Source organism: Clytia hemisphaerica, unplaced genomic scaffold (assembly GCF_902728285.1).
Source record: "Clytia hemisphaerica strain Z4C2 unplaced genomic scaffold, Clytia hemisphaerica genome assembly, whole genome shotgun sequence".
NCBI classification, from domain to species: Eukaryota; Metazoa; Cnidaria; class Hydrozoa; order Leptothecata; family Clytiidae; genus Clytia; species Clytia hemisphaerica.
This window is the reverse complement of record NW_027103629.1, coordinates 610,494-742,822: the sequence shown is the minus strand read 5'-3', so window position 1 is coordinate 742,822 and position 132,329 is coordinate 610,494. Positions and strand designations below refer to the sequence as shown.

The following is a 132,329-nucleotide window of genomic DNA, read 5'->3' as shown; positions in this document are numbered from 1 at the left end:
TACAATCTATTGAGAGCCGTAAAATCATCTTTCAAAGTGTGCTGTAAAAGTAAGAAAAGAAGTTGCTTAAGACAAAATCAGCGAGGTGTACTATCGGACTATAACTAGTAACGATGAATTAGGTTTCTGTAACCTTTGCAGCACCGTCTGCAGGCTATTCCAAAAGACAACGATTTTTCTTTTAAAACTGAAGAAGAACTCGTTCAAGCAATCGATAAATCAATACCTTAGCATATTGACAACAATTCTTTCCTCCACTTGCTAGACATTTGATCAAGGACGTTTTACCAACTGAAATAAAAAATGAGACAGTGGAGAAAATAACAAGGTTGTAACAAACCAATGGTCTTGCATGTTTTGGCAAGATTATTTCTGTTACTTTCATTTCAGATATTTGCCCTTTTTGGCTAATATTTCTGGCAATCAGCACTTAAAATAATAATGATATAATTATGCACTATCCCAAGGGCTTTTGTCATGTTCAACAACACTCTACTCGGCGGGTGTGACGCCGGGTGACGGCTAGTCTGTTACTAAAGAGGTCGAAAACAAAATCATTACTAAAAACAAGCTCCTACCTTTTCTACCGCCGACGATGGATATCGAAATATTTGAATTTTTTTTATTAGTATTATGCATTCTACAAAGTATAAATAAATAGAATAAAATATAGGTGATCATCACTACAAAAAGAAGCCAAGTTGAAAAATCATTGAAGTTGAAGTTGGAAAGGTATTTTGAAGAGCAATGTCTGCATTTTGAAGGAAATTCGAAAAGAAATGACGGCACTCTGAAGGGAAAGAATCACATTGATATTCATTCCAAGAAAAAAAATAAAAACACTCGAAAAAACAACATAAAACAAAAACGAAAAAAAATTTACAATAGTAAAAATTATACAATATGTAAAATTGCAAATATGATAGTAGATTGGGAGGGAAGAAGAAAAGAACAGATTGTTGCATCGAACACCCACCGCCCACCACCCAACGTCTGTTGTGTACATAGTGTAAACCAATCTCGACGCTTCCAGCGGAAAACGGAAAAACCGAACATATAAAAAAGCCAACTATACTTTCTACTACGAGAATTCATTATAAACAAAAAACAAAAATATTCAAAAAATGGATAATAATTTAAGTCTGTGATAATTGATATCATCATCTAGAGTACAATCAATTAATGAACGTGGCAGCATATTTCTATGCTGACCAAATATCCTCAGAGCTCATTTTGGTTTGTTTGTTTTTTGAATTTAATAATTGAATAACATTCTATAAAAATGGGCTTTCTTTGCATTATGAGGCGGGCGTTTGGTCCATCTGATTTGTGGCGGATGGCGTTGCAGCTGTGGCGGAGGCGGGTTGTAATTCTTTTATTTGTTTGATGAGGTACGTCTTTTCATCATTAAATTGCTCATCTTCTGCATGGTACGAAGAAAGATAAATACGTGAATTGCTGCTATGAGGAGACAATAGCAAGTTTCTGTGTTCGAGATAAATCGAGGGGGACGGTATAGAGCAAAGTTGACATGGGGCCAAAATCGCCGTCAACTTTGTTCGACGACGGTAAAAATACCAAAATGCCGTCGTCTGTTTATGTGAGCAAAGGCGACATAGAGCCGTACATCAATTATTCGACATAAAATCGGTATTGTAGGAATAGGAATGAGGGAGTCCGAAGTATGGGAGGTTAGTGAATTCAGTGGAAAGCTAAATTTTTGTGGGATGGTACTACCCATCTGCACTTTTAAGCTTCTGGATTTATTTGATTTCTAACGGGTTTTAAGCTACCTGCGATTTTGTAAAGGCCTGTGAGACGGACTAACTTACACTTTTGGTTTAGCCTCCTTGATAAAAAAATGAAGTCAGTTTCTCTGAATGATTCCCTATTAATAGCAAAGTAAACAAACATACCCGTCCTATCGGCGTGAAAGTGCATCAAAAACTCTACCAACTTTTCTTTATTTTTAAGCAGGATATCTAAGATAGGAGGCGTTTTGATGGGGTTTGCCACAAACACCTGAAAAATGAAAGGGGATTATTTTTTAAGAGAAATTCTAACTTTGAACATTCCGACCTAATAAAAAACACAAAGAAGTCATGTTATTGAGCTCCATAATATAGTTAAATATCTCATTATTTATCAAACAAAGAGACAATTCTGAAATCAGCTTCTGTTTTAATTGAAGATATCTGATCCTTGTATATATTGAAAACTAGTAGTCAGAACATAAATAGCAAACAGTCTAAGCCACAAAAAAATACTGGGTACCTTGAAAACATGGAAAGCTTCAAACTGGATATTCCGACTTTTATCTCTCAACATATTCATCATTAATTTTAAGTTTTCCGGATTGCTTATATATTTCGTCATCACTACAAAGTTGTGTCGATCAAGTAACAGTTCTCCTAAAAGCTGAAAAGGAGAACAAATACGATGTATCTCATTTTCTTCACAACACATTACACAAAATTGATTTCAAATTACTCTTTTTAAGTTCCAAATAAACGCCCCCCCCTCGTTTATTAATTTTTAAGAATATTTTCAGTTGTCAAAGAGAAGGTCCCTATTTTGCTCTAAATAGCCTGATTTTAGCCTATATTAACCTTATTATATTTTTGGGTTTTCAGAAGTACAATTTCCAACCCCCTGGCAATTAGGTCCCCCCCGTTTATTAAAATCTTGAAACTTTTCCAATCCCCCCCCCCTTTATTTGGAACCTAAGAGTAAGGAAAAAACTTTTTGTAAAAGGCAGCATTAATGATAATTATCTATAAAGAAAAGTTTTTGCTGAATAAATATAGAGAACAAAAAACTGTGGACTTGATTGAACTTAATAAATGGCTACTTTTGAATCAGAGGAGATATTCCACTCTCTTAAAAATAACAAACAGAAATAAAATTTAAATCATACTTTCAAAGATTGGCGTTTTGTCACATAATTTTCAGAGTCTAACAAAACTCTATAACATCCAAAGAACTAAAAGAAAAGATCAAATCAATTTTTGAAGAAAAAAAAACAGTTTTAAAAATGGATTTAGCTAGTGAGAGAATAACTTCAAATAATAAAATTCTGAAAGCTTTTCCTTTATAAATAACAAAACATTTGTACAAAAAGAGTTTTAAAGGAATGACCAGCAGATTTTCACATCTATATATATTATAATAAAGCAGCTAATTCTGGGAAGAACTTTTGCTTGCACCATAATTTGAAATTGTTGCAATAAAAAGTTATACCAAAACAGCGTCAGAATTTCGCAAACCCCTTTAACGGTCCAAAGGAATCATGGGTAATCAGGATGAACGCTCTTACATAACATCTTCCTGTATGTCCGAAGGTTTTTGTACAGGAAGCCATTATTGGGTGCAACGAGGCTCCTTTTTATTGTCTAGTTCATGTTCTGATTTTCCTTCTTACTTTAGGCATGTACAAACCATCTTTCACAGCGTTCAACACTTCTACTCTTTCTTAGACAGATACTCACTTAACCATGACTAACATACACCACACATAACCATATAAACAGGCACCTAGAGCTTAAGAACTGAAGCCCTTTCACACACACATTAATCACTGGAGTGAAATCAGTCCTGATTACCCATGATTCATTTCGATCGTGAAATAGTCTATGAAAAATCAGTATTTAACCCAAAATGAGGATATTCCGATATCAAAAGATTTTTCCGATTTTTGAATGTCAACAAAGTAAAAACCCAACATCACGGAAAAGGTTCACGAGATTGATCATTCTAAAAAGTATTTTTTTTGTTAATAACTTTTAATTGCGATATTTTCGAAATATGGTGTAAGTAGTGGTTTTCTTTTTAGAATTACTAAATCTTACAAAAATATCTGAAAATGAAAAACACCCATCTTTTTATTTGTTACCTTTTCATACTCCTCTTCAAGAAATTTGGAACTGGCCATTTTGTGACGTCTCAGAAGATCCTAGCAATAAGAGGAATATAAGAATACAGTAAAAATTTGATGTAGTATCTTGTTATCTAATAAAATGGTTATTCTTAAGTTTTCATAAATTTGAGCCTTGTGATATCTAGGGCCTGTGCAACCAGAAGGTCCTAGGAAGGCTTTTTGCAAATAAACAAACTGGAAGGTGAATGAAAGCTTGAGAAAATGGAACAAGTGAAAATAGATTAATGCAAACAAACAAACGTAACAAACAAACAAAGTAACAAAAGAGTAAAGGTTTAAAAAAAGCCCGTGAAATTCAAGACAGAGAACTTCCACAGAAAAATGGTCACATATTGAGCCTTGCCAATATATATACCATCTTTGGTGAAAAAGATAAATAAATAAAATAATGTTTTATAATCTCAAAGAAATTCAGAAAACATGTTTATTGCTGACAGGTAAAGCATGCAAAGTTAGAAATTTGATTTTTTTACAAAATACAAAATATCTGAAAAACTAAGGATGAAGAGTGACGAATATTGGAATAAAAATTACCCCTTGGAGTTGCGTCTATTAGCCACTTTATTGATTGACCCTCAACTTTGCTAATGAAGGTAGGGACCATATCACAATAATTAGGTTGGGGGTTGCTGATTATGAGATAACATTTTCTATTTGTTGTCTTTTTGCAAATTGATTAGGAGATAACTATGTGTTTACCTTGAATGTACTGAAGGCATCTGAGGCCACATCGAAAGTTGATAATTCCACATAATTAAATAAGTTATAAAATTTAGGGGATTTGATTATGAGAGCAGCCAGAGGCTCGTAACGAATACATTCTCGTAGAATCATTCCTGCGTTGACAGCTATTTCTGGTGTCTCATATCTATAAAGAAAATAAAGTCCTTCGTGAAAAAAAACAAGAAACAATAAACACAATAGCCAAGAATTATCAACCTACTATATAAAAAGGTTATATTACTATATATTTTATTACTATTTGCTTCTTTTCAACAGTGCTCATTCAAAATCAGTTTATTTCTGTGCATTGGCAAGATTGACAGCATTTTTCAAATCAAAAAACTATATAAGTCTTTCACAGCCTCCAACATGAGCACAACCCTTTTCTTTGAAATCCTTAATTTCAAATTGACATAAAAGCTTGTACGTTGAGAGTTAGAGAATGGTTTTCGTACCATTAAAAAGGTAAGTTTACACTTTTGCATTAAAGTTTATGCCCTTTTAAATCAAGTGATCAGGAGTTAAAGCCTTAAGTTTGGGACTGGGTAAATTGGCAAATTCAAACCGTATATACATGTCTCCTGGGTTTGGAGGGTTTTAAGTCAACATGAGTTGTGTACCTACATTGTTTGTCAACAAAAATTATCAAATCCATACATACCCTTTTAGTAGCGTAAAAAGGACTTCATTTTTATTGTTGATAAAATCAACAGTGGGTGCACGAGCACCAATCTGTCTTCTTAACAAAGCACCAAAGATTTGAACAACATCTTTACGTGCCTGAAAAAAAGAGAAAGTTTGCATTAGTCTTATCTGCAAAAAGGAAGCTTGAAAACGTAAAGAAATTTGTTTTAGAGGTGGGGAGCCCAACATACAACAACTGGAAAGCAAATCATGCTAACTTTTGAGCATAAACATAAACAATCTTTCCTTTCCTGTAAAGAAACACCTCAACAAAATATACCTTAAGGGAGCTAATTTTTGTACAAACTAATTTTTGTGTTTTTGGGTGCCTACCGCCAAAATTAGTTCTGCGAAATGCAATTTTTAGTAAAAATCCTCAAAAACCCACCTAGGAATATAAAAGGATTTCATAAAAAAATGCATGTCAACCACAAAAATTAGTTCCGAAAAATGCAAAAATTCCGTACCCTTGTACCGCAAAATTAACAACAGCCAAAATTAGTTCATACGAAAATTAGTTCCCTTAAGGTAATAGAAAATTTTGAAAAAATTCCGAAATTATTTGGCCAAAATTTGCCTAAACATTTTTCTTGAAAGTCTGTAAGTCCACATTTTATAAAAAGGATTACCATTTCACATTAAATGAGACGATTGTGCATGTACTTAAAACCTGATTTTTTGAAACTTTTTGACAAAAATTTGCCCAAAATATTTTTGTTTAAATCGGGGGCCGTCACATTTCAGTCAATCCTGAGAAAAGCTAGTAGCAGACGGACAGACAGTGGTTAATTTCCAAGACCTTTGAGGTAGGTCCAAAAACCCATTGGTAGAAATTCAGTTGTTCTTATTAATAAATAGAAATTCTTATTAGATGTACCTCAAAATCCAGCCTTTCCAGGTTTGTGATTAAGATGAGGAATACGTTGTTATTATAGAATTCTTGTGCTAATTGGGCAACTAATTCTGATTGATTGTCAGGTTGGTCTGAAAAAAAAAATTCAAAAGATAAATTACAAAGGGTAGGGTATTTGCAAAATTTAGTGTAACAAAATTTTCACGACGAAAAAAACTCATTTAAAAGTTTTCGGCCAATAATACATGCTAGAAAAAGATATGACCTGAAAAAAATAAAAATAATACCATTTCCAATTATCATATTTTTACATGTTTGAATTTGTTTTGAGATATCCTCGTGTGCCTATAACAAAAGTAAAGTAACAAGTTATACTTTTATGGACCTACCTGATAATAAAATTTTTTGAGAAAATAATTTGGAAATTATAATAATGAAAGCGTATCTATTGGGAGAAGCTATCAACACTATTAAAAAAGAATTTTGAAAAATGAATAAAAAAGCTTTTATTTAACGCCCTTGTACCTGCTTGTACACTTGTCTATATTAAATCAATATTAAAAAACTGTTACTATATATGGATAAAATTGATAGTGTCCTTACATTTATCAATAATCTAAATTATATTCAATTATAGGACATTGATCTATTAAAATTTGGACCCTTACAATTGCTCAAAATCGTAGGTAATATTGCAAACAAAAGGAGCGCTTGCACTTCGTTAAAGAAAAGAAATTTTTTCTTGGAGAAAAAAAGAATGGAAGTATTATCAATAGTTTTTATTTCTATTGTTGAATATTGATTGGAAGGGGGAGTTAAATTGAAATATTTAATTAAATCAACTCTCGCGCAATAATCGAACAATGGAGCACTTTCAAGAATTTGAACATCATTTAAATTCAATTTTTTACCTTACATTCAGCAATATTAGCTAAATAAAATTTTTGATCTATTTATAGTAACATTTTTTAAATATTGATTTAATATTGACAAAAATGCACAGCTTAATAAGAAGTCTCTAGAAAACTCGCACATCCACTTTTACCTATGCTGGTACCCTACTTTCATGCAAAAAAATTAATGATCCAAAAAATACATATTTTTAGCCATTTTTTGGCCCAAATTGACAAAAAACTTTTTTTCCAAAATCAGGCTTTTTCACATTTGAGGGTTTACCATTTTGGTTCTTTGTGCAAATCATCAGATGAACGAATGAAGAACGGTTATTAATTTATAGGACCTCCAGGTAGGTCCAAAAAGTCTAGTACAGATGATGTTACTTTCAAAATTTTTAAAGAAGAACAAGTTTAACTGTTACTGTAGAGGTGACATTGTTAATTTGTTACCTTTTCAGCCTTTTTGCCTTTCGAATCGGTGTCCAAAACTTGAAAACTCTCAGAAATGATCTTCACCACTTCAGATGGACTTTTCTTCGAGGAACCAAACAGTGGCATTTTGAAATCCTGAAAAGTCAATGAATTTGTAACAGTTATCAAATTATTTCATCAAATACTCGTTTTGTTCCTGATAAGGGTATAGAAAAATCTCACAGATTTGCAAAAAAGGGGCCATTATAATCTCTCATATTTTTTGTTCTTTTCTACTCAAACAGAAGAGAAGGTTTAAGTCAAAATGGTTTGTTTTTAGGGCATCAAAAACCTTCAAAAAGAACAACAGCAATCTAAATTCCAAGGGGTTAATTGATTCAATTCATTCCTGATGTAGGGTCAAGATCTCTCATTTTCTCAACACAAAAATTGGAACTTTCGCAGAGGTTAATTTTGCAGTCAAGAGAATTTTTTGTTTACAGTATGGCCTATTTTGCCCTAAATAGACAAATTTTAGAGGTGATTTTTTAAATCCTAACAATAAATGTGTTGTACGGAATTTAATTTCACATAATATACGTAAAAAAAACCATAAAATTGAATTCCAGGAAAAATTGTTCCACAAAAATCTCTTCCCTTAGGGGAGCCGTCCATATTTATTTGACAACGCAAAACGTTTTGACGTTTATGAGGGGGTGGGGTTTTTTCAAAAGTTAGGTTTGAGGTTGTAAGAAATCAAAGGTATACCTTTTCGTGAAAATTGCGAATAATTTGTTACCACCAACCACAATATACTTTTTAAGCTGTCGAAAATATATTTGTGCATGAATTACATGAAAATTTGCTCGCATAATCCCATTGGTTCGCACTATGATATCATTACATAATATTTTTATTGTTTGTGCTATCGAACAAACCACATCGCACAAATGGGCAAAGAAGGTGGTACGCCTAAAGCACGGCACGGACCTAACGCTAAGTGGAGCTTTTAATTTCTTTTTAAATAAAGGTTATTAGTTAAAAGAACACATACACGCACGGGAACAACCAAGTACATACTTTGCAATGGGAAAACTTTGATGAAAAAATGGTGACAACTTTTGGTATACATCGCTTGACGTAATCTGTGGGGCTGGGGGTTCAGAAGATAACAACGTCAATTTGACGTTATGCGTTGTCAAATGAATATGAACGGGTCCCCTTATTAAGGTATAATGTGTACATTATCCAAGCAACAATGCCTTCCCCTAGACAGTCTAAAGTGGGGCTCCACACAGCTCCACAGCCGATTTTTGGATCATATACAACAAGAAAAGATTTATAAGTTCCAGGTGTCAACAGTAATTTGCACTTAGTTTACACTTAATATGAATAAACTAATTGAGTTTCGTTTTAAAAAAACAACAAATAATTCAAAAATTACCAATAGTCGAAAGAAAAATGTTCCTCTTGTCTAAACTTTTATATATTCATCTAAAAAGAAAAAGATATGATGGGTTACTTGAACTACATAGCTAGTCATCACGCTCATTCAAAATTCATCGCAAAGGCTATAACCTGAATTCCCCAACTGATTTACTTGTAAAACTTGGTTGATTGTCGAACACAAGGGAAAAACATAAACTGAGTATTATCACAATTTTCAGATCTAATTGAGTTTTATCATGTCTTATCATGTTCCATTAGGCAAGACAAACTAATTTTTTCGTTCTACAGGAAAACCTTTAGAAAAAATTGGTCGGTTAGTCGGGATAATAAAAATAAATTTGAATTGGTCACGTGAAAGATTTTTGAAATGTAAATCGCAAAAATAAATCATTGTATTTGCACGAACTGGCGAACCAAAGGCGCTGTGGTAGTGGTCATTGACCTTGGTTGCTGCACAGGCGACTGAGGTTCGATTCCTACTCGCAGCGGTTCACTTGGCAAGTGAATGAACCTTTGCCCGGGTCAACCCATGTCATGTGAGGGGAATTGGGTAGTCAGTCCAAGGGTGCTGACGGGGCGCTCATTGAAAGCGCCTATAGTTGCGAAAATAGGCCTCAAAGCCTCCTGCAACTCAACCAAATAGAAATAGAACATGGGTTAATTTATAGGACCTCCACCAGGGTAGGTCCAAAAAGCCCTGTACAGGGATTGCTAATGAATTTAAAACACAGGTTGTAAAAAACCCTAGTTGTTTGTGAGCTTCTGTATCTAATGTGTTCTAAAGAAGAAACTTTGACGGACCCCAACTGATGCAAACGTGTACTCTCGCATCCCCCTTGACCAGTGAAGTATTTCTCTAGCCCTCTCTATTCCCTGGAGACAGAGCCTAAAATTTTATGCGACATAAAAGTTTTTGATATTGAAATGCAAGCTCTAAAGCTATAAAAAATATCAAGCGTTCTCGGCTCAATCCTCGGACCGCGCGCTAAAATGGTAGACATAGCTGAGGCAGATCATTTCGATGGAAGTTGTTGGAATGTTTACTCTTGACAAAATATTGTTTGTTTGATTGTCAATGATGACAGTGCCGTTATTAGTCTACACCTACTTTTGTGCTTTCCACATTTTACCAGCGTCTTAGAACATCTTGCGCTAATGTTTTTAACTTTTTATTTTATTTTATCCTTTTTGTTTAAAATCACGAAAATGTACGTAATGTATTATGTGATAATTCAATAGAACTAGAACTAGATTAATTTTGTTAGATCTGACAAATTGATGTTTGTAAGTGAACTTTATAGTTTTGATTCCCATTGAAAAACCATTATCTGGTTTTCATGTTATTAGATGCTGTTTTAGAGCTTTAGAGCTAGCCTGCTTGAAGGAATACACTTATGACTCTTTGCTTTTAGGTGCTTAATATTTGTTTTTAAGTGGGTTACACTGGAACATTCTGTGCGCGAAGTGGATGTTGTTTATAGAAGAATCAAAGCAGTCAGTTAATAAAGAACCGCAGAAATAGTATTAGTTTATCGGCAAGTACAAAACGCCTACTACCTACTACTTAATACTTACTACCTACTACTTACTACCTACTGTAAAATAGCTCAAAACTGCTCGAAATTACCTTTAAAATATTCAGCATGTTAAAATTAGCAAAATCTGAAACTTTGGTGGTAAAAAAGTTAAAACTTCTTCTTTTATCGTACTTTGAAGACTTCAAAATATTTTCTCTCTTTTAATTTGTTTATGACTTTTTCCAGCGCTTTTTCTATAAAGTTTACAGACGCACTTCTTCGTAGAAGAGAAAAATATTTCCTTCGCACACTTACTTATTCATGTCAGTTTTATTTATAAGAATCGATCAATCTAAAAAGTTAAAATACTTTAAGTACATGTTTTTTTTATAAGCAAGTGTATGCCCCTTGGTCAGGCTCGAGTATGCTTAAGCTTTCAAAGCATCCAGACATAGAATATGCTTTTTATATGCTTAAGAATTATTATGCTTTTGATTCACCCAACCAAATTTTTTAATAAAATCTTTAAAATTTTGTTAATGTTCGATTCAAAAAGCATTTAAATTTTTGAGCAGTGGAATGTGGCTAGCCGTGAAATGTCTTTTTTTACTTGACCACTTGCAAACCTTTTTGAATAGAAAGAGATTGACTACTTGAAAAATATTTCAGGCTAGCGTATATGCTTATGTTATGCTTAGGAAATCTGCAAATCTGAGCCTTCATATGCTTATAAGCGTTATGCTTATAAAAAAAACATGTAAGTAGAGCCCTATGTTTCACTGGGTACTTGCTGAAAATCCTTTGACATTTATTGACAAAATGACCCTTTTGAACCAAACTATTGACAGGGTCGTAAAATATGACCTTTGTAGACTTCATTTTATGTAGCAAAAATTCTTATTGTGCTCAATAAGATGCTTTCAGTATCGCAAGGTAGAAATTTTCAGTAGGAAAATACTACAAAGAGCTGTTTTAGAGGTGTCAATTTGACCATGTCAAAGTATTGACGAAATGAAATTTTTGATAAAAATATTGACACAGTTATTGAATATTAAAAGCTTCGCAAACCAATTCCAAGAAATATTTTGGCACCATTTGATATGATGCAGATCATACAATAGGATAGAGATAGATTGACCCCCTATTTATATTACAGAGCCTTTTTTAGACATTTACGTGTATTCTTATCCTCTTATAATAAGAGTTATAAGAGGGAGTATGTTTAGGAAAAAGGAAAGTTCTTATAATAAGAGTCATAAGAGAGAGTAGATTTAGGAAAAAGAAAAAATCAAGATAATGGCCTTTTGTTTTATACTTCAGTATACTTATATGAGGCGAAGAGAATATTTACTCACTACGTAAATATGCTAAATATTCTTTTAGATAGCACTTTTTTCAAGTAAATATAAAGCAAAGACTTGTGTGTTAACATTCAGATATTACAAAACCAATTCTTTTAGAATAGAGGTTTCGAACAAGCGAAGGAGAGTTCTGGTCTGTAAAGTATACAAACTGAGTAGGTAGTAAGTAGTAAGTAGTAGGTAGTAAGTATTAAGTAGTAGGTAGTAAGCGTTTTGTACTTGCCGATTAGTTTATTATGTGAAAAGGAGGTAAAAATTTTTGGATTTTTCCGACTCAAATGAACAGTCCATCACAAAGTGCCATATAAACAAAACTCAACATCCTTACAAAAGTTGTCTTTTTGATTTCCCAAACATTTGTCTTACGCGTTCACTTCCACAATAATTTATATAAATTGCAATTTCGGTCAGTCCACAGTCAGGTATACGCGTGTCTTTATTTACGTGACCTAAGTGTCTACTAAAACAATCCGGGGGTAAGTGACAAAGCAACACAGCAGATTATTCGTTAACGTAACTTCGATTTTTTTAAATGAAGCACAACTGGAAAAAACAAAGCTTCAAAAATTTGCATATGTCCAGTGAGTAAACGATTCTGAAAATTAATGAAATTGATGATGATGATTTTTTTTCAGTCACGCAAATGTCTCTTATTGGTTCTAGTTCTAGTACGACCCTGGGTAACGCCCAAACATGCCCGCACATTTGCAGGCGTTTGTGGGCAAAATTTTGAGTTAGGATTTGTAACGTCACCCGAACGCGCCCGGTCAGCGGGCGTGACCGGGCGCAAAATAAACTCGTCGTGAGAAATGAATTACAGACTCAAAACAAAGCTCTTTCATGTGATTTTTAATGTCTATCATGTTTGAAATAAGACAAAACACAAAATAAAAATCCCGTTGCACGTTGCACTCAAATCGCTACAGCCGTTCCAGAGGGACTTTGAGTTACAATTATGCATAATTATGGCTCTAGAACCCTTTTGTTATCGTGTATATATACATTTTTGATCGAAAAAATCAAAAATTAAGGGAACAAAGACAAGGAATGAAAATTTCTCCCCCGCACACGCCCACACATATGTGCGGGCGTTTGCGGGCGAAATTTTGACTTAGAATGGCTCCCCCCGCACAAGCCCGCAAATGTGCGGGAATGTGCGGGCGTTACCCAGGGTCGTGTTATAGTCTTGACCCTTAAGGCTATGTGAGATTGAAGCGTTCGGGTAAACGAGACAAGACTTGAATGAAAAAAGCTGGTGTTTTGAAGCGCTTCCGTGCGATCGAAATATCGCTCTTTGTGACGGACTGATGAAACACTTTTTCTCAAAAATTTAGAGTCGGTCGGAGGACACGAACCAAAATATCAATTAGGCCTGGCCAAAACGTCAGGAAAGTGATATATACTATCCGTAGATCTAACACGATTTTTTTTCCTATCCGTAATTCCGTTTTCAGGGGGTAATGGGTCATTAACAGTTAGGTAGGGTCAGGGTTGCTAGTAACGGCTTGTCACTGTGCCGGGTGCATACTCGGCGCCTTGGGCCCCGCAGGGTTGCTAGTAACGGCTCGAATTTCAGTCAGGTTAAAAAAGGGGTACTTTTCCCCATATTATAATAACATTACCCCCGTCCTTTTTGTCATTCTATAAGTATTTCCAAATTTTGTTTTCTGCTGTGCGAGTGTGGCTCAACGGATAGCGTGTTGGCTTCCGAATCTGAAGGTCTTTCTTTAAGTGGTGTTTCAAATCCGACCCGGTGCGATGATTTGATTGGTCGAAAAATGATTAACGGGTATCAAAACTTAGTCAGAAATGAGAAACTAAGTCTCAAACAGTCAGTAGAAGCAAAGATACAGAAGAAAGATAGGAAAGGAAAAGGAGTAGAAGGAGTGTTAGATATACGGATAGTAGTTATCACCTTCCAAAACGTCATGAGAGCCCATTATTCCTCAGGAACGCTTGAGGAATAGAGGAGGAACGATAAAGTGAAGAAGAAATATCTCCATTCCTGAGGAACGTTCATGGAACGAGCGAGGAGCGCTTAAACATAACGTCAGAAATGTCCATTCCTGAGGTCGAGCGAGTGAGGAATAGACCTTTTTTCAAAGAGGCCACCCTGTTGAATAATTATGTAGGTAGTCCAGCAGAAAAACAATGATAAAACCATGCATAATTATTACAATATGCATGATACAGTAATTATGTATGGCTCTATCATTGTTTTTATGGCTGGACTACATAATTATTCAACAGGGTGGCCACTTTGAAAAAAGGTCTATAACGTTGCTCGCTGAGAAACGTTTGAGGAATAGAAGAGGAATGCCATTCCGGGTTTGCTTGTTTTTTATTTGCTGCTTATCAAAATCTTCAATTTTAGGTCAAACTTTGACAAGCAATTGTTCTTTGTGTAGTTGAGCTATAAAATTAATTATTTTTGAGTAATTTAGAGCTTTCTTTTAGCTTTCCAACCATACATAATATGCAGGTGTAATATTTTACACTTTTGTCTAAAAATTCGTTTCAACTAAGGCCATTTTTAAAAAAATTAGATCTGCGGGACACAAAAAATTTCACAACTCATCTTTCAAAGCGCTGCGGAGGAAAAAATGTTCAGACAGTGAAACTTTCCATATTTATCAGAAAATACCTGAGAAATCCAATGGTGCTACTCTCTGAAATTAATTCTTTCATTAAAATTATTATTTTTTACTTTTCATACTTTGACAAGCATTTTCAGCCTGAAAATGAGGACTAGAATTATAGAGAGTAATACCACTGAAAAAATTTGACTCTTTTTTAGCCTAAAACAGTTATTTATATGCCATGGGGAATTTTTCCTCTGCAGCGCTTTGATTACAAAGATAGGTAGGTTCAGCAATTTCAACTTCCGCTTTATAACGTTTTTATTGTTTTTTTTTGCAATGCAATGTCTTCTTTTTCAAAAAAATGTCTTTTCATTTCTTCCTTGAAGTGTTAGCAAGCCATTACAAAAAGAATTTGATCAAAGTCTGCAGTCAAAATGAAGATATCTGGAATATCTTGACTCAATACAAAAGCTTGAATTTTCAATTTTCGCAGCATATTTCGGTGCCATTTTATATGCCATTTCTGGGCTAAATTGTCAACCTCAAATGTCTAAAACGGTGCTATTTTAGCGGAACCAAAATCTCAATATCTCCGGAACCGCTTATCATTAAGAGGTGTATGACCCCTCATTTTTTTTCTTTTTTGAAGCTCTACAAGATGAAGTAGGTTTGATTGCCACCAGAATAGTTTCAATTTGACCCTGGAATGGCATGGCTAATAGTGAGCTATAGTGAGGAATGGAGATGTCCGTGAGGAATGCTAATAGTCATCGGGTTAGTAGTAGAATGGTGATGTAAGAAAGGCTGAGCTATCGAATAAATCTTCCGACATTATTGCGACTGGGCCGACGCCGACTCGGGATGTATGTTTTGAATGAGAGTCGGTCGGGCGATGCCAACAGAACATATTATTTTGATAGTCGCCCAGTATGCCAACAGTGAAAAGAAAAAATTAATGCACATATATACTTATGATAACTAGCCATGCAATAAGTTTCATTGTTTTAATGCTGCTGTTTTTAATTAATATTATCCATCCATAAACGGCAACATGGATCGTGTTAAACCTTGTAGACGTAGGTAGTTGAGCCGAGAGCATAATTGGATGGCAGACCTGGTTTAATCAAGTACCATTAAAGTAAAGACAAACACTTACCTAATTTTAAGACAAGAAAGAAGGAGTATGGAGAGTGTTTTTAGATTTGTTATTTTGTTAGAAAAAATATTAGCCACAGTCACCACCATCTTCAAGAAATGACGGAGCCGACATCCAGCCGACAGAGTCGCCTTAAAATAACGCAGGGTCAGCATTTTCCCCACCTTTGCTCTTTTCCGGGCGGGAGCGTTTACACCCTACTGTGGAGCCCTCTCTGATTGGCGCCCTGATTTTTTCTGGATACTCGAGAGAATGTTGAGAATATTAATACACGACCTTAAAATAGAAGAAATTTTGGCGAATGAGCCCATTCACCAATTTTGGTGCAATTTGGCGGAATTTATTTTGGTGATTTAAAAACCCCATTTGCTGAAATGAAAAGGCAATTATTTTCTGCGTGATGACTTTTGGGAATACTCTTCTAAAGGGCGCCCTCTAGTAAGTAAGTTAGGTACCTTATCCGGCCAAAACTTAGTCGGCCTTAATTACTAGTCGGCCCTAATTTTAGTCACCTCGTCAAAATTTACTCAAGTGACTTAGGGCAAGTTTCAAAAACCTAACAGTTTACCCTAAGTTTTCGCTACCTATAGCAGCAGATCCACTTAGGGCTCTAAAGTACCTCTATACCTTGAAGTTTATGAACTGGGTTGTTACCTAATAAAATATCACCCCGAAAATCTATAATTCCCGGGGGGGGGTACTTAGGCAAATGGAGGGCAGGGTACAGTCTGTGCCGCCCTTAAGTTAAGGGTACCTTTTTTGGACTTCCAAAGTCCTGCTAACTCTAAGGGTCGGAAAAATCAGAAAATCAAATTTCAGTCCCACTAAGAAGGGTCGGAAAAATAGGAAAATTTCAACTTTTTACCCCCTGAAAGATCAACTTTGGTCAAAAGTTTTGAAACCACAATCGATTTGTATGTGCTCTAAAGTAGGTTGGAAGGGTAGAGTTTTAACTCTGAGTTTTAACATGAGACTTAAGAAAAAGTTAAGAAATGGTCCAATAAGGCTCATAATATAGCCTGGAAGTCTATAAACCCGAGCCAAATTGAAATATTCGATTAAATTTAAGAGATGGCCCAAAATTTCTCGCCCCATGAAGGCAGGGTAATATCTATCGCTACTATCAGTAAGTATAAAAATACTGATAGATACATACAGAGAACGAGGTTGTTACTGTTATACATTTGGGAATCATGTAGAAATTTTCCTTCGATTTTTGAAAGAACCTCATTTCAATTACACTTGGAGGTTTGGGGAATTCGTAAATAGTAAACTGCATACTGATACAGTCTGCTAGACATTAATATGGTAATATTAATATGCTCTTCATCTTTGATTCTTTCTACAGTCATTAGATGGGCACATGTGCGACAAAATTTCTACAATTGGTCTGAATCGTAGACCTCTACAAAACCCCAGATAGTATAGTATAAGGAGTACAAATCCATTAGATGCCAGTAGCCTAGGTCTTCAGAGGTTGATATACTCTTTGAAAACTCAATACCTGATACTCAGGGGGACCGAATTGGCGGTGATTGGGGACCGAATCCACACAACCCATGGATTGTAAGGCGAAATCTCTACCCGGTCACAAAATATCTGGCTCCGATTAACATTTGTTTTACAAAAAGTTTATAGTTGTGTCACTTTATAACGTTATGTGAAGGTGTGTAGGTGTTATCGGTCTCTTACTCACCGACATTATAACAGAAAAGAGTCAGAGCCAGATTTGTTTGGCTAAATGTTATGTTCAGAAGTGAAATATCAACGATGTAACTTCATTTTATTTTTATTTTACTTGACAATATATTTCGATACTTTTGTATCATCATCAGGTCTAAAAAATAAATAAAAATAAAAGTTAAAAACAGTAAAACTGCTAGCTAAAAAACTTCAGTATTTACACGTCAAATACTCTCTATATCAGCTCAACTCAAAGAATGAGCTCAAATTTTCAAACGCCAGTTGTAAGAATTCAAAACTGGCATGTGATAATTGATCAATCATCCCATGATAATTGATCATTTATCCCATGAACATTCAAATTCTCAAGACAAGCGTTCTACTTTTGAGCTCATCCTTTGTGTTTAAAGAAGGCTTAATGGCTTGAATGCATAAGGCCTCAAGGGCCATAAGATGAAATTCCGATTTAGCTGATTGTGCAATTATTTTCACATCATCCATTTTAAGTTCAACATTACAGCTACGAAAATGGCTTCCCACTGGTGTATTAGCATTCCTGTGCTCTCGAATACGGGATAGTAGATGTCTGGCTGTTTGCCCAACATAACACGACTGACAGCGTGAACAATTTATCTGATAAACTACCCAACTTTTGTATTCTTTTCCAACAGGTGTTTTCAACAACGTTTTAATTTTTCGTATCGTTAAAATAACTTTCACTGGAGCACCGACCCTTTTTAATGAATGTTGAAACTGCTCGGTAATTTTACCTCGATATCGAAGAAAAAAAACTTTTTCATTTCTGGTTCCTCATCCTTTTGTTCTTCTGTTTGCGGAGGTTTTGTGATCTTTTCAATGGTCTTTTTAATAAGTGGTTCGTAAAATGAAGGAGGATATTGATTCTTTCGTAATATGGATTTTGCTTTTTCGATGCTTGATTTGAAATTTTCAGGTGTACTGCAAGCACGATGAATTCGATATACTATCCCGGTGACATTGGACTTCTTGTACTTGATCGGTGCCAGTGCATGGAAGTTCATTGTTAAACCAGTATCAGTATTTTTCGTGTACCATGTCGATGTTAATTCATTTCCAGAATGTATGATCCTCATGTCTAAAAATGGAATACTACCTACCTACTAAATGTTATGTTGTTTGAGATTAGATTACAATCTCTCATTGAATCTGTTCTACTTTCTTATTCGTGATTTGATTGATATAGAATCGACACAATCTATTGAGAGCCGTAAAATCATCTTTCAAAGTGTGCTGTAAAAGTAAGAAAAGAAGTTGCTTAAGACAAAATCAGCGAGGTGTACTATCGGACTATAACTAGTAACGACGAATTAGGTTTCTGTAACCTTTGCAGCACTTTCTGCAGGCTATTCCAAAAGACAACGATTTTCCTTTTAAAACTGAAGAAGAACTCGTTCAAGCAATCGATAAATCAATACCTTAGCATATTGACAACAATTCTTTCCTCCACTTGCTAGACATTTGATCAAGGACGTTTTACCAACTGAAATAAAAAATGAGACAGGTGAGAAAAAACAAGGTTGTAACAAACCAATGGTCTTGCATGTTTTGGAAAGATTATTTCTGTTACTTTCATTTCAGATATTTGCCCTTTTTGGCTAATATTTCTGGCAATCAGCACTTAAAATAATAATGATATAATTATGCACTATCCCAAGGGCTTTTGTCATGTTCAACAACACTCTACTCGGCGGGTGTGACGCCGGGTGACGGCTAGTCTGTTACTAAAGAGGTCGAAAACAAAATCATTACTAAAAACAAGCTCCTACCTTTTCTACCGCCGACGATGGATATTGAAATATTTGAATTTTTTTTATTAGTATTATGCATTCTACAAAATATAAATAAATAGAATAAAATATAGGTGATCATCACTACAAAAAGAAGCCAAGTTGAAAAATCATTGAAGTTGAAGTTGGAAAGGTATTTTGAAGAGCAATGTCTGCATTTTGAAGGAAATTCGAAAAGAAATGACGGCACTCTAAAGGGAAAGAATCACATTGATATTCATTCTAAGAAAAAAAATAAAAACACTCGAAAAAACAACATAAAACAAAAACGAAAAAAAATTTACAATAGTAAAAATTATACAATATGTAAAATTGCAAATATGATAGTAGATTGGGAGGGAAGAAGAAAAGAACAGATTGTTGCATCGAACACCCACCGCCCACCACCCAACGTCTGTTGTGTACATAGTGTAAACCAATCTCGACGCTTCCAGCGGAAAAACCGAACCATATAAAAAGCCAACTATACTTTCTACTACGAGAATTCATTATAAACAAAAAACAAAAATATTCAAAGAATGGATAATAATTTAAGTCTGTGATAATTGATATCATCATCTAGAGTACAATCAATTAATGAACGTGGCAGCATATTTCTATGCTGACCAAATATCCTCAGAGCTCATTTTGGTTTGTTTTTTGAATTTAATAATTGAATAACATTCTATAAAAATGGGCTTTCTTTGCATTATGAGGCGGGCGTTTGGTCCATCTGATTTGTGGCGGATGGCGTTGCAGCTGTGGCGGAGGCGGGTTGTAATTCTTTTATTTGTTTGATGAGGTACGTCTTTTCATCATTAAATTGCTCATCTTCTGCATGGTACGAAGAAAGATAAATACGTGAATTGCTGCTATGAGGAGACAATAGCAAGTTTCTGTGTTCGAGATAAATCGAGGGGGACGGTATAGAGCAAAGTTGACATGGGGCCGAAATCGCCGTCAACTTTGTTCGACGACGGTAAAAATACCAAAATGCCGTCGTCTGTTTATGTGAGCAAAGGCGACATAGAGCCGTACATCAATTATTCGACATAAACTCGGTATTGTAGGAATAGGAATGAGGGAGTCCGAAGTATGGGAGGTTAGTGAATGCAGTGGAAAGCTAAATTTTTGTGGGATGGTACTACCCATCTGCACTTTTAAGCTTCTGGATTTATTTGATTTCTAACGGGTTTTAAGCTACATGCGATTTTGTAAAGGCCTGTGAGACGGACTAACTTACACTTTTGGTTTAGCCTCCTTGATAGAAAAATGAAGTCAGTTTCTCTGAATGATTCCCTATTAATAGCAAAGTAAACAAACATACCCGTCCTATCGGCGTGAAAGTGCATCAAAAACTCTACCAACTTTTCTTTATTTTTAAGCAGGATATCTAAGATAGGAGGCGTTTTGATGGGGTTTGCCACAAACACCTGAAAAATGAAAGGGGAGTATTTTTTAAGAGAAATTCTAACTTTGAACATTCCGACCTAATAAAAAACACAAAGAAGCCATGTTACTGAGCTTCATTTGGTAGTAATATAATTAAATATCTAATTATTTATCAAACAAAGAGAAAATTCTGAAATCAGCTTTTGTTTAAGTTGAAAATATCTGATCCTTGTATATATCGAAAGCTAGCAGTCAGAACATAAATAGCAAACAGTCTAAGCCACAAAAAAGAACTTGCGGTACGAAATCTGTTAGTCAAAAATACTGGGTACCTTGAAAACTTGGAAAGCTTCAAACTGGATATTCGGACTTTTATCTCTCAACATATTCATCATTAATTTTAAGTTTTCCGGATTGCTTATATATTTCGTCATCACTACAAAGTTGTGTCGATCAACTCTAAGTAACAGCTCTCCTAATAGCTGAAAAGGAGAACACATTACACAAATTTGATTTCAAATAACTCTTAAGTTCCAAATAAACGCACCCTCCTCCGCTTGTTAATTTTTCGACTCCCCCGGACCTTATTAGGACCCCTCCCACCCCCGTTTATCAATTTTCAAGAACATTTTTAGTTGTCAAAGAGAAGGCCCCTTATTTTGCTCCAAATAGACTAATTTTAGCCTAAATTTACCTTACTTTTTGGGATTTCAGAGGTACAATTTCCAACCCCCCGGCAATTAGGTCCCACCCGTTTATTAAAATCTCGAAATTTTTCCATCCCCCCCCCCCTTATTTGGTACCTAAGAGTAAGGAAAAAACTTTTTGTAAAAGGCAGCATTAATGATAATTATCTATACAGAAAAGTTTTCGCTGAATAAATATATAGAGAAAAAACTGTGACTTTCTTTTGATTTAACTACTTTTGAATCAGAGGAAATATTCCACTCTCTTAAAACTAACAAACAGTAATATAAAATAATATTTGACATACTTTCAAAGATTGGCGTTTTGTCACATACTTTTCAGAGTCTAACAAAACTCTATAACATCCAAAGAACTGAAAGAAAAAATCAAATCAATTTTTGAAAAAAAAACACTGTATTAAAAATAGAATGCTGAAAGTTAAAAAGGGGTGACCAGCAGATTTTCACATTTATATATATTATAATAGAGCAGCTAATTCTGGGAAGAACTTTTGCTTGCACCATAATTTGAAATTGTTGCAATAAAAAGTTATACCCAAACAGCGTCAGAATTTCGCAAAGCCTTTTAACGGTCCAAAGGAATCATGGGTAATCAAGATCAACGCTCTCAAAAAACATCTTCCTGTATGTCCGTAGGTTTTTGTATCAGGATGCCGTTATTGGGTGCAACGAGGCTCCTTTTTATTGTCCAGTTCATGTTCTGATTTTCCTTCTTACTTTATGCATGTACAATCCATCTTTTACAGCGTTCAACTCTTCTACTCTTTCTTGGGCAGATAGTCACTTAATCATGACTAACATACACCACACATAACCATTATATAAACACGCACCTAGAGCTTAAGACCTGAAACCCTTCAACACACACATTAACCACTGGAATGAAATCAGTCCTAATTACCCATGATTCATTTCGATCATGAAAAAGTGAAATGAAAATTCACTTGTACTCATTCAGTATTCAACCCAAAATGAGGATATTCCAACATCAAACGATTTTTCCCTTTTTGCGAATGTCAACAAAGTAAAAACATTATCACAGAAAAGGTTCATGAGATTGATCATTCTAAAAAGTATTTTTTTTGTTAATAACTTTTAATTACGACATTTTCGAAATATGGTGTAAGTAGTGGTTTTCTTCTTAGAATTGCTAAATCTTACAAATTATCTGAAAATGAAAAACACCCATCCTTTTGTTTGTTACCTTTTCATACTCATCTTCAAGAAATTTGGAACTGGCCATTTTGTGACGTGTCAGAAGATCCTAGCAATAAGAAGAATATAATAATATAGTAAAAATTTGATGTAGTATCTTTTTATCTAATAAAATGGTTATTCTTAAGTTTTCATAAATTTGAGCCTTGTGATATCTAGGGCCTGCGCAACCAGAAGGTCCAAGGGTGCTTTTTGCAAATAAACAAACTGGAAGGCGAATGAAAGCTTGAGAAAATAGATCAATGCAAACAAACAAACGTAACAAAAGAACATAGAACAAAAGAGTAAAGGTTCAAAAAAAGAGTGGGGGTTTAAAAAAAGCCACTTTATTGATTGACCCTCAACTTTGCTAATGAAGGTAGGGACTCTATCACAATAATTAGGTTGGGGGTTGCTGATTATGAGATAACATTTTTTATTTGTTGTCTTTTTGCAAATTGATTAAGAGATAACTATGTGTTTACCTTGAACGTACTGAAGGCATCTGAGGCCACATCGAAAGTTGATAATTCCACGTAATTAAATAAGTTATAAAATTTAGGGGATCTGATTATGAGAGCAGCCAGAGGCTCGTAACGAATACATTCTCGTAGAATCATTCCTGCGTTGACAGCTATTTCTGGTGTCTCATATCTATAAAGAAAATAAAGTCCCTCGTGAAAAATACAAGAAAACAACCGTTCTTGAGATATGAAATTTTTTTACCACTTTTATTGGAACAATTTTTGAAGGTTATATTACTATATATTGTATTACTATTTGCTTCTTTTCAACAGTGCTCATTCAAAATGAGTTTATTTCTGTGCATTGTCTAGGTTGACAGCATTTTTCAAATCAAAAAACTATATACGACTTTCACCGCCTCCAACATGAGCACAACCCTTTTCTTTGAAATCCTTAATTTCAAATTGACATAAAAGCTTGTACGTTGAGAGTTAGAGAATGGTTTTCGTACCATTAAAAAGGTAAGTTTACACTTTTGCATTAAAGTTTATGCCCTTTTAAATCAAGTGATCAGGAGTTAAAGCCTTATGTTTGGGAGTAGGTAAATTAGCAAATTCAAACCGTATATACATGTCTCCTGGGTTTGGAGGGTTTTAAGTCAACATGAGTTGTGTACCTACATTGTTTGTCAACAAAAATTATCAAATGCATACATACCCTTTTAGTAGCGTAAAAAGGACTTCATTTTGATTGTGGATAAAATCAACAGTGGGTGCACGAGCACCACTCTGTCTTCTTAACAAAGCACCAAAGATTTGAGCAACATCTTTACGTGCCTGAAAAAAAGAGAAAGTTTGCATTAGTCTTATCTGCAAAATAGAAGCTTGGAAATGTGAAAAAACTTGTTTCAGAGAGCTTGAAAAAATTTGTTTTAGAGGTAAGGAGCCCAACATAAAACAACAACTGGAAATAAAAAAAATGCTAACTTTTGAGCATAAACTAAAGTCTATTCACGATAAGTGTGCACTCTTTTTTCATTTACCTATAACTTTTGAAGGAATTCTTCAATCTTTATAAATTTGGTATCATTGGAAAGATATTAGTGAGTGGAACAATTTGAAATAAAAAAACTTTAAAAAGATTATAAAAATGAAGATGAAAATGAAGAAGAAAAAAACGAAGATCTTGTAGAAAATTGCTATAACTATCATTTTCACTGAAGTGAATCCTTAATCATCGAACGTCATCACTGTGAAAAAAATTCTCAAAAATAATCATTCAGTCAAAAGATATCAAACAAAGTTATAAGCTGATTGACGTCTAAAAACGCTGTTTTCTGCAGTTTTTTGCTGTTTTTTGGGGTCAATCACTTATTAACTTTGTATCATAACTTTATATTGAATAAATATTTTAATGAAATTTCTTCACAGTGATGATCTCCTAAGATCAAAAAATCTTTCCAGTGAAAATGAAAGTTATAGCACTTTTCTACAAGATCTTCATTTTTTTCTTCTTCATTTTCATCTTCATTTTTAGAATTTTTTTAAAGATTTTTTTATTTCAAATTGTTCCACTCACTAATATCTTTCCAATGATACCAAATTTATAAAGATTGGAGAATTCCTTCAAAAGTTATAGGTAAAAGAAAAAAGAGTGCACACTTATCGTGAATAGACTTTAGTACATAGCTTACACTAACATGCCACCGCAGTAATATAATATTTAAAGAATTCTATAATAAATTGTATAATCATAACAATGTCAATTGCAAGATTATAAGAAATGCATGGGGACAAAAAAATAGTAAGTAAAGTCTGTCTCGAAATAATTTGCAGCTGGAGAAAAAAATGGCTGTAACTTTTGATAGAATTCGAATCAAATTGCGGTTTTGTGCTCGTTAAAAAGATATTTGTGAGTGGAATATTATCAAGTAAAAAAATTGAGAAAAAAAAGGTAAATTAAAATGAAAAATGAAGAAGAAAAAAATCAACTTCTTGTAGAAATGTGGTATAATTATCATTTTCACAGGAGTGATTCTTCAATCTTAGATCATTATCACTGTCAAAAAATTTTTCAAAAATATTCATTCAATCAAAAGATATCAAACAAAATTTATTGCTGGTTGACTCTATAAAGTAGTAAAAAACGACAAAAAAAAACGAAAAAAACTGCCTTTTGTCTACTCGAGTACCTAATAAACGTACAGTAGAGAATAAACGTACAGGGTCGAAAATGGAGGCATGCAAACCTAATTGAAGGATCTTTTTAATGAGGTTAGGGGGTAAATATTGGGTAATTTGCTTTCTTTTGACGAGTAGAACAAACCTCAAAAGTCAAAGATGGATATTTATCATTAGAAACAAAAGTAGGCACTTGAAATTGAGGAAAATTTTTGTTAAAATTAATAAACGTACATGTACGTTTATTAGATACCCGAGAGTATCTTCCTTGAGAGTGGTTTGTACATGGTAGCAAAACAAACTTCCAATTTACATGGAATAGATTTTAAATGTAAGACGGGTTCAAGAAACGAGCTTGTCGGAACAGGTTGACGAGATAAAGCTTTTAATGCTTTAAAGATTGAAACATAAAAAATAATCAGGAATAATTAATTGATTTGATTATTGATTGATTTAATTACTGATTGATTGATTGATTGATTCTCTATTGCTACTTTGCCTAATAAACAATAGTCAAGAGGATACTGCGGATAAAATTTATCAAAAAGTTCTGCGTCATCTTAAATAGGGCGAAATAGAAACCAATCCTAGCTAAGGCCCGGACTCCACTCGCCTACGCTTTGATTGTACTTCTCAAGCAAAATCTTTTATGTTGTTGGTCAAAAGAAAAATAAGATATGCCATTGTGGTCCATTCAGACGTACATCGAGAAAAGTTGAAATGCGCCTAATTTTTTTTAAAGTGCATAGTACTTTTTCATGATGCAATCTTTTCTCCAAACTAAAAGCTGATTGAATCCATTAAGATGATCGCAGCGCAGACAATGAAGAGACGTGCCTTCAGGAAGCTAGACTTTTTGAGTTTATAGCTATATACTTTCACTTTATGGTGTTTCTGTATGACTGTCTGTGTGCCTAGTCTAACCACCGTTAAATGCCTTCGGGAAGGTCCCTCCTAACTTGGAAAGCCAGAATTGGAGCTATTTCACCAAACTACTGGAGCGCAAGTTATTACGTAGGCTATCGCAACTGAAAAAGTTGAATGTATGCGCCTATACAAACTTTTTACAGGTTTTTTCAAATAGATTTACCACACTGAACAAACAGTGAAAACACTCTAAGTGAGGTAAATCTATTTTGAAGACCAAAAAAAAAGTTTGTTTACATCGATTCACATTCAATTTTGGATTCATATGCTACATTCTACTTTTTTGTACTTTGCCGGTATCTTGTTTTAACGTTTCTGTAAGACTGTCTGTGTGCCTANAAAAATCGAAGCGCGTCTCGGGAATTGAATGACAAATTTTGGTGGTTAATTTTGGTGCTGCACGTTTTATTTTTTTCCAACTTTTCAAGTTTTAATTAATTGTCTTGCGAACTTGATTCAGGTAACTCTCATCCTTGTTGTTGAAATGTATCCTGTAGATGACTGATGTTGTTTTTTCTGAAAGCTAAATTTCCTAGTGTGACTAACTGGTAGGCTATCACAACTGAAAAAGTTGAATGTATGCGCCTATACAAACTTTTTTCAGGTTTTCCAAATAGATTTACCACACTGAACAAACAGTGAAAACACTCTAAGTGAGGTAAATCTATTTTGAAGACCAAAAAAAAAGTTTGTTTAGATCGATTCACCATTATTTTGGATTCATATGCTACATTCTACTTTTTGTACTTTGCCGGTATCTTGTTTTACCGAGTTAAGAAAGATTTCCCGAGTTACGACCATATAATGGTCTTTAAGCTAAGAAGCTCTATAAACAATAAGGTAGTTATAATAAAATAACAGATAATATAAATTACAGTTTGATAAGTTTGAACAAAAATATCAACAAAATGTACATTTGAAAAACTTGAGCAAATTTCTTTAAAGATTCCCAAAAAGAATTGAAATCATTGCTGAAATGAACTTCTGACTAAATTACGTTATTATTCAGTTTTAAAGACAAGAAACAAAAATTAGACATACAAAACACTTTTCCATTCAATGAATCGAATCAGCTCATCATCATAACCAGTCTGCCATTTTGTTTGTTTTGATTTGCAAAAGTAAAATTGTAATCCTTGTTATGGTGATGTTATATACTTTTTCTATAATTTGCATTTATAACACTCGCTTCACCTTTTCAATCCTAAATCAAAACTAATGAAATGCAATATATAATAATGGTAATAGCATATAACGTAATATGAAAATGTGTATAACATTTACCGCTGTATAATTTACCGCCATATTTTTGCGGAACACTTAATTGGCCGGAACAGAAATACGAACAAACGCGCGCAAAGATTCGAGATTCCTGTCCAATATCCTTGCGTGAAGCTATGAAGGCCTCCTCACTCGCTACGCTCGTTGCGGGGGCAAAAAACTAAAAATACCTCACCTCACAAAGTTCTAAAATTATAGAGCTTGGTGCAGGTAGATTAGTCTGGCACAGAATGTTATAAACAGTCTGTGTGTGAACCTTTGTTGACAGAGTTTCTGAACTTTGGAAACCCAGGCAAACACACATAATCAACTTACCATAAAACTCCTCCACAATCTATAAAGACTTTCAAAGCTACTAAAAACCAAATAAAAACATCAGCCACATGTATTTAGACTTCCAGCCAACAGCCATTTTGTTTTGAAATGAATCTATGTTTTCATTTTCATTTGTTTTCCTTTTTTCTGCAGAGTCAGCTTTTTCCATAAATTATGCGCGCGCATCGAAATAATCAAAATGCGCGCGAAAGTACTGCTAAGTTATACGCCGAAAGCTGGCCAATCAGGCCGAACCTGCATTGCAGGGAAAAATCTCCCTGCATAGGCGAGTTACCTGCGCCAAGCGTTAAACCAGCAGCAAAAATATCATAAACTAGACTGTGAAAAAAGTTTAACGCTTGGATTCCCAGGCTACACCATCTACTGCGAAAAAATTTTCAAAATGTTTTTTCTTCGCCGAAACTAAGCTCTTCAAAGTTGAAATACTCTTCCTCACAAAAGTCTTCATTTTCTTCTTCATCAAATTTTTTCAATGCAATTTTTGAATGTTCAGATTTAGGAATAGTTTTTCTAACAGAAAATGTATAACATGCCATAGTTTTGTTGGTTACATCAGTCAGAAAACACATTTTAAACACGGCAATTATGAAAAACTAGCCGTCCCGGCGTCGTCCGAGACGACTTCTTACTCCTTTTAATACGCTCGCTTCGCTCGCTTTTCTATTTTTCAGAAACTTGTAGGGATTTGTATACAAATGTACTTATTTTGCGAGAAGAAATGTTCTTAAATTTAGGCCTTTTTCGTAAAAATTGATGTTTAAAATTTTTAAGGGGACACTAAAATTAATGCACATTAAAAAATATGGTGAAAGTATTTTTTAGTTGAATTTTGATTTTTCTTCTCCTTTAAATTGTATAAATTTGTCATAATTTCTTTTGTTGAAAACCTTCAAACAATAATGTTCTTGACTCGCTAAAAATAATGCTCATGCAAATATTGGTGTGAAATTGATTAAAAATTTCTCGCGAGAAATCGGTCTACTTTAAACGTGCTTTTTTTTGGGTTTTTGGGAGAGGAAAGACTATTATTTTCCTCACGCAAGGATGAAGATAAAAAAAAATAGAAATTCAAATTCAGTATTAGAGGTACTTGGCAACACCGATCACTCCAAAGACACAGTGCTTTACGGTGGAATATAAAGAGTGCCTTTTTTCAATACCTCTTAAACAGAGTCAACAATTATTTAACAATTAAACTCAATGCGTAAGTAAAAGCGTTTTCATTTTGCTATCTCAATAGAACAAAAAATAGCAAACATTGATTAAAAATTTCATAATTGAATTGGGAATAAGTCATCAACTTTTCTCATATTGTCAAGTCATTAAATTGAATGTTTTATCAAGTATCAAATAGAAGGGAAATGTCGTCGGAGCTATTAATCTCAAGGGTAATCATAAATATGATGTCTTTTTGAAAACTCAAATTTATCTTCGACGTATTCCCATGTGAATCAAAATTATTTCATAACCGACATAAACTTTTTTTTTTTAAACTATAAATTATGCTGATAGTGCTATTGCACAGTCAGTTGTGTTTCTCCATCAAGGAGAAATGTGCTCTCTTGAATGGAAGTGCACTTGGCGAATAGAATTGAATATACAATCAAAAAGGCGCGAAAAAAATTGCCGTGTATTTAAAAATCGCTAGCGAAAAAGCCTCATGCGAGAATGGGAGAGTTCCGATTTAAGCGTATTATAATATAGATTCACTATGGTCAGAGCCCTTTTTAAGGTGAAAATTTCATCTTATTTTGATCATTAGTTTTTGAGATTGATTTTTTTTTGTATAAGCATAACGTTTATAAGCATATGTAGGCATGAATTTGCAGAAAAAATGTTTTATATTTAATTTAAACGAGTTAGGTATAAAGATATATCAATACTAATAGTTCAATCTTCCTTGATGAAAGGGAAAAGCAACTATATATTTTAATGTTTAGTATGTACAGTATGTGGCCCCCAAAACGTCGATCAAATCATGTTCATGATCAAATTTAAAATTTCTCTCAAATCTAGAGGGAAAGGCGTTTTACAAAGATTTTTGCTGCATGAAAAACTTTAACATCTCTACTTTATTTCCCAAACGTTTTTCAAAATTTTCAATTTCAACAATATTTTTCAATCGCTTAAAGATAGGTAGCTTTTTTCTAATGGCCCCCAAAACGGAGGTTTGCAATTTTAGCGATTTCTCGAGATATCTTTAAGATATGAATACAAAATTTTGACCATAGTATTGAAATGTGACTTTTCAACTTTTTTTTTATTTTTTGACAATGATTTTGAGTATCAGTTCGTTATAATTTGATAAAAAAATTCTATGAAATTACTCCTATTCATAAATTAGAAATAAAATCAAAAATAAATCATAAATCAAAAATAAATCATAAATAAATCATAAATCAAAAATAAATCATAAATCTCGTACACCATTTTTCGAGTGATTTTAAACAGTAACAGTAACACCAAATTTTACATCCTGGCCCACCTGGCAAATGACGTCATCAGGTGGCTGGGCAAAAAAATATTTTTTTGGAAATATTCAAAATCTGATGGTTCCAACGGAAAGAGCATGAAATGCTGATGAAAATCGAGGTATAAAACATCCCTTGAAAATCTTCCTATCAAAAGTTATGATGGTGGAAGGTTTTGTGATGACGTCACCACAAGCCCTTCCAGGCAAAACTTAAAAACCTCGTAATATTGGAACAAATTGACCAAATTTGATGTTTTATACATGAATTAATATCAAAATTTAATGTCTTTTCTAATTCTGATGTTCAAATTCAAATAAAAGCTTTGAATCCTACAGAAAACCAAAACTTAGATTTTGAGATTTACAAGGCAAATCAAACGCAGCGTCCCCCCTTCAGGAACACAGTGTACAACCGACTAATTTTTTTGGATGTTTTAAGCCTTTCTATGTCGTTTAGACCCAAGTATCAGAAGGAACTTTGAATTTTGACATGGATTCATGTATAAAACACTAAATTTGGTCAACTAGTTCCGTTATTACGGGATTTTTAGGTTTTGCTTATATTATGATGATGTCGTCACAAAACTTTCAACCTTCATAACTTTTGATAGGAAGATTTTCAAGGCATGTTTTATACCTCAATTTTCATCAGCATTTCATACTAATTCCGCTGAAACTACTTTGAATATTTTCAAAAAAATATTTTTTTGCCCAGCCACCTGATGACGTCATCTGGCAGGTGGCCAGGTGGTAAAATTTGGTGTTACTGTTTAAAATTAAGTCTTAGACCCTCTAAGGATCATCTGTGCCAAACTTCATGCTTTTATCACCATCTGGAGTATTCTTACGTTTTCATGTGCTAACAGACCTCACTAGTTTTGGGCATAAATTTGTTTGATAAAATTTTTACAGTATACCCCTGGTTGTCAAAACGGAGGTTTAGGGCCCCCAAAACGTAGGTGTAGTTAAAATCAAATTACAGTGCAGAAAAAAATTCGCCAAATTTGAGAAAATTTGGGGAAAGTCTACCCTTATATGGTGCATTTTCTTGAAAATTATAAGACAAAGTTTGAGTGCATTTTTTCTTGTCTTTACTCATTTTGACCCTTACAGTGAACTTTGGAAAGCTTGGAAAAAGGACACTAGCCACATGTATGGTAGGTCGTTAAACTTGAGTGCCATACCGCCCCCCCCCCCCCCGATTGTAGAGCAACTAGTGCCACAAAAATTATATTTCTCTTTTGTTAGTTGCGCTGGAAACCTCGTCATGCATTTGATACATTTGATAGACATCACATTGGTTTCTAGAGGCGTCAAGACCATTGAGTTTAAAGCCCGAAAGGCTAGAGTAGAATCTCTAACCTTTCTCAGGCAAGAAAAAGTGAAGCCTTAAAAAATGCGCCGTATTTTTTACGACAGATTGAGTCTAGCACTTCCTTTGTTTACGATTGATATTTTTTTCGAAATGTAGCGGTAAATTTTAGTTTCAATCTGTCATTTGTGTAAAAACCAGGCGAGCCGCTCAAGGCCGCGCAACTTTGGTAAGATTCGTTGGCTTCAAATTCTACCAAGGAGATTCCGAGGGAGATTCGATTCTAGCCCTTCGGGCTTATACTTCATTGGTCAAGACCATCCCTCCTTAGGCAGGAAGACCACTTCTTCAATAGGTATCCACCCGGGGGCACTCATATAGTCCGACCTCGGCATGTGCCGTCCTAAAGGGTAGGTTTTTCGAGACCCTCAAAATGAACTGTAAGGGTGTACTTTTGATAGGGTGCACTACAAGGGTCATCTTTTAGCTGGGTACGCTGTAAGGGTGTGTTTGGGGACCGATAAATTACAAGTCTGGCAGTCAAAATCTAATGTATCTTTATAGTTATGATTTTCATCCATTTTGCACATTATACATTATGTCAGGCTCATTTTTGGACGGCTTCAGCAAAATAAGATATGAAATTAAAACAAACTATACTGTAAGCCAGGGTCAGAAACTTTTGGTTAAGGGCTCTGGACATTTTTGTGAAAAGTATATATGAATAGCGTCGTTATGACGTTTTATTAAGGTCCATGCCACACTTATTCCTTAATTACTCATGATGTAATTACTGAAATTCATTTTTTCAAAAGCAGTTTGTTCTTAAACATGTCAAAGAAGCGAAAATATGAGGTTTTATCTTCAAATTCTGAAATTGATTTTTCACTATGACCAGAGCCCTTAAATGCACTGTAAGGGTACCTTTTCACTGCTTAAGAGCTGCACTGTAGGGGTCCGATTTTGAAAACCATTTTTTTTGGCGGCACATGCCGTTGTTTAAAAATCGATCCCCAAAAATACAAAAAAAAAAAATACATTCGAAAGTTCAGACCCCTTAGGAAATTCTAAAGAAGTTATAGTCCTACCCCCATAAATACAATGCATAATTGTAAAGGCAACTTTGTAGCGCCGCAGAACTTTTTCAAAAAAAACTAATTTTACGTAGGAAGACCCCCCTCTAACTGGCAACCCCCTTTGTCTGGGTTTCATCAAAATCCAAAACTATGAAACTTTGATAGAATTTCCTAAGGAATGTCGTAAAATGAATTATTATGATAGAGGGACAAAATTTTAGAATTTCTATATGGCACTAATTTCATGCAATAAGCATGTTTTTGTCTCACTACTTTTTTTTGCCCACCTGTATAACAACAAAATCTAAAATAACAAAATTAGTATACGGTAATGAAAAGCCTAGTATTAAAAAATAGGAGCATTTACAAATCGAAACTAATCAGAACCTATAAGAGTTACTGGAATAACCTGGTAAAACCCATGAAAATCGATAGAAAGCTAAAAAAAACCTAGTTCATTGAAAGGCTGGTAGAGGGACGGAAATACCTTACTTTGCCATACTAGAGAAGAACCTAGACTCTAGCCACTGCCTTATTCAGAAAAGTGTCATGATACTTCTTCCTATTCATGATATTGAATAGGGAGAAGTGCTTTTCAAGGTTTTCAAGGTTTTCCAAGAAAACTGATAGTTTTCAAGGTTTTCAAGGTTGGGTGGTTCATTTTCAAGGTTTTCAAGGTTTTCAAGGTCCCGTAGACACCCTGATCGAGTTCCTTATTTAAGTACCTGCTTAGTAGGGGGAAATTTGTTCGTTTTTTTTAGGTCGCTCGATTATTTTGATCAAAGCACTTGTTATACATTTTTGGAAAGCTAAGGGGTAGGAGAATCAAAATTACTTTGGTTCCAATTTTTTTTTCGGACACTTTGGTGTGATTTATTTTCGGACGGTTTTCAAGGGTTTATATCTCGAGTTAGGTACAGAAATCACCTATACTTGCAATATATCTCTAAATCTTAATTTTTTGAGAGCTTTCCAAAAATATACAACAGGTCTCCGTTTTCTCAAGCTAAAATTTTCATTAATTTTTGACCCTATGATTTTTGCCTGAGACCGTCATATTTGTCCGAAAATCACACCAAAGTGTCCGAAAAAAAATTGGAACCAAAGTAAGTTTGATTCTCCTACCCCTTAGCTTTCCAAAAATGTATAACAAGTGCTTTGACCAAAACAATCGAGCGATTTTACAAAATGCCCTCTACTATTTGGTAGGTAATGACTTATGTATAAGTATAACAATGGACTAAAGTACAGAAAAAGACGTTTATTGAAAGATTTTTCGTCATTATTTAGACCATTTTCAGACCCAAGTTCCTTATAAAAAAAAACGTGTCGTGTTCGTTAAAATAATATCGGAGTGGAAGGTTATCAAAAAAGAAAAAAAATTAGAAAATGGAAGAACGAAGATGAAAAAATGAAGAAAATCAACTTCTTGTAGAATAATACTATGATCTTCATTTTTATACCAGAAATTCTTGAATCTTAAACGCGAAAAAAAATTCATTCAGTCAAAAAATACAGCTTAAAACTTTTGATTGGTTGACTTAAAAAAGGGCTCTTTTTTGATGGTTTTTGACGTCAATCAGTGATAAACTTTGAACCATATCTTTCGATGGAATAAATTTATTTGCAAAAATTATTTCACATTATGATTCTAAAATCACAAAATCGCTCGTGTGAAAATGATAATTATTGCACAATCGATTTTTCTTTATGATAATGTTCGACTCCTGTTTGTCTTGTCAACAAGATGTCAATGCTATATTATAATATTTCGAATGCTATCAAAAGTTATCGCCTTTTTGGTCTCTGCTGCAAATTATGTTGAGACAGACTAAAGCGATAGTCTTTTTGTATATAACGAAAAATCTTTTTTTACAATGAGAGCAGTGAAAATTAAAAATTCATCAATTCGCTAAAATGCAGAGTGAAAATATCTAGACATACTAATGGAGATTAAACTGTATATCAAAAGTAGTAGATAGCCGAAATTGTTCAATTTTTTCTCTCAAGTTACTGTCAATCAAAAGAGACGTAACCGCCGTCAAACAGATAAAGTAGTAACTGTTCAAAAGCGATATAAGATATAGAAATATCGAATTTTTGATCAGCTTAAACTGTTTTGTGTAAACAAACTCAAAAGATTTCTGGTTTCAAGAAGAGGGGGCTCTTACTTAACTTATCTAAGTCAATTTCTTGAAGTAGTCATTGCCCGTTAAAGAGGCCTAGAGAGCACTTTTTAAAAGTGAAGACTATAAGCTCCTAACCAACTAATACAATCTCGTGTGTCAAATTACAAGATGACTTTAACACGACTTCCTATCTGTCTTATATTTTTTTCTCGTGAAACCAAAATGATTGAATCTGTTTTAACGAGCACATTGTTATCATCAAAAGAATGGGGAGGAGTAAACCTTTTAAGTAGGAAAACAATGAAATCTTGTTTAGAGATTTTCATAAATAACAACATACTTTTATATTGCACTAAAAAAATTCTACTTGATAGAAACAAAATGGTAACGAGTTGTAACGGGTCCTAAGCGAAAAAATAAAAGTTCAAAAACAAAGAAAATGAATGTCGGTAAAAGGGGCTTATATAAAAAACTACGTTCATAAGTTTTTGAGACATGAATATCGGAATTAAAGAAATAAGAAGCATATTTGAAAAAGGCGGCTATAAAATAAAGTAAGATGTGAAGAAAAATTCTTTGGTTGAAAAAGTGATTTGATTTAATAATTGCTTAACTAATTGAGAAAGTGTTCCCAGCCTGTAATTAATTATTTGTCATTTGAAGGGGGCGCTTTCAATTGCCTCCTTTGTGATAAAATGTTTTCTCTACAGGAAGGCAGTTTGCATTGAAAAATAGATTCCTAATGACGAAACTGTCATCCGTCGTAGTCTACTTCGATAAAACATCAAAAAGATATCACAGAGAAAAAAGAGAACAGAAAAAAAGATCTTTATAAAAAGGGAGGCACCAGCCTTATGAATATGTGTATAATATAAAACACGTTTTTCCTATTCATAATTCTTTAGATGAAATAAAATAAATGCCCAATTCATTCAATTTAAAAGAAGATGAATGATATATTCTTCGATGAAGATAAATGACGAAAATCGAATTCATTGTTTTGAATAGAAAGGGATTCATTAAATTATTCATTATTATTGAAGAAATAGTTCTGTTGATGAGAAATCAAGGGGGTGAACCGTAACCAATTCTAAAATACATGGGGAATATTAGACCGTTTTTCTATGATTTTCAGGCAAAATACATAATTCGCATAGAAAATATCATGGGATTAAAAAAGATTCACCAATTCTAAAAAAAAGTAATGATAAAGCATGATAAAAAATGTATACAAAATAAAAACAAGACTTCATTAAATAAAAAATCTGATCAAAAAAGTTTTGGACCTGTCTGATCTAAATAATAATGCAATGTTCAGTTTTCTTCTAATTCAATTTTTGTTCCTTTAGAACATTTACAAGAAGAGTTAACCCTCTCTTGAAACTTTCAAAAAGCCTCTGATGAGACTAAAGAGTCCAAAGTCATTCACGAGACTTTCCTCTACAGTTTTTTGTCTGAATTCTCTATAATTCAACAGCCAACCGTACTCCTTATGCGCTTACATAACCATTCAATATTTCACATTGGGCGTGACAAAAATGCAGCACGTGAGGATCCATCCTTTGAGTCATTATGACGTGGAAGTGGTCGGTGTAAGATTTTATTATAGTAGAACATCTTCCATGATTGAATTGTTTTTCCTGACCATATCCAAAATCCACTAGTGATTCCAACCATCAATAACATCAAATATTTGATAATAAAAACAGTAAAGTCTGGTCTAGCTTTTCCAATAAAATCTTTACACTCTTTGTCTCCACAATCACGGAGCATATCCATGTAAGATTTGATCCATGACTCATTCCATGTATCCCTGTAACTTTGTTCATAGAACAGACATGCAATAACAATAATAGCTGGTAATGAATAGAGAACTGAGAAAATACCAATACGAATCATAAGCCTTGTTAGTTTATCGGTACGTAAAGAATGATCATCTTTCAATACTTTTCTGATTCTGATTAAAGCCAGAAACCCAGAAAATAAAAAGAACGTCCCAAGAATCAGGCAAATGAGTAGTGGCACAATAACGAATCCTTGAAGGGCTCCAACATTATTCCCTCCAACAAAACAGATACCAGATAAAGCATCACCATCAACTTTGTTCATTGCTAGAATAGCAATTGTTTTTGCTGCTGGTATTGCCCAAGCCGCTGCATGGAAATATTGTGATGATGCTTCAATGGCTTCATGGCCCCATTTTAAGCCAGCTGCAAGGAACCAGGTTAATGTTAAAATCACCCACCAGATTGAAGCAGCCATTAGAAAGAAGTAAATAATCATGAAAACAACTGTACAAGAGGCATTTTCAGTTCCTTGATTTAATAATTCAATTTCACCTCTGCGATTTTTTAACTGGGTATGACAGGAAACAGCATTTCCAGAGAGAGGTCCAGCAAGGAATGCTGTTGAAACCATGAAATAACAGCCAGAGAGAAATATTATGGGTCGTTCTGGATATCGAAACCTAGGCATGTCAACAACAAAAGTGAGCAATGTAAAAGCAGTTGACAACATGCATACAATGGACCAGAAGAGAACCCAATTTCGAGCAAATTCTTTCTCTGTTTTTTCAAAATAAATGGGTTCACATTTTGATGCACATCCCTCTTGACCCATAAAATTGTAGTGTTTCTCATCCTTCATTTGATGGGGTGGACAGTTGAATTTACCATAGTATTCTCCAGGTGTATCACCACCAGGGTTTTCCTTGGGTTTCTTCCTGTATGCAAGTGATAATACTGTCTCGTCTAAGCAGAGTGATTTAAAATTGCCAGTATTCTCAGGAAAATTTTTACAATCCAAATGTTGTGGCCATTTGAATTGGAAACGGTTCATTAGTTCTGAGCAACCTTCTTTTGCTTTTTCACAAATTGAGCGACAAGGGTACATAATACCAGCTGTGTCTTCTCGACAAAATGGTGCATAAACAGAACATAAAAATGTTTGTAAAAGTTCAGAGCATGCTACCTTGATCATTGGACTAAAAACTTCCATTTCCTTGATCGCTTCTTCAATATTTCGGTTATCCAAGATGTTTGGGAAAAGTGTTGTGTTATATGGCATCTCTTTACATAGCTCAAATTTCTCTTTTGGAAAGTGCTGACAAACTTTGTTTGAGGTCACTGTTGGCATCAAAATAAAAATACCAAATAAAAAAAGTCTCATGATTTCAAAGTTTTTATCCATCTGATTGATCAATGTCTATTAGGTTATAAATGTACAAACCGTTCTTGTAAAAACAATTATGTCTTGTAGCTTTTGACGTTTATTTTCACACTTTTTCACCTCGGTTCCATTACAGTTTTTGTCAGGAATGAGTTGTCATGCTTTCACCAAATTTCGAAGCTTCATTTTGAAACGCCAAAAGGATATATCTTCTGTCGTCTATAAAATTTCGACAAGTGCAATATTATGGAGATAAAAGAAATTCGGTAGGCGCTAAAACACCTGAATATGTTATCTTTTTAGTAACAGTACACGATTCACTTTATAGCCAAACCGTCAGGAGCTTTCCTAACAAAGATCTCCAAAATGACATCGCGCGGTGACATTTTTGTTACATAACTTTGTGTAATCAAAACAAAGGAAAACGAAAGTGCTCCAACATAAAAAGTTTGAAAAGTTTTGCAACTCAAGATCAAGAAAAAGATGAAAGAAAACCGGCAAGTACAAAACGCCTACTACCTACTACTTAATACTTACTACCTACTACTTACTACTTACTACCTACTCAGTTTGTATACTTTACAGACCAGAACTCTCCTTCGCTTGTTCAAAATCTCTATTCTAAAAAAATTGGTTTTGTAATATCTGAATGCTAACACACAAGTCTTTGCTTTATATTTACTTGAAAAAAGTGTTATCTAAAAGAATATTTAGCATATTTACGTAGTGAGTAAATATTCTCTTCGCCTCATATAAGTATACTGAAGTATAAAACAAAAGGCCATTATCTTGATTTTTTTCTTTTTCCTAAACATACTCTCTCTTATGACTTTTATTATAAGAACTTTCCTTTTTCCTAAACATACTCCCTCTTATGACTCTTATCATAAGACGATAAGAATACACGTAAATGTCTATAAAAGGCTCTGTAATATAAATAGGGGGTCAATCTATCTCTATCCTATTGTATGATCTGCATCATATCAAATGTTGCCAAAATATTTCTTGGAATTGGTTTGCGAATCTTTTTTCTACCTTGCGATATGAATAAGTAAGTGTGCGAAGGAAATATTTTTCTCTTCTACGAAGAAGTGCGTCTGTAAACTTTATAGAAAAAGCGCGGGAAAAAGTCATAAACAAAATAAAAGAGAGAAAATATTTTGAAGTCTTCAAAGTACGATAAAAGAAGAAGTTTTAACTTTTTTACCACCAAAGTTTCAGATTTTGCTAATTTTAACATGCTGAATATTTTAAAGGTAATTTCGAGCCGTTTTGAGCTATTTTACAGTAGGTAGTAGGGTAGTAAGTAGTAGGTAGTAAGTATTAAGTAGTAGGTAGTAGGCGTTTTGTACTTGCCGGAAAGAAAACTGAAGAAAAGACTGTGACAGCACACTCACACTCTAAATTTTGACAAACTTTTTTCTGAAAAACAAACTCAAGACTTGCAATTTCCATGAACGTCCTCTGGATAAACTGATAAAGTTATTAAATTTATTATAAAGGTTTTAAAAGAGAAGAGCAGAAGAAGGAGTTATATTTTTAAAGAACTCTTTTATGTCTTTTACAAGATCAAAAAGTTCAAGTAAGTAGGGAGATGTTTTGTTTTTTATTTTATTTAGCTAAGTATGGGAATTTTCAAAATGCTTGCAACGTTACAAATCATTTTCAGAAGCTCATTTTGGTTTGGGCTCAAACGAAGCGTATACCGTTGTGAGAGTGGGTAACTTGCATCAGTGGAGGCTAACATGCATAGCCGCCCTCAGATGAAAGATCTGGCTGGTCATTAAAATACAACTACGCAGCTCCGCTCGCAGCTCTACTCTACCATTTTTGTTTTGATTTAACTTTGTACAGTCAGGCACATCCTGGCAAATGAACAGGGTATTTTTCATTTGCGATTGGTGGCAAATGCAAGGGGTCGAAAACAAAAGTGATGTAATAGCACTGAATACCCCACGCAATTGAACTGGGTTGGAAATATTTTGCTTCATTTCAAAGAACTGCATAGATGAAATTTTTTTTCCATGGGTCAATTTTGTCTTCGAAGATTGAAGAAACTTTTAACGAAAAAATAAAGTTCCCAGTTTTCTTCCTTTTTTCCCATTTTCAGTTTGAAGTTCATTTTTATTCATTTTCACGCTTTTAGCCTGAGTTGTCCTATCTCATTTACACTGGGTGACGAATACCCCATGCAAATGCTCACCCCGTTCATTTGCCAGGATGTGCCTGACTGTTGTATATATTTTAATGACCAGCCAGGTCTTTCATTTGAGGGCTATGCATGTTAGCCATTAGCCTGCCTCCACTGATGCAAGTTACCCAATCTCACGGTATATAACTAAGAGTAAGATTCAGTCTAGGCCAGATGTCTTTTTTATATTTTGATATTTTGCGTAATTCATAAAAATCCTCAATTTTGTGCTACGTGGGATGATTGGTCTGTTAAATCTCTTTGACAACAAATTTATCAATCAGTAGCTTCCACAGAGTGCAGATGTCTTGAATTTGGGACTTTGGATGTCAATATACCAGAATATACCGTGAAGTCGGGTAACTTGCATCAGTGGAGGGAAACTTGCATAGCCATCAAATGACTGACCAATCAAAAGCAGCAAAATTTCAAAACAAATGAACTGCGCAGCTTCACTCGCAGCTCTACTCTACCATGCCATTTTTGTTTCGATTTAATTTTGTATTTTAATGACCAGCCCGGGTCATTCATTTGAGGGGTATGCATGTTATGTTAGCCTCCACTGATGCAAGTTACCCGATCTCACGGTATATCTTGGGATAGAATTACCGTTGACAACTTTGACTTGAATTTTCCAAATGATTTTCATGATAGCTATGCCCTGACAAAGTTTCATTTTTTGTGCCGAAATCCCTTTAAATCACAATTTTTTCTGGTCCTTATTAAAGACAATGTCTGGGTAAAGGGAGTGACAGATAAGGCTGCGGCGTCCCATGCAGAGTCAGATAAATAAAAGCCATTTATTTGTGCAATGATATCCTCCAAACAAAATGTTTGAAAATGATTGAAAGTTGTTTTGAGCTGCTTCACATTCTATTGCTTTAAAACAATAAAATTAATTGTAAAGTTGATTTTGAATAAATTTGAATTGAATTCATAGGTTGCAGAGGGCTATGAACCCCTAGGTTTATTTCACCCCATATATACACCCCCTGCGCTCTATGCACCACTAAAAGTGATTACAGAGTACAAGATTTATAGTCACAAGTCAAAAATTAACAATATAACAATATAACTAGTGTTGTTTGGTGGTAAATATTTTTACCATTTTGTATGATTGAAATGATCATAATTTCCAAATCCCCTTATCTTATTTGACCCCTCTAACATTCCCATACCTGCTACGAAAGACTGCTGTACGCAATGTTTTTTTATATACAAAGACAAAGCAAATATACATATGCTGCTCTGCCACCCAAATTTCCTGAGTAAATATAGTTTGACAGAAATTCTTGATTTCTTCACATATATTGGTCTAATGTTGACATCCCTTATCAAATTCTGACACATTTCTTTATAGTTATGGGAATAAAAGGAAGGTCAGAATTGCTGAGATTTTTTATCCAAAATGCTTTGGGGGTAGTCTGGAGACAAAAAGAAAGATATGTTTGTAAATTTAACGAGTAATTAGCTTGTATAACTTGATCATGAGTTAGTATCAATGCGTGACAGAGTAAATAATCTCGAACCAACTTATACTTATGACTCTTCATTCATCAAGTAAGAGTGTCAAATGATATTGGAAAATACAAAAAAATTCACACAGTCATAGCCATCTCATTTTGACCACAAGGACTTATGGATCACAAAAATTGACAGTTTCAAAATTTTTTTGAAACAATTTTTTCTAACACAAACCACAATCTTTTTTAACTGAGATGACAAGAGAATTACAAATTACACCCCTGTCTCACAGCCCCGGTGAAACTTCTTCTCACAGTACAGTAGTGGGAATAAAAATTTATATCGAAATCCCAGGGGTAAAGAAATTCTAATTGTTCCCAGGTCAAAAAAATCCAGTAGGGATGGTTTTGGAGTACAATTTTTTTCAATTGAGTTTCAATTGGGGATGAAAATTAAATCAATTTTCCAGTAGGGCTGAAATTGTAGTAGGGTATTTTCCCCAACCGGGACAAAATTTTAGCCAAATTTTTCAGAGGAAAGGAAGTCCTACTTGGTTTGTGAACAGAGGGTGTCTTATTGGCATGTCATACTTTTGAGTTGTGTTTCACACTGTATTTTTTATTTGTAGTAGCCATGTCCATGAAACGATCTGTCATTTATTTGTTCCAAAACGATTTACGACTTCATGACAATGAATGCTTAAAGATTGCTCAAAGTAAAGGGAATTTCTTGATTCCCTTATATTGTTTCCAGCCCAACCATTTCAAGGTAAACTTTTCTTAATACTTTGTACTATGCAAAGATCTAGCTGTTACATTCTTTTATTTAAAAATGAAAAAAAAAATCTGCACTGTTTAAAGGAAAATAATAATTAATTTTTTCTGAAACCTCACGAACAGCTTCTTGAAATAAGAGATTGCTAAGCTAACTAGGAAAGAACTACACGCTTTTTTTAATAAGAACATCTTCTATAAGAATATTTATCAGGGTGAAAATTGGCCAAATCGTAAGAATACCCTAAGAATACCCTCTAGGGTGAATTTCACAGAATTTGATAAGAATACAGTCATTTTGTGTTTGGTTAACAGAAAAAACTGCTTCCTTTGTTAGAGATAAATTGAAGCTTTGAGGAAGAAATGTAATTTTAACCCAAATGTTCACTCAAAAGTCCAAAACTCTCAAATTGATCATTTCTCATGTTTGCAAATAAGTCAAGTCTAAAAAAGTAAGAATATGTTAAGAATATTTTGGCACTTTCTTAAAAATACTTGACCCTCATCCAAAGTACACTATTCTTATAAAAAAAAAGAAAATTGTAAAAATTTTTAAAACCCAGAAATTATCCCAAACTCACTTTTCTCTAACTCTCTTTTTTATAGGGAACGTATAGCTTTAACTTGCCAAGAAGTGGTACACACAGAACAAAATTTCTCATTGAAAGCATCACTGATCTACGTGCTAATCTACAAAAACTTGGTTCAAACTTAGTTGTTCGAAATGAATCTCCACTGTCAACCATCAAAGACTTGGTAAAACTTTGTCAAAATTCTGAAGCACCTGTCTCCTCCATCATTTATCAAAAAGAAGTGACTTCAGAAGAGATTGATTTGGAAAAACAAATCAAATCTTTCTGCAAAGAACAAAGCATTGAAGACTACCCTGTTTGGGGTTTGTCATTGTTTCACAAGTAAGTTTCAGTCTCCTCTCTGTGAATTCGGTATGATGTCAAATTTAATAGAGTTTCCTCATTTTTCTTAGTATTTTTTCTCTGACATATTTTTTTCTGTTGATAAAATTACTTAGTTTTATCAAATATTCGTTTCGGTTTCGAGCATAAATTAAGGAAGATAGGCTCCTACTCCTAAGGCCTAAAAGCCTGGAGCTGTCTATTGTGTAGACTAGTTTGAATCATGCTCTCTCTATGTTAGCATAGTTATTTGATTTTATTGTTCTTATACTTTTAGAGATGACATTCCATACAATAAGAAGACCATCCCAGATACATATTCCAAGTTTCGTCAAGGAGTAGAATCTAAAAGCGAAATTCGTGATTTAATTCCTACACCACTAACCCTTAATAAACTGCCACCTATCAAAGGTGCCAGTCTTGGTGATATCCCTACAATGGAGAAGTTGATCGGTGTTCAAAGCTATATGCAAGATAACAGAACAGCTGTTCCACTAGAAGGTGGTGAAAGTGCCGGCTTGAAACATCTCCAAAAATATCTTTGGGACACTGATGCCATTTCAACTTACAAAGAAACCAGGAATGGTCTATTAGGAGAAGAATACTCGACCAAGTTTAGTATCTGGCTTGCTAATGGTTCTTTATCTCCAAGACAGATCTACCATGAAGTCAAGAGATATGAAAATCAACGTGTATCCAACCAATCCACTTACTGGAGTATCTTTGAACTGATCTGGAGAGATTACTTTAAATTTGTATGTTGGAAATATGGGAGAAAAGTGTTCTATTTATCTGGCATCATGGGCAAACATTTACCTTGGAAACAAGACAAAATTGCTTTTCAGAAATGGTGTCAAGGTGAGACAGGTGTTCCTTTTGTTGACGCAAATATGAGAGAGTTACTTCATACAGGCTGGATGTCAAATCGGGGTCGTCAAAACGTGGCTAGTTTCTTGGTCAAGGACTTGAAATTAGACTGGCGTCTTGGAGCCGAATGGTTCGAATCGCAACTTCTTGATCATGATGTTTGCAGTAATTATGGTAATTGGAATTATTCAGCTGGCATTGGTAATGATCCAAGACAAGACCGTAAATTCAATATGATCAAACAAGCTCTTGATTATGATGCTGAAGGAAAATTTGTGAAAACTTGGGTTCCAGAGCTTACCAATCTTCCTGCTAACAAGATCCATGTACCTTGGACCATTCCTGACCGAGAGTTACAAAGATTGGAGTTCTCATTAGGGCAGGACTACCCAAAGCCTATGGTAATGGCACCTGAGTGGGGCCGACATACACATAAAACGAACGGTAAAGCATTTCAAAAGAATGCAGAAAAGCCTCAAAGAGGGATTGATTTTTATTTTAAATCACCAGATGCTGGCCCAAGTGGTCAGGGTTCTGCTGGAGGAAAGAAAAACCAAAGGCGTTAAAATAATCAAATCTATGACGACGTACCGTTGAAATTTTTAAGATTGGAAATCAAAATCTTTAGTGTGTTCTTGGTATTTTGTGATATCTGACAGGTCAGATTTACCCTTACTACTATTGCTCAGTGCTGCGTTGTATAGTAAAGTGAAAATATAAAATACAGTATGCAAGCTAACTTGTTTTGAACGGTTGATACCACACATTTATAAAGCCCGAAGGGCTAGATGTCGTGCTTTAAGCTCTTCCAAGCAAAAAAAAGTGAATATCGCAAAAAGTATTGCTGCTGTTGTTCTCGAAAACCTGCGAAGCTTTTTATTGTTCAAGCGCTGAAATTCTATTATATCACGTGACCTAGGTAGGATTTCCCATCTAAACTCGGCACACTTTTCAGCCGAAGCACGACATCTAGCCATTCGGGCTTTTTAAATCTATGGTTGATACTACTATGAATATTATTTGAATGCATACGAGGGTATACGAAAATGGAATTTGTATTGTGTATTACATATAATGATTCAAGGATATGGGAGGATAGTATTTGTATCAAAACTAAAAAAAAACAATTTTAGAGAGTATTTTTAGATACTTTTATTTATTTTGATATAACGTTTTATATAGATTGTGTTTTCATATAATGAAAATTTATTTTAGCCAATGTCTTTGTTACTATAACTTGTCTTGACTACCATTATATACTTCAATTACTCATGTACTTTCCTATCCTACCAGTTTTGAACTAGAATCAGAAGCAATAGAAAATTCAGTTGATCTGCCTGATACTATTCTCTCAGGACGCCTCCGATATTTCATGTTTTCCAAAATTTTCCATATTGTCTCAAAGTTCAACATCACTACTTCTCCCATTTATCGTTTTCAGGATCGGCCATTCCATTTTATATCGATACAGGGGGGGGCTGGACGAACATTTCCAGGGGGTAATCCGAAAAAGAATTTCCAGAGGGTCTAAGGAATGTTCTTTTACTTTTCCAGGGGATAAAAAACTGACTTTATAGTTCGTCCACGCTCACTTTAAAGTATGAAACATAATTTTTCCAATTTTTTTTTCTTTTTTTTTTTGCAGATTTTGCCACTTTCCATGGGGTATCCTTACATTTTAAAGAAAGGTTTGAGAAGGTTCGCCCACCCCCTGTATGGATTATAAATAGAACAGCCCCATAAATATTTGATTCCCTGTTTAAAATTCCTCCGAAAGATTATTCCCCCGGGGGGGGGGGGTACTTAGGCAAAATGGGTGCCGGGTATGTGCGAGCCATAAGGGTACCTTTTTTGATGCCTCAAAAGTCTCTCAAAGGGGTACAAATTCGTAAGTTAGTCTCTGAAAGGGTCCCAAAATCGCAAATATCAAAAAATTCTCTCTCAAAGGGTCACGATTTCAAGAAATTTTGACCAAAATTTGGTAAAAATCAAACCAAAATTTGGAAAAAATCTACCAAAATTTAGGAAAAAGTCTCTCAAAGGGTCCTAAAATCATCAAGAATTTTCTCTCAAAGGGTCGATTTTCGGTTTTCGGCTCGGACATACCCGTCACCTCGCAAACCTAGTACCCCCCCCCCGGGTATTATTCTTATGACCAAAAGGATGAAATCTTATATGAATCTCATTTTATTCTTCTATTCTATCAACAGAATGAAAAACAAAGAAAAATTTAAATTAAAAACAGTTTTGAATTGGTAAAATTGTAATGGATCATTGGAGTGGAAATGATTTTTTTTGTGTTGCCCAGATTTGAACAGGAAATGATACGAAAGGAACAGTCAGATTTTTACCAATGCGTCAATCTGCTTGTATAATAATAGTGGGTATTGGTTTGTAAGTTTACCATTTCTTATTCTTTGTTTTATTGTTTTTATTCTAAGATATTTTAGTTACCTAAATTTCAACCTTTCCAACTAAACTATTCAAACTTTTTCTTATAAAGTCAAAACCTTGAAGTCTACGATCAAATATTGGTGGTAATATAAAGTCATAACCATTAATTAATCATAATCTTAGCTCTTATTAGCACAAGAATAAAGTTCGAATTCCTAGCTTGATTTTTCAACTAGTAAAACGCACGAATTTCTTATGTCTCTTATCTTAGTAATGAAATTACCAGAGGTAAAATGTGATGTTTTCCCATCTGGAAGTTTTTCACTTTTAGAAAGTGAAAATTGACATTTCCACCACTTAGTCAATTTTTTATCCTATATGAAATTACAGTTTTTACAAGCTAAAGATAACATGCCTAATCTGAGGCTGCGTGTTACAACCTGACTAAATTTCAGGAACGACCCTGTAAGGGTCCCAGAATTTACAAAATTTCGATTTCCCTCAATCCTAGACCCTACAATTTCCGATTTTCAAAAATCGTGTGGAACCCTCCGTCATTTTGCAAACCTATTACCCGCCGGGACTTGAATATGACTAATTTTTATCTCGGAAAAATCATCTCCTATGTTTTTTCAAAAAAAATCATAGAAAATTACGATATTTCGTATAAAATTTAGTTTTCTAAAGAAATTAAAATATCTATACTCAATATGGATTACCTAACTTCTTGGCACACTTAAGTGTACATCTCAATTCGTATGTTTTATCATAACTCGGTTCACCGAAAGCTCGGACGGTCTTGTAATAAATGTTTGCTCCATGCATGCACGCCTTATAAGGCATATGTTTTATGTAATGCCATTGCGCAACCATCATGAAGATTTCTAAAGCTTCTGTGTTCAGTTTAAAAGCAGCTTGGTTTGCTACGCCAGCCTCGTTTGCACTTTTTACAGCGTTTTGTAGGACTCTTCCAAGTTTGTCTTTTTCAATTGAGATGTTATTGTCAGCGAATTGAGTTGTCGTGTTGCAGTAGTTTCTCAGATCTTTAAGAAAGGCTAAATCACATTCGGCCCTTGTCCAGTTGTTGGTTTTACCCTAAGAAATAAATAATTGATAACATAGCTGACTATTTTATTTTAGTTTAAAAGCTGGGTATTGCTTTACACGTTTTTTTATAAGAACAAGCTATGTAAGAACATAAAGCTTCGATGGCCAAAATGTTAAGAACATTTTAAGGCTTCGTGGACTCTAGACCAACCAATTTCTAAGGAAAATATGTAAAAGTGGTCACAAAATAGTGCAATTAAGAACATTTTAGGCTTAAAACTCAAAAAGTTAAGAACATCCGAAGGCTTCTTCAAAAATTTTGGATGTTCTTACAAAAATATTTTGTATGGCGAAACTAACTTTTGATTTGGACGGATTCCACTGTGTTCATTTTTCGTCTGAACGTTCCAAATAAATAAGGTGCGCTCAGATTTTTAATTGTACTTCGTCTTAATCATTTTAAGCTTTTAGGGCTGACTTTCCAGCGCAGCTGGTTTATTCTTCATTCTTCAAATTTTGATTGCTGTTTTTTTTATGAATTTTGTCATTTTGGGTTGGTCCGAATTAACCGATTTTAAAGTTTTGTATATCAAAATTTAAGTTAAGCTCTCTCTATTCATGATATGCACCACTGCAATGTCTTCTGCCATTACGTCACGGAACCAATAGCTCATTGTTTGGAAGTGACGTAAAATCAGTCAATACATCACTTTCAACCAATCAGCTATTGGGTGGAACGGAAGACATTGCAATGGTGCATATCATGAATAGAATAAAAAACGGAATAAAACAATAATATTTAACCATAAATACACGATATCCTGACCCTTTTACTTTTTTTAGCGTACCTAGTACTATATTTAAGATTTCACTTACACAAACATAGCAAACATCATGCATGTTACAAGCATCTCTGAATTCGTCCTTGTAGGGAAACGGCCTATTAAATGGTACGCTACACCCGTCCGTTAACACCATAATATCGCACGTGGAAGTGTCTATAGCAACGGATGATTCCATAATGGCAGCCAAAGCAATAATCAATAGCAACATTTTGATTTGGTGTGATAAAACTTTTTGAACGTTTAAAAATGGCTCAAAAATATTTTACTTGTGATTTACAGCTAATATGAGAAAATGAAATTTGAAATCCTCTTTTTTCTAATTTTACAACCTTTATTTTTCAATATTTATTCATCTTTATGTATTTATTATGCTTCTTAACTTCAATAGTTCTCACGCTCCTGAACGTCGATCTTTAGGGCTACATACACGTTTTTTATAAGAACATCCAAAAATTTTGAAGCCTTCAGATGCTTTTAATTTTTTGGGTTTCAAGCCTAAAAATGTTCTTAACATGTTCTTATTTTTTGAGTATTTTTGTCCATTTTCCTAAGAAAACAGGTGCTTTAGAGCCCACAAAGCCTTAAAATGTTCTTAACATGTTCTTAAGAAACGCGTACACTACTCAATATATTGTTATACAATTTGTTAATAAGTGCCGGCAATGTATTATAAAGTACTGTTGTATAAAGAAAGAAAATTCAATTCAATTCAATAGACGACCCACGGCCAGAACATACCACGTACATTTTCGGGTCATGCTCGGGCCTAAAATATTAATGTATTGATGTTCGGGGCAAGTTTGGGTCACAAAATTTGAATTTTCGTCTATGAAAACTTGGTCCAAACACGCCGAACATGCGCCGAACCTGCGCAGGCCGTGTTATCGAATATTGTCAGCCAAAATATTGTGAAGTTTAAGTTACCCATTCGACAAAATGCGTTTATCGCGGAATCTGTATTGATCAGATATTTTCAGAATACACTAGCCTGAATCGCAGACCTCTACAAAACCCCAGGTAGTCTTTAAGGAGCACGAATCCGTTAGTGGATGCCAGCAGCCTAAGAATACACCTTTTCGACCGTAGTCGCGCGGTCAGGCGCGTGCAACTTTATTATTTAATTTGCCACCCTAAACTCGATCCAATCCTTTTTTTACACTTTTTCCTATTGTCCTTAGGCGCGAAAAAAGAGTGGGTGGTAAAACGGACAAAAAACGCCTGCGCGGCAATTGGCGGCTACGGTCGAAAAGGTGTATTAGTCTCAAAATGTCATTAATCTCTTAACAGCTTTATCTATGAAGTGATAAAGGGTCTAGATGAGGTTGAATAATTTTTCTTTGCTCTCTTTTTCTGCTGCTTTTGAAATGTTTTTAAAAGATTTTACCTATGACTACACGTTTTTTTATAAGAACATCCAAAAAATTTGAAGCTTTTGGATGTTCTTAACTTTTTGAGTTTTGAGCTTTAATTTGTTCTTAACATGCTCTTATTTTCTCATTTTTGTGAGTATTTTATCAATTTTCCAAAAGAAAGGGGGGGTTTTAGAGCCCACAAAGCCTTAAAATGTTCTTAACATTTTTGCCATCGAAGCCTTAGTTTGTTCTTATAAAAAAAACGTGTATCAAATTTTACGCTTTTATCTCCCTAATGTTGTGGAATGACAATCAGAAAAAATATCTGTTAGACGCGACGTTTGGTCATAGTATCATTTTTTGATGATTTACCTACGCAGTGTTAAGAAGGAAGGCTCAATTACGAAAAATGATATAAAAGTAAAAACTAATTTTCAAGAATATCCTGCCTGAAAACCGCTATCTTACTTTGTACTAGATTTAATTTTAAAAATTTATGTTACACGTTTTTTTTTATATGAACATCCGAAAGATTTTGAAGCCTTCAGATGTTCTTAACTTTTTGAGTTTCAAGCCTTAAAATGTGCTTTTACATGTTTTTATTTTCCCCATTTTTTATGTTTTTTTACCCATTTTTCTAAGAAATGTGCTGTTTTTGAGTCTGCGAAGCCTTAAAATGTTCTTAACTTGTTCTTAACATTTTGGACATCGAACCCTTACGTTCTTATATAGTTTGTTCTTATAAAAATAACTTACTTTCGTCTAACTTATATCATTTGATAAAAATAGGGAAATAAAATATCGGTTAGGTATTATAAAACCACGGTAAAAAATTCGTTGTAGAAAACTGTATGTCATAATGCGTATAATACTAATATCACTTCAATGAATGAAAAAAGTGTCATCAAACAGTACATACTATACCCAGATAACATATATTAATATTGAAAGATAAAAGAAAAAAGATGTTTCAATATTTATTTTTTTTTCTAACCTGTACACCCCCTGTCTATATCTCTCAATCTCAATCTTTCTTTTAAATTTAATCGCTTAGTAAATAAATACACAGTAATCATCATATCTATATCTGCAACTCATCAAAATGGTTGTAGTTGATTTAGTTTGATTCAGGGGCACAGACTGGACATTCATACTCTCCCCTACCTTTAATCACCAGTGTCTAAGAAATGGAACGTATAATGTCGTTGATCAAGGGTGCTTTTTGACGACTTTTAAAATCACGCTAAGGGTTGTAGAATTATTATAATTATAATTATTCCCATAAGGGTTTTAAAAAGAGGAGGCCCCTTTAAAGGGCCTTAAAGGGCTTTCTTCGAAAAATAATCTCGATAAGGGTCCCGAAATTACCAAGTTAGCAATTTTCCCCCTCGACTTTGACCAAAGAAATGCGGTTTTCAAAAAAGAAACCGTACAAACAAATCTTGTATTTACGAAGGAATTCATTTATATGTCATTCAGATGTTGTTAAAAATTTATATTTCAATGAAAAACTATAACCTGCTATACAATATTTCCTACAAATTTTACTCTCAATAAGGGTGACCAAGCTTCTTTGCGCATGCGTGCGTACAGATTGGTTTTGGTCTTTTGGCATAACTTGATGCACCGAATGCATTGACAGCCTTGTAATAGATGTTTGCTCCATGTAGGCACGCTATGTGTTTATCCTGGATGTATCGCCAGGCTACAACCATCATAAAGATTTCGAAAGCTTCTTTCTTCAGGTCAATACCGTCTTGTGAAGTTAGGCCAGCTTTCTTGACAGCGTTTTGTAGGATACTTCGAAGTTTGTCTTTTTGGAATGTTACGTGACTATCAGCGAATTGAGTTGTCGTGTTGCAGTAGTTTCTCAGATCTTTAAGAAAGGCTAAATCACATTCGGCTCGTGTCCAGTTGTTGGTTTTCCCCTATAAGAATCAAAAGAAGGAAATCTTAATAATGGTACTGAGAGAGATTCTATAATTGAAATCCGATCGTGTGGTTTGAAATCTTGCGTGGGTTCGAGCTCCAATTCTTCAGGTTTTTTTATACAGTGTAGTCACTTTGAATCGAACCTCTATAATCCGAATGTCTTCTCAACTCTCAAGTTTTATGGTCCTTTCAGTTAACAATTGCCTTATAAACTTTCCTTAACTCTAACAAATTTGTGTTCTTCGTGCGGGTTCGAATTACGTAGGCTCCACTGTAGATACAGGATCTTAGTTTATGAAATATTAATATGAAATATGAAAATTAATAAGTATTTTGCAAAGTGCGAATCCTCAATCAAATTGTCGAATTTTCACTAGGAGACCTTCCAGGTAACAGGATTTCGACTCAGATATCAGAAATAAATAGACACTTTTAACTTTTCTATCAATTTCGTTTCATGTCGTATCGAGTAATCGAGTCAGTCAGTTTTTCCGAAAAGAATGAAAGTTTCTAACTTACACAAACATAGCAGACATCATGCATGTTGCAAACGTCTTTAAATACTTCTTTGTACGGGAACGATAAATCCAACGGGATACTGCAACCGTTGGTCTTCTTTACGATCGGACACGTAGAATTATCCAAAGCAACCGAAAAATTCACATAGGCAGCTATACACGCAATAAGGAACAGCATTTTTTATGTCTGTAATGCAATTGTTCAATTTGCCTCAGTATTCTGTGTTCGCAATTGCTCACTGGTTTAAAAGAATGTGAAATTAACAAATTCGACTTTTATATTCTCCCACTATTTCAATCTCCTTCATTTATTTACACATCTGTATGTATCTTTTGGTCATGGTTGGTCAATAAATAGTTCTCACGTTCCAATTAGTTGAGTGGGTACTCATCTTTTAATGGCTTTTTAATGAAGCGTCCACGTGATTTTTGACACCCCATACCATTGAGTTTCAAGCCGAAGGCTAGAGGCGAATCTTCAATCTTGCCTAGGCAAGCAAAAATAGTCTTAAAATCTGTGGCGAATTTCTTATGATCAGAGATTTTTCTAAGCAGTTTTTTATGTCAGTATACCGGCCAAAACACTCAATCGAAGATTGAGATTTTGAAACTCAATCCAAAATAATAAATCTAACTTTTTTGTTGTTTGCAAGCAAAAATAACTAATATTATCTACACCTTCAAAACCTTTCGAGAGCTTCGCTCTTTGAACCCCCACCATGGCTTTGCACTGGACCCACGCTGAGTAAATGCCCTTTCAGGCATCTCAGAAACTCAATCTACTCAATCTAAATTATCAAAAACGGCCCCAGCTCAAAATGCTTTGAAAAATCCCTGATGATGGATTGAATCCAGCAATTTTTGCGAAGCGAATATACATGAGCGAAGCAGTTTTGCTATCGTGTATATGTACCTTTAAATCTCACCTACGCTGGGGAGCGCAAATGAAAAATTACTATATATATCCAATCTTTCAAACGCAGAAATGATTGAGAAAGCCGTCCGCCCTTCCTTAGATCAAACCTAGAATCGCGGCGGAGAGACCTGGAATTACGGATGGTTAAATTCGTTTTTTTCAAAAAGTGTCGCCTCGTGCGTTTAGATATACCAATTCTTAAAAGCTACGGAGATAATACACGCGGTCACCGGTACTAGATAAGCCTTGTTTTTATCTCCTTAAGGTTTAAATTAGGAAATCTAAAGAAGAGGTCGGAAAATCAGCGCGGGCTGGAAGCGTTCAAGAAGCGTTCAAATGGCGCTCATTTTTCAAGAAGTCATTGCATTGACTCGAGCAAACTCTTTCGAAGGGCTTTCGAATTTTTCCAAATTCGAATGTTGACTATAAACAACATTGTTTTGACAAGAGAAATTGGTGTTTTGAAAAGAGATGGTGCTTGATGAAAAGAAACGAAGAAAGCAGCTGAACTTGCGGAATGAGAAGAAAGAGGATGGAATTTTTATTCTTTCATGGACAGGCAAGGCTCAACAGAGTTTTTGCTTCATTGCAAGAAGAGGATCTAATTGAATCTTGGTAGTATGTTGAAGTGCTGGACTTTTTTTTATTAACATCTCTTTTATCACCAAGAAAATCAATGGTATATAAATATCTAAAACTAAGTATAAAGCTCTTTCCTTTTATGTACATTTAAAAATTTTCTGTTTTCGGAACAAAATATATACTGTTTACTGAAAAATAAAGACTGTAAGGCCGCCCAAACGGTAAGGAGATAAAGAGAGTAAGATAACAGTCTAGCATGGGAATCATCAAAGTGTCAAAATAAGAGGCCGGCTGAGCATTGAGTTTCAAGCCCGAAGGGCTAGAGGTCAATCTCTAACCTTTCTCAGGCAAGAAAAATTGAAGCCTTAAAATATGCGCCGTATTTTTGATGACGGATTGAATCTAGCAATTCCTTTTTGTATATTTTGAATTGACGGGGACAAAAATATTTTGCGCTTTTGGATATGGCTAACCTGGAAGAATTTATTCCTCCCCTTATTCAGTGGAGGGAGAAATGTTTGTTTGTCGTTGTTTATGAAATTTTGGCTTGACCGACCCTCGATAATGTGGGATCTTTGGTTGTTGTTTGTTGTTTATGAATACTGGGAATACGCATGTGGTCCAGAGAAATAGAACATTGACGTGTGATTGTATTTTAAAAGATTTTATTGTTGGTAATGGTAATTAATGGTAATGACTTGTAAAATGTCGAAATACAACGACAAAACATGACATTATGTTTATGGATGCATTTAAACTGTTTTAAATTCCTGTGCTACAGCCGAGAAAAAAGTCAAAGATTTTTTACTTTTTATGTGAAGAGTTTGCTCCTGTTTGTCAACAACTCGAGTAAGAGGGTAAAAGACTGTCAAGTACTTGCCTCCACAGCAAACTTAAGCTAAGAGTTTCCCAACTTTGAAAAAAATCACAGCCAGTAAAATTTAGAGGTTTTACTTTGTAGAATCGTTGAAGAATACTTTCTATATCTCAGTTTTTTTTATCTGTTTTTTCTTTATTTTTATCTCAGGATTTTACAGCGCTAATAGTTTAGATATAATTTTGGAACTTTGTTAAATTTTTCAGAATTTACGATGCAATGTAATGATACAATACTCCTAATTAATATGGTTATCTGGTTATTGAATTTTGAAACTACATAAGTCAACTTATTTCTATTAAATTCTAGTCTTGAAATCCTTTGTATTTCACATCTCTGTCTCAATAAACCGAGTGATGTTTAAAGTTTGTTTAAAGGGAACGACGCATGGTATATTTATGAAATGCTGATCTAGCATTGGCACAAACACCCATACGGAGGAGTATTTAGGAGTGCTGGATCATAACAAAAACCAAAAGTGACTTTATTCCAAAAAATATATTCAAAAAAGTGAATATAATTTACTATAATGTTCAACAACAACACAAAAAGACTTACATAAAACTGAAAGAAAAAAAGAATGTCTTTTTCTTTTGAATGAAATCGAGTGTTTCTATTTTTAAATGAAGACATTCTATTGTGAATTTATTCGAAAACTTCTTTGCAATCTTTTTGTTTACATTTTGTCTTCATTCACTTTCGTTTACTGTTGAAAACATAACAAAGTTTTAGCTATACTCTCAAACCACGTATAACTGTCGGTTAAGCCAATCAGCTTTCGGGCTGACATCAGCATGTATTTCAAAGTATACCATGGAACTACCAGCAACTCCGACCCCTACTATAAGTATAGCGCTATTCCCTTTAACTTTTTTTGATTGTCTGGGCTCTTTGCAAGGAAGACCTTTTGAAGAGGCTAGAGAGGTATTTTCCCTCCCGGGAAGAAATTATTGCCAAGTTTTCCAGCGGGTCTATGACACAGGGGTGTTTATTAGTCAGGCACATCCCGCGATCGCGTCATACAGGGGTGTTTATGTTAGGTAAAAAGTTTTCGAATGTTATTTTTATTCGAACGTTCGAGCGTTCGAAATTTAAAATTAATTAGAAAGATTCGAAAGTTCGATTTTGAACGCAAAGAGTTCGAAACCGGAAGTAAAACGAGTCTAAAACAAAAACTAAGAAATAAAAATACTCAAGGCTCAGGGCGGACAAATGATTATTGAACTTTTCACAACGATTCATGAAAAAAAACATATAATTTTCCTCAAATCCGTAGAAGTAAACGTCGTAAGTTTGTATACACCTGAAGTGTTTGAGTGTATCTCTAAAGAGGCTCGGTCTTCCTGAACCTGAGCGGGTTTCGCGAGGTTTACATTTACGAATTGATTATGAATCTATTTTAACTTGCAATTTCTAGTGTGTGACCCTATAAATATTTTGCTTGCAACTTGCGAATCGAGTGACTTGCCTGGATCGCTTCGCAATTCTTATACATATACACTAGTTTTTTTTTTTTTTGGGGGGGGGGGGTTATATATTTTCTGGTATATTTCTCTCTACTTCCAATCCAGCGTATGAAAACCACGCGGGCCGCGCGACTTATGTAGGAAACGACTGGCTACCCTTTTTTACTTTACCCTTTTTTACTTTACCTCGCTTTGCCTATAATTCTGTATACTTTTTTGTTGTTGTTTTTGACAACAAACTCTGTTTTAATCGTAGAAATTTTAGCGAGACTAATTTTAGCGTTTTAGCGAGTTTTCCCTATTCTCGCTAAAATAAATCTCGCTAAAACACGCCGAATCGCCAGAACGCTAAAATTTATCCGCGCGAAATTTCTGGTTATATTGCCTTGATACATTTTTATCAATAGTAAGGGTTTCACTGCAAAGAAATGCTAGAAAACGAAATCAATCAATAATGTAATACGAGTTTTCGCTAAAATTTATCCACGCGAAATTTTTTGAAATCGTGATTCGCTAAAATAAATCCAAAAAAAATCAAGATTTTCCTGACTCGCTAATATACGCTAAAATTAGTCTCGCTAAAATTTCTACGATTAAAGTATAAACAATAAAATGTAATATTTTCATTCTTCGGAAGTACATATTGTAATTTAGGTTTTTCATTTTTTTATCCAGGCTAAAATCTTCTTGCTTGTTCCCTGAGACAGGGACGTGTCTTTTGATTGAGTTCTAAAACTTCGATTTTTGACCTCTTGCGAAAGTTTGAATGCTAGAAGTATGCTGTTTTTCTCAAAATTGTTTTTTGGTCATCACTTTTTTTACGCTTATTTATCTCAAAGCAATGTTACTTCATATATGTCTTGTTTCATCTTGTGATTAGGTGTTTGGTCACTCCCTGATCTTGATCGCCTTCAAACATTTTCAAAAAGATATTTTCTTTACACGCTCTTTCACGCCCAGTTTTCTTGACCCTACAGACCACCGACGTGTATACACATTCTAAAAAGATCATTTTGCCTCCCTGGAAAATCTTGGTCATAGCTCTTATCTAGTGAGGATTCAGATTAAAAGATTTACGATCCCATCTAAGTAAGGTATATGGCTTTCAAATAATACCATAGTTGATATATTGATTAAATATCTTAGAAATATGAATCATGTAAATAGTCGAACGATTCACATAAAACACTTCCATAATCGAACGTTCGAATGTTTTTTTAATGATTTTCTTTATTACTTTGAGTCATAAAATTCATTTGTGAAATTGGCAATATTTATTTTGATAAATTTCTTTGATAAACAACAAGAGCGAAAAAAAATCTTTTGAAGTACTTTGAAAGCAAAATTTCACAAAAAATTCTACCGCAGTATAATAGACGTGGTATTTCAGGAATTACTCAATGGCTGTTTTTACCTACAGGTTTATAATTATTAGGTTTTCCAAAAAAATGTTGCATATACAGGCTTGACTTCAAGTAGCCTTTGGTTTATAAATTTTGTGGGTAGGAACCTTAAATGTTTAAATTCTATTAGCTGGTTTCAGAAATTTAATTTCGCAATCTTCAAAAGAAGAAAGCGTCCACACATCTCTATACTCTACATTTTACTTCCGTTGGTATTTTTTTAATAAAGAGGTTATTTGAAGAAATGAATGAAATCTTAAGCATACAGCTAGTCAAATAAACTAGCACAGCTAAGTACAATACTGTAGGATCGGGCTCGTATTACCTTTTATGGGCACATTTAGTTTTAGAATAATGTAAGCGTGAAGTTTCAATTTCATAATGAGTATTATTGTCATATCATATTTCACATTTACAAGCCTAATTAAAAATGCCACGGTTAGCTCAAACCATTGAGTTTCAAGCCCGAAGGGCAAAACTTTAACCCTTCTCAGGCAAGGAAATTGAAGCCACCTATTTCCCATCCAAAACACGCATAGAACGCTGTAATCATGATGACGGATTGTATCTAGCGGTTCCTTTGTTTTGGAGGACTACATTTTTGAAATCTAGCGATAGATTTTAGTTTCAATCCGGCGTTTGTGTAAAAACTGCGAGCGAGCGGGCGTTCTGGATGGGAAATAAGTGGTTTCATTTTCTATCCAGGAGTCTCGCATCTAGCCCTTCAGGCTTGAAACTCAATGTCTCAAACTCTAGATCGTAACATATACATTGTTAGCGTAAGGATAGCCTAGTTGCCGAGCGCATTTTTCCTGGCAGTACGCTTCGTTCGTGTACCGGTAACGATAAACTCCAAACACGTCTACGGATCGGTAAAAGATATCGGTTGCCAATTTACATTTATCTAACTCATCAGAATCATCAATATCAAAATAAAATTTTGTTGTTATCTTGATAATGTCCCAAAGTCCTTTTGTGATTCGTTCAACTTCATCTCGAGAACTTGCATTTTTCTTTGCTTCTCTCCAACCAGCTTTGATCTTCTCCTTAAAAATCTTCAATTTTTGATACTTTTCTCTCAATCGTTGATATTTTCTTTTCAGAGAGCTTAGAAATCGCTTTTTACGGCTACCACCGTTAACAAAGTTTTCATCACATTTTTCGTGCATGATTCGCTTGAAACCATCGTCACATACTTTTTGAGACCAACTGTATGTTACACCCTGTGAAGAAACGTTGAATAAATAGAATCAGTTGTACACGTTTTTTTTTTATAAGAACAAACTATATAAGAACATAAGGCTTCGAGGCCCAAAAATTTAAGAACATATTCTAAGAACATTCTAAGGCCTTGGAGACTTAAAAACATGCAATTTCTTAAGAAATTACATCAAAATGCTCAAAAAATGCTGAAAATAAGAACATTTTAAGAACATTTTTAGGCTTCAAATCCAAAAAACTAAGAACATCCGAAGGCTTCGAAAATTTTTGACGTTCTTATAAAAAAAAACGTGTATGGTGATTTGAGAGGGATGGGAAGACATCAAGGGTTGTTTGTATTGTTTCTTTTCACTGTCTTTTCTCTTCGAAGTTAAAATATACAAAACAAAAATTCCTTTAAAAGTTTGTAAAACAGGCACTTTTTCATCAAGATACGGGGTTTTATGTCGTATTGCTACTCTATAATAACCTCAGGAGTATTTAGTGGCAAGTGATGGAGTTTTTATAAGATATTTTAATAATAAAAGTCATTTGAAGTAACTAATTGGGGAAAACTTCGTGTCGGGGAAAATTTTTGTCGGGGAAAAATATTCCTCACTTGCTGGTAGTTGGTAAACACATTAAGGCCGGGAAAATTTTTGTTGGGGAAAAATATTCGTCACTTGGCCAAAATTTCGTCACTTTTCCCCGACCAAGTTTTCCCCGATAAGGTAATAAAAATGACGCGTTCTTTAGAAAAAGTAACAAAATTGTTTTATTACTAGTTAACGACCAACCAAATCAAATAAGAGCTTGTAAAAATTCCATCTCGTTCTATTTTTTAGCCGTTACACCGGCCCTAATTACGCCAGTATCGAAAAGATAACGCTAATAAGGGCCGGCGTAAAAAGGACCGATAAGATTCTTTGTATACGAGATCTGTAACCTCCCGCTCCTGATTACCTTTTAAAAACGTTAGATCAAAAGCCCTACTTACACATCGATAGCAAACATCGTGATTTAAGCATGCTGGTTCGAACGTATTTTTAAACGGTATTTCTAAACCGAATGGCACACTACACCCGTTCACATCTTTCAAGACTCCACACGATTGAGCGGTTGTCATGGTGACCAAAGAAACCAAAATGGTAGCGAAAGCTGTGAGCAGCCACATTTTCGTATAGAGTTGTTTTCTCCCAGCTTCCCCACAAATTCATAAAATCCAAATGAGAAATTTTATTTTAATCTACAGGTTTTATACCTAAATCTTAATTTTCGCGTTTTTTTTTCTCGAGTGATTTTGGTTTTAATTAAGAATTCGGTAACACTTGGTTCCTAAAAGTCCATCTTATAATCGATTACCATGTAAACTAAGCAAATATTTAAACAGTCTAATTTTGTAATTAAGAAATTTTGTAGTTTTTTTTTTGAAGAATATAAAGCTCATTTCCATGAGCCTGTTTCCCGTTTTAACAGTATTGTAAAATTATTTCAAAGCTTGAGTTTTGAATCAATTCTTTTGATTAAAGTGCTAGAACCTGTGTAATTAATTGTCCTAGTTTTTATTAATTTTTTCTTGTAAGTCTTAAGACGGAAGCTGTAAGATATACTATGAAATTACATACTTCGCCTGAAAAAAATTTAATTCTCGCCTAATGTGGTACTTACTATATCACTTTTTTGAATCTTTCCGGTTTTGTATTGCGTGGAAATTATCTTAGTTCCTCGAAACCTTGCGATATACCTCCTCTATTTCAAAGCCCCGGTGGAACTACTTTCCACAGTGGGTATACAAATTTCTATTCGAAATCCAAATGAGGATAAAAATTATTTTGCTCTCAAGTCAAAAATCCGGTGGGGATAGTTTTAGAGTGCAATTCTTCCCATTAAATTTTGAAATTTTAAATGCGGATTAAAACAAATTTAATTTTCCAGTGGGGCATAAATTGTAGGATATTCCCCTATCGGAGACGATATTTTGACCAAATTTTCCAGCGGCGGAGCCGAGAGGAGGTGCCACCGGGGTACCACCTGTGTTACGGGGGTATTGTGATGAATTCAAATTAATGAGTGGCGTCAATCTTCCCTACGATTTTTCGAGAAATGTTTAAAAAAAAGTTTTAACGATCTTTTGGACAAACAGTAACCTTTTTTATAGGGGTTTATCAAAAGAATCCTACATTTTCTGAAAATAGACAAGAAGAACGACTAATTTCGTCGTTCGCAACCCCGACCTGGTTCGTTTGTCCACCCCTACGAATTCATTCCTGTTTGTTTATCACGGGAATTAACTACATATGGTTTAAAAAACGACAAATTACGCATGCGTGTTATAATGCAGGGTGCTTTATAGAGAAACAGACTGGCCTATTTATTACATAATCTGCTGTAAAACGTGGAAATCAAAATGTTTCTCCTATTAAAAGTTATTAAAATTGGAGTCTAGAATGTCATAACGATAGTGAAATAATCAAATTAAAAATGACGTCACTTTAAAGTATTTTACACAGTCTGGCTGGCTGATCCAATAAGTCTTGATTAAATATTAGTTAATATTGAGTAAAAATATTTAGCAATTTAGACTGAGAGGGTATACATATAAAATGAAAAAGTGAAAATCTCTCATTCCTTTAATCTTCGAAATTATATTCTTCTCGAAAAGAGAATCTTTTTAAAAATGAGACTTCTCTTAGCTTTGCTACCATTTTTATCGCTAGCAATCGCTGCTGAGCGCTCGTGCGAATCTTACCTGACGAAGATCTCTAATTGGCCTGATGGTTATCGTGGTATCTTAAACTTACCTGTATTAGAGCAAATGCATGGATGGAACATCAAGATTACTTTCACTCACAACGTACGTAACTTCGATACCGCTTACGGGGATGTCCGCCGAACAAGTATGCAGGAATACAATATCAAAAACCGACCACATAATGGAAATCTTCGATCGCCCGGTACATTTAGATTTGATTTCACTATTCATCATGACCGCTCAACCAAACAATGGCTTCGCATCAAATCCATACAATTTGGATCTTTTTCGTGTGGCATGGGCGGTAACCCTACAACCATCGCACCAACAACCATTGCACCGACAACCAATATCCCGACGACTAATGCACCGACTACTAATCCACCGACAACGACAACGACCGAGCAAGCAATTCTTCCAACCTGTGAAGAATTCATCACAGTAATTCAAACGAAACCAACTTCAGAGCTTTTCGATCTTCGTTTACCAATCATAGAATCATCCAAAGGCTGGCTTCTCAACGTTGGATGGACTAAACCCGCCAAATGTTTCCTTTTTAAAGGCCCTGTTTACATTACACACAAACAAATGCAAGAGTTCCAATTCAAGTCACGTTTTCCAGAGCCGTTAGAAGTTCAAACCATGTTCGTGCGACGTTTTAACGCAACGTTTATGGATACAGATCGGCCTTTTATCAATCATATCAAGTTGGGTAAATTCGAATGCCGTGGCTACAACCCATCCAATTAAAAGAGATTTATCATGGACGATCATAAAAGATCTAAAAATATTTATGTCCACTGTAATTCGTGATTAAAAATCCAGTTTTTTGAGAATAAGCAATTTTTGTAAGCAAGGATTTGTCGTAAAGAAATCAGAAGAAATACACGTTTTTCTTTCTAATGCGTTGTTTCAACGTTTTTTTATAGTACCAGGGGTAAGATTAAACTTCCCGTACTAAGATTCCCTTGTCACTATCTAGCGGAATAAGACCAGGACACCGGTAGTTTGAAAGATATGCTTCGGAAAGATAAAGAAAGTTAAAGTTAGAAAAAACCACAGATATCTAAGCCCGAAGGGCTAGATTTGCAACTTTAAGCTTTCTCCAGCAAAAAAAAGTGAAGCAAAAATTTACTTTTTAAATTTCGTGCCGATGGATAGGATCTAGCATTTTAATTGTTTTCGGAGCGCGAGATCAAAAAACGTAGGCGGCAAACGCTATTTCACATCTCTCAAACCGGTGAAATTGCATATTTTAGTCACGTGGCTCTGGTAGGAAATCCTTCCAAAGATGAGCTTCACTTTTTGATAAAAGCCGCAAATCTAGCCCTTCGGGCTTTACAGATATCTGTGGAAAAAACCCTTTCCAATTTTAATTTCATGCCTCCGCAAGGGATACTGTCAAGTTGGAGAACTGCTTAGATCTTTTTAGACATCTTTTTATAGGTTTTTAGACAAAAGGCAACGCGGTTTTGAATGTTTTGGCCGAATAACATAATGAGATCATCACATAAACCTCGTGAGAATCCAGCAGAGAATCCTGCATTGTAACACGCATGCGTAATTTGTCGTTCTTTAAACCATATGTAGTTAATTCCCGTGATAAACAAAGAGGAATGAATACGTAGGGGTGGTACAGTCGGGGTGTGTGGATGGCGACGTTTTTTATGAAACTTGTCGTTCACTTTGTCTATTTTTAGTAAATGCAGAATTCTTTAAATGAACCCCCTCTAATGCTTGTAGACGTTTTTTTATAAGAACATCCAAAAATTTTGTCTTCGAGTGTTCTTAACTTTTTGAGTTTTAAGCCTAAAAATATTCTTAATATGTTCTTATTTTCACCATTTTTTGAGCATTTTTGTCCATTTTTTTAAGAAATTGGCCGTTTTAGAGTCTGCAAAGCCTTAAAATGCTCTTAACTTGTTCTTAACATTTTGGCCATCGAAGCCTTATTATGTTCTTATATATAGTTTGTTCTTACCAGTCTATTTTCTTCTATCTGCCGAGTGCTCGATGATATCAGAGCTTGTTCAAATTAAGAGAAAGAGACTTTGATTTTTTATTTAGAATTTTAAGTTTCATGCCGCCCGTATGTTTGTATGTATGTACAGAGGGTGTCCGGAAAAAAAGTATAGAGTCGTACCACTTCTATAGGAAGAAAGTTTTTGTGTGTGTTTCACCATGAACATATAAACGACTGGACATCCATCTCCTTTGTATTTTTGAAGATAACACTGATAGCTTCGTTGCCGCCTCGTTAAAATCATCAAATGAAACAATAAATTTTGATGGTATATCTCTTGGGAATACCTTGCTAAAACGTCAAAACTTCGACAAAAGTCTCTGTTGTTCTACTCTTCTCAAGTCTTTTATCTATATCAAAGCAAAGATAACTGAGGCAAAATCATCGTCAGCTTGTCAAAACTCCGACTAATATTTCTAAATTTTGACTTAAAAGTGTCTAATAATTTTAGAGAGTGTCACATTCTAATTTCGATATTCTTATGACACAGGCTCTCAACTTTGGCAAGCTATTTTTTTCAAGTCATAAAAAAAATTATTGGAGTGACAAAAGGGATTCAAAAGTATACACGCAGTTGAAATTCTGCATTTTAGAAATGAAAATGTTGATAAAATATATTGCAAACTTGTGAAAAAAATCGAAAATAATTTTTTTGTGCATTAGGAGTAATGTTCAAGCTCTATCAATCCTTTTACCTAGATAATTCAAATAAATAAAATTATGACGGAATATTGTCGGATTTTTCATACCAATTTTGAAATACAGGCGGCAACGAAGCTCGCTTCAAAGAGACAATAAAAGATAGATGTCCAGTCGTTTATATGTTCATGGTTTCACTAAATTTGCAATGTTTATCATTGTCAAAAATGTCTTTTTATGAATAACTTTTACAAAAAACAATTCTCAATAACTTTAACGTCATGAAAATTGTAAAGAAAGCTAATTCTTTTTAATCATAATGACTGTTGTAAAAACAATTATTTTGTTTGTACATATTTTCTTACATTTTGTTAAACACACGCAACAACCTTGTGTTCGAAACACCCCTGTCTCAGTGCCCCGGTGGCATGATTTCAGTACATGATTTTTTTCAGTACATGGTTTCAGTACATGATTTTTTCCTACGTCACTGCAGTAATCAAATTTTTATTGCACTCATTTGTGAATTGAGATATAAATTGAATAAAGACAGCGACAATAAAAAACAGTTCTTGAATTCCCAAGCCATTTAGGATGATTACAAATGAGTGCAATAAAAATTTGATTACTGCAGTGACGTAGGAAAAAATCATGTACTGAAACCATGTACTGAAAAAAATCATGTACTGAAATCATGCCACCGGGGCACTGAGACAGGGGTGTTTCGAACTAGATACTTTTTTCCGGACACCCTGTATAGTTTGTTCTTATAAAAAATGACATCTTCTACGTTTGTGTGTCAGAGTAATGATAGGATGATAATTGCTTAACAAAAGAGAAAATATACATAAAGGCATTACATTTAAAGGCATTGAATTGTTTTTGTAACCTTTTCCAATTATATTTCCAACGTAAACGGGGGGGGGGCAGCCAGACACATTGACCGACGGGTATGTGCGGCGGCTAAGGGTCTATTTTTCAAGATAGCAGAAATGCACTGTAAGGATAGACTTTTTGTTAAATGCACTGTAAGGGTGGAAATTTTAGTAAATCAAGGAAAAATTAAGATTTTTTGCCCAAAAAGTCTGATTTTTTTGCTCTAAAAGGGTTGAAAATTTGAAGAAAATGCACTGTAAGGGAATTTCGCCTATTTTTTGCTGCACTGTAAGGGTGCGATTTTAAAAGCCAATTTTTTCGCCGCACATACCGTCAGTTGGCAAACCCAGTGCCCCCCCCCTGGGCTGAACCCTCCAAAATCTAGAATGTTCTTCTCCTCATCAAACATAAACAGTAATTGTGTAATCTCTCTATTGGGAAATGTTTTATTATGGCTTAGACGAGCTGCTTCTAAATTATATAATTTACGGTGCATGTCCTTTTTGTACCAAACGATTTACTTTACAATTATATAATTTATGTCAAAAGTAGCTGACAAAATTGAAATTCCATTCAATGTTATGCAATAAAGAGACCATATTCACGTGATTTTGGATGATAAGAAGGGGGAGTTTTGAATTCGTGTCATATTGCTGTTTTTGATGTTTTACTGTTGAACTCTCTCTGCACACCTTTTTTTATCGGTTCTCGTTATGTTGTTATAAAGATGTTGTATATTGAGCTCTACTCATGTAATATGTAATTTGTTCAAAAAATACACCTCGTTTCTATTTTTCAAAGCAAAGTCAAAGTCTGTATATGTTTTTTCTTTAGTAGTTTAGTTTTGTGTTGAAAGTATGAGTATATATGATTATCAAAATTTGACCTTTAACAAGTGGTGTAGTATCATTGTTTTGGTTTTTGAAGCCTCAAGTTTAGAGCTTCTGTCTTCCTAAATCTTACGATCTATGTAGCCCTGGAATTTCTTTGGGCAATAATAATCGATGAACATCCACTCCTCACAAAGTCTCCAAAAGTATTCAAAAAGTAGGATATGTATAAGGGGGGGGGGGTTTGTGGGGGTTCGAAATACCGTTTTCCCGTCAAATTTTTTGCTGAATCCCGGAATCCCGAAAATTGAAAAAAATAGTAACATCGTCACACCGGTTTGTACAGGTTCAAATACCGGCATAATGACAAAAAATAATGCCAAATACCGTCACCGTCCGATTTTAAAATACCGTTTTCCCGTCTTTTTTTTCGTCAAATCCCGTAATACCGTACTAAAAAAGGGCCAATCCCGTCACACCGTAAAAGTACAACCCCCCCCCCTATAAGGACATAATATTTTAACTAACGTATAATTTTAAGCAAAAGTAAATGTCTTTAAAAATTCTAGGAAGGGCCATTCGCAATAAGTTTGTGCTCGCGAAAATTTTTTGACAAAATAGAAGATCTGTAAAACTTCAAACTTAGAGTAAAATGTAACTTTTATGGCACTTTTTAGCCTGCTAAAAGACTAATAAGTCAAAGGACAAATGTTTCAAGCCAATACCAGAAGTATACTTCCCTCTAAGCCATTTTTTCATGTGAAAATACTCAATTTTACGTCTTAATTCGCGAAAGTTAATGGTTGCGAAAAATATTTTTCCATTAAATTCGCGAAAGTAAATGTCGTGAATTTCGCGATTTTTCGTCCTCGCGAAAGTTTGTGCGCCTAAAGTATTGGTCATAGAAGCCTTATGTTTTTACATAGTTTGTGCTTTTAAAGACATAAAATTATTTTGTCATAAGTAAAAAAAAAAAATTCAGAAAGGCTCAACATTCCAACTCTGAAGCCAGACTTCAATTGCTTAATCCGTTGAAAAGATATTCAATTTTGCATGAAAATAATAAAACAAGATCTCTATAAAATATAAAATCTCATTTTAGTGACAAAAATGGAAAACGCAATAAATAATTTAATAAAACATGTCACTTCAGGACAATTGGTCCCTTTAAACTCGCTATGGTCCCAAAACCCTGTGGTCATCGCTTTTGTCCGTCGGTGGGGATGACAGTTGTGTAGAGCCTGGGCATCACAGCTAGGGAATGAATTAAAACCTAAGCTAGATGCCCATGGCGTTGGTCTCGTCTTGATCGGCGTGGAAGAACTTGGTATACAAGATTTTCTGGCTGGCAAATACTTCGTAGATGATGCTAGTAAGTATACAAGTTTTAAATACAGTCGAAAAAAATGTTTATCGAGAACTTTTGAATATCTAGGCCTCCATTAAATTGTAGGGCTATCAACCTCTTAACACACCAGTCTACTTGCCCTAGTATTTGTTGAAAACTCAAGGTAGCGGGACTTAAAGAAATATGAATCTCATTCAATGGGGTTCAAAATGTTTGAAACTCGTGTTAACCCTTCAACGATATAATCCTACCTGAATGTGAAAGTCTTAGAATCTTATAGCCCATAGAGGTTTGCGTGAATGCGTGAATGGGCTTTTTCACTTGCGTGAATGCGTGAAAATTTACAAAAAATTGCGTGAATGCGTGAATTTGGGAGAAAAAAAATTGCGTGATTGTGTGGGGCCTCTTATAGTAGATGAGGGGTGTGTTCAGTTGAATGGAAAGTGGGTCATTCAAGGGAAGATTGTGACTGGTGGTGCAGCTAAATTGTCACCGAGACAGGAGTATTTTAAAAGATTCAGTCAGTCCTATAAAATTTGTGAATATTTTCTAATAGAAATTTACATCGATCAAGAATTGAAGACCTATAAAGCCCTTGGATTTGGAAGGTTTGTTGTCATTTTTAATTTAAGTTATTTTTTATGAAGAAGGTTGTGTAATTATCAAGAACGCACTACTTGGTTAGTGAGGTTATTAGTGATGATTCAAGTGTCTAATGAAAAAAACGATTATAATGAAAAACTTATCCGCCTTCTTCTCCTTTAGATCTTTGAGACAAATTTTCGATGATGCGAATGACTTTGCTTAGATTCTCCTATTTTGAATGGTTTTGAATGATTATACCCTTTTCTTTCAGATGTGGCTATCTGAAGCTACCTGGACAACTCATATCCAAGGATTTTAAAGATAGTGCTGCCAAGGTATGCCTTTTTATAATAAAGCTTTACAGGTTTGCAGGCCACTGTGAAGACAGATGGGTCTCTATAAACCGCTCGTATTTTTTTACAATGATCTTTTTTTCTCGGACTTTCCACTTCGTGTTGTCTCTTATTTATAAGATTTATAAGGCATTGTTAACTGAAAAGACGAGAAAACTCCTATTCGCCTAGATGGGAGAATTTTGACAAAAGCTCCTCCAATTCGTTGAGAATAAGACCATTGTTAACCATTTAATTAGATTGAACTGATTTCTCTTTTTAACCTCGTGAATAACTCGAACAAGATTTCTCGTCCTTTCAGTTTTAATAGTGCCTTATAAACGTTACTCCATAATTCGAAATTTTCTTAACTCGAAAAGGTTTGCGCTCCCCTTGCCGGTTCGAGTTATGGAGACTGTTCTAGGGTTGGAGAGTCTCACGAGGTTAAAAAGAGAAGTTAGTTCAAGCTTATTAAATGGTTAACAATGGTCTTATTCTCAACGAACTGGAGCTTTTGTCAAAATTCTCCCATCTAGGCGAGGAGAGCTACAAAGTTTTTTCTAACGCAAATTATTAAGGAGACATTCGAATTATCGAGGTTCGAGTTGAAGCAATTTGCGTTAGATAAAGCTTTGTAGCTCTCGTCGCTTATGACCTTTCCTTTCCTTTCGTTTCACCAGGCGAACAGCATGAATATCAAAGGTGACTTAAAAGGTGATGGAATGCAATACGGTGGCACGTATGTTGTTAATAAAGATGGAAAAGTACTTTTTGAACACAAACAACAGCGTTTCTCTGACCATCCAACTTTTAATGAGATTCTCAATTCCCTTGGAATCAAATCAGGTTTGTTTTCTTAGATTTATTTAGACCATGTTCACGCGTAACGGTTCCAGGCCGAAACGAAAGGAAGTCATTCTATTCGTTAGGAGAAGTCATTCTATTCGTTAGGAGTGACGTAAAACTTTAAATTGACCAATAGTATGGCTTCACTGTAACGTGCTAAAGCACTGGGCTCAACTTCAGTATACGTGAGGCCCAATCGTAAATACTTTTTTTAAAAGGGCAATGGGTACTAGGGATAAGAGAAGGCCAATTGTAAACCCGTGGTGAATGGTGATTGGAATAAGAGAAGGCTAAGTCGTAAACCCTAGGGAAGGCTTAAAATTGTAAACCAAAAGTGATGGTTACTCGGAATAAGGCAGGGCTAGATTGTAAACTTGATAAGCCTACGTGGCGATCGTTCACAGGAAAGGGAAGGCTCGACTGTAAACCCAGATGGATACTTAGCAGGATTAGAGAAGGCTCAGTCGTAGGCAATTTTAGGAATAAACCAAAGTCGGAATGAAATATCTAAATTGCAAAAATTCAAGTAGAAAATTTTAAGGCATTGACACTTGAAAAGTTAAAAAAATGATATATTTGACGTCAATAAATTCATTTTTACGTCAATGAATGTAAAAAAAAAATTTAAAAATATTTTTTGACGTCAATTATTTTGACTTTTATGACGTTAAATAAGCGCAAAATCCGGGTAAAATGGGAATAACTCGCGAAAAAATGAAAAAACTACCCCTAAGTTTTAACATAAGGAGGGCGTGTGCCAAATTTTAGCTTCGTAAACCAATTATTCCGCTCTCTACGCTGCCCCAAAGTTTGTGGACGAACTCACAAACATTCTGAGATTCTAGCTCAACTGAAGTTGAGAATTACGTTTCAGAGTAAAACTTTAAATTGACCAATAGTATGGCTTCACATTACGTTTCAGAGCAAAACAAGCTGCCAAAGCATTAAAGAAGCTCGGGATATTTCCGACTATCGATTTTCCCACGATTTTGAAAAAAATTAGATATGTCCGACCATCAAAAGATATTTCCGCCCATCCTATGATATTACTGACCATTACGCGAGGGTATTTCCGACCATCAAAGATATTTCCAAAAATACGTGGCACCGTAGCCTGTGGACCTGGTCTAACAATCTTTTTACATGTTTGCGAGCATCGAGATCCATATTGTTTATTTTCCGACTCCCTTCCCTTACTGTAAACAGGATTGTGGGTTCGGATGTTGCCTCTCGTCTTGATACTCAGCAACTCAAGAGACGGTTCAAGGGGAAGTGGAGAAATCCAGGGAAAGGAGTGGCGCCCCCTCATCTTTGGGTAGGAAGCCAAGGAGAAGGGAGCCATCTAGCCGCCCTCGCTTAAACTTACTCACTGCTACCTTCATACTTTTCTTTCCAAATATTTCAGATACTGAAGATCAACCAAAGAAACCTGAACCAGTATGCGATGAAAATGCTTGCCGTTTGTAAATTCCTGGTTGTCTTCTGACAATACAAATAGCTGATTGGTTGTAAGCTCTAGTTTAGACGGCCCACTTTTTGCCCTGCCTATTCTATTTGTGAATTAAAGTGGGCAGAAAGTCTGCTGCTAAAGTCAATGCTTTGCCCAATAACAATTAGATAGGCAGGACAGAAAGTCGGCCGTCTAAAGTAGAGCTAAGTGACGTAAAATCATTTTGCGACCAATCAACTGTTGGGCCCGCTGGAAGACATTGAAATGTGCATGTCATATTTATCATAGCAACGGTTTAATAAAAATTGAAAAATTATGACGATAACAACAAATTTGCAGGAATAATAGGTTTTGAGGGTATGTGAAAAGATGACTAGAAGGTTTGTTATTGTAAGGAATATCTTTTTAACTAGAAAATTCCCAGTTATCCTTATGAAATCATCCTCTATCTTACTTTCATTTTGCACTAAATGTTTCACATAAATTCACAACCAGCCTTTTTAGGGGAGTTTTTTAATTTTATTGAATTAATTTGATCGATTGAAATATTGTAAATAATATAATGAAATATAGAAATTGTATAATTGCGATAGGTCTAGCAGAGGTAAATGGATATTTTTTAGGTTACAGTAGTCACTAGAATTTTTCTCAATTTTCACCCACTTTGTTGTATGACGTTTATTTAGGCCAATCTAAATTTTTTTAGAAACTTTTTAAACTGATAAATTTATAATTTTTAACAAAGGAAAATTTGTGAAGAACAATAGTTTTCACTTTATACGAAAATATTTATTGAGACAAGAATTTTTTTGGCGTGATAATTATTTACAATAAACGGGCTTCGAATAGATTGTATCGGAATTTTTGATTTTTCTAAAAAAGCGATGCATTGTGGGATTGTTTCGGCTGTGTTACAATAGAAATCTCTTAGGAATTCCTTGATGGAATTCTATTGTAATACTCCCGAAACAATCCCACAATGCATCGTTTTTTAGAAAAATCAAAAACTCCGATAAGATCTATTCTTCGAAAAATATCAAGTAAACTCTGAGGTTGATAATAAACTGCACAAACCCGAGTGAAGGGGTGGACACTCAAGGTAAATGACCTACAGTACGTGCGACCCTTAAGGGTCCTTTTTACAAGCTTCCCAAAGTGCACTGTAAGGGTCGAAATCAGCAAAGATGAAAAATACTGCACCCTAAAGGTGTTAAATTTGCAAAATCTGACCATATTTTGTCTGAAAATGATCAAAAAATTTTTCAAGAAATTGCACCGTCAGGTGCATTTTTCGCCAAAATTTACTCAAATTTTGCTTAATCTTATCTGCACTCTAAGGGTCCGATTTCAAAGGCCTAATGTTTGGCCGTACGGTCGTTTTTGAATCGAGTGCCCCTCCCCCACCAGGTGCACAAATAAGCATCCAACCAGAAAGTTTATTGTTTACTCAGAAAAATTTTGTGCAAATTACACAGAACAAAAACAGAGCTAATACCCGTGTATGGCTTTTGATGTGAAAATAATGACACTTTGTCTTGTTGGAAAGATATTGAGATAGCAAGTAAATTTTGGGTTAGCCTGAGATTGTTCTTAAATTTCTATTGTTTCTTTTGTTCTGAGGCTGGTGTTCTTATAAGATAGCGTGTAGTTCATGAAAGTTTACTTTTTCCTCTGAAGATTTTGATCCGGACCGTATTTTCTCTTTAAAATGTATTCTTTGATTAGCTCTTCTTCAATATTTACTTTTGTTCAGACCTTCATTTTTCATTTCCAGATTCTAGACGAAAAAAAATGCTTCAAAAAGAAAACACAGAATTCTACAGCTTCACCATTGAACTCTTCAAACAGAGCAAAGACGGAAGTTGAAAAATGCAGCAATAACAAATGTTAATACTCAATGAAATGGCACAATACTCAATTCTTTGAATCGAAGAAAATCACAGTAGTTGGAAAACAACTTTGTTTTTTATCATACCATAGGTTTTTGGAAGTTGATCGATAGTTCAGTGGAAATACCAGAAATCGAAATTTGATTTTACAGAATGACAGATAAATGGGTATGTTATCACCTCCACTTTTGCTTTTTAATACGTTTATTGTTTCAATTGCTCCCAACTTAATCATTACATCAAATTTGAGCAATGATTCTGCAGTGAATTTTTTTAAAACACCAAAATCTTACCCTGTCTCACAGTCTCGATGGAGCTTTTTGATACAGTTGGGGTGATAAGTTCTATTCCAATCCCAATCGGGATCCTCAACTCAAAAGAATCCAGTTGAGATGTGTTTGAATTGCGATTTCTTCACTGAATTTCAAATGGGGATGAAATCAAAGTCAATTTTGCAGTGGCGTTGAAATGTTAGGATATTTTTCCCACGGGGATGGAATTTTGGCCAAATTCTCCAGTGGGGCAGGATTGTGTCTTAAAGGGAGATTGTTCTCAAAGCAATACTTCGAAACAATCAAAACTAAATAAAAAACTTTTCTGATTGGTTGAAAAAAGAGAATATTTCAAGTGAGGGGATATAGTGTTAATTATAAGAACTTTCTGAAATGCGAAGGGATTTTAAGATTTTTATTGAGGAATGGCATTAAAAATCCTTTCATATCTGAAACATCACTATGAAATACAACTTGAAATTTTGCACAAAGACAGTCTGATAACTTTTGGTTTCCCTAGTATAAAAAATTTAAATATTCAATGTCAATTATTTTTGGAAATTTGTATTCAAAAGTGGTGTTGTCTCAAAGTATAGCTTTAAGGAGAATGTGACGGTTGTGGTTTAGATAGATATTTAACCTTTCTTTACTTAAAGATTTTAATCAAACTTATGGTTAGGGATTACTCACGTAACACGCTAAAGTTTGTATATCAGACGTCATCAAAAAGTTGTTTATTTTTCTTAGGTAAATGTCAAGTGTCTTTATATACATTTTTCATGAAAAAATATCGTGTAAAAGTTTCTACTTTGTTTTGATCTGAGCGATATGGATTTACGTTATAAAAGCTTGAGACAGAAGGGAAACTTAGTAGTAGGAGATTTTGTAACTGTTGTTCAGACTTTTGTGGAATTGAGGGGCTAGTTGAGGATCAACTATAATTTTTGGACATGGCTCGTGAAGAATATGTAAGTCTTTTAAAAACATTTCACTACTTTAACCAGCTAAGCTGTTCTTTAATAACACCCACTTCTTACAGACCCGGGTTTTTTGAGCCAAAATAACGGACCGAAACTCGAGGGGATTGATATTCCTATGTTATTTCATGGCTGGGGATTTGATGAATTCCATTGTTTTCAAGTCAGAAAATTCACTGGGGATGGAAGAAATACCACAATATTTTGCAGTGAGGATTTGTTTATCTGATTATTTTCAGTGGGGACAAAAATTGAGTATAATTTTCCACTGGTGACGTTATTTTGTCCAATTTTTCCAGTGGGAGGGGGTCCCAATGAGTCTGTGAGAAGGGGGTGTTTAATACGGCCAATGACATATTATCTGGTAATATAGCTTTCTGGGTTTTCTTTTAACTTTTATGATTTTGGTTCCTACAGTGTTTGAGGCCCGAAAATTCTGTTACCCAATGGGCAAGTTAGTGAGCTCCAAATTTTTCTCCAAAACGAAAAATGTCATCCTTGTACAAAGTCTTGGCAGCTTTAAAACATACCTCTCCGGAATTCTGAGAAATTCGAATCATGGGAACTTTCTTTTCCCCTGGTGGGGGACCTTCCAAAAGTTATTCAGTGGAGGTAGATTACAGAAAAAAATAGTACGCATCGACTAGCAAAGTCTTTTTTCAGAATGTATTCATGATATTCATGACGTAATGTTGTATAAGGAAGCACCCAAAATAGCCCAGGAGTTCTCTTCTAGTTTTCTATTGTTTAATTTCAAATTAGTTGCACATACCCGGTTTTCTCTGGATGCTTCCGTATGAAACATTACGTCATTACGCCATGAATATCATTAATCAAGAACAGTGACTTGTCAATAAACATTGATCGATTACAAACAGTTCTATTCCACGACCGATTGTAGATATGTGTAAATTCTTTTTCCACCGGAGTTAAAAAGACTGAAATCTTTTAAAATCTAATACGTACTGTCGTTTAATTTCACTTCCTGCACTAAGATTCTCCTTAATTTTCAGGGACTTTTCCGGCATGCACCGACGTGAGATTGGAAAGGGTTTTTTTCTAAAGTTATGGAATATATTGTGAAACTTTCCGAAGCTCACTTTTCAACTACCCGGAGTCCTGGACTTTTTTCTATAGAAAAGTGGAAGTGGAGTTTTAGTACGGGAAAATATTTTATGCAAAATGACGGTATAGTTACTTTGTGGTGGCACTTATAATGGAGCCGATAGGAGTTTGTGGTGGCACTTATAACGGAGCCAATAGGAGTTTGTGATGATAACGTGTGTTTCAACTAAAAACTCCTATCGGCTCCATTATAAGTCCCACCACATACCTAAGTATGTCTATCAAGAATAATGACTCATTGATTAATAGCATCACGTCTGAGGAAGGGATTTAAAAAGAGATATTTCCCTTACGCAAAGCTCGTTAAAAGTTGACTGAGCGAATTGCGACCAATTAAGGTCATTATACTTACCATGGCAATTTCGTTTCGAGAAAGGCAGCTTAATGTGAAAGATAAAATTTTCTTAATGATAAGGAAAAGTTGAAGGTATTTTGAGTTTTGGACTTGTAAAGAGACGGAATCTTAGTGTTGTTTTTTTGTTTTTACTTAAAGATGTCAAATACTCAAGTCCAACAAAATGTAAGATATGCCACTCATACTCTAAGGTCCCGAATAGGTGGGGTCCGAATTTGTATCTCCAAAAACAGTAACGTAGACAGGAGGGGCGCAAAATTTGTGTAGAAGAGCAGATTTTTATGACACTGTAATTATCTTTTCATAATGTAAAAAGATAATTACAATGTCATAAAAATCTGCTCTCCTACACAGGTTTTGCGCCCCTCCTGTCTACGCTACTAAAAAACCCACAATGATAAGGTACTTATAAGCTACAACCAGGCTATTGATAGCAATTCAGCCTTTGATAGCTGAAAATATTTTCCAAAAGAAATTAACAGCGGGTCCTAATAAGCATAGGCGTAGCAAGATACCCTGCAAAATTTATGGATGAGAGCGGTTTTTACGACACTGTGATTATTGTCTTTATTATATGTCATAAACGTCTGCACTCCCTCATAAATTTTGCAGGGTATCCTGCAGCGCCTATGATAAGAACGGGGACCTTTGAGTACTTTGTTATTTGACGTCAGAACAGATCAGTCGCGCTCTTCATTTTTTTTTAAATGGAGAATTTTTAATAAAATACAAAAACATGAAAAAAACGACCAAATTTCAACAAAAAACGGTATCGCCTAGCAGAATTTCAACAAGAGATGAAATCGAAAATGTTGCAAATCGATGTACAGAACAAAATTGCATAAAAGATGACGACAAAATGAGATTAGAATGTCATAAATGTCAACGAACACTGCATTATGCATGCACAGGACTACCATCTTACCAAATACAAATGTTCCTAAATAAAGGCTATCGAAAATACCAATGCATAAATTGCTGTTCCATCGATCAAGAGCTACACCGAAAAATCTTGGACCAATCAGAGAAAATCAAAAGCTGCACACATAGCCGTAAAGAAATTGAAGCGTGCGAAAATATTATCAAGGTGAAAAACGAGAATGAAAGGAAGTTGAATGTTGCGGTTAAAGAATTACAAGCTAGATGTCAGGGATACGTTAAAGAAAGGAACCATGTTGCCGATACAATTCAAGCTCAATTTTTAGCGCTGGAAACTAAACTTACCACTAAAATCGAAGATACAATGAATGCGAAACCTACAGATAACAAAACGAAAACAAATTCAAAGAAAAGTTTTGCCGAAATCACGAAAACCAATGACGAGTTAAATATATCCAGCATGAAACAAATACTTCGCAGCGAAAAGGTCGAAGAACAAATGGAAGAACAGAGAAAGCAATCAATGGAAGCTAACATCATCATCCATGGAGTGGAAGAGAATGGCAATAGAGATGAAAATGATTTCGTAAACGAACTCCTAAACGACGTTAAAATAAACACAGAGCCAACTTACGTCTCCCGTATTGGTAAAGAATCAAATCGTACACGACCAATCAAAGTTGTATTTAATGGCGGGCATGTAAAATACAAATTTATGAGAAACTTAAGGGAATTGAAGCAGTACGACAAGTACGCCAACATGAGCATCACAGACGATTTAACAATAATGGAAGAGACCAAGTAAAAGAATGGAGAAGTAAAGCAAACGAGAGAAATCGAGCAATGCCGCAGAGCGATTACAAATGGAGAGTGCGAGGAAGTCCTCAAGGAGGATTATATTTAAAAAAGATATTTTGTAAAACAAGATCGGTTTAGTAACCTTTGTAATAAACCAAACCAATGTATGAGCGATTTATAGAGGCCCATGTGCATGCACGGTGGCCTGGAAATCTGTAAAACATTATTATTATTATTATATTATGTTAATTTTCCTGATTTATTAAACAATCCTGAACCCATAGACGCCATCGGATGGACAATGGAATCCAAGGCGTTGAGTTTAAAGCGTCAAAGCAGTTAGAAAGGAATCTTAAACCTTATTCTCAAGCAAGAAAAAGTGAAGCCTAAATATTTGTGCCACATTTACAGCTAATAGAAGGCGATTGTAATACATTCGATCAAAAGTACACCCTTACAGTGCATTTCCAGGGTCTCGAAAAACCTTCCCTTAAGGGCGACACATGCCGTGGGTTGGACCTTATGAATGCCTCCCCCCGTCTGGGGAGCCTCCTCAACACGTCATAGCTCAGAACCAACTTCACTTTCGGCTAATATCCCATTCTTGATCGGTGTTTGAGGTTTGAGATGATGGAGATAAGACATGAGAAAATAAATTCATGTTAATAATTTTTCAATAATCCTTCCATTAATCATACTGCAGTAAATCGTGCAGTAGTCCAACAACAAGTTTCTTACTTATGCTATCTCTTTCGTGAGAAGAATAGCCAGCAGCAAGAGTAGCCATACCCTGGCCTCACTTTCGAATTCAGATCTATCAGAAATGTGCTTTGTGTGTTATAACCGTACTCTCAGGTGCCTAATAAACGGCCCTCGGACCTTATTAGAACCCCCCTCCCCGTTTATTACATTTGAAAATTTTCTCAGCTGTCAAAATAAGAATCCCTTATTGTACTTTAAAAAGCCAGGTTCTTAGTCTGAAATTACCTAATTTGGGGTATTTAGAGGTATTATTTACAACCCCCCGTTTATTAGGCACCTGAGAGTATGCATTATAACAACCCAAATTATTGTATTTTTTTGCTAGTTGCCTGCCAACAATTCTCTTCAAGCCTTACGAGCTTTTTGATAAAAATATAAATGACGGATTAAATGCACCCCCTTTTTTCGTTTTTTAAGCGACATGTTTTTGAAATATGGCAATGGGTTTTTAACCTGGTTGGTTACGCGTGAATTCATTTTCCACCTTAGAGTTTCAATTCTAGCCATTTCGGGGCTTTGAAATCAATGGTAATGACTAAATTAGCAGTTCCCAGGTTATCATATTCTCCTTTGGACATAGATAAAGAAAACATTTGGCATATTAACATTTATTGAATGCTAATTAAGAAGGTTGGATTAAATGATTATTCACGGCCTACCTCATACCACACTCCATTGAAGTCAATAGGTGTGTTAATCCTTCTCTGTATGAATGAAGCTTAAGTGCAATCAATAAGAATTATATGTGCCCCGCAAAGTAATTCTTGAACCCTAAGCATTTCTATAAGAATAAACTATATAAGAACATAAGGCTTCGAAGGCCAAAATATTCAGGACAGGTTAAAAACATTTTAAGGCTTTGCGAACTCTAGAACATCGAATTTTTTAAAGAAATACTCAAAAATGGTGAAATTAAGAACATGTTAAGAACATTTTTAGGTTCAAGACTCAAAAAGTTAGGAACATCATAAGGCTCAAAAAATGTTGAATGCTCTTAGAAATGTCGAGCGGGGCAAACGTTTTGTTTTGACCGGACGCCTGCATTTCGGATGCAAAAGTTAATACCCTAATAGATTTCCATTACGGATTAATTGGTCTTGTTGTTTTTATAGTATACTTTAATTAGACTTTTGTTGTTTTACTTATACTTTAATTAGGGTTTTTGTTGCTTTGAAATATAAAGTTTATAATTTTTGTTTTTCATTTTTGCTACGTTGTAGTATATATCAGTTTGAGATTGATTAAGTGTTGTTGTTAGAGTTTTTTTTAATATTTTTTGGTTTATTCCTATTCCCTGATTCACAATCCTTGGTATATTCCTTGTTGGGAAATTTGAATAGAGTCAAAGGTAGGTTGATTTGCGATTAATTTTTTGATAATATCCATTGCTAGGCGTCATTAAAAGGTTGCCATGTTAGTGATGCATAAAATTGGCATAACATTTTTTGTCAGATTGTTTTTTTTTTTATTAACCTGTAATTTATGATCACGGCCTCTTTGGTGCTCTGTGATGGCTTTATTTTGTATCTGAGAAAATATATGGATCTTTCAATTCTGGGTCATTTTGTATTGTTGAGCCATGGTAACCACATCTTGATAAGAATCTTGAAATCATATATAAAAGGAACTGCATAGATATCAGATACTCATAATTTGCTACACCACACTTATAAGTTTTTTTGCAGTGTCATTTTCGCAGTAGGAGAGAGGCTTTCTTATTTTCTTCAACCTTGAGGCGAGAATGAAAAAATTAATGATGGTACAGTTGAATTTCTATAATTCGAACAAGCACGGGGAACTCAAATTTGTTAGAGTTACTTATTTGTTAGAGGGTTTATAGGTAGGCTTTTCCTAATCCGTGTACCCACTACGTACTCAGTTAGAGTTGAAGAAATTTTGGAGTTATGAAGTAAAGTTTAATGACGCATTGTTAACTGAAGGGGCTAGAGAACTTATTCGAGTTAAGGAGAAATTCGACTTGTAGAGGCTCGAAATATGGAGACTCTACTGTACGTATCTTTAGACAAGCCAGCAGGTGACAGGTGGCAGAAAACCTAAAGCTATGTTAGTATCTACATCAGTTCTGATCTTTATATACTTAGACTAGTAAACCACGTCGTTGCAGCTTACGCTTGCAAAGGGCTCATTACTTGGGCTTTTGACACCACCCTCCCACAGCAATTTATCTTTTTATTATCTTTATTCACGCTTTCGTGTGTCTCAGTAAAGCCAGACGTTTGCTAGTCCATAAAAACTAAGCTTTAGCTCACTGACTCAACAACAGTTTTCAAGCAGTTGGTAATAATAAGTAGTCTAAATGCAAAGAAGGGCTTATTTTTCTGGGACATCTCCAGGTCAGTCTCTTAAGGTTGTCTTGGTAGCTGATATCCACTAACGAATTTGTGCTCCTTATATAAATTTACTGACTTCGTCTTTGCAGAGTCTGCAATTCAGACTGTCTAGCTAAACCTGGTCGAAATGCGATTTCCTAGAATTACACCCCTGTCTCACAGCCCCAGTGGAACTTCTTGCCACAGTGGGATGAAAATTTATATCAAAATTCCAAAGGGGATATAAATTCTATTGTTCCTAGGTAAAAAACCATTCGGGATAGTTTTGGATTGCAATTTTTCCCATTGTTTTTCAAATGGAGATGAGAACAATGCAATTTTCCAATGGGCTGAACTTATAGGGTATTTTTCCCAACGAGAACAAAACATCTTAGCCAAATTTTCAGTGGTTACGGGTCTGTGACACAGGGTTGTTTCATTCTCCTTTGAAGAAAATACATGGAATACATCCGCATTCATTTAGATGGGTAGGAGTATTTTATAGAGCTGTTTTCATTAAAGGCGATGAACATTTTTTAGACTGCTGTGTATGCTCAAAGGCAGGGAGGAAAAAAATGACTTTGAAAAGAAGAAAAACGGTTTTTCCTTTTTGTATTTTGAGTTTACTCACGAAGATTGCTGCGATTTTTTCCGTTTCCTATGAGAATGAGATACGAAAACTTCCTTTTTCCATAGTGCTTGTCGGTTATTGGAAATTTTTTTATATAAGAACGTTTTACGATATTTAAAAGAATTATTTAATAGGATTTATTGAGATTTCTTAGTGAAGATTTCTAGGAAGCTTACAGAAATAACGTTTTAATGTGTCCCAACCTCAAACAAACAACATGGAAAATTTACTTGATATGATAAAGCTATATTAGTTGTACCTGGTTGTGCTATAGGTCAAAGCCTTTAAACTTTGAGAGATTCTTTCCTGGAATGTCTGGTTTAAGTCTTAGTAAAGTAATCTTAGCCTGTGTTCTTACAAAAAAGGAAATAATATTGTAAACGAATTGATCTTTTTCTTGAAAGAGAGTTTTCATGAGGTGTTGAATGAGAATCAAGTCTGAGATAGATAAAAATTTGAAGTAATATAAGCCAAAATTTGTTTTCAAGACGTATTTTTTCAGTCAAAAGAAGGGGGAATATATAGCAATTGAAGAAAAAATGACAGTAATTATTTTCATTTTTCCCAGCCTAACACACGACGTCATTTCGACGTACATCTAACGTCAGATTAACGTCATGGGCGTCAAATGGATGTTGCTTAAACGTTTTCTGTCTGAAAAATCCATATTTTCATATTTCGAACTAGCCTCTAAACCATTTACGTCATAAGTACCCACTTTCATTTTTTCATTGTCAACGTAATTCTGCGGTATAGGGGCTGGGCTACCTTTATATATATATTTTCTGTTAGTCTGATCGAGGAAGGGAGAAACGATCTTTTTCTCGAGCAAAATAGACAAGAAAATGTTTGGGGTAAGGTTAATCAAAACTAACCTTTTATACATTTTTTAAAAAGGTGTTTCATTGTGAAAAATATTCTTCGAGGATAAGAAGCAAAATGAAACAGCCGAATTATCCGGTCGGGTATACTACGAAAAAGGTCTGCTATTTTTCGGCTGTATAAAGGTCGTAATCATTCTTGAAATTTTCGGAGAGAGGGGTTTTTTACTTTTCATGATTTTCTTCTTTATTTTCTTTTTCTAGAGACCGTACGGCCTGATGGAGAAAGAATTAGAAGGTAGGTTTTTGTTTCCAAGTTTTTGTTTTTTGTTTGAGAGGATTTTCATATACGGCTACAATGCTGTTTGATACTGATTTCTTAATTCGTCGTTTCTCAAAATTCAATTTCGGGTGAAAACCGTAATTTCAGCTCTTCCACTTTATGTCATCGGGTTTTTTAATTTGGGAGGGGTTTATCGGCTTTCAGGCTATATTCTAAATCTTATTGTATCATTTTAAAACTTTTAGATCATGAGATCCTTAAGTCTTAAGTCTAATGTTAAAACTCAGAGTTAGAACTCTACTTTCCCACCATCAGTTAAAGCACTTAAAAATCACTTGCTTTTTTGAAATTCTGCCAAATATTATGATCTGCATTGTAGATAGAATATTTTACATATATATTTTACGTGGATAGTTCAATAATCAAGGACCTTTTAGCCAGTCTATAACATCATCCACTGCTAGCCGGTTCGGAATATTTATTAACTGAACGGAGCATTGGCTAGAGCGGGAAACCGAGAACCCTTTAATTTGTGGTGCTGAAATCGTAGACAACATGGCAATCTCTTCTTGATTCAAATCCTAGTCATTACCTTTAAAATTAAACTTGCTAGCCTCCAGGGAAAGGTGTGACCTAGCTTTGAAACCTTTTTAAAGTGCGCTAAAAGGATCATTGCATACACTAGATTGATGATTCCAAAAGAACGGTAGCAAAGATTTTCTTTATTATCAAAATTCAATACGATAGTAGACAAATTCATTTATTTTCTCTATTTTTAGAGTACCGCAAATATTTTTGGCAGCAGGACGTTGACGGAGACGGTCAACTATCAAAGAATGAATTCAATAACATGTTACGTACAATGGGTTTGAATCTTACTCGTCAAGAAGTTGAAAATTTATTCGCCAAAACTGACGTTGATAGTATGTATCCCAGCTGGAACACAACGTTGTTTCAATGTTTATCTAACGTTAACGTCAACGTTAGATTAACGTTGAAACAACGTTGTGTGCCAGCTATGTATTGATTCCTTTTTAGGGGGCTTTTTTACACCCCCCTTCTCACAGACCCGGTGGGATTCTATCAGCTAGTGGGGTTAAAAATAACGGTCAAAAACTCGATAAGGATTGATATTCCCATGTTTTTTATGGCTGGGGATTTAAATTCCATTGTTTTCTAGCCAGAAAATTCTGTGGGAATGGAAAAAATAGCACAATATTTTACAATTATCGTATCTCCGTTCGCAGTTTGTAATAATGAACACTTAATGATTTTACTAGCGAGCACCTCACTAAAAACCGGGATTTTTCATCATCAAAGTTCCACTTTGCCGATTTTCGAAAAATAAAAGCCTTTCAAGTGCTTTGACGCAAATTCGATTATTTTGATACTGCAGGAGCTTCGAAAGTTATAAGTGACGTCAAAAAATCGAATGTTTAGAGCCCGAAAACCTTAGCGAGCACCTCACTAAAAACCGGGATTTTTCATCTCGTTTCTTAGTGAGTTCCACTTTGAAGATTTTCGAAAAATAGAAGCCTTTCAAGTGTTTTGACGCAAATTCGATTATTTTGCTACTGCAAGGGCTTCAAAAGTTTAAAGTGACGTCAAAAAATCGAATGTTTAGAGCCCGAAAACCCGGGCTCAAAACATTCGAAAAAGTCGCAAAGTGGAATAGACGTTAATTGCGTAAAAAAACGCGGGTGACGTCTAGTATAGGCTAGAAAACCTGGGCTCAAAACATTCGAAAAAGTCACAAAGTGGAATAGACGTTAGTTGCGTACAAAAACGCGGGTGACGTCTAGTATAGGCTATGATTGTATATGGTATAAAAAAAACGGGGAGGATTGGCATGTGTCAGTCTCGTCGCAATCGTGACGGGATCTTCTAAATAGACACAAGACAAGGACAGGTCGATGACACTACTGCCTTGCCAAAGATGTTGTCCTCTTCTACTGCCTTGCAATCATATTCTCTCTATAGAAGATATACAACTGTTGCTCTCTAAAATAGACTGACGCACCAGTCAGGCTAACATATCATGCGGGAATAGTGAGCGTAGTAGGAAATTCTGTCGATGAGAGGTGCGCTTCGCACGAAAGTGGACATCGGGCTTATCTGATATTCCGATGGCGCATTGGCGGCCGCCCACGCTAAAGCTCTAAAGGAGCGGGCCAAAATTTTCCCGACCTTCAGAGCTTTAGCGTGTCGGAAGAAAATTTCTCCATCGAGTACCAGATAAACATCGGGCTTAAGTTAGATCGCTTCCAAATAGTTTTTGGGAAGATTTCGTGGGAATTTCCCTACTTTCTCAATTCATACCCACCTATTTTAACCCGTTCTCATGCGCAGTTCCTATTTTACCAAAAACCCCACACAGCCCTCTAACATGGTTTAATTAATAGACTATTTCGCTAGTCTCTAAAGATGTCAACTTCCAAAAGTGTTAAAGGGACTGAAAAAAATAGTGTTTAATGTACGCCACTTGTTCTCTCTTATCTACCTGCAGAAAATTACAGGATCAGCTTCCATGAGTTCGCCGAAGCCTTCATTGCAAAGAAACGGGAACATGTGAGTGGCGATCGGCTACGACGCGTCTTTCAAGAGGCCGATCGTGACCGTGATGGTTACCTGACAACAGATGAGTGTTTGGCCGCTTTAAAACAACTCGGTCACGTAATGGATGATAAAGGCATACGACGTGTGATGGGTTTGATGGATAAGAATAATGACGGAATGATAACGTTTCAAGGTACCTTAGCATTTGTTTTCTTTTCATGTTACACATTTCTTTTAATAAAAACATCCAAATGTTCTTAACTTTTTGATTTTTAAACCAAATATTATTCTGATTTTCAGCATTTTGTGAAGATTTATATTTGATTTCTACAGTCTGTTTCATTAAGTTTAAAGCCTGCAGGGTTAGAGTAGAATCTCTAACCTTTCCCAGGCAAAAAAAAAAGTGAAGCCACTTATTTCCCATTCAGAATGTGCCTGGAACGCGTCGCAATCATGACGACAGATTGTATCTAGTGGTTCCTTTGTTTTTGAGGACTACATTTTTTGAAATCTAGATCTTAATTTCAATCCAGCGTTTGTGTAAAAACCACGCGTGGGCGTTCTGGATTGGAAATAAACGACTTCATTTCCTATCCAGGAGTCTTGAGCCTAGCCCCTCGGGCTTAGAATAAGTCAATGGTTTGTACCTCTAAAGAATCCTGCATTATAACACGCATGCGTAATTTGTCGTTCTTTAAACATATGTAGTTAAACTGCGTGATAATCAAAGAGGAGTAAATTCGTACTTAGGGGTGGACAAACTAACCGGGTCGGGGTTGGGTTATGGACGGCGAAATATGTCATATTTTGTGAAATATGTTGTTCTTTTTGTCTATTTTTAGCCAATGTAGGATTCTTTAAATTAAGCCTCTCATAAATCTTGTTTTCTTTTGTTTCAGAATTCTGCAAGTTCATGGCTTAGAGGTTGGAACGTTCGATGGAAGGATTGGATTTTCATAAGCCAAAAGGGATGGCTTTTTTGTATATAGTTACTTGTAAATGTGGTTAAAATTGTTTCAATAAAAGAAAGTCTTTAACTTCCAAGCTTCTACTCTGGAACGCGTTTAATGTTTTTTAATGACACCCTATTCCTTAGCTCTGGTTTAGTCGGCCCACTTTTAGCCCACTTTATGCCAACTCTAGCAATTAGAATAGGCAGGGCTAAAAGTGGGCCGACTAAACCAGAGCTTAGGGGTCGATGGTATTAGTTTTGCGAGGTAACGGATATGTCCAAGCTCTAATCGAAAATTGATTACTTAAGGAAATAAATTGACGTTTTTAGGACAATAGAGAGTAAACAGATTTTGGTCCGAATTTGCAGAAACCATTTTGGAACCCTTCTAGAGAGAGGGGTAGACTCAGTAGCGACCTGGCTTTATTTTATTGGTGGTGCAAGCTACGAATTTGGCGCCCCTAATAAATTACAACTTTTACAATGATCCCATAATGATATATATATTCCGAGAAAATGAAAACGTGTAAATGCTATTTCAAAAGTACGATGGACTCTCGCCAATGTGAACTTCTATTATTATCTTTCTATAACTCGAACTAATTTGCAGTCATCTTGAATAATCTGTACCAAAGTTTAGATCTTACTGTGGCAAAGAATTTATTGAAGATACTAGCTATCTCATTCTGGTCAGTTATCTCTTCGTTATCATGGTTTAAACTATGGGGAGTAACATTTGTTTGACTTTACTACCGGGTACCAAGTTTTGTAGAGTTGGTAGTAGTCTTTTTTTAAGTGGTCATTAAGTCTTGAATTTCGCTTTTTGGTATATCGTTTCCACTCGATAGAGCCCCTCTCAGATCGAGCAGCAACTTCTTTAAGGTAGTCTCTCTCAGAGATCATGTCTAATCCTTCTCTCGACAATTTAGGCATTACGATCGAGTTGAAAATAGTTGCTTCATCTACACTCGGAGTATTCATCATATCCATCCAATCAAGATTGCCAAGGTCCTCAAGGAAAATTTTTTAATTGTTTTGATTGTTTTAGGTTGTCTATTAACCTTTGTCTCCTCTCATCTTAAAAAGACTAAAGAGTGGTCACTGATTCCAATATATACTACTGAGCAATCCTCGGCAAGGTTGTTTTTTGAGATAGCAAGATCTATCATAGTGGAGGAATATTCTGTCACTCGGGTGGTGGAGGAGACATGCTCTGTTAAAACTTTAGATTTACAGAGTTCAGATATCAAAGATGAAAGGTTGTTTTTCTTAGACATATCAACATTGAAGTCTCCAAGAATAAAGACTTCTGAACCCTTAGGGAGGTTTTCAAAACACGAGGAGAGATACTGGGTGTATCTACCCGTGTCTTTTATCGCCTTTGAACATGGTGGACGATATAGAGAGCAGATGACGATGGGTTTCGATTTTTTGAATTTCAGTTCAACCCACAATGACTCGTGAACTTTACATGAAAGGCACCCATTTCGTTTCACATTCAAATTATTTGAATAATGGGTGAGAGTTCCGTCCACCGTGAAGTGTGCGGTCTAACCTACAAGTTGAATAACCAGGCACATCAATGTCACTATCCAAAACTCAACTCAAAAATCAGAGTTTCGTAAAATCAGTGTTTTTAATTTGTAATTGTGTGTAAATCCGATTAATCACGATAGTCGGGTTCAATTTCCCAATCTTTCCGGTTCGATTTCCCGATTTGGTTTGCGTTCTACGCTCGCACTTACTAGGATATACTCTTTTAAATTCTATGTTAAATATATAAAGAAAGGCTGACCTCGATAAAGATGTTTGCATAATGATTCGCTATTCAAAAATTACAATTACCGGAGTTTGTAGCCGTCATTACGGCACCATTTACTGATACATCTCATTGGGGTGCCCGATATTATGCTTGTGAGACGCCTTATATTTTGCATTTAGGGTGTCGTATATATAACTTTAAGGCGAAGTCTCATTTTTGCGCCCCCTTAAACAGCTCTTTTTACGCTCCTATCAGATCTTTCTGGGTGGTGCACTGCACACCCTGCACTTCCTGTCAGGTCGCCACTGGGTAGGTTTGCGAAAGGGTAAAATGGAGGCAAACCATATCGAGAATTTAACAATAAACGATAAATGAAGTTAAATGTCAAGCTATTCACAGCATGATTATCATTCTAATTTCGTCATCACAAAATTTTAGTACTTGCTTATTTCTAAAAAAATTTCATACAATGAGAATCATAGATGAAAGCAGTTTCAAGTTTCAATTATTCATTTTATTTTATTTCCTTAGTATATATTTTTCAAAGTACGTGTACGAAATCCTGGGGTACAAAAACCTACATACAAAAATTTCGGCTTTAAAAATAATCTAACAGCACTGCTGTTAAGTGAAACATCTTAAAGTTGCATATAAAATTGACATAGTGAAGATTTAGTGGGGCGGTATGATGAATTTCCAAACCTTTTTCATTCGACATATTTTCTGATTTGGAATATGAAAAAAAAAACATTTTGATATCAAACAGAGATAGAGCAGAAATCGTGGATAAGTTGAAAGCTGGTACGTAAATTGGATAGATTTTACAGGAATAAAGATCTTTACAATGATGGTTTCAAGTATGTTTCAGATGTTTATTTTGCTATTTACGTTTGCAATTCAAGTAAATCGTGTACAAGCCTGTGAAACAACACAACAAAGTATATTCTATCAAAAGAAGGATAACTTTGAGTCAGCTCAAAATGAAATTTGTACCTTACCATATAAAACTAAAATTATAGTTTACTCTATAATAGAATGTCTCTTAATATGTGGAAGAACCAAAACAACAAATGCTTTTATAAGAAATTCAGATAATGGTCAAAAGAAATGTATTTGTACAAACAAAGCCTGTTTCAAAACAAAGTATACGGGCTATAGCAAAATTTTAAATGGTGGTATCGATCAACCAGATTCCACAATTCAAAACGCTTCACCTGTGACTACGGCAGCATTGTTAACGTCGTTAGTTACAACGACATCAGCAAGTCGAGAGATAACGACAACAACGAAACTGACACCCACTACGACAAGCTATTTGACTACAGCAACGTTTGCTACAATAATGCCAGATTCTACAACAATATCAACGAAAAGCTCTACAACCACGTCAGCCATCGCTACAAGATCATCGTCAACGTCGTTAGCTACAACGACAGCAGCAAGTCAAGAGATAACGACAACATCAAAACTGACACCCACTGCAACGAGCTCTTTGACTACAGCAACGTTTGCTAAGACAATGCCAGATTCTACAACAATATCAACGGAAAGCTCTTCAACCACGTCAGCCATCGCTGCAAGATCATCGTCAACGCCCATAGTTAGCACAGTAGCAGTAGATCAAGAGAAAGCGACAACAACGGCACTGACGCCCACTGCAGCGACGCCTACTACGACAATACCAGATTCAACAACTACAATAACGGAAAGCCCTTCAACAACGCCCGCCATCGCAACAATACTCACCACCACAACACCCACAACCACCCTACCACTGACATTTCGTAAGCAATCTTTCAACTGATTACTAACTTTTTTTTGATAAACTTTTTTTTTATAAGAACCAATAAAATTTTGCTGAGGCTTGGTTGTTCTTATTTTTCTAGCAATTTGAGCCTTAAATTGTTCTTGTCCTATTCTGATTGGTTGTAATTGAGGTATTTTAGGCTTTTACCCAATTTTTACTACTTTGACGCCTCTAAATTCTTGAAATTCAGGACTTGAAGGCTCAGCATATTGTTCTTAAATTGCTCTTATTTTTGGCGATTTTGGAACCTCATTGTCCTTATAAAAGAAAAAATGTGTAGTAAAGATGTACCTTTTTCGTAACTATTTGTCGGTGGACTGAAATTAAATTTTTTCCCTTAGTGGGACTCCTCACCATTTGTCTAGGTACCCTCCGGGATTTAAGACAAGTGTAAGTCATTTGACCCGGGGTGGGGGGGGCACTCATATGGTCCGACCCACGGGATGAGCCACCCTTAAGGGTAGGTTTTTCGGGACCCTCGAAATGCACTGTAAGAGTATACTTTTGGCGGCACATGCCGTCGTTTAGAAATCGAGTGCCCCCCCCTGGTTTAGTCAAATGCTACTGCTGCAAGGGTTGAAAATATAAGCTTCTATGGTGTCCTTTATTTTCTAATTTTTAGCGAGTGTCCACATTATCACAACACATTTCACCCGTTTCAGTCCAAATCATGGAAAGACACATTCTTTAATTTACCACAATGTGAAATGTCCGACTGACAAAGCTTTGGTTGGATTCCGCCTTCAAGAGAATGACCATGGCCAATTGCGGTGAGCATTAACCTTTTTCATAACTTCTTGCTGATCTTTGCAATTTTTGATGACGCTGAGTCCAGTGAAGTAGACTAGAAGCATTTGACAAAGAAAGAAAAACACTAAAAATCCAAAAAAAACTACTTAGGGGAAAAATATGATTAAGAATGGGAAACAAACATGATTAACCAATTTATTAAAGGATTGAGGTCTTTCAAATAAAAACATTGCTTCATCCTATTTTTACCCTTCAAAAAAAACTTAAATCTGGCACACTGTTTTACAGTCCGCCTAAACAAAAGCATATTACCATATACTACCGATCCACTTAATCGTGGCATCCAGTCTATAAAAATAGCTTTAAGTGGACCCCGGGGTAACTATTTCATAGAATTCATGCATCTGTTACATAAGCTCTGAATTAGCCTATTTTATAGGATTCGTGTTTTTAGTACATGACATTTTTTACATTGCAGTAATCGAATCTTTATGGTTAAGCACTATTTTGCGAATGTAGACTTTAAGTTTTGTAAAAGCAACAGCAATAGAAAAGAGCTTATCCAGACGATGTCAATCGAACGGAATCGACGATCGAACCAGTCGAACAACAATCGAACCAATCGAATATTACCCAGAATTTTGACGTTCGATTGAGATTCGATTGCGTTCGACAATCGAATTTTAATCGGTCGATTGTGTTCGATTTGGTTCGATTGGTTCGATCGTCGATTCCGTTCGATTGAGATCGTCTGGGCTTATGAATACCCAAGTCAATTGAATGATGACAAAAAATCAATTTTTTCAACATTTTTCACAAATGGAAATCTGCATAGATTTGTGCATTTCATCCTTTAAATTGAATAGAAATAGCATGTAACAGATGCACGAATCCTAATTCTAATTTGAAGATATTTCCGTTTTCTTAATATTCATTTTTTTATAGGTATGAATACGACTGCGTTGAAATACCGAGCCAATGTATCGTTTACTCAAAGTCCAATCCAACGCAAGATAATGCAAATGGGAAAATAATCTTTCTTGATCGATTACGTGTCTCTTGTGATAGTAACGATTTTATGTTGAGCCACCAGTATCGGAGAAGTGGGAGGCAAAGTTGGTACAATTTTAATTGCTGCCATATGCAAAACCAAAATCAACTTCAATGCTCAAATCTGGATACATCACTTACACAACTCCCTTCACCTGGAACACAGACAAATTTACAGATGCTTACTGGACAGGATGTCACATGTCCTACAGGTTCAATCATATCATCTTTTCGATTGACTCGTTATCCGGCTCAGGGAAGCCAACTACGATACAAAATCAAATGTTGTTCACTCGCCAACTATTAGCACTGATATATCTTTTTGTTAAAATCAAAATTGATAAGGATGAAGTAAACGTTTTTTTAAAAGCTTCGATGGTGAAAGTAGATATCAAGAACAAGTTAAGAACATTCTAAGGCTTCTCATTCTCAGACTCACAGAATTTCAATTGCAAAAAAATTGTGAAAAATGGTGGAAATAAAAACATTGACCGATGGCTAAATCTTCATGATGCACCGGCCTTGCAAGTACACCGCGCGGGTATGCGCGGGCAAAATATTGTGCGCGTAAGCGCACAGGCGAGCGCAGCGTTTTGTTAGGGATAGGCAGCATCCCTGCTCATCCCTAACATGCACCCAGACGGATGTGCACCCTCCCGGTGGTGCACCCGTGTGTGGGGTCTTCCTGGAGGAATAGCGATCATAACAGTTAGCCTAACTCGTGAGGTCTGTTCACCCGTATATACTATATATGTCACTCTATAAATAACCTTGAATTTCGGAAAAGTAGCAGCCGTCGTGGCCCAGTGGTATAGACTACGTGTTTCGTAATCGGAAACATGTAGGTTCGAACCGGGGTAAAGTATTGAAAAGTTTCAAAAAATTTTCTAAGTCTCCGTGCTTGTCGGTGCATCATGAAGATTTAGCCATAGGTGAACATTGTATGTAAGAAGAAATCGTGTATTGAAATCGATTGGCCAAAATAATCGAACAATAGTTTGTTTGACAAATAAATTTATTTTTTCACCTAGGATATAAGTTTCCATTGTGCTATCGATTTTTTAAATTTTGTATAGCTAAACATATTTATTTAATTTGGGGCACTCCTAAAAATTTCAATGTCAGAAACAAATATTTTGTCAAATTATGAGGTTTTCTAAAGAAGAAAAGTCAAAATTGATTGACTTGCTCAAAAACTGACGTTGAAAATAAGTCTGTCTTCTTTTTGAGTTCAAGGGTTTGTACAATCATTTAGAAATATCGATGAATTGAATGAATTTTACGTTAATAGAAATATTTCTTTACAAACATTATTCCATACAGTGACAGAGTACCAGGTTAGTGTGGATGTAAGTGGAATAGTTACCATGTATCCGTATATTACGTATAGTATGAGTCCTAAGTACAAATAAACTAAATAGCAAACTTCACCTAAGTGTTTGAATGGGCTCTTCCAGAAAATTTTTGTATGTGGGGGTGGAGGATATATTGGATATTTTGTCCGAGGGTAGTTAAAAATCTGCAAAGTTTGCTTTGTTTTTGGGGCAAATTTGCTCTGTTTAGGGGTAATTTTGAATGTCGATTGGGTCAATTGATGCTTTTCCGGGGGGTAAGATCTGTTGTCCGGGGGTCATGATTCACTATGTCCGGGGGTAAATATCCAAAAAAAAGTTAAATCCTCCACCCCCATATTCATTTTTTTTTCTTGAAAGGCCCAATACCTGATATAATAAAATGTATCACACAATTAATCAACATTATGTAACTAAAATTCGTAACACAAAATACAACCATTACAATTTAAACAACAGATTTAAAAAAATTAGCGCAAGTTACTCACTCAAGCAAACCAGCACCTAAACATGCAAGGGCTAAGAAGAATTATTAAAAACACTTTGGAACAATGCCAGACAAAACTCCTCAAGTGCTAGATGCTGGACAAAAAAATGGAACTAAACATATATTCAAAAACACATTACCACTACTAGACAAAACTCCCAACCATTAAACTAGTAATGAAAATCAAACCCTTCAAAAACAAATATTCCCGCTGCTAGACAAAACTCGCACTGTATACAACTTTTTAAAGTCAAACAAATCAAAACAACCGGCCAAACATCTGTTTTGTCGCGTTTGACCATTTGAACGGCGTTTCTGACGAGACAATTTGTCTTTTTTCAGAATTATTCCTTTCTTCTTTAATTTGCTGACCCGTCTGGTCTTGTTTTTCGTCAGAATCAACTCCACCACAATCGATCTTTTCTTTCTCAACTCTTCTATGTTCCGTCATAATGTGCGTAAGGAAACGGCTCCCTTCCTCGTCCCTTTCAGGCTCCATTTGCTGGTCCAAGGACCTCATCTTTGGTACAGGACAATATTGAAACAAAGGTTTATCATATTGTTGTTGACCGAACGTCCATATAACGTTATGATTCGCTTCGGAAGATTGTTTTATACCTTGCTGAGGTAGTTGCGATTTTGGCGAAGGGAGAATCCCTTCTGTTTGATGTTTTCCTTGTGTTGGCAATCTTCTAGAGTGTCCAGGATAAATATTTACAAATTGCTGATTTGTTTTTACCCTCATATTTTGAGATGGATTCGATCGTTCATCTTGTAATCTCTTAGGAGGACATTTGTTGTCTTCCTGAGAGATATTCGGAGATCCAGATTGCCGTAACCCATTGGTTGCCAGCTTGTATTGAGGAATTTCTAATGGTTCTTTGCCATCTGCACTATCTATTTTGAGATTCATCGTCGCTTTCGTTGCAGATTTCTTCATAACGCTGTAACGTTTACTTGATTTACCGCTACCCCAGCCATCTGAAGCCGTCGATTGGACATCTGGCGGTGTACCTGTCATTATTGCATTTGCATTCTGATACATTTTGCTAATCATATTATCGATTGGTCGATTAGGAGATACCGGAGATTCATCATCAATAAGTTGTGACCTTGGAGGTAAAGACTTTTCAGGAGAGGCTTTGGTTGCTGCATTTGCTTGCTGATGATGTTGGCGAACCAATTGCCGGATAGGGGAGGTAGGGCTTTGGGCTTGAGTCGGTTGGTGGTTGTTTGGCCCGTGTTGGTGGTTATTGTGTGTCCAAAATTTAGCACTGACGTGGTGCTGATGTGGGATAGGTCCAGCTTGACCGGAATTTGGGGGTCTTTGACCAGCTAATGGTTGGTTGATTGGACCAGGATGACCTTGTTGCTGGAAGTTTGATAATCTAACCAAGTTGAAATGATTCGGATGCATTTGGCCAGTGACTGGTATATGATTTGATCCAAGAAGTGGAGGTTTTGGCCGGGTTTGTCCTGGTGATTGCTGTCTTGGTAGCGCTTGACCAGAAACTGGAGGTCTATGGTGCACAAGACCAGGAGGAAGCTGTCTAAACTGCGGTTGACCAGGAAATGCATGTCTGGTTAAAGGAGAACCCAATAAACCTTGAGACATTTTTTGAGCTTGTTGCTGTTGATGGAGATGCTGAAGATGTTGTTGTCTAGCCATCATCATTGTTTGGGTGATTGCTGGTTCTGGATGCTGGACATAGATGGGTGTTGGCTCCTGTGCAGGGTTAACCGTGCAATAGAAAGGACCTCGAAGGAGAGGTCTGGATGCTGGCTGTGGACGAATAATGCCATGGTTTGAAGGTAGGGTATAGATTGGAGAAATTTGCGGTATTTGTTGGGGATATGGCTGTCTGAAAAATAAATTATTTCGATTAATCAGTAATCCTGCTCTATTTGCTAATTCTCTATGGCTCTACAAGGCCACGTTCTTACGCTACGGTTCCGTTTCGCTCCAAAACGAAATGAACCATTCTGTTAGTTAATGCGCGTGGTCTTAAATGTTGAAAGAACATAAAATCTATCTTATAAGTTTTCAATCTCTATCAACAATAATTGTGTCTATCATTGAAGCAATGCCAAATTGCCAAGTGGGCCAACTATATAATAATCTCGTACCTACTTGCATAACTTTTTGATTTCACCCATGGATATAATGCAACTCTTTCAAAAGCACTACCTGGACACTGACCTTTATATATCCCTGGACCAATTTTCTCAATGCCGGCCAAGCAAAATCTTTGATCGGAGTTTCTTTGAAATTGGTATCCGCGGAGAGAGCGTTAGATCTTGCTTTACTTGTACCCTAATAATGTAGCGCCGTTTGTCGTTAGACAAAGTTTTAAACACTACAATAGCTTCTTTGCGAGTACCAACTTTCAAAAGACTTCGATCAAAGATGGCGGATATAGCTTGGTCCAGGGATATATAAAGGTCAGTGTACCCGAGTTGTAAAAAAGTGAACTAGGAGACTGGGTCCATGTTTGACATTAATGTGATTTACCTAGAGTTGTTTGATGCCATTGGTAATATAATATTGCAATGAGTCTTTTCTTCGTCAATGTTGATCATCCTGTGTTCTAATTCCTTCACAAAGTATTGGATAATTTTCGGTTGCGGTAATGCAAGACAGAAATCAAAGTCTTCTTGTAGATCCACATCCTGAGGTACTGTCAATGATATATCTTTATGGTTGTTTTTGTAATTTTCGAATTGGTTGAAACAAGTAAGAGCATGAGCACTAGTTGGCCATTGAATCATCAGAGAACAAGATTTTTGGTCTTCAGTTATCTCCCAACGTTTACTCTATTGAAAAATGAAATAATAATCCAATTCGCATTATATTCATATGAATGTTTGCTTAACTAGTGCAAATAAATACAGTCGCAATTTACTTATGCTATGTTCCTCCTTTTTAAACAGTGACGTAGCGACCGGGGTGGGACAATGGTGCCCTCCCACAAATAATTTTTTCAAAGATGGCTTGTTAAAGACGACCATTCAAAAAATTAAAGTTAAGTTTGCTTAAATTCATTGATTTTGGTGTATTTTCAAGCAATGCAGAAGCCTCTCGGGCGAATTGGCGTGTCCAGCTTCAATGCAACCCAATAGTGCTCATATTGGGGTACTCATTCATACACCCAATGATTCCAACACAAAATTGGACGTACTGTAACTCACTCGAGCCCCCCCCCAAAAAAAAATGCTTCCTTCGGCACTGCTGAAATTTATCATGAGGTGTTTTTTTAGTTTTCAAGCTAAGGAAGACTTACTATATATCGTTCAATTTCTTCATCAATATGTGGGCACGCATTCTTCAAAATATTCTTCGTTTTCTTTTTCGTTATCCGAGAGATATCATCCACCTGTACGAAGCGTGTGCACTTTTTGAGCACTTCAAGTGACGTGATGCATATAGGTAAGGAACAACAATATAATCTTGAACAATTTAACTGGTTTGTATGATAATGTTTGATGCAGTTCTCAGCAGATTCAAATTCAGCATAATGAACATAACCATATCTGGAGAATGTCACTGATTTCCATTTGATAAATGTAAACTGTAAATAGAATGAAGAATTCTCTTAGTATTTCCATATAGACATTTTCATAAATTATTCTGAGCGCAACCATTGACCTCCAAGCTTGAAGGACCAGACTGGAGACTCCTGGAAATGAAGCCACTTATATCCCATCCAGAACGTCCTCGTGTGGCGGTGATTATGACGCGTTTGAGGGATTTTGGATGAGAAATAAGCACTTTTTCTTGCCTGGGAATGGTTAGAGATTCTGCTCTAGCCCTTCGGACTTTAAACTCAATGAGCGCAACGTCTGCCTCGTTTGGAAACTATCAAGGTGATTGAATCCCACGAGTCTTCAAGTGTTATCTTTACAAGTGAGTAAACATCTTACACGTTGCTCGTGACGTAATTTATGAAAAAGTCTATTGACAGATTTCATATTTCATCCCTATTTTCTTATGGACTAGGTAAAATACAAGCCTTGTTTGAGAATCTACTCTCTTGTAATTCTGACAACCTAGTTATACTTATATCCCCTCTGAAATTTCGAAGGAATTAGGCCATTCCATTAAATTTCTATACAGGGAGGTGGACGAACCTTTTTAAGCCATAAAATGTTTCTTGGAAATGTGTGGCTACCCTCTGGAAAAATGGCAAGATTTAAAAAAGAAAACCCATGGAAAATTTATTTTCATATCTTTAAAGTGATGGTGGACGAACTAAAATCAGCCTTTTACCCTTTACCCCCTGAAATTTTAATATTATTATCCCTGGAAAATGAAAAAAAAAATCTCTTAAAATCTTTTTTAGACCCCATGGAAATTCTGCACGAGTTACCCCCTGCCACCCCCTATATGGATATAAAATGGAATGGCCCTCTTGACAAACGTTTAGATCAGTGAGTTCTCGATGGTTATTATTCTCAACAGACAACGCCCCTGTTTCAATGACTCTGTGAGAACTCTTTATCCAGTAGGTATACAATGAAGGAGGTAAATAGGATCCACTTGTTTGAATGGCTTATATAACTGAAATATAACTATACTAGGTCTGTATATACGGGAGGGGGGCTAATACGGGGTGTTACAAAAGCTCTAAGATGAAAAACACAGAACATTTAGAGACTAAACTTGGGATTATTTTCGAAATCTGGGTTTGTTTGAGTCCAGAGTTTTTCAAAGCTTGAATAAAGAGACTAGGGACTATGCTTGGGATCTTTTTCTTACCGTATTAAGGGTGATACCAAATTTTTGAACGGCCATTTGCATCATATCTTCATCCGTATCACTGGGAAGATTGGTGAAGAGAACCACGGGTGATTTGATATCGATCTCATCTTTGCGGTAAGTCTCATTTCTCTGTTTGTAGTGATTCATAATGTTCAATGTTCGCAAAATAGAATCATCGGTTAATGTAGAATTTCCAACCACTTCGATCAATACTAAAGGATAGGAATTTGGTTGTTTTTTGGAGTACAGGAATGTTATTTTAGTATCCTCGAAACTAGCTATTGAATAGGTAGGTTCTTTTGAAAACCCAAGAAATTCTTGTTGTCTTATTTCACTCCAGCACTTAGCTTGCTTTGCATAAAGTATCAGCTCACCAGGTGGCACATTCCCACATTAAAATGCACTCGCCGATGATATCATTTATTTTTTCGTTGCTAGGATATCCCAAAAATCGTGTGAAAATCCTAGCAACTTTCCAGATTCTCTCCAGGTCAGTGAGATGAGGCTATATCAATTCTTTTAAATTCTTAGCATCCCAAAATCCAGACATGATTTTTACTTACGTTGTTCGTCTTTATGACGTAGTTGTGTTGCTTTGAGATGAATAAGTTTGCTCGCCAAAACCTATGGTGTTGATAAAAATTTCACATATTAGCACAACTCAATTACTGTTCAAATAGTCACCTAATGACGCCCAGTTGCAGTGGCGAATTTAAGAGGGGTTCAAAATTTATGACGTAAGGCCCTCTTACACGGAGCAATAATGAATTAAGATAAGATAAGAATTTATTATTTTTACATTTTCATACACGTAAAGATAACAATAATCAATATCTTTCTGTATTATACTTTCTAAATGTTTTTGATTTGATACACAGAGCAATAATCCTCCAATACAATAATGGATGGGATGGATAAGCAGGAGAAGGTTTGTGCTGCTGCTTTTGCAGCTCTTGTGATCGTTTGTAGTGCTGAACTTTTGAAAAGAAAAGTGAAGAAAAGAGAAAAAGATGGCTGTCAAGGGCGTATTAGTGACGGGGGCTTTAATCGAAATTGTTCCTTCTACAAGGCATTAGAAAGCGGCAATCTAGTTATTCCCGAGCCAAGATTACTGCCAAGTTCTAACGATCCCAATTACATCAATCATGAATCAGTCCCTGTTCCCTATGTATTTGTTGGAGATGAAGCTTTTCCTTTGGGTATTCACTGTCTCAAACCTTACAGTCAACAAGGCCTTACACTTAGAATTCGCGTGTTCAACTATCGTTTACCTCGTTTCCGGAGAGTTACTGAAAATGCATTTGGCATTTTGGCAAGTAGATTTCGAATCCTTTTTACCAAAATCCCACCTGACCCTGGCAAGGCTGTAACGATCACACTAGCTTCACTTGTTATTCATAATATGCTTAGGGAAATCTCAACCGACTCCCCGGGGGGGGGGGCAGTCAGACAAATTGACCGACGGGTATGTGCGGCGGTTAAGGGTATGTTTTTCAAAATATCAGAAATGCACTGTAAGGGTGGACTTTTGACAAATGCACTGTAAGGGTGGAAATTTCAGCAAATCTGGGAAAAATTGCAAATTGCGATTTTTTTCTGCACTGTAAGGGTGCGATTCTAAAAGCCAATTTTTTCGCCGCACATACCGTCAGTTGGTAAACCCACTCCCCCCGGGACCGACTCTTATACACCAGAGGGCTTTATCGACGAAGTCAACGAAGAAACCGGTTAAGTAACCGAAAGGAGCATAGCGTGAGCAAAATTTAGCTGACTTGGCTTTCCTCGAATTGCAACGAAATAGAGGAGACAAAAACAACGCGTATAACCGTAGCTAGCCAAGTTCGAGAAATAAACTTGTGTCTTCTATCACTTTTTAATAATTTCACAAAAAAATACAACACAAAACACACTAGCTGAATGATCAAATGAATGGAATATTTTTGTTTACATAGCCAAATCAATAGAATTTTCTTCCTTTCTTTTGTTTTGAATATCGTAAGCTCGTCGATTATAATCAAACTAGTTTGATTATAATCGACTTCTCTACAATAATCGGAACAATGGGATTTTCGACGTCATCAAGATAGTGCTTTTATCATTTTAAACTTTGATACACGACACAATAAGATAATATTATCGTTTCGTGATTATTTTAAATCTTATCTTAATTCATTATTGCTCCGTGTAAGAGGGCCTGTAGAGTATTTCTTTTAGCCATACCCCTTATAAGGAAATGTAAAGATTCTCCGTCAAAAATGTTGAACCCTCCTCGAGTTGATTCAATGTTCCCTCCATTTGTATTACGTAGAAAGCCGTCTTCACTGGAAATGAGGAATCAGTTTAGATTTAAACAGCCTGTAACGGCAACTAAGTTTCCACACTAGAAATAAAACTTTCCCTATAACAAAAAAATAAATCTTACATTAGCGAAGCTCATCGGGACGTTCTTGATACGTAAAATCCTTCTTTTAAAATGATATTCGTCCATGTTGTCACTGTCTTCTTTGGATTCTCCCATGGTTATGATTTTGCTGTAGGTCTTCTTACTTTGTCAATACAATTTTCCATAATTTTGTTTGCAAGAAAAATGAAGTTCTTGCATTGAACAAAACCGAATTTCGAAAAAGAATTGACGTCGAAAACCTTTGCACGTGGATGCGTCACTTTCGCGCCAAAATAGAATCACGTGACAGAAAAAATATTTCAACGCGGGAAAAACGCGCGATTATCAATATGAAAATTTTAATGAAAAAAAATAAATTTGACGTATGATATTATCTTTTCATTTTGAAACAAAATGTCATGAAACCCACTGAAATCAATCAGTTTATGAACTTCTACGAGACTGCAGTGAGCTATTTCAAAGGAATCATGGAAAATATCACAAACGCAACTAACCAATGTACGGCTTCTTTTCTACGATTTATTTTATTTTATTTCTCTTTCATATTTCCGGAATTATTTTAAGCTTGAACAATAAATCACGGCAAAACTGGCCAAATTCTACTACAATTGTAGGCTGCTGGTTCTGCGGATTCGTGCTATACTGCCTGAGGTTTTGTAGAGGTCTGCAATTCAGACTACTACAGTTGACGCTTTTAAATTGATTTTAAGGGGGGTCGATTTTCATCGGTTAAGGGAGCGTATCGAATAAAAGAGCGTCGCTTATGAGTGTTTAATTAGAGAATGTCAACTGTATTTCTGAATCAACCGGGCGAAACCACAAAATCAATGACATTATCAATGTTTTTTTCAAATCTTTACGAGCTATGTTTACCTTCTTATTTATCCCAAACTAATTAATTCAGTTTTTCAGATGACTGCACCATAGAATCGACAATCGAACCAATCGAATTTAGCCTAGTCAAATTGATCATAATTTGATTGTGAGACACAGTCGAATATTACTATTCTATTATTATATTTTTAAATGCGAGTAGTGATCGTTGAGTCTGTTGCATAAGGATTGCCTGGTTTCTAAAATTACAAGAGATAACTTTTTTCTCCTTTCTTCAGATTCCAGACCTGCACCTTGTGCTCGGGATAAAGAAAATACAAAGAGAACAAAAAAAGTAGAAGATTTTTTGAGTAAGATTGAAGTGGAAAAAGAATATGTCATTGGTCATTGGGTTGCTGATGAAGGTAAATGGCCGCAAGATGTGAATTTTTTACTAGTTTTTGTATATATATTAATACCAATACCATACAATCAATTTTATCTTCCCTGAAGATTAGCTTTAGAGAAAAATATATCCGATAATGGTACTATAAGGTTTGCGGGGGTTAAACCAAATCTAATATAGGCTGTAAGACAGTCTTCTTTTCGTACTCACAAATCGGGAAATAAGTGGAATTATAATAATCTAGAAAAAAGCCGTGAGTTTAGTTATGCTAAGCGAACGTAGTGAACGTAAGGCGAGCGTTAACTGCAGCGTCTTAGACGACTATTTTGATCAAATAGTCTAAATATAATAAGGAAGCCTCCACTTGTTGCTTGTTGGCGAATAGGTTTTTGTTACCACATACCTAATAAATCTTTCCTTTTAGATTCACCAGAGATTTGGGAAGTTCGTCGTAAGGCACGGATCGGACGAAAAGTTCGTCAGCTGGTCAAAGATTACAAAACTCACATTAGACATTTCGATGCTAAACGTGGCCTGCTTCTTCGATCTACCTCTGAGACTGATTTCAAGAAACTACACAAGTATAAAAAACACAGACCAAGATTCGGTTATGTTTTGCTTCGACAGAAATCTTCACCAGCTATTTTACCGTCACCAAAGATGCAATTTACCTCAAAAGCAAAACGTTCTACCAAAAAGAAGCTCCAATTTTCGATACCAGGACATAAAAGAGTTTCCTCCATCCAAAAGACAAATATTAAACGGACAGAAACACACGTTGTGCTTTCCAGGCCCTCTGAAAAACCATGTCAAATTTCAACGAAACGAAAAATCAAGCTATCATTAACAAAAGATTTGAAGGCGAATAGTAATCAGTCACAACAAATACCTGAGACCCAAAAAGACAGCTTATTATTATATCTAAATTCTCACGGCACCGGCAAACAGCGGAACGATGGAGATAAGACTGCACGTACAAAGAAACAGTCATGCATGCGCGCTTATAAGAAGACTAAAAGTTTTGTCCTTGGTTTATTCAAAAGGAATAAAGACTTAATTGTAGTTTAGTTTTAGAAATTATTTTAGAAAATACGCTAATTATTTACAAATGAAATTTATAGTAATCTTTTGTCTGATTCTTATTCAAAGATATTATGGAAATTACTTGGGGAAACTGAGACAAGGCATACTGCATCATATGCTTTTTTATGAGAACCTGATAATTTTGGCTCAGGTATTCTTATGTTGGACTTGAAATTCGTTAAAACCAATAAGATTTGAGGCTCAGATTGTATGATAATATGATTTTAAGTTAGGTAGCATGTTAAATAAAATGATCTTTTATACAACAAAAAGTGTGACTTTTGGCAAGGAAAGGAAACCTCTTCTGGATCCTACCCACCTTCTGTACCGGAGATAAAACTAGACTGGCACGCCAATCGGGCTGGAACGGCATCAACGCGGGAAAAGTGAACATAGGAGTTAGGTAAGCGTAAGAAGAAATACTGTCGGTGGCAATGGCTGAAATGTTAATCAGCAGCCTCTCACCAACTTATGCTCGTTCTCCTACGCAGCTCCTGTTCTAGCAAACGCTCGCCGCCTTTATGTTCCCGCCCTTTGACCACAGATATCTGTAAAGCCCGAAGGGCTAGATAGGCAACTTTAAGCTTTCTCCAGCAAAAAAAAGTGAAGCAAAAATTTGACTTTTTAAATTTCGTGCCGATGGATAGGATCTAGCATTTTAATTGTTTTCGGAGCGCGAGATCAAAAAAAGTAGGCGACAAACGCTATTTCACATCTCTTAAACCGGTGAAATTGCATATTTTAGTCACGTGACTTTGGTAGGAAATCCTTCCAAACCTAGGCTTCACTTTTCGATAAAAGCCGCAAATCTAGCCCTTCGGGCTTTACAGATCTGTGCCTTTGACATGACTAATTAACAGACAAGTTTGCTAGTCTAAGATAAAACATTCATCGTGAAAAATGTTGAAATCGACAACACAATCTTCCTGTGTTCTTATCTTATTCCCAAACTACTTTGTGGCTTTTTGTGCTACAGTAATTAAAAAATGATAAGAAAGAGAAAAATCAAAATTGAATATCACGGAATCTCAAATCATGTGATGGAGATTATTCTTATTGTATAAACACTTAACTTTTAGTTGGATTTGAACTCCTTCGTACGTGTTCTAGACATTAACATGACTTGCGGTACTTCAAAGGTGAAAACGCTATCTTCCTATCTAAAATATATTCACCAATCGAAAGGAATCGTAAGAAATAAATCACGATAATATTCAATTCAATCGTGATGCCCTTTGGGACCTTTTATTGAAATTAATGATAAATGAATCATGCGAACAGAGCAGTATAAAAAGGTAGGAAAAGATCTTCTTAGCTGCATTCAAAAAAGCAGAGTTATCTACTGGAATATACAAAGATGATACGAGCTGTAACCTTTGCTCTCCTAATGTAAGTTTTGACTTTTTTAGTAACAAATACATCATTTTCGATGTTTTATCGCGAAAACGTAGGCTTCTGCTCATTTTCTAGCAAAAAGAGTTTCTTATATGGGAAGTATGTCCATAGAGGTCTGTGACTACTTTATCGGAAATGTAGCTATACTGATAAATTTTGATATTCGTCCATCTTAGACAAGAATTAAGACTAAAGACAAGTCTTCTTGTTACTGAATTCTCGGGTCGTATCTTGCTTTATTATCTTCATTTAGAAGTGTTTTTTTACTTCCTAATGCACAAATATACACCCCTGTCTCAGATCCCCGGTGAAAACCTTTATCGAGATCCCAATGGGGACAGAAATTATATTGTTCTTTTGTTTCGGAGTGCAATGTCTTTCATCAATTTGGATATGAACCAAGTTCATTTTCCTAGACTTTAATTGCGGGATATTTTTTCACTGCCACCGGGGACCGAACGTTAGCTAAATTTCCCAGCGGGGTGGGGGTTTCCAGTGGGTTTGTGACACAGTAGTAAACCGTTACTTTGTATAATGCCGACACACCTTACAATTCCATTATAGCAACTATCTGGTCTACAAAATAGTTATCAGTGATTTTTAAAGAGCTTACTCAAAAGATTTTATTTATAAACATTTAAAAGACCACCATTATGGTCAAAATCTATTGAGAATTTAGCTTATTTCCTCGTTTTTCGAAATTCGAAGTTAGGGCAAAAAAGTTGATTTTGAGCCATATTTAGTCGAATATTTAAATTTGGCACGGGTTTATGGACTTCTGGGCTATACTCTGAGCCTTATCGGACCATTTTTAAACTTTTGCATTATCCCAGATCCTAAGATCTTAAGTCTAGTGTTAAAATTCAGAGTTAAAACTCTACCCTTCCAACCTAACTTAGAACACTTCCAAATCGTTTGTGGTTTTGAAAATTCGTGGGAATTTCCCTTTTGAAATATTACGACCATGATTGCAGATTAGACAAGGTGTGTCGGCATTACGCTAAGTTACTATAATATCTATCCATATAGAGTGATGAAAAAAATAAGATTTTGACCTAAACTTTGTGGATATTCTATATACTAAATTTTTATATTCTTATCTTTGATTTTCTACTCATTTACTTCTTACTTCAGAGCGCTTACAAGTGCAACGTCATTGAGTGATTATGATACAACTATCAATGGAAATACACTTGATGGCAAATACATTCATTTTCAATCTTTGAGATACCCAGAAAGATGGGTCCGTGGTTGGTATCAATCAACAAATAAGTTGAAGATCAAAGAATTTACCGAACGACAAGTTTACGATGAGTCTGTTACCCAATGGAAAGTAAATACACATTTTTATAAGAGCATAATTTATAAGAACATAAAGCTACGAAAATATTAAGAGCAAAGCAGAGACAATTTAAGGCCGAGTTTCTAAGGAAATCAGGAAATCGCACAGAAATACTCAGAAAATGGTCACTTAAAATACTTTTAGGCTTGGAGCTAAATAACAATTTTATGGAGTATTCTTATTTTTTTAATTGGATTGTGATTTTCATGAATAAGATATTTTTCTTGCGAGAATAGATAGTCTTCAATCCTTCCATCTAGAACAAAATTGTCTTCTTTATTTCTCAGGTCAAACATCTTGGAAACAACGTACTTGTTTTAGAATTCATGAGAAGACCAAGTCGTTACATTCGAATGAGAGACAATGATAAAGATATGGAACGATCTGAAACTACTTATCCTGATGACAAAGTATGTTAATACTGAAATCGACTATAAAAATACGTATTTACCTAATTGATAAAGAAAATTAAAGCTTTACAGACCCGAATGACCCCTAATTCAGCCTTGTGTTGGGTTGTGTTATCTAATTCCTACATAGCCGGTTTTAGAACTTGTCGTACTTATCAGAGGAAGAGATTTATAATTGTAATTTCATTGTCTTTGTCTTTGTTTCATTGTCATTGAGCGTTGCACTCCTTTGCATGTTCCCGACATACTTGCTCTATTGTCTTAAATCCGCTAGTGTCCTATACCAAACTTTTGTTGTTTTTTGGGACAATACACCTTCTCGAAATGCTCAAAATAATTCTGAACCTCTTTTCAAAGTACTGTTGCCAAGAAACTTTAAAATCATCAGACATAATTGATGTTTACTGTGATTTTTGGAAAAACATATTACATGTTTACATGTCATTTGAATTAATTATTCTATATTCGAAAACAAGGTCTGCAATGCTGTTGATTTATCTGGAGAAGCGTGTCCCCTCTAATTACAACGGCTCGTCGCATATTTGAAAAATAAATTTCTTAAGACAAAAAAAACTTATCTAAGAACGATGTTTTCATTCCTATTCGTAACCTCCTATTGCAGAACTGGGCAAAATGGAAGATCCTCTGTACAGACACAACCATGGATGACTGTATTATCCAATCACAAAAAGATACCAACAAATACTTCGATTCTGATAGCAGCAAGAAGTTACAAAGAAGTAGCTTTGGCGATCCTAGATCAAGATTTCGAGTTCTTGCACCAACACCTAGTGAATATTACGCGTGAGTTGTTATGACCTTCTATATGAAGTTTTGTGTCGAGAAAGCTTTTTTATGTGATGGTAACGGCGGCCCGTTATAGACAATCTTTCAATCTTTCCCGCGTCGAAAAGTTTTTGCGTAGGTCTTTTTGTCATTTTAGGCAAGTTTTTACGTATTTGAGGATTCTGCATAGGTCTTTTTGTCATTTTAGGCAATTGCATATTTAAGGATTTTGCATAGGTCTTTTTATCAGTTAAAAGCCTTTACAATTGATGAAGTTCTTTGATTAAAAATTAGCAATTGCGTTTTGAAAGGGTCCCAAAAAAAACGAAATATTAAAAATCGACTCCGTCATTAGGGTCATAAAATCTAGTGATTTTAAGCTGAAAATTAGAAAAAAGGCTCTTACAAAGGGTCGCAAAAACGTCGATATTCAGTCTCTCAAACGCTCGCAAACCAGGTACCCCCCCCCCAATGGTGGTTATATTTCAACACCAAAGTTAAATCTAAATTTTTTTATTCTTTAGAAATATTCTTCTTTTCTTTCCAGATCGGTCTTGTCAACAGAAAACACTGGCAGTGCAGATTTGCATAAAACAATTGTGATGTACGAAGGAATCAGTGAGACATCCTCAACAACTTTGACTGTTTCTGCTTCAGTCACGGCTGAAGTTCAAGCCGCTTTTGGATCAGGTTCCGCCACATTGTCTACAGAATGGAGTGTAAGTAATTTACCTTTTGCTCCTTTAAAGTAAATGCAGGCGGAGGGGCAGGGCACTTAGGCAAAATGGATATATCAATTAGGCATGTATCTAGAGGTATCTTTTACATACCTCTGAACTATCTGATGGCTATCCAATAAATAGTCAATTCTCTGTAAACAATAGAAAAGTAAAAAAAAAACACGTAATATGAAAACATCCTTCCAAGGGTCAAAGGATTAATTCTTTTGGAATTTGTGCAAATTTTTGCCTTTTGATTAAGGGTAGGCTTTTTTTGGCATGTCATAAGCATAATATATGATTATTTAATACTTTATAGCAAACTACATCCAATACATGGACCAGTAGCACTACAATCTCAATCGATATTACTGTCCCTGCTGGAAAGAAAGTTAACGTCAAACAACTTGTTGGTGTGTACGGGCCGTTTAGTGTCCGATCGGCCCATTTCTTTATTGAAGAAACAGATGCTGCTACTGGGAAGAAGCGAGAAATTACTAAAGATGGTTCAAGTGTTCGAAAGTTGGAAAATAATGATAATGATACTTTATTACAAACACTGGACGATGATATAGCAGGAAAGGTTTTGGAAGATTTTGCTGCTAATTAAGGAGCAAACTGATGTTGTCATTTGAGAGACGGAACTTTTTGCTGGTTACCGATTTTTGTCTGTAATTTTTGTTTAATATGAAATATTCCCACGTACTTTAACTTTTGTATGCATTATAATCGATCAAAATAACCTAAATATAATAATGAATCTTTGTATTCATATCTTCATATTCTCTTTTGGCCTCAATGTTTACAGTAGACTCTCGTTAATTTAAACTCGAACGGGGAATCTTATTTGTTCGAGTAATAGAAAGATTCGAATTATAGTGTATTTAAAAAGGGCTTTTCCCTGACGGGAACTGAGAATAAGTCCGGGTTGTAGAACGATTCATAGATTTTAATAATAGAAGTTCGAATAAGCGGTAATTATACGGTATATTGCTTCATTGACGTTCGACTAAACGGCTCTTTATTCAAATCTCTTGGAATTGATCGCCTCAACCCCAAAGATTTTCTTCTTCGATTCCTCCAAAGGTGTGATCGGAAAGGTACAACCTTGATTGGGGCTTTTATTACGTGATATGGTGTCACTAAATTTCCTTCACGCTTTCTGTTCTGATTAGGGGTGTGATAAAAAAACCGTATTTATAGTCAGAGTAAGAAATACAATTTTTAGAAATACAAGTTAGACAGTCGGGTGTTTAAGATAAAAACTGCAATTATTGCCCTTTTCAGAAATTATTGCCGAAAACGGCAATTTTTTTAACGATGAAATGCTGAATCAGCAGAAAAATAAAAAAGTAAATAAATGAAAATTGCCGTTTTCGGCAATTATTGCCGTTTTTGGAAATAAAAGTTGATTTTATTATTGAACACGTATTATTTGACACCCTCGCGATAAGTAGGCCCACTGTGCCTCGTTTAAAGTCTATTCACGATAAGTGTGCACTCTTTTTTCATTTACCTATAACTTTTGAAGGAATTCTTCAATCTTTATGAATTTGGTAGCATTGGAAAGATATTAGTGAGTGGAACAATTTGAAATAAAAAAAACTTTAAAAAGATTATAAAAATGAAGATGAAAATGAAGAAGAAAAAAATTAAGATCTTGTAGGAAAATGCTATAACTATCATTTTCACTGAAGTGAATCCTTAATCATCGAACGTCATCACTGTGAAAAAAATTCTCATAAATAATCATTCAGTCAAAAGATATCAAACAAAGTTATAAGCTGATTGAAGTCTAAAAACGCTGTTTTCTGCAGTTTTTTGCTGTTTTTTGGGGTCAATCACTTATGAACTTTGTATCATAACTTTATATTGAATAAATATTTTAATCGACCGCCGGAGGCGGTTTCTTTCATAGTGGTACGCTAATCTCGTTTTGCCTTGGCTCATTACTTCGTCTACCATTTACTTTCGGGTTTTTTAACTAGATTACCCAGGTGTTTCTCTTTTTTTTCGCTGAATCTCTTTTATTCGGAATTGAATAATCGAGACATGAAAAATGACTATATTGTAATCTGTTTTCAATGAATAATCTAAAATGTACTGGAGATGACATGAAGGCGTTAATAATGTGCGCGCGCTCTTCTTTCGCGAGCGTGATGCGTGATGGAAGGCGGTCGTTTCAGTGTGGTTTAGATCCACACTGTGACCTAGTAGAATTTCTTCACAGTGATTATCTCCTAAGATAAAAGAATCTCTCCAGTGAAAATGAAAGTTATAGCACTTTTCTACAAGATCTTCATTTTTTTCTTCTTCATTTTCATCTTCATTTTTAGAATTCTTTTAAAGATTTTCTTATTTCAAATTTTTTCACTCACTAATATCTTTCCAATGATACCAAATTTATAAAAATTGAAGAATTCCTTCAAAAGTTATAGGTAAAAGAAAAAAGAGTGCACACTTATCGTGAATAGACTTTAGTTTTGTTTTCAACTGGTTTTTTTTGGAAATGCAGATAGCAAAATCGAGTCATATGTAAACAAATTTACAACGGGGTTTTGTTCTCTTTCTGGCTGTGTTTCGGCATCGATGCAGGATCTTTTAACATATTATTTTAGAACTTTTCATGTTATTGTGCAACGAAAAATTGAAAAAATCACTTTTAAAAATTCGAAAAACCTTTTTCTCGATGCAATTTTACTATTTTCAAACACCTCTGACATCTTTGCCCTTAAAAGGACAACACATTTTGCTGATTCAGCACTTCATCGTTAAAAAAATTGCCGTTTTCGGCAATAATTCCCGAAAAAGGCAATAATTGCAGTTTTTATCTTAAACACCCGACTGTTAGAGTACGATTGATGTCAAATTTTGTCAAACACTTTTGCACCCTCGACTCCATGGCTTATCTAACCTCCTTACGCTATTGATGATTCTGATGGACGCGTTGACGGGGGATATAAACGATTCCTCCAATTATACGGTACTGGCCTCTTTAAGTCGCAGAATCGTTTATCGGCCCTGGCTCGCGAGGGTGACACTTTTGTTGAATTCGAATCCATGATCTAATCTTGTTATAATTCCATCTTAACCCCGCCAAATATTGAAAATTTTCCCAGTGAGCGAGAGTGTTAATCAATGCAATCTGCCTCTATCTGCGGAATCTTCAATTTCTGGGGGCGGGGGTGCCTGATAAAGCGTAGGCGCCAATCCGCCACAGCTCGGATTTCTCAAAGGTGTACTTTGCAGAACATCCAGCGAGAGAATTTGCGCGCCAAAAATATCACCATTTTTCTGCTGGCATGTTTTGGTTACGACTTTGACTCTCCTACCAGTAAAGTTTTTTATTATTCTTGCACTTTTTTCCTCCTTGGTGTTCTGGATCATTAGTTAGTTTTGGGTTTTCTCGTTGGTACCTGGTTAGATTCATAGCTGTAACTCCAGTCCAGGTCAAGTCCACCCCATATCCAGACGATCTCAATCGAACGGAATCGACGATCGAACCAGTCGAACCAAATCGAACGCAGCAATCGACCGATTGAAATTCGATTGTCGAACGCAATCGAATCTCAATCGAACATTACCGCAATTTTCAGATTCGATTGATATTCGATTGCGTTCGATTGATCTTCGATTGCGTTCGATTGTGTTCGATCGTCGATTCATTGACCCCCGGATTGTTAATCACATCATTTCTATACGGGAAATCGAAAGTAATTTCATTCGGCTTGTGATGTTTGAGAGCTTGGATGTTGGAAAGCTGCAGGAATAAAGCCAGACGATCTCAATCGAACGGAATCGACGATCGAACCAGTCGAACAACAATCGAACCAATCGAATATTACCCAGAATTTTGACTTTCGATTGAGATTCGATTGCGTTCGACAATCGAATTTCAATCGGTCGATTGCGTTCGATTTGGTTCGACTGGTTCGATCGTCGATTCCGTTCGATTGAGATCGTCTGGCCATATATACATATAATAAAGCCAAACCAAAAAGCAAAGCAAAGTCTGGCTGCAGCTGCAGCCCAAAACAAAAATAGGCAAGTACATAGCTAGTACCCTGAAGTTGGGCAACTTGCATCAGTGGAGGGAAACTTGCATAGCCATCAAATGACTGACCATTCAAAGCAGCAAAATTTCAAAACAAATGAACTACCATGAGATCATCAGGTAACTTGCATCAGTGGAGGCTAACATGCATAGCCCTCAAATGAATGACCTGGCTGGTCATTAAAATACAACTACGCAGCTCCGCTCGCAGCTCTACTCTACCATTTTTGTTTTGATTTACTTTTGTATTTTAATGACCAGCCAGGTCTTTCATTTGAGGGGGCTATGCATGTTAGCCTCCACTGATGCAGTTACCCTCCACTGATGCAAGTTACCCGATCTCACGGTATGCAGCTCTGCTCTCTCTACCATGTTCATTTTTGTTTTGATTTAACTTTGTATTTTAATGACAAGCCAGGTCATTCATTTGATTTTAATGACCAGCCCAGGTCATAATAGACCTTTTTTCAAAGAGGCCACCCCTGTTGAATAATTATGTAGTCCAGCAGAAAAACAATGATAAAACCATGGGTAATTATTACAATATGCATGATACAGTACACTATCATTGTTTCTATGGCTGGACTACATAATTATTCAACAGGACGTCCTCTTTGAAAAAAGGACTATTCATTTGAGGGCTATGCATGTTAGCCTCCACTGATGCAAGTTACCAGACCTCACGGTCGTACGTCATATATATATAATGATTTAATAGACCTTTTTTTAAAGAGGCGACCCTGTTGAATAATTAAGGAGTCCAGCGCATAATAAAAAAACAATGATACAGTCATGCATAATTACTGTATCATGCATATTGTAATAATTATGCATGGATATCATTGTTTTTCTGCTGGACTACGTAATTTTTCAACAGGGTACTCTTAGGTGCCAAATAAACGAGCCCCACCGCTTGGTAATTTTTCAAAAATTTTCCAACCCCCCCTTCGGACCTTATTAGGACCCCCTGTTTATTAATTTTTAGGAATATTTTCAGCTGTCAAAGAGAAGAACTCTATTTTGCTCTAAATAGCCTGATTTTAGCCTATACCGGTACTTACTTTCAGTGAAGTCAAGTTTAAAGATATTCTTTATTAGAAAAACAGTTAAAAGCAGTACAAACGGAATTTACCTTACCTCCTGAGTTTGTCTTTGTTATGCTAAAATATAACAAACCTTTGTCATGCTGTTTAATTACAAAAACCTCCAATCACTACTTCTCCGCCATCTTGTTTCACTTTAAATGCCGTGTTTTAAAATTCCTTAGCTATATACATTAAATGTACGGAAAAGGTTTTCTCCAGATTTAATCCCGGGATTAAACTACGAGGGCGGTTCCGCTCGCTTATTTTTCTTTCGGCGTTGAGCGCCCCGGGGATACTTACAATAAGAGATTTTAAGATTGATGTTGAAAAGCATATTTTTTCGATAAATTTAGGCGATAATCAATAAAAAATAAGTTGTAAAAGGTGGTTTTAAACAAATCTTTGACAAATTGGCGTTTCTTTCTGTTCTAATATATTTGCAAATCACGTCGAAAAAAGAATATGTTTCCTCCTTTACTTTCACTTTCGCTTTCGTGTTACGCGATTCCAATTGAATGAATACCGCTCGCTAACAAATTCTGATTGGCTGTAAGTCTTTAGCTTCGGGATTCTGATTAGATCATTTCCCGCGTCACGGTTGAATTTTGATTGGTTGAAAGTTTTTGAGCGTGAATTCTGATTGGATGAATACCTGAAAAGTAAACAATAGTATGTAAGTAATTTGCTTATCAAAACCTAAAGATTTCCAGGGGGTTTTATTTACTTTGCATGACGATAATTAAAGCTGGGTGTCCACTGAAAAATAATAAGTTCGTCGCAAATACCTGTTGATAAAAAATAACTCCAGACATATGTCTGGAATTAAAAATCTATTGTTCTTTTTAACGACAAAATAAAAAATAATAAACGATATAGAATGAAAACGTTTTCATTTTTCATCGCTAATTTTTTTTGCCCTATCGCAAATAAAACAATAGGTTTTTAATTCCAGACATCTGTCTAGATTTATTTTTTGCGACGAACAAATTCGCGACAAACTTATTTTCTTCCAGTGGACACCCAGCTTAAGCCTACAAAATACCGAGAAAAAAACCCAACATAGAACAGGTGTATTTTGTAATGTAGAATATGATAGCGTGAATCTTTTTGAAATTCTATGTCAGGATTTTTTCTCAATGGCCGTAACTATGCCCGGTGTACCCGTTGCTAAGACCTTATGTTAAAAACGAAAGCGATTACGGCAAAAAGTAGCGATTTTCGTAATACCTCAAATATTGATGCTTGACTAGCCTATATTTACCTTATTTTGGGGTTTTCAAAAGTACAATTTCCAACCCCCCCGGCAATTAGGTCCCCCCATTTATTTGGCACCTAAGAGTAGCCTCTTTAAAATAAGGTCTATTGGTTTTAGTTTCTTTGGATTGGATTTGGATTTTTTACTTTTCAAGAAAAAGCAGAGGAATTTGTCCATTCATTATTAATGGGGCCAGGCCCAAGTGATTGTTTGGTTCGTGTATAAAGAAATAGCCTGAAGCCCAGCCAGACTCACGAATAGTCAGCAGGGAAATCCCTCAATTGCGATATACTGCAATTGCAGTAGTTTTCGTTTGTGGGTAGTTAGCCTACAAAGGCTTATAAAGGGTACCATCAACTGCTCTAACTTGGGACTATCTGACAAAACATGGGACGGCAATCCGGCCACCATTTCACCGAACCTCCAAAGTCATTTGATTTGAGTTAAGGAATAGCGTATTTAAAAATACACGATTTCTCTTTCGATTTTACAGTAAAGTGAAAATACAGACCAGATATGCAACAGTCAACCATGTTTCGACCAATCGTCCCAAGTTAGAGCAGTTGACAACACATATTGACGGTACATATAGTGCTAGTTGACAAAGATAAACAAACATCAACTGTAAAAAATCGTAATAAGGTCACTCCTATTACTGACAAATTCTGGAATGGCTATTGACAGTTTCACCCTAAAAATTTTACTGAAATTTCTGACATCACAATTTAAAAGTATTTTGTATCTTAGCCACAAAAACCGTCGATTGAAAATTTTGTTTGCGAACCCCCACCCCCTTCCATAATGCTTGCCATATGGTAATTAAACTTCATCACAATATATTCAACCCTTTGTCACTGTAAACATTGCATTGCTGTTTTGTTGACTAACTTGATTTTCACAATTAATTTGCCTAATTTACAAAATAATTTCCTGTGATGAGTTTTTTCTGTTTTTTTTTTGGCTGTAAAAATTGTATTTGTGAATTTTTGGGAAATTTTCTTTTATGCTCAATGATTTAAAATGGGAATCCTAATTTTACATGGGGCTCCTTCTGAAGCAGCCGTCAACCTAAAGTAAAATTAGCAAATATCTGTTCTGATTTGCCAGCTGGAAGGATTTTTCTGAAATTAAGAACAGTTCCTCGTTTTCCAGGGAAGAAATTTTTACTTCAGAACAGTTATATTTTTCCAGCTAGGAGGTAAAAAAACTTTTGGAACAGGTACAAAATTACCAGGCGATTGATTTTATGCGAGTTAACTGTTCTTATCTACCAGGGCTGACAAAATCTTATAAGAAAATATCGCTAAATTCCTGCTCGACATTGAAGGACTTTTAAGAACAGAAACTTAATTTCCAGCTAACAGTTTAAATATCTGTGCGAACAGATTGACAATTTCCAGATGTTCTACTTTGATGGAGAATTTTCAGCTGCCAGGCAACCACATTCAGACAACCACATTCAGAAGGAAAAGAACAGGTCTCAAAGAGTTTTTGACTTTTTTGAAATTCCCTCAGAACAGATAGAAAATTCTTAGACACCTTTTTTTTTGATATCAAACTATTTTTTCATAAGAACAGATCATATTTTTCCAGCTAGTCCAAATCTTCAGTAACAGTAGAACAGATCATATTTTTCCAGCTGGTCCCAATCTTCAGTAGAACAGGCCATTTTTTTCCAGCTGACTTTTTCCTTTAGTTCGTTAAGAACAGACCACCATATCCAGCTGGAACGTGCCTTCAGAACAGATATTTTGAAGTCCCCTTTCGGTGGGTGCTTTTGCTCCTTACCTCTAAACATCAAGCGTAAAACAGGTTTCTTTGTGTTTTCAAGCTTACGCATCTCTATGCTATGCTGTTTTTTTTTCCTTTTTCGTTTTTAAACATTTTTATCATCATTCAGCATGTTTTCGACTACACCTTTATCAGCTAGTTCAATTCAGCATGTTCCTTGTTATTTTAAAGACTTACATTAATTGACAGTTAGGAGATAAATCTTTCTCTTTTTAGTTTAAATAAAAATTGACAATGCCACTATCACCACTAATTTCAGGCAGGCCATTGATGAAAGGAAATAGAGTAAGTCTTTTCTTATGTGTTTCAAACTTACAATTTTTATTTTTTTAATTGCTTCTTTGTATACACTTTTTGAACCTTTGCTTGTATTGGGATTTTAAACGTTTTCATTTTGTTAGTTTTTGTATTTCAGCAGTTTTACCATAGAATTTTATTTTGGATTTTCAAGATTTTAAAACATCCATTTTAAATAAACTGCTAACAAAAAGTGAAAATATCAAATTTTTATTTCGCTATTCTAGCTTATAAAAGATGACATGAAGATTTCCTTTTTCTTTTTCAGAAACTAAAAAATGTGTTCACTGTCAAGGGGTAAGATTTTTTATTTTTTCCGATTGAAATGATGTTGTAAACTTGACTGACACAGAGCAATAGTTTTTAAAGTACTGGAATACATGTTTTGTTCTAAACATCACAATAATCTGCAATAATAAGCATACTAAACCCTGGATTTGGTGAAAGGATAATCATATCATTAGCATGGCAGTGAGCTTTGGCAGTTTTTTTCTTTTACATTTTAAATTAACTATTCAGAAAAATAAGCATATCAAAAACATAAAGGATTCCAAAATATAGCTTAAACACAACAGAGCCCATGGCATGAACCCCCCCCCAGCCCGCAGGGGGGGGGGGGGCTACAACCAAAATCTTCCTGATAAAGGCTGGGGGCTGGATTTTTTTTAAATTTCAGGGGGTACCTATGATCTCTGGGGGTATCTAACTTTTATGCAGTAAGGTCGGCGGGGGCTTGGGAACTATATTTTATCTTGCTTTTATCTAACTATCATTATTCTTTTTAATTGTAAAAATATACAATTTTTTCATTTCTTGACATATACTCAAGTCACAGGGGGTACCAATCACAGGGGGTACCTACTAACTTCTGTTGTTTGGGGGTACCTAAAATTCAGGGGGTACCTATTTTCTTAGGGGGTACCTAAACCCCTGGTCCATGCCATGCTCAGAGCCTATTTTCCAAAAAAACATGTAATTTGTAACTTTGTCCTTGTTTGGAATCAACCAGCAACTTTTTTACTTTAAATATCTTTTGATTTTCTTCTTTCAGAAAATGTGCCAGCAATAATAATTTGGCACCCAGCAAGTTAAACATGACTCCTTTAAGTGTCGCTTCTGATGCTGAAAGTGAATCAACAACGCCCTCAAAAACGCCAAATTTATTAAATATATTAAATGATGTTGACTGGTCAAAATCCCCAATCAGAAACAGGTTAACATCGTACTTCAATATTTTTCTGTCATTAACAATACAATATGTTTTCCACACAATCAAAAAAATTAACAACTCAAAAGTTCTATACACTTTAAAACCAGTTAAAACCAGTTTAAAATATCAAAACATTAAAGAAAATAAATCTTTGTACAAGAAAAGATGATAATGGTTCATATATGAGTCAAACAATTTACTTACCATTTCAATAGCGCTCCGCATCAAACAAGTCATAATTAATCCAACTATAAAATTGTACGAGTTCCAATCTCACAGTTCATTTCGAAATGATTGGAAAACCGTGAAAGCTATTACAGTTCTTTTGATATCTTAAGTAATCATTGTGCAAGAGCTTAATTGCAAGTCGTATAAACGCATAAAGTTGTGCAGATTCGTTACTATTTTTAGATTCGTGGCAGTGTGCTATTAGTTGTTTTCAATCCCAGCTGATCCTAAAAGGGAAAAATTTAGAAGTAATTACTTGACTTAAGCTTAACATATTACTGTTTCACATAGGACCACCCCATCAAACAAAAGCCATCTCAGAAAGGAGAGTCCTCTTGTTGAAATTGGTAATCAAATGAGCAATCTGACAGAGAAGGAGATGACTTGCGAAAACACTGACGTAGCAGATGAAGAGGGTACTGATGATCTGCCCGATCCAAAACGTTTGTCTTTTATTATAATTTTTCAATGAATGACTTAATTCTATACGTTACCTCGACTTTGACAGATTTTTGTGTATCAATATGATTTCTATAATCTAATTCACTCAAATCAGCTCAAAATAAAAAAAAAATATTCTTGAAAATTGAACATAATAAGTGTATAAAGAGGTATTACATTACTCTCAGTTGGGTCGCAAAATTTGTGTAGGAGAAGAGAATTTTATGACACAGTGATTATCTTTTTATATTATGAATATATAATTACAGTTATTCCTCTACACAGATTTTGATCCCCTCTTGTTTACTCCACTGGCTTTATAGTTCATATAGTTAAGGACTACACTCTAACATTTATTCTCTGAGTTTAACTTGTTCTTTTTCTAAATTATTTTAGCTACAGAAACACTGTATTCAACTCTATTGCTGTCTTTGAACTTCTGACTATGAGTTTATTAGTAACGATTGAAAAATTACAGTCAGAATTTAAATCTGTTAAATTTACTCTTTCAGAGATTTCGATGCAAGTTGAGAATGAAAGCCCTTCCAAAGAAAAGAATGTTTCAGCAAATGAACCAAGAAGTGCGACTCCAAAAAAGAATCTAACAGGTGAATTATAATTCCTTCAAACCTAGAAAGATTAATAGAGAGTCTTGTTCTACCATTTCATTCACATTGAGTCATATGTTTTGTGAAAGTTAGAAATAACAAATTCTGTCTGAAATGGCAATGGCCTAAACTAAAGTTTGAAAGCGTCTATTAAACAAAAATGACATTTTCAACTCCGACACTATTATTATTATTATCTACTCTCATAGTTGACCTTTTTCATAAATTACGTCACAAGCAACGCTTACCTCCTTTTTAAAGTATTGCCATGGTAATTGATTCCCAGAGGAGTTTAAAAGCAGTTTACTCTATTTCAGTAACACTTGAAGACTATAATCATCTTTTTAATGGTTTCAAAACGAGTCAGCTGTTGAACCAAGAACTCATGAAAAAGCCTAATAATCCGTTTACCTGTTTTTCACTCACCCTTTCTAATTGAAAACTAACTTCATAACTCCATTTATAATGAAAGCAACACCACTTTATTTCAATTTTTCGTAGAGTTTATTTCAACTATTGGTCTTTCAAAAGTCACACAAGAAAATGTTCAAGAGAAAGCAGTTAAACGAAGCATGGAAACGCAAGCTGGTAGTGCAAAGGTGGTCAAGAAAAAACGGTCTAGGCTAAAAAATAACAACAAGGAACCCAATATACTGGAAGAAGGTGTATCAAATCGTTCAATGAGAACTCGATCGCGGTCAAACAAAACAATTGATATTTCGCTGGCAGCTTATTGTAGCATGATCAATAAATCCATCAATCAGACAACGGATGTTGACCAGGATGATGCTGGTGTTGAAAAACATCCATCTCCCATATCAAAAGGTTTGTATATCAAGATTTTGATATAATGATGATGACTGGCTTCTCCTTACAGAGGATGCTAGATTCTATATTGAGCAGCCTAGGAGTCGTCTCGTTATTACTGTCTTACACTATAGTTTATACTGCCTGCTCTGGCTCACTTTGATATCATGGTATGTCCTCTAGAAGCAGAATCTGCGCACTTTTTGGTATTTACATGTCGACGAAACATAGATGGATTTAACAGGCTAGGTATATAAAAGGCTATATATAATATTAGCAGTCATTGAAAGAGTGGCTGACACGGTGTATAAATTAATTTCAAAATCAAACAAAATTGCCACTGAAATTTTGAAATTAACCTGTCAAATTAAGACTTCATTGACACAAAAATTCATACACACCGCCAAGCATTTTCAGAACACTTTAACTGATGTCAATATCTAATTGATTTTGTAGCTTCTGCAAAAACCAATAACACAAAGAAAAACAATCAAAGCATTGTCAAGAGAAACAATAGGAAGAATATCAGCAAGAATTTACAAGTCACCTTTAATGAAGAAAGTATCTGCAAACAAGTTTTTGTTCCTTCTGAACCATTAACCAAAAAAGGTTTGTTTAAGTCGTGGCTAAATTATTCAGTTCTGTCTAATAGCGATTCTTAGCCTTACCAAGTAAATTTCCTATTTAGAAAAATCATGTTGCAGCTTTTGTTTATGTCTTAGCTTAAGTTTTTTTACTCAAGGTTTTACATTGATTGATTGAAAATAATTAATGAAAGTTTTCTTTGGTATTTTTAAAAGAGTTAAAAGTTGGGGACTGATGACGAGTGGACATTTTTAGTTGAATTCGATAATCATCTATTGGATTTATATATATAAATTTTACCAAATACTATTCCTAGTAATATAGGAGAGTGCTACACACTCCAATCATCATAATAAATTATCAACCAGAAATCATTTCCTTGCAAGTGCCCGGTTGCACAACTCATCCAAAGACAGTCCACTCGAATCAACTACTTGATCAAGAAGAGTTTTACAAGGCCTTCCTCTTTTTGTGTACTTGTCACAATTTAGATACTGAAGAATTCTTCACCACCTCGCCAGTAGTGGCAAAACAAAGAACTGGTATAAAGGATGTAACAGCAACAAAGGACTGTTTTGAAGGTAAATTAGTTTAACATTGCTTTATCAGTAATGAAGACCATAAGTAGTAAGTCTGCGACCGCAGTCAGAGGCAACCCGAAGGCTCCTCTTTCGATAGCTATCTACCCGAAGGTAGAGGCCACTCTTTCTCCCTGGATTTCTCTTACCCTTGATCCTTCTCTTAATTGCTGAGCATCAAGCAGAGAGGCATCAAGTACCATTTTGAGGATCTCTGGTATGACCTGGCTGGGGGTTGAACCCACAACCTTGCAAACCGTAGCTGGATACACTACAGTCATCAGGAGACCATGAAAGATTGCTCTCATCAAAAGTCCAACACCACTTTCTTTTGCTGTCTTTGAACTTCTGACTATGAGTTTATTAGTAACGATTGAAAAATTACAGTCAGAATTTAAATCTGTTAAATTTACTCTTTCAGAGATTTCGATGCAAGTTGAGAATGAAAGCCCTTCCAAAGAAAAGAATGTTTCAGCAAATGAACCAAGAAGTGCGACTCCAAAAAAGAATCTAACAGGTGAATTATAATTCCTTCAAACCTAGAAAGATTAATAGAGAGTCTTGTTCTACCATTTCATTCAGATTGAGTCATATGTTTTGTGAAAGTTAGAAATAACAAATTCTGTCTGAAATGGCAATGGCCTAAACTAAAGTTTGAAAGCGTCTATTAAACAAAAATGACATTTTCAACTCCGACACTATTATTATTATTATCTACTCTCATAGTTGACCTTTTTCATAAATTACGTCACAAGCAACGCTTACCTCCTTTTTAAAGTATTGCCATGGTAATTGATTCCCAGAGGAGTTTAAAAGCAGTTTACTCTATTTCAGTAACACTTGAAGACTATAATCATCTTTTTAATGGTTTCAAAACGAGTCAGCTGTTGAACCAAGAACTCATGAAAAAGCCTAATAATCCGTTTACCTGTTTTTCACTCACCCTTTCTAATTGAAAACTAACTTCATAACTCCATTTATAATGAAAGCAACACCACTTTATTTCAATTTTTCGTAGAGTTTATTTCAACTATTGGTCTTTCAAAAGTCACACAAGAAAATGTTCAAGAGAAAGCAGTTAAACGAAGCATGGAAACGCAAGCTGGTAGTGCAAAGGTGGTCAAGAAAAAACGGTCTAGGCTAAAAAATAACAACAAGGAACCCAATATACTGGAAGAAGGTGTATCAAATCGTTCAATGAGAACTCGATCGCGGTCAAACAAAACAATTGATATTTCGCTGGCAGCTTATTGTAGCATGATCAATAAATCCATCAATCAGACAACGGATGTTGACCAGGATGATGCTGGTGTTGAAAAACATCCATCTCCCATATCAAAAGGTTTGTATATCAAGATTTTGATATAATGATGATGACTGGCTTCTCCTTACAGAGGATGCTAGATTCTATATTGAGCAGCCTAGGAGTCGTCTCGTTATTACTGTCTTACACTATAGTTTATACTGCCTGCTCTGGCTCACTTTGATATCATGGTATGTCCTCTAGAAGCAGAATCTGCGCACTTTTTGGTATTTACATGTCGACGAAACATAGATGGATTTAACAGGCTAGGTATATAAAAGGCTATATATAATATTAGCAGTCATTGAAAGAGTGGCTGACACGGTGTATAAATTAATTTCAAAATCAAACAAAATTGCCACTGAAATTTTGAAATTAACCTGTCAAATTAAGACTTCATTGACACAAAAATTCATACACACCGCCAAGCATTTTCAGAACACTTTAACTGATGTCAATATCTAATTGATTTTGTAGCTTCTGCAAAAACCAATAACACAAAGAAAAACAATCAAAGCATGTCAAGAAAACAATAGGAAGAATATCAGCAAGAATTTACAAGTCCCCTTTAATGAAGAAAGTATCTGCAAACAAGTTTTTGTTCCTTCTGAACCATTAACCAAAAAAGGTTTGTTTAAGTCGTGGCTAAATTATTCAGTTCTGTCTAATAGCGATTCTTAGCCTTACCAAGTAAATTTCCTATTTAGAAAAATCATGTTGCAGCTTTTGTTTATGTCTTAGCTTAAGTTTTTTTACTCAAGGTTTTACATTGATTGATTGAAAATAATTAATGAAAGTTTTCTTTGGTATTTTTAAAAGAGTTAAAAGTTGGGGACTGATGACGAGTGGACATTTTTAGTTGAATTCGATAATCATCTATTGGATTTATATATATAAATTTTACCAAATACTATTCCTAGTAATATAGGGGAGTGCTACACACTCCAATCATCATAATAAATTATCAACCAGAAATCATTTCCTTGCAAGTGCCCGGTTGCACAACTCATCCAAAGACAGTCCACTCGAATCAACTACTTGATCAAGAAGAGTTTTACAAGGCCTTCCTCTTTTTGTGTACTTGTCACAATTGAAGGCAAGCAATTTAACAGATCGATATACGGGCATTCGAATAACGTGTTGGACATAATTTTGTTGTTGCTTACGAATAAAAGTCGACAAATCTGAAGTCCCACAAAGGTTATGTAGTTCTTCATTGGTGATACAATATCGATAATCATTTTCACTTTCATTTATGTATCGATAACCTCCTCGAACCATACGTCGTAGAAATCCACGATAGGTAGCGTCAAGTCGATCCATTTGGTTGGTGTTAGTGTTCCAATTTTGACACGCATATGTCAGCGTGCTTCGTACAAAACTGTTCAGAAATTTTATACGCGTTTTAAGATTTATCCTCATATTTTGGAGCAAGTTGCCCATATCAGTGAATTTACTGATCGCTAACTGTATTTGATGGTTGATCTCTGGATCTCCTGTGTTAGGTTGATCGAAACGGATATATGTGCCAAGATAGATAAAATTCTCAACATTTTTGATAACAGTGTTCCTTAACAAGTTGAGAATTGACTTTGGGTATTCACCTTCCGATTGGTTTAGGATCATGGATTCAGTTTTTTGCGCGTTTATGTTCAGTCCGAATTTCGTGAATGTTTCGTTCAAGAGATTCGCCGATTTTCGAAGATCAGATTTAGTGAGAAGGAATAGAATGAGATCGTCTGCATATCCATTCCAGGGTAGTGACTTAGTACCAAACGTGGGTTGATTATTCCGTCTCATTTCCATTCTTTCGTCGCGACTGACAGATCTGGGATTAATTCGATAGGAGTGTTCATAAAAATGTTGTCGTTTTTGCATTTATTAACAAATGTACGCATTACATGATCCATTTATAAATTGAAGAGGAGGGGGCTTTCGGGACCCCCTTGTCGCACACCAGAGGTAGTCGTAAAAGTTTCATATGCTTCGGGGAATGTCAAAGAAGTTTTATCGTAGACGGAGCTATTTAAAAATCTCCGGAACAACCTATTTTCGCTGGAAAGACAGTATTTCTTGAATTTCTCGAGCTGTACTTTATATTTTTTTATGAAATTTTTCACACTGATGCAAAATGACAATACCTAAAATGTGACGGAGCTCGATTTTCGAAAAACATTTTTTTCCGGCCAAAAATGCCGGAAATATGGCGGAAAAAACGGTTTTTTGACATTTCCTCGAATTTTCATTTTTTGTTTTTTCTGATTTTTTGCAGAGAGATGCGTATTCGCAATGCTCAAAACATGGCCGAGTTTGATTTTTGAGAAACATTTCTTCTGGTGAAAAATGCCGGAAATCGCCGTTTTTGCAGATTTTCATTGGATTTTTTCCTTACATTTCCAATTTTTTTCACACAAAAACATTATTGATAACAATGCTCACCATCAAGCATGATTCAATTGTCAATAAAACTGATTTTTGCGACCAGAACTTTCTATTTATTTTTTCCTTACAACCCTTTCCTCTCCCCCCATCAACAATCAATGATGAATTTATTGCGTTATGCATTTTCGCTAAACGCTATGTTTTCTGACTGATTTTTTTCATTTTTCTCCTCGCATTACTATCTCACTTTCATCATCAGGTAGGTCCATTCAGCATCTAGCTTGTTAAGTTTTGAGATTATTTCCAAACCCCCCGCCCCGGCTATTAGGTACCCGAGAGTATGCACCACTGGAGAGTCTTCTGAAAATTTTTAGAATTTTCCACCCAATACGTCACTTTTTCTATTGTTTGAATGACGCATTGGGTGGAAAATTTTAAAAGTTCTTAGAAGACTCTCCAGTGGCGCATATCATGAATACCGAGTTGATTGTTCTACATTCGCCATTCTATACTTTACCTAGCACATTTGACGTCAATCGATACTTTGATCATCAGTCGGTTTGAAAGGCAGTGATATATCTCTCTAATTCGATTTGATAGAGACTAAGAGATTTCTTCGAAATAGAGAGGGATTCGTTTAGTAGTAAATTTGTAACATAAATGAAAATTGTTCTTTTCTTTTCCAGCAAAAAGAGCCAAGCGTAAGCGGGTGTGCATGCCGACAAGTATGTATTATTTGGGTTCTATTACCACCAAATCTATTTCCATTTTCCATTAAAGGCCTAGTCTAAATCACTAATTAGCCAAAAAATTATGGAAGGGAAAATTAATTGTAGTTTATACAAATTGATATTATCCACGTAACGGTTATCGAATTATCATATAACACAAAAATTACCAGAATTGCTGTATTTAATGGAGATGATAAACGTTTTTAGTTCATTTTAAAACCTGATAAAATGAATTTATAAAGTGGACAGAACAGTAATTTTTTATAACTTTTTCTTTTACAGTTTCCAAATTATTTGTCGAAATAAGAAATTCTATCCATTATTAATTTGTTTTTCTTCTTTCATTCATCCAGAAAATAGGAAAAGTTCCAGTAAATCATCAACCAGCAAGTCGTCTAGTAAGTCAAACCCTGCCAAGTTCATTTCGGATTTTTTTTCAACCCACTTTATCCTTGATGCTTAGTGACTGGCTTTCGTGTATCAATTGTTCGAAGCCCTTCTATGAAACTATCATAAGTCTCCAATAAATTAACAGAGAGTCAATCCTGACTACCCCTATTAACCCTTTCTCGAAATGCTGTCTAAAAGAAGATTATGTTTTGGTTGGCTAGTTTAACAGTTTCGAGTCAAGTGTTTAGAAATGTTGCATGTCCAAAATACAGGTGCTCGGACGTTATTCGACACTGGATAACTCAAACCTATGCAATTTCATGTAGCATCCGCGAAACGGTTGTAAATTTGGATGCGACCAATTTGGAGGGTGAGAGAGACTTCAGTTCTATTCAGAAACAGAAGTTCAATAAACTTTGGTAGTTACCGATTTAAATTTTTCTCCGAATTTTGAAAAATTACAGCTTATAGAAAAAAATTGAAAATCGATTTCTTTTTCAGATGATACCACTGTTATAAACAAATCAAGCAACAAAAGCACCGTGAACAACAGAAGTAAAGCAGTGAAAAGTTTGCAAGCTACTTTTGATGACCAGCAGCCTGGAACTTCCAAAGGTTTGTTACACCCCAAAAACCATGCTTCTCTCATAAGAACAATTTCGATAATAATTTTGGTCAACATCAAGAGCAAATTAAAAAAGAGTCACTTTTCTCTCGAAAAATAATTCTACATGGAAACGTGTCTGACGTTTTTCTAAAAACTGTTTGATGAAGATGAAAAATTGTGGAGTATGTATATGTTGAAAACTGTTTTCAAGTTATTCTACCTTTTTTAAAACTTTTTTTGAATCAAAAGCGAAAGCCTAAATAGGGGTAAATTGTCCATTTTTGACTATTTTCTGCCTACGCATATCTGCGAAAGGTGCATCTTTTTTTATAAAGTAAAAAGCTTTTTTTTATCTCACCAGCGACTTCGATGTCAGTTCCTTGTTCGGCTGTGGATGAAGTAGAAGAAAGACCTGACACCGAACACCACGAACACAATCAACTCGCCTACCAGCAAGTACCCGAACAGCAGGTCCTTGTAGATGCAGAAGAACTAGAAGAGAACAGTGAGAGCGAGGCAGACCGTCAAGCGAGAGAAGATGAAGAATGCGACAAAGGTGATCTGTTTGAAATTGAGGTAAGTAACCTGTCTTTGTTTAAGTTGTCTCCTTATATGATAATGTATTGTGACTTTTCTGTAAGTAACATGTTGTAGTTTATCTTCTTGTTTTATGTTCATATATTTGAGATCACAGACCTAGTTTCTCGATCCCGACCAAGCAAAACCCTTGACCAGAATTTTTAAAAAGTGGTTCCCTAATGGTAGGAAACTTTCATTTAGCTTCAAATGGACCCAGTCGAGTAGTTCTTAGGGTACGACTTTTCTAAAAATTTCTATCAAAGATGGCGGATTAGGCTTGGTCCAGGTTTATGAAAGGTTTTCTCACTTAATTGGAACTTCTATAGTTATAGTTTTTCTATTTTCTGAATTTTGATACTCAATCCCTGTAACAATGAAGAAAGCTCGTATTCTCATGGTCATGCTGCTTCACGAGACCTTGCACTGTGTCATCTTAAAATGTCATTGGCCATTTCACAGTCGAAATAGATCATGGGTAATCAGGACTGATTGCGCCCCGATCACGGTTTACCGTTGGTTAGACGTAAAAATCTTTTTTTTTTCAAAACTTTTGACCATCATCATTAGCATTAGCGCGCAGGGTCCTGATTACCCATTACGCTTTGCGACTGTGAAATGGCCTATTGTTCTTACTCTTTTAACAACTTGTTGGACCTACCCCGGTGGAGGTCCTATAAATTAACCTCTGTTCGTTCGTTCGTTCGTTCGTCCGTTCGTTACTAGCTTTTCTCGGGATCGGCTCATTAGTTTTTCCTAATTTTTGGCACAAAGATGCAAAATGGTAATGCCCAAAATGTGACGGAGCCCGATTTTCGAAAAAAATTCATTTCCGGCCGAAAATGCCGGAAATATGCCGGAAAAACCGGTTTTTTGGCATTTTCTCGAGATTTCATCATTAGTTTTTTCTGATTTTTTGCACAAAGATGGGTATTAGCAATGCCTAAAACATGGATTAGTCCGATTTTTGAGAAAAATTCTATTCCGGCTGAAAATGCCGGAAATATTCCGGAAATCGCCGTTTTTGCAGATTTTCATTGGACTTTTTCCTTATATTTCGTTGTTTTTTCACACAAAAACATTATTTGTAGCAATGCCCATCATCAAGCATGGTTTAATTGTCAATAAAAGTGATTTTTGAAGCCGGAACTTTCTAAAAATCGCCGGAACAGCCTATTTTCGCCGGAAAAACGGTATTTCTTGAATTTCTCGAGCTGTACTTTATATTTTGCACACTGACGCAATATGACAATACCTAAAATGTGAAGGAGCCCGCTTTTCGAAAAACATTTTTTTCCGGCCGAAAATACCGGAAATATGCCGGAAAACCGGTTTTTTGACATTTTCTCGAATTTTTTTTTTTAGTTTTTTCTGATTTTTTGCAGAAAGATGCGTATTTGCAATGCTCAAAACATAGCCGAGTCCGATTTTTGAGAAAAACTTTTTTCCGGTTGAAAATTCCGGAAATCGCCGTTTTTGCAGATTTTCATTGGTTTTTTTTCCTTATATTTCTATGTTTTTCACACAAAAACATTATTGATAACAATGCTCACCATCAAGCATGATTCGATTGTCAATAAAACTGATTTTTGCGTCCAGAACTTTCTATTTATTTTTTCCCTACAACCCTTCCACCAATCAATGATGAATTTCTTGCGTTATGCATTTTCGCTAAACGCTATGTCTTCTGACTGATTTTTTTTCATTTTTCTCCTTACATTGCTATCTAACTTTCATCATCAGGTAGGTCCATTCAGCATCTAGCTTGTTCTGTTTTTATTTCACTTCTAGAGATGGGAAAGACCTCCCGTGAAAGTGCAGATCAAGAATCGCGAAACAAACGATTATGATAATCGAGGTTTGTTTAAAGGTTTTGTTTTTGAAATAAGAGTGATATATAACAATAGGGAGACGCTGACCTGATATGAAACATGTGGGAACAGTTATGTAAAAATAAAACATTTAAAGTCCCTTATAAGATGTGACTTGAAAAAAAGAATTTAATAGAATTTAATAGAAGCTCTTTAAGAGCAGAACCTTTCGCGATGTTGCAAATTCGCGAAATTTCGTGAATTTTACTTTTTGAACGAATTCAGCGGATATAACTTTCGCAAATTTTATAATGTTATTTCATTTTGCCGGACAAAAAAGCGATAAAAATTGTATAAAGTATAAAATAGCAAAAGAAGTGTACTTTTCGCGGAAAAAACATTCGCGAACTTCTCGTGTAATTTCTTACTTGGCAGAAACTTTTGCGAAAAGGGCAAAAAAAGTTTCTACCCTTATGAGTATAAAATTTAGATTTTCATTAACAGGTATAATATCTGAAATTTCATGCAAACATATTTTCTGAATAATCAATCAGTGAAAAAAAGAAATCTGAAAACTTTTCTTATGAAATTCCTGCTTGTTTTTACATTACATGTGTTTCTTTCTTTCTTTCCTCAGATGATGTGCAATATAATTCGTGTAGCACGTTTTGGAGATCGGCCAGCAAAAATGTTGGAGATCCCAACAATCTATTGATTTCGCGTATCACTGGAGGAAGCGGTTGTTTCACGGGTCAAATCAAACTTCGAGCTCGCAAAAGGAAGGGAGAACAAAGGCCTAAGGAAGAACTCGTAAGTATAATTTATGCCGATATTCTTTTTTTTTCACCTTTGATTTGAAAGCCTAACAATCACAGTATTTAGTCATTTTCAACTGAAGGCTTTCTTTCAGAATCTACTCTCCATTTAGGCTACGTCATATCATCCTTCGTTTCGAGCGTAAAACTTCTACTCTTCTGGATTTGCGCACTGCTCTTGTTTTGAATATTGAATTTCTCCGAATACATCGCATGCGCATTGAGGTTTTGATGAAACAGTAGAAAATTTTGAAACCTAAGCTAATCAGCTGTGTTTTAAACATTCTTTTATTTTAAATCTTCATTGATAAACTTCTTCTGTTTAAAACTTCTATTATGTTTAATCCTATTAAAAAGCGAATTCCAGGTGGGGGTTACTAGTGGCCGTTCGTAGCAGTGCCTATATACCAAGAGTTAGACCTAAAAGCCTGAAGCTTTCTATTGTGTCTAGACTAATCTGCATTCTGATACCTAAACTCAAACTACAAAAAGTTATGCAAATAAGGGGTTTAGAATTGATTTTAAACATCGCCTCTACGACTGGGTTCACATGTAATTGGCTTTAGCAAATATTTATTTGGTCACTTTATATTTCACTGTTAAATGGTGCAAACCTCCCTTTGAAAATAGTTTAAAAGTTAAAATATTTATTTCTAACAAACATCGATGCCTCCTTAAGTGAAGTCAAAACAACGAAAATGAATGGTGTCTATTTAAATTGGATTGTTTTATTTTTCGGTCCTATACATTACACATGGCTATGAAATTCCTCGAGGTCCTCGGTTAATTTTCATATATTTTGATCTCTTTTGATGCTCTTAGTTTAATTACACGAAGCTTAAAACAATCGCGTATGAATCAGGCTGGATTGGCGCTTCGCGAATTAGTTTTATTTTTTCGATTTTAATTCTAATATTTCAATTCGTGACATTCCGTGGCGTTATAAATATCATACCTCTCAAGTTTTTGGCAATTTTAAATTATGATATATAATGTATCTTAATTATACGTACTTTTGCTTTCAAGCTAGAGAAGAGAATGTTAAGAAATTTCTCTAAATTTTCGTGTTTTTTTCAGTTTTTCTTCATCGCTCGAGGGCCAGTGTGGTTCACTTGCAATAGTTCAACATGGAGATCCCATACTGGTGAACACGTTGTCATCCCCAAAGGTAAGTGATAATGTTAATTTTCGGTCTGTACTTTCTATAGTCCGTATAATGGATAATTCAGTGTTGCAAATTTTCCGTCTGTAGACGGAAATACGTCGTTGAATTTTCTATCATGGATTTCCGCCAAAAAACAAAACTTTAAAACTTAGAGTTAAATTTTAGACTCTCCGTCCAGATTAACCAAAGCTGGTTGCAACACTGATAATTATACCCCGGTCTTACAGACCCGGTGGAAGTTTTACCCTCGGTGGGAATGAAAAAGTCTATCGTAATCCCAATGGGGATAGAAATTCTATTGTTCCCAGCTAAAAGATTCCAGTATGGTTTTGGAGTGCAATTATTTCCATTGAATTTCAAATGGAAATGAAATCAGTCAATTTCCCAACGGGGTTGAAATTGTAAGATATTTTTCCCACCGGTGACGAAATATTTTGGATAAATGTCAAGTGGGCAGGGGTCCCAGTCTCTGACTGATCTTTGCTTCCTTATGATTCGCTGATGGCGCTAAGTCCAGTGAAGTAGACTAGAGGATATCGCCATCTTGGAATTTTTTCACTTTCGTTTTCAAAACTTTAAGACAACAACAAAACAATAAAATATATTTTAAAATTTCCTCAAAATTTATGAAATGAAAAGATACAAAAATACCTCCAAACTTTGAAAACCATCGATCACTTGGCCATAGTTTTCTATTTGTTTTTCAACAAAAAGGGACTGGATCTAGTGATATGGATTTGCTTCACCCTCGAGCAAAGTCAAAAACCGAGTCTGCTAAATTACACTGGGCCATTTATCAGTGCCATCATGTCTATCAAAAGCATATTGGGTCTATTGTGAGTGTATGAGAGTATTAGGTAAGTCTGTGGCCGCAGTCGGAGGTGACCCGAAGGCTCCTCTTTCGATAACTATCTACCCAAAGGTAGGGAAGGGAGCCACTCTTTCTCCCTGGATTGCTCCACTTACCCTTGATCCTTCGCGTCAAGTACCATTTTGGAAATCTTTGGGACCCGGCTGGGGGACTGAAACCACAACCTTGCGCACCGTAGCTGAATGCCCTACCACTGTACTACGGTCGCTGTTATGAGAGTATTAGGCGAGTCGAATTTGTCAGTAATATTTCTGGCATTTTATTTTTGGGTTCATAAGAAAACATCTATGAAGTAATTGAGTTTGTTTTGGAACGATTTATGATATGTCTACATGTCTGTCAGTAGGCTAGTCCCAAAATTTGATTTTTAAATGTAAATGTTTTTCGATGCAAAATTGATAGCTGTTCGAAATAAAAAGCGTGAAACTGAAGGGAGTGTTTGTCTGGAATTTGACATAAAAGTTTGTATATATAACTTTCTTATCCTTTTTTCGACTGGCCCATGTCTTTTTAAAATTAGGGGGAAGGAAAAATTAGTCCTTTCAGAGACCAGCATGTTATATAACTCCTTATGGGCCTTTATGGGTTTTTGAATTATTTGTTTTGTTGAAAATCTAGAAAAGACACTGTTTGAAACCTTTTACTAAAATAGTGTCCTCATCTTTAATTTTGACCCTAAGATGGTCATTGTGTCAATTTTTTTTTCAATTTTGTTTGTTAAAATTTGAAAATAAAATTGTGTCGATTATTTTTTTCGATTTTTAGTTGAGTGACAAAACTTTCTAAATTAATCTTGGTTCCTCTGAGTCAGATTTTTTGGGTGTGTGTACTGGATTTGTTGGATTTTTGATTTTACCTTTTTGTTCCCAATTTTTTCCTCTTCTACAGGTCAGAAATATGATGTAGAAAATAAATCGAATCACGAAACAAGAATCGTTTACTTTTCACCCAAAACGTAATATATAGATGGATTGAATACGTTTTTGTGGACATTGGTTATTCCCAGCGTGTAAAAATGATTAGACTGGGCCTTATGGTAGTGCTGTCCCAAATCTTAGGACTTGAGTTTTAAAAATAACTTGCAGTGTGATTTGTAACTGTTATAAAATTTTGACACTTGACAAATGTCATTTTTGGGTTACCAGTAAACTTAAGTCTGACTGAAACAACCCTTTTATGTTGATCTTTTCCTCTAGCACTCGACAATCGAATTATTCGAACTTATTCGAACAGTTCGAGATTCGAATTGCTCAAATTTTCTTGAACAGTTGAAATTCGAGTAATTTCGATTATTACTCAAACTTCTCATGAGAGGTTTGGGACTGAATAAAGAGAAGTTACTCGAACTTAAATTTTTGGACAAATACGTTTTTAAAAGACTGGTTCAGAAAGTTCGAGTAAGGGATTACAATTATCGTTGTGTTATAAGATTATAAAAAATTTCCATTTCTGCACTAAGATTCCTTTGCCACTTTTCTAGCGGAAAAAGACCAGGAATTCGGGTAGTTGAAAATAAGCTTCGGAAAGTTAGGCAATTTCGTGAATAAACACAAGATTTTCCGTACCTTTAGAAACATACCCTTTTCAATCTCCTGCCGATTAGATTATCCAGGCAAAATTAGTGGAAAGATTCCGGAAAAGTGACGAGAATCTTGGTGCGGTAATAGGAATCTTATACAATACGACGGTAGATTGTTACTAAATTTACCATTTTAGCTTTAATAACAAAAGGGATTGAGTCACAGTGCCTTCAAGTAAATGAATTATTCCTTAAAAGTTCAATAATATTAGTCGGTCAATTTTTATAATATTTTACAAATTTCTTTGTAAATTAGTCATAAATTCAACTTTATCTGTCTGATAGTATTTTAAAATTTGTAAAAAAGTAGAATTATTTTTTTCATCCCTTTTAAAATATTTTGTGAAACTCTATATGAGCTGCTTTAGAATTTTAACCCTCTGTATATAGTATTATCTCTCCTTAAAAATCTGTGAGAAGGAATAAACCTTTTTGATATTATAACTACTTTATTTTCCATTTAAAACACTTTTTAGGAGTTCCCTTTAGGTTAAAAGAAATCTTTGCTTTATTCATTACCCCGGGCTTTTGATTTGAAAGTTTAATTTTCAAATTATAATTTTATGAGATTTTTAAAAAATTAGTTTCCACGTATATGTTTTTTTGTAAGAACATCCAACATTTTTGAAGCCTTCTTAATTTTTTGAGTTTTTAAGCGTAAATATGTTCTCAAGATGCTCTTACTTTCACCATTTTGTGATTATTTTTTGTGCAATTTCATAAGAAATTGGGTGCTTTAGAGTCTGCAAAGTGTTAAAATGTTCCAAACTTGTCCCAAATATTTTAGCCATCGAAGGTTTTTGTTCTTATACGGTTTATTCTTATAAGACAACTTGTATGAAAAGAAATGCGAGTTGAATTGATAAATGATGAATTCGGGGTGTGTGATAAAACGAAACAAAGGCCCTTTGTTTTCTTTGTTAAAAACTTTTTGTTCGACCTCTATTACCTTGACACCTTTAAAAGGACTAATTTTCGGAAAAAAGGAAAAAGATGGTGTAAAGAAGTTTCTATTGCTCTTAAAACACGTGTTTCTCCATTTTCTTTTTCTTTCATTTGCTTTTCACTCTTCATAACTTCAAACGC

General features: G+C 35.2%; 13 protein-coding genes across 24 annotated transcripts; 7 read left to right on the top strand and 6 right to left on the bottom strand.

Moving 5' to 3' along the window:
* Positions 1–791: 791 nt before the first annotated feature.
* On the bottom strand, positions 792–9,010 carry LOC136802587 (calcium-binding protein 39-like). 2 transcript variants are annotated; one of them, XM_067059341.1, is made up of 11 exons: positions 8,949–9,010; positions 7,544–7,660; positions 6,485–6,542; positions 6,222–6,328; positions 5,322–5,440; positions 4,637–4,805; positions 3,893–3,952; positions 2,918–2,983; positions 2,275–2,418; positions 1,917–2,022; positions 792–1,423 (listed from the first exon to the last, which is right to left on the bottom strand). In XM_067059341.1, exons 2-11 carry the CDS (start codon positions 7,649–7,651, stop codon positions 1,299–1,301), a joined length of 1,062 nt encoding a protein of 353 aa, XP_066915442.1. In that variant the 5' UTR covers positions 7,652–7,660; positions 8,949–9,010; the 3' UTR covers positions 792–1,298. The 2 variants fall into 2 exon arrangements, with proteins under 2 accessions (XP_066915442.1, XP_066915443.1); XM_067059342.1 differs by lacking the exon at positions 3,893–3,952 and having other exon boundaries at positions 1,244–1,423.
* A 10,326-nt stretch (positions 9,011–19,336) lies between these two features.
* On the bottom strand, positions 19,337–23,783 carry LOC136802586 (calcium-binding protein 39-like). Its single transcript, XM_067059340.1, has 7 exons — positions 23,533–23,783; positions 22,836–23,004; positions 22,361–22,420; positions 21,444–21,509; positions 20,782–20,931; positions 20,385–20,490; positions 19,337–19,891 (listed from the first exon to the last, which is right to left on the bottom strand). The coding sequence occupies exons 1-7, from the start codon at positions 23,766–23,768 to the stop codon at positions 19,767–19,769; spliced, it is 912 nt and encodes a 303-aa protein (XP_066915441.1). The 5' UTR covers positions 23,769–23,783; the 3' UTR covers positions 19,337–19,766.
* Positions 23,784–35,010: 11,227 nt separating this feature from the next.
* Positions 35,011–37,930, bottom strand: LOC136802585 (frizzled-2-like). The gene has a single exon (XM_067059339.1). It carries the CDS (start codon positions 37,716–37,718, stop codon positions 36,048–36,050), a length of 1,671 nt encoding a protein of 556 aa, XP_066915440.1. The 5' UTR covers positions 37,719–37,930; the 3' UTR covers positions 35,011–36,047.
* A 1,109-nt stretch (positions 37,931–39,039) lies between these two features.
* LOC136802584 (cryptochrome DASH-like) lies at positions 39,040–45,163 on the top strand. The gene is made up of 4 exons (XM_067059338.1): positions 39,040–39,279; positions 41,981–42,120; positions 42,732–43,039; positions 43,317–45,163. The coding sequence occupies exons 1-4, from the start codon at positions 39,252–39,254 to the stop codon at positions 44,470–44,472; spliced, it is 1,632 nt and encodes a 543-aa protein (XP_066915439.1). The 5' UTR covers positions 39,040–39,251; the 3' UTR covers positions 44,473–45,163.
* A 1,613-nt stretch (positions 45,164–46,776) lies between these two features.
* Positions 46,777–52,258, bottom strand: LOC136802583 (conodipine-P1-like). Of its 3 annotated transcripts, none has more exons than XM_067059335.1 (2): positions 51,996–52,258; positions 46,777–47,395 (listed from the first exon to the last, which is right to left on the bottom strand). In XM_067059335.1, the coding sequence occupies exons 1-2, from the start codon at positions 52,170–52,172 to the stop codon at positions 47,006–47,008; spliced, it is 567 nt and encodes a 188-aa protein (XP_066915436.1). In that variant the 5' UTR covers positions 52,173–52,258; the 3' UTR covers positions 46,777–47,005. The 3 variants fall into 3 exon arrangements, with proteins under 3 accessions (XP_066915436.1, XP_066915437.1, XP_066915438.1); XM_067059336.1 differs by lacking the exon at positions 51,996–52,258 and adding an exon at positions 48,224–48,495; XM_067059337.1 differs by lacking the exon at positions 46,777–47,395 and adding an exon at positions 51,025–51,472 and having other exon boundaries at positions 51,996–52,252.
* A 5,348-nt stretch (positions 52,259–57,606) lies between these two features.
* Positions 57,607–59,644, bottom strand: LOC136802582 (uncharacterized). The gene is made up of 2 exons (XM_067059334.1): positions 59,436–59,644; positions 57,607–58,461 (listed from the first exon to the last, which is right to left on the bottom strand). Exons 1-2 carry the CDS (start codon positions 59,610–59,612, stop codon positions 57,991–57,993), a joined length of 648 nt encoding a protein of 215 aa, XP_066915435.1. The 5' UTR covers positions 59,613–59,644; the 3' UTR covers positions 57,607–57,990.
* Positions 59,645–66,635: 6,991 nt separating this feature from the next.
* On the top strand, positions 66,636–70,923 carry LOC136802581 (prostamide/prostaglandin F synthase-like). Its single transcript, XM_067059332.1, has 5 exons — positions 66,636–66,930; positions 67,463–67,514; positions 67,763–67,826; positions 68,504–68,669; positions 70,075–70,923. The coding sequence occupies exons 1-5, from the start codon at positions 66,669–66,671 to the stop codon at positions 70,134–70,136; spliced, it is 606 nt and encodes a 201-aa protein (XP_066915433.1). The 5' UTR covers positions 66,636–66,668; the 3' UTR covers positions 70,137–70,923.
* Positions 70,924–71,943: 1,020 nt separating this feature from the next.
* On the top strand, positions 71,944–84,848 carry LOC136802579 (calmodulin-4-like). 7 transcript variants are annotated; one of them, XM_067059328.1, is made up of 5 exons: positions 71,944–72,176; positions 81,223–81,256; positions 82,021–82,164; positions 83,748–83,990; positions 84,697–84,848. In XM_067059328.1, exons 1-5 carry the CDS (start codon positions 72,162–72,164, stop codon positions 84,717–84,719), a joined length of 459 nt encoding a protein of 152 aa, XP_066915429.1. In that variant the 5' UTR covers positions 71,944–72,161; the 3' UTR covers positions 84,720–84,848. The 7 variants fall into 7 exon arrangements, with proteins under 7 accessions (XP_066915429.1, XP_066915428.1, XP_066915427.1 ...); XM_067059327.1 differs by lacking the exon at positions 71,944–72,176 and adding an exon at positions 73,110–73,248; XM_067059326.1 differs by lacking the exon at positions 71,944–72,176 and adding an exon at positions 74,795–74,902.
* Positions 84,849–87,094: 2,246 nt separating this feature from the next.
* On the top strand, positions 87,095–90,723 carry LOC136802578 (uncharacterized). The gene is made up of 3 exons (XM_067059324.1): positions 87,095–88,295; positions 88,941–89,088; positions 90,014–90,723. The coding sequence occupies exons 1-3, from the start codon at positions 87,356–87,358 to the stop codon at positions 90,423–90,425; spliced, it is 1,500 nt and encodes a 499-aa protein (XP_066915425.1). The 5' UTR covers positions 87,095–87,355; the 3' UTR covers positions 90,426–90,723.
* A 733-nt stretch (positions 90,724–91,456) lies between these two features.
* On the bottom strand, positions 91,457–99,285 carry LOC136802577 (uncharacterized). Its single transcript, XM_067059323.1, has 6 exons — positions 99,139–99,285; positions 97,280–97,340; positions 96,714–96,928; positions 95,239–95,526; positions 94,470–94,771; positions 91,457–93,819 (listed from the first exon to the last, which is right to left on the bottom strand). The coding sequence occupies exons 1-6, from the start codon at positions 99,232–99,234 to the stop codon at positions 92,217–92,219; spliced, it is 2,565 nt and encodes an 854-aa protein (XP_066915424.1). The 5' UTR covers positions 99,235–99,285; the 3' UTR covers positions 91,457–92,216.
* A 233-nt stretch (positions 99,286–99,518) lies between these two features.
* Positions 99,519–101,453, top strand: LOC136802593 (uncharacterized). Its single transcript, XM_067059347.1, has 3 exons — positions 99,519–99,618; positions 100,233–100,358; positions 100,764–101,453. Exons 1-3 carry the CDS (start codon positions 99,519–99,521, stop codon positions 101,405–101,407), a joined length of 870 nt encoding a protein of 289 aa, XP_066915448.1. The 3' UTR covers positions 101,408–101,453.
* A 1,249-nt stretch (positions 101,454–102,702) lies between these two features.
* On the top strand, positions 102,703–106,854 carry LOC136802576 (uncharacterized). The gene is made up of 6 exons (XM_067059322.1): positions 102,703–102,811; positions 103,952–104,150; positions 104,447–104,569; positions 105,192–105,373; positions 105,903–106,074; positions 106,394–106,854. Exons 1-6 carry the CDS (start codon positions 102,780–102,782, stop codon positions 106,682–106,684), a joined length of 999 nt encoding a protein of 332 aa, XP_066915423.1. The 5' UTR covers positions 102,703–102,779; the 3' UTR covers positions 106,685–106,854.
* Positions 106,855–114,456: 7,602 nt separating this feature from the next.
* On the top strand, positions 114,457–131,687 carry LOC136802575 (uncharacterized protein DDB_G0286299-like). Of its 3 annotated transcripts, XM_067059318.1 has the most exons (18): positions 114,457–114,544; positions 114,825–114,853; positions 115,608–115,769; positions 116,286–116,437; positions 116,948–117,043; positions 117,545–117,868; positions 118,307–118,459; positions 118,927–119,016; positions 119,435–119,530; positions 120,032–120,355; positions 123,385–123,423; positions 123,783–123,827; positions 124,321–124,434; positions 124,788–125,002; positions 126,794–126,860; positions 127,451–127,623; positions 128,706–128,796; positions 130,553–131,687. In XM_067059318.1, exons 1-18 carry the CDS (start codon positions 114,494–114,496, stop codon positions 130,621–130,623), a joined length of 2,292 nt encoding a protein of 763 aa, XP_066915419.1. In that variant the 5' UTR covers positions 114,457–114,493; the 3' UTR covers positions 130,624–131,687. The 3 variants fall into 3 exon arrangements, with proteins under 3 accessions (XP_066915419.1, XP_066915420.1, XP_066915422.1); XM_067059319.1 differs by lacking the exons at positions 118,927–119,016; positions 119,435–119,530; XM_067059321.1 differs by lacking the exons at positions 116,948–117,043; positions 117,545–117,868; positions 118,307–118,459.
* Positions 131,688–132,329: the final 642 nt, after the last annotated feature.

Coding starts and splice junctions, on each gene's coding strand:
- LOC136802587 (XM_067059341.1), bottom strand. CDS start 7,651: ATGCCACTGTTTGGTTCCTCGAAGAAAAGTCCATCTGAAGTGGTGAAG. Junction 5,441..6,221: donor TGGAAAGGCTGGATTTTGAG/GTACATCTAATA, acceptor TCTTTTTTTCAG/GCACGTAAAGATGTTGTTCA. Junction 4,806..5,321: donor CTTTTTACGCTACTAAAAGG/GTATGTATGGAT, acceptor TTTTCTTTATAG/ATATGAGACACCAGAAATAG.
- LOC136802586 (XM_067059340.1), bottom strand. CDS start 23,768: ATGTTGGGCTCCTTACCTCTAAAACAAATTTTTTCAAGCTCTCTGAAA. Junction 23,005..23,532: donor CTTTTTACGCTACTAAAAGG/GTATGTATGCAT, acceptor TTTTCTTTATAG/ATATGAGACACCAGAAATAG. Junction 20,491..20,781: donor AAGCTTTCCAAGTTTTCAAG/GTACCCAGTATT, acceptor TTCATTTTTCAG/GTGTTTGTGGCAAACCCCAT.
- LOC136802585 (XM_067059339.1), bottom strand. CDS start 37,718: ATGGATAAAAACTTTGAAATCATGAGACTTTTTTTATTTGGTATTTTT.
- LOC136802584 (XM_067059338.1), top strand. CDS start 39,252: ATGTCTTTTACAAGATCAAAAAGTTCAA. Junction 42,121..42,731: donor TCCAGCCCAACCATTTCAAG/GTAAACTTTTCT, acceptor TCTTTTTTATAG/GGAACGTATAGCTTTAACTT. Junction 43,040..43,316: donor GGTTTGTCATTGTTTCACAA/GTAAGTTTCAGT, acceptor TTATACTTTTAG/AGATGACATTCCATACAATA.
- LOC136802583 (XM_067059335.1), bottom strand. CDS start 52,172: ATGCTGTTCCTTATTGCGTGTATAGCTGCCTATGTGAATTTTTCGGTT. Junction 47,396..51,995: donor ATGATGTCTGCTATGTTTGT/GTAAGTTAGAAA, acceptor TTTATTTCTTAG/GGTAAAACCAACAACTGGAC.
- LOC136802582 (XM_067059334.1), bottom strand. CDS start 59,612: ATGTGGCTGCTCACAGCTTTCGCTACCATTTTGGTTTCTTTGGTCACC. Junction 58,462..59,435: donor ACGATGTTTGCTATCGATGT/GTAAGTAGGGCT, acceptor GTTTCTTCACAG/GGTGTAACATACAGTTGGTC.
- LOC136802579 (XM_067059325.1), top strand. CDS start 81,077: ATGAAACAGCCGAATTATCCGGTCGGGTATACTACGAAAAAG. Junction 81,257..82,020: donor GATGGAGAAAGAATTAGAAG/GTAGGTTTTTGT, acceptor CTCTATTTTTAG/AGTACCGCAAATATTTTTGG. Junction 83,991..84,696: donor CGGAATGATAACGTTTCAAG/GTACCTTAGCAT, acceptor CTTTTGTTTCAG/AATTCTGCAAGTTCATGGCT.
- LOC136802578 (XM_067059324.1), top strand. CDS start 87,356: ATGATGGTTTCAAGTATGTTTCAGATGTTTATTTTGCTATTTACGTTT. Junction 88,296..88,940: donor CACCCTACCACTGACATTTC/GTAAGCAATCTT, acceptor TCTAATTTTTAG/CGAGTGTCCACATTATCACA. Junction 89,089..90,013: donor AATGACCATGGCCAATTGCG/GTGAGCATTAAC, acceptor ATTTTTTTATAG/GTATGAATACGACTGCGTTG.
- LOC136802577 (XM_067059323.1), bottom strand. CDS start 99,234: ATGGGAGAATCCAAAGAAGACAGTGACAACATGGACGAATATCATTTT. Junction 95,527..96,713: donor TTGGTATCACCCTTAATACG/GTAAGAAAAAGA, acceptor TTCTATTTACAG/TTTACATTTATCAAATGGAA. Junction 93,820..94,469: donor ATGGCATCAAACAACTCTAG/GTAAATCACATT, acceptor TTTATTTTTCAG/ACAGCCATATCCCCAACAAA.
- LOC136802593 (XM_067059347.1), top strand. CDS start 99,519: ATGAAACCCACTGAAATCAATCAGTTTATGAACTTCTACGAGACTGCA. Junction 99,619..100,232: donor CACAAACGCAACTAACCAAT/GTACGGCTTCTT, acceptor TCCTTTCTTCAG/ATTCCAGACCTGCACCTTGT. Junction 100,359..100,763: donor TCATTGGGTTGCTGATGAAG/GTAAATGGCCGC, acceptor CTTTCCTTTTAG/ATTCACCAGAGATTTGGGAA.
- LOC136802576 (XM_067059322.1), top strand. CDS start 102,780: ATGATACGAGCTGTAACCTTTGCTCTCCTAAT. Junction 104,151..104,446: donor AGTCTGTTACCCAATGGAAA/GTAAATACACAT, acceptor TTTATTTCTCAG/GTCAAACATCTTGGAAACAA. Junction 105,374..105,902: donor ACACCTAGTGAATATTACGC/GTGAGTTGTTAT, acceptor TTTTCTTTCCAG/ATCGGTCTTGTCAACAGAAA.
- LOC136802575 (XM_067059318.1), top strand. CDS start 114,494: ATGCCACTATCACCACTAATTTCAGGCAGGCCATTGATGAAAGGAAAT. Junction 119,531..120,031: donor TCCAAAAAAGAATCTAACAG/GTGAATTATAAT, acceptor AATTTTTCGTAG/AGTTTATTTCAACTATTGGT. Junction 120,356..123,384: donor TCCATCTCCCATATCAAAAG/GTTTGTATATCA, acceptor TTTCTTTTCCAG/CAAAAAGAGCCAAGCGTAAG.